The 144,179-nt window shown below is 40.7% G+C and overlaps 4 protein-coding genes across 7 annotated transcripts in view; 1 reads left to right on the plus strand and 3 right to left on the minus strand.

The window, feature by feature from the left end:
* The window catches only part of LOC308083589 (superkiller complex protein 2-like), a gene marked incomplete at both ends in the record, with an annotated part of 3,846 nt that extends 3,741 nt beyond the window's left edge, over positions 1-105 (plus strand). Inside the window, one exon of the mRNA XM_080425905.1 lies at positions 1-105. This exon is cut by the window's left edge and continues 3,741 nt beyond it. Coding sequence (XP_080282031.1) covers positions 1-105 — 105 coding nt within the window.
* An 11,283-nt stretch (positions 106-11,388) lies between these two features.
* LOC308084394 (secretagogin-like) lies at positions 11,389-26,043 on the minus strand. 3 transcript variants are annotated; one of them, XM_080427041.1, is made up of 11 exons: positions 25,882-26,043; positions 25,560-25,627; positions 23,163-23,255; positions 20,211-20,300; positions 18,657-18,713; positions 17,378-17,455; positions 15,655-15,710; positions 15,361-15,406; positions 14,602-14,661; positions 12,990-13,058; positions 11,389-12,158 (listed from the first exon to the last, which is right to left on the minus strand). In XM_080427041.1, exons 1-11 carry the CDS (start codon positions 25,949-25,951, stop codon positions 12,030-12,032), a joined length of 816 nt encoding a protein of 271 aa, XP_080283167.1. In that variant the 5' UTR covers positions 25,952-26,043; the 3' UTR covers positions 11,389-12,029. The 3 variants fall into 3 exon arrangements, with proteins under 3 accessions (XP_080283167.1, XP_080283168.1, XP_080283166.1); XM_080427042.1 differs by lacking the exon at positions 23,163-23,255; XM_080427040.1 differs by lacking the exons at positions 23,163-23,255; positions 25,560-25,627; positions 25,882-26,043 and adding an exon at positions 20,405-20,593.
* A 320-nt stretch (positions 26,044-26,363) lies between these two features.
* LOC308084574 (F-actin-uncapping protein LRRC16A-like) lies at positions 26,364-117,736 on the minus strand. Of its 2 annotated transcripts, XM_080427285.1 has the most exons (38): positions 117,259-117,736; positions 112,426-112,523; positions 88,208-88,258; positions 78,510-78,569; positions 75,742-75,863; positions 74,325-74,422; positions 74,045-74,115; positions 73,229-73,302; positions 72,610-72,685; positions 69,081-69,169; positions 68,698-68,792; positions 67,855-67,941; positions 65,219-65,322; positions 63,933-64,010; positions 63,111-63,187; positions 59,505-59,612; positions 59,139-59,208; positions 57,678-57,759; positions 57,434-57,533; positions 56,452-56,506; positions 51,415-51,587; positions 50,406-50,474; positions 47,580-47,673; positions 46,838-46,936; positions 46,603-46,731; positions 45,625-45,756; positions 43,787-43,962; positions 43,527-43,614; positions 42,991-43,131; positions 39,075-39,141; positions 37,989-38,215; positions 37,710-37,819; positions 37,279-37,545; positions 36,522-36,741; positions 34,354-34,390; positions 33,067-33,342; positions 32,227-32,367; positions 26,364-30,205 (listed from the first exon to the last, which is right to left on the minus strand). In XM_080427285.1, exons 1-38 carry the CDS (start codon positions 117,299-117,301, stop codon positions 30,018-30,020), a joined length of 4,272 nt encoding a protein of 1,423 aa, XP_080283411.1. In that variant the 5' UTR covers positions 117,302-117,736; the 3' UTR covers positions 26,364-30,017. The 2 variants fall into 2 exon arrangements, with proteins under 2 accessions (XP_080283411.1, XP_080283412.1); XM_080427286.1 differs by lacking the exon at positions 32,227-32,367.
* A 20,967-nt stretch (positions 117,737-138,703) lies between these two features.
* On the minus strand, positions 138,704-143,131 carry LOC308084253 (tumor necrosis factor receptor superfamily member 6B-like). The gene is made up of 5 exons (XM_080426810.1): positions 143,065-143,131; positions 142,161-142,551; positions 140,604-140,786; positions 139,906-139,993; positions 138,704-139,454 (listed from the first exon to the last, which is right to left on the minus strand). Exons 1-5 carry the CDS (start codon positions 143,065-143,067, stop codon positions 139,244-139,246), a joined length of 876 nt encoding a protein of 291 aa, XP_080282936.1. The 5' UTR covers positions 143,068-143,131; the 3' UTR covers positions 138,704-139,243.
* Positions 143,132-144,179: the final 1,048 nt, after the last annotated feature.

Raw genomic sequence — 144,179 nt, forward strand, 5'->3', positions numbered from 1 at the left:
GCAGCACGCATCGTGGGAGACTCTGTCCTGGGCAGCAAGATGGAGAAAGCGTCCATGGCCATTCGCAGGGACATCGTCTTCACCGCCTCCCTGTACACAAACTGACGAAGGACTAACGACAGGAATGTGAGATATTCACATCGTTACCACGGAAACATCCAAATGAGAGGCAAAAATAGAATGACAATAAAAAGTACACAATATCAACGTCATCATTATCACCCCCCCATCGTCCATGCCAGTGGCTGCGCTTCATCTGTCATACCTGAGGACAATGAATAACTCCAGCTTCTGCAGCTCAAGAACACTCGCTGATGTTGGATGCTAGCTGAGATGGGTGGAGGTTTCAGAAACCTCAATAGGCTGTCCGAACTTTTTTCTCTAAATTTGCGCAACACTGTTAATAAAAACATAGCCAAGATTGTGTGTATCTGTGTAATATGAAACAACTGGTAATTCAGTGGAAAGGAACACACAACAGTGAAAAACAGGAGAGACAAGAAGAGACGGAACAGTGGCAGGTGGTGGAATTTCCATCTTAAATCTCCAAAGAGCACCAATGAGGATGAGACAGAAGGTACTGGAGATCATTTTTGTCAGAGAGAACATGCTTGGAATCATGGCTGACATTGTGATTTGAGGTGGCCATCCAAGAGTATAAAAGTAACTTAGGGTGGGGGTGACAACAACTCAGTTACACCCCAAACCCTCAGATAACAACTCTATCTCAGTTTCCTTTCATTATCGTACAACTGCAGCTTCAAGGAATATATGTTGTGATTTAAAAACAAACAAAAAATCTGCTACTACCATGCATAGAATGCACAGGAACAGCCAAAGATACAGATACATTACTGAAACATACCACTGGAGTGCAGCATTTACAACTGTATCTCACACACACACACACACACACACACACACACACACACACACACACACACACACACACACACACACACACACACACACACACACACACACACACACACACACACACACACACACACACACACACACACACACACACACACACACACACACACACACACACAGGATGACAGGTCTGAGTCTGACAGCTCCAGGTGAAGCTGTTATTGGTACAACAGGTGCACAGTATTATTTTTATTAAAATGATCTGATGATCTATTTGTTTACCGGTTGAGCCAGGGCTTCCTCCCCATTGCTCTGACAGGCTGTGATCGAGTGACTGGGAGTATAGAAGCTGTTATTCAGACTCACTCAGAGCCTGTCATTCAGCCTCAGAGCACTGAATGAAGAAATTGATAGCTTGTTTGGCACAAATGTATTCATATCAACAATATTTGTCATAAACACATGAACACTTGATTCTGTTTCATAATAGGACAATATTCTGCAAAAACATTGGTGAAAATAGCTACAAGGTTACACTGTGAGCTTGTAGGTTATTATTGCTAACAAACAAACAAACAAGGCATGAAGGGTAATTAAGGGGACATAGTCCAGACTGAGTCCGAATCTAATGCGATCATGTCTATTTTCCGAAAATGACTTTTGCTGAGGGTGTACTTACCGATGATGCATTGTTCATTCAAACTCTTCCATAAAACACTGAAACTTGTCTTTATGAGGACACCTTATTAAAAGGAGGCCATTAGCATCAGTATATTCATCATACCCACTGGCTTTGATTTTACTTTTCCATTGCAAGTGCTGAAAACTGATTGATTTCAGGGGTTATAATTATATATCTGTTACATCCATAATTATGCTAATTCTGGCATTATAAAATATGATTCACAGCTGTTGCAGATTGCTTTTGAAGAGGAAGCCTAGCAGACCTCGCCTGTGATTCAATAGATGGAGATGGACAAAGCTTTAATGGGAAACTGTTTACTCTGTAAGAGACCTGTACCAGCTGCTCGGTTCACATGAATGCGCACATTCAAAAGACTTCAACACATAAACACAGTGTGTACATATGCGGTAATGAGTAAAATGTGTCTCTGTTAATACACACACACACACACACACACACACACACACACACACACACACACACACACACACACACACACACACACACACACACACACACACACACGGCAAACCAAACACCACAGCTTTGTGAGGACTCTGTAGTCTGAGGTGAAGAAAGCTTTTAGGTCCACATCATTAGGTTCCTTTTAGTGGCCAGAGGGATTTCCACCCATTTATTACCTCTATCAACAATGTAATGTTTTCTGTCAGTCGGTCTGTCTGCTTGCAGGATATCTCAAGCAGTCATGCCATGTTTTTTTCCTGTTTGGCCAATAGAACTTCATGATGCATGCGACCAGTTATTCAACGATAAGACTGGTCACAGTTTTATCGTTGATCTGCCTGAAGTCTGTCCCAAGTTTATACACGGTAACAACTTTCAGATAATATGATCTAGTCTCACAAGGTTCATGTCTGGTTAAGAGACACATTCAATCTTAACCCTCTAAGACCCATGGATCCCTTTTGGAAACAATTATATTTTATAAAGAAAGATGTTTAAATCTTTTTTTTTTCTGTTAATTTTTCACCTCTAAATCCTCATTGGGTCCTATTGTTTAGTCTTACAATGCCATTGGCCAGGATATTTGCATATAAATACCCCCCACAGAGCGGGGAATCATCACAACTGGAAAAATCTCTGTTGGAACAGATCTCTTTTTTCTCTGGAAGATATTCCTCACAAAAACGTAAGTAATATGCCTGTAATATTTGTTTTGGTGAACATTACAATGTCTAGAACATGTACATATGTTATTATTGTGAAATATATGTCCCAAATTTAAATTAGAGCTTGATTCATACTTGTGTCTTTTTGGAATCGTTGGGCCCTCTTGGTTGCAAAAAATACAAGGGCAGGCCTAATGTTCACCTGCTACTGTTCAGCCTTATATATAGTTTTCACAATAGATTTAAACAGTTATATGTGTATTTCCCCCACTTTGCATTACTATATATATATATATATATATATATATATATATATATATATATATATATATATATATATATATATATATATATATATATATATGAGAGAGAGAAACAGTGAGAGAGAGTAGGCTATATGTGCATTTTTACTTTAATTTCTAATTTCCAATGATATTTGTAACCATTGTTTTAACAGTCAGAACCATACAAGCTGGTTCCTTTGTTCACAAAACTGAATTGTTTGCTTTGAGCAGTAAGCCTCAGAAAATGTCCTCCCAAACTTTCTCTCTCCCCCTAAACAATACTATTCAACCATAGTTTAACCAATATATTCCCTTGTTATTTCTCAGTATGTTTAATTTGCTTTCAATACTAAAAGGACAGTGGGACCACTGTGGTACTTGTTGGGGGTTGTTCATTATTATTCATTATTCATTCAAGGTGTGGTGGGTACTTAGGGGCAATGGAATGATGCCCACTTAGGGGCAATCATCATCACACAATAGGTTTCCCAGACAGTATTGTATGACTTGTGAAATGTTGTTTCATCATCACTGCAGTAAGCAGTGATGTGTAAGCACTACTAAATAAATGTACTAATGGTGTCTCTTTATTTCATTTCAGAATGCCACAACTAAAGAAAGGGCCTCGCTTCTCAGCAAGGGATGTTCTGGATATCGTGATGAACGGAGAGAGTGATGTTGACATAGACATCAATGAGACTGATGAAGAGTCAGATGAAGAGGACTGTGGCATGGGGTCCAAAGAAAACCAACCACCCAGTGAACCACCCAGTGAACCCACTGACCGCCCAGCAGACATTCAGCCGCCCCAACTGACCAAACCCGGTCAGCGCCGTGATTCAAGATATCAGTGGCTGAAGAAGGACTTCGTCAGCCCTAATACAGACTTTTCTGTCCCACCTCTGACCTCTGAAGATATGAGTTCTCTCCAAACTTTCTCCAATGAATGGATGCCGGATGTACTGGGAAGCAGACACACGAAACGCGGCTGTAGCTGATGTGATGGCACGCAACCGATTTCAGTCTTTGTTGACCTCGTTACATCTGGTTGACAACTTGACTGTGCCAGAGAAGGACAAGAAGGACAAACTCTGGAAACTCCGACCATGGCTGGATTCGTTCAGAGAGAAGTGCCTACAGGTGGTTCCAGAAGAGCACAACTCTGTGGATGAGATGATGATTCCATTCAAGGGAAGATTCAGTTCCATCAAGCAGTACATGAGAGGCAAGCCACACCCCTGGGGCTTCAAAGTGTGGGTCAGAACGGGGATCAGTGGCGTCATCTGTGACTTTGACGTTTACCAAGGGAGCATCGATGGCGTACGAGCCAAATCTGAACTTGGCTTGTCGGGGGATGTCGTCATGAAGCTTGCTTCGACACTGCCCAGCGGGCAGAACTACAAGATATACGCAGACAACTACTTCACATCTGCTCCACTGGTAGAGATCAGTTTGCATCCTTTGATCAATGCAAATCATTGAGTTGGCCAGACAGTATTGTGTGACCACTGACAATGGTTTAGGTTATTAGGTTTCTTTACTACATATATTGTACAGATTTTTATTTTGTTGTTCTTTTAATAAAATTGATTTAAAAATATGGCTTATTGGTGTTATTATTCATAATGTATACTGTTCTGAGGCCAAATATTATTCATAATTGATCTGAGGCCAAATAATAAACCATATAAATGAATCCTTAAGTTGTTTTAGTGAAGTAATTACACATTTGCCATGTTATCCTTAAAAATGGCCTATAGGAAATTTTGCTACCTGATGGACCCAACGTTTCCATATGGAAACATTTGCATAAAAACTTACCAAAACATAAAAAACTAGAAAAAGTGCTCCTCGGAGCACAAGTCTCCGCCAGGTCAGGTAGATTATTGTGGCCTCCTGGTGGCGCTATAATAGGCCAATGTGAAAAGGGTGCAATTTCTTCTTAGGCCTTGCACGACAATCGGACACTGCATTCATGATGTGAGGAATTTTGTTCCAAAAATGTGGTTTGCTAAATTAGACCTGCTGGTGGCGCTATAACAGGCCAATGTGAAAAGGGTGGCATTTCTTCCTCGGCCTAGTGGGAATGTGCGTGCAAAATTTCACGGAAATCGCACACTGCGTTCATGATTTGAGGCATTTTGTTCAAAAGGGACCTATCCTGCAAACTTTGGAAGCCAATGTTAGCCAAGTAGGATGGAATATGAAATATCGGACACATCTGTCTTGATCACATGACTATAGAGATACTGTGTACCGATTTGCGTGATTTTTGGACAGAATCTGAAGGAGTAAGCGCAAAAAATGTTTTACAAAACTCAGCCTCCTGGTGGCGCTCTAAAAGGCATATGTGAAAAAAGGTTTTTCCTTGGCCTCTAGGGAGTGTGCATGCAAAGTTTCACACAGATCGGTGCAGTTATAGCTAAAAACGTGAATCGGCTTGTTATAGCGCCACCATGAGGCTGATGTGAACGTTTTCAAGTGGCATTTCTTCCTGGGCCAAGTGGGAATCTCTGTGGAAAATCGCATGCTGCGTTCATGATTTGAGGCATTTTGTTCAAAATGAACCAATCCTGCAAACTTTGGAAGCCAATTTTAGCCAGTCATGATGGAATATGGAAAATCTGACAGATCCGTGTTGATCACATGGCTATAGAGATACTGTGTACCGATTCGCGTGTTTTTTGGACAAAATCTGTAGGAGTAAAAGTTGGCCTCATGGTGGCGCTATGACAGGCTGATCTGAAAAATGTTGGGCAGAGGTTCTGCTGTGGCATCCAGGGAGTGTGTGTGCACAGTTTCACAGCGACCGGGCCAACGGTGGCGGAGATTAGCTGGTCACAGACAGAAGGACGGACACACACACGGACGGACGGACGGACGGACGGAGGGTAAAACATACTCTCTCGCCATGCCTTTCGGCCTGGCGGAGACAACAATAGAGCAATGGCAAAAGACAGTGGCAAGAAATAATGGCTAAAAATAAAAGGCAATGGGTCAAGCAAAACAATAAAGACAGAAATAACAACACAGAGATCCAGAATCAGAATCAACTAAAAGCAAGAGTGAAGAAATGTGTCTTTCTGCGTTGGCTTGTCTTGCACTGTGGGAACAAACACCACCATCTTGTTTTGAAACAGAAAGTTGTTGATTGTGCAGCAAACAGCTCTGTCTGTGATGTGGTGTAGAGAGAATAGCTCAAGAGGGGAAGAAGAGGTCACAGAGAAAACTGTATGTATAGGTGAGGAAGAGGTCACAGAGAGGGCTGTATGTATAGGTGAGGAAGAGGTCACAGAGAGGGCTTTATGTAGATCATTAGGGGTGTAACGATACGTTTTAACAACGATTCGATACGTATCACGATACTTGGTTGTCGATACGATACATGAACGATACAGGTTAATTTAGAACGATACGATACGTTTCGATTCAGCGATTTAGTCGATACGATACATGAACGATACAGGACAGGTTAATTTAGAACGATACGATTCGATTCAATGATTTAAAATCGATATAGTAACTATTTATTTACCCAAGAATTCTGTGTGAAAAATAAATACCTGGATACTGGATATAAACCCCTCTTTCTCTTTTCTTCTTCTTAAAAGTACTTAGTATTGATATAATTGATTATTTGCATTGCAGAACGATTCGATACGATTATTTGCATTGCAAAACGATTCGATACGATTCAAAGTCAAACGATACGATATTTAGCTGTTTGCATATCGATATAGTAGATCGTTGAAAATTCAAAACGATGCATCGATGCAGTTACTGTATCGTTACGGGCCTATAGATCATGATGAGAAAGGACAGATGTGAAACCTTCAACCTAACCACATCCCTATTCCTTGCAAACAACACCTGCCTCTCTGCAACCACCATCTTATCGAAAACATACTCAGAGACAACTATTTCTGCATTGGCTTGTCGTGCACTGTGGGAACAAACACCACAAATCATGTTTTGAAACGACTGCAGCTAACAGCTCTGTCTGGTGTAGTGTAGAGAACAGGGCCGTGGGAAGACGTTTTAGGTTAGAGGTGTAGGGCTGGGGGGGGGAGGGGGGGGGGGGTGATTGCTGCACTCCATTAATATACATTGCTGCACGCAGGCAACGAGGACAGCAACACTGATCTAAATTCATCCATACCGTGAGAAAAAGCTATCAAAAGCAGCGTAGAACACTTCTGCTATCTAAAGATTGTCTTTAAAACATTTTACTTTTCGTTTGGCACTAAGAAAAAAAGATCATGAAAGCCAAGACGTGATGTGATAATAAAATAAGACTAGAAAATGTGCTCCTCGGAGCACAAGTCTCCGCCAGCAGACTATAGCAATTATATTATCATAGCAATAACTAATGAGATACAGTAGAGATACATACTAATGAGATACAGTAGAGATACAGTACAGTAGAGAGTCATATTGTAATAAAAAGGTGTATGTTAAAGAAATATTTATTAAAAAAAAAATGATTTAAAAATCATATTTTGTCTTCTAATGTTTAAAAATATGTTTAAAAAAATGTTTAAAAAAATGTTTAAAAAAAGATAAAATATAAGATAATAAGATAATAAAAATGTATATACTATGACGCATCTGATATATATCAATTATATTATAATAGCAATAACTAATGAGATACAGTAGGGTAAAATATATATCTTTTAGTTAAACAAAAAGTTCTAATACTTGTCTTCCAATGTTAAAAATAAAATAAGATGAAAAAAGAGATTAAAAAAAGATTAATATATTTACGTAATATTTACGTATTCCTTAAAATAGAACAGACAATAATATTAATTGTCAGAAATGTATTACTATATTACAAAAATATATATATACTATGACGCATCTTCTGAATGGTTTTCTGGTAATATCTTAATAACAGTCGTCTGTAATGTTGTTTCATTATTGTAATTAGGAGACTTACAATATCTATCGTTCCTGTATAATTTCCAGGTTTAAACTCTGCCACTGATTCTCTGTAGAGCATTCGTTCACAGGAACCACAGACATAATTGGGTCCACTTTCGGACATCTTCTTTAAGGATGCGAGGGCAGCTTCATTAACTTCTAATTCTTGTGATCTGTATCGTTTCTTCTTACTCGTGTTATGTGCTTGTTGATGTTGTCTTTCATTATTTAAATACTCTGACCAGTTCCTTTTTTTCCTTTCGATGTTCTCTTCAGACTCTTCTACTTTTTCTTCCAGAGATTGTAGCAATCTTTGCTGTGTCATATTGTAAGCATTCATGGCTAGTCTTCGTCTTTTGTCATTTAGCGATTTTTTGTCTCTGATTAATTTCATTCTTTCTTTATGATTCTTAGCTCTGTTTAATTGAAGCAATGCTCTGTTTACATTGAAGCAATCTATCATATGGGAGTCGTCATAATTGACTGGTTTGTTCAAATACTTGTCTGTCTTCTTCATCTTCATTGTCTTGAACAGTTTCAGCAGTTGATTGGTGTGTTTGATCAGCTTTGGCCTTCTGCGCCTTTGTTTGACCAATGTTAGGTGTTCTCAGAGGGACACACACACGCACGGACGGGTGATTTGGACTAGAAGATACTGTTCCAATCAAGACTGATTGATCCTGTCTTACCTCGCTTCAAAAACGTAAACGTTTTTTTGAAGTGACACACCTATTTATAGAATTGTATTTCGTCATGCATTCCTCTAGCCAATCAAAGGCATTGGTGTCAACATATTAATACGTATTAAGATTTCGGTCTTGTTGTGGGATCAATTCAACTCTAGTCCTCTTCTGTGTTACTGTTGTAGATGAGTATGCTTTCTTAGCTTTGGCCTTCTGCGCCTTTGCTTGACCAATGTCAGGTGTTCTCAAAGGGACACACACACGCACGGACGGGTGATTTGGACTAGAAGATACTGTTCCAATCAAGACTGATTGATCCTGTCTTACCTCGCTTCAAAAACGTAAACGGCTTTTTGAAGTGACACACCTTTTTATTATAGGATTGTATTTCGTCATGCGTCCCTCTAGCCAATCAGAGACATTGATGTCAACATATTGACACGTATTAAAGGTTTAATGACATTCACTTTTACACCACATTCAAAGTCTTTGTCCTGGTCCTTCAAAAGTGTACAAAAAGTTTTAAGTGAAAATTCCATTCCATTGATCCATGGCAGGTGTTTTTCTCTCACATTTCTAAAGCCTTTTCAACTGCAATGAAAAAAGAAATCTTTGCCTGCGGGTGTCGCTGGTGAGGGATTTTGCCTGTCAATCATCGCCTCTGCTCCGCCCCCCCCAAAGGAAAGGATAGGGGAGGGGAGGGGCGAGGAGGAGAGTGGGCGGGATTAATCGACTGTGACCTCACTGTCGAAGGGCCAAGCTCAGATTACTTTTCAGCCTAATTATTCAGAAAACCCCAGACCACAGAAAATCCACTGAATGTTCTAAGTTCAGTTTTTTTGGGTGTAATTGAGGTCATAAAACCCCAAATAAAACATTGAAAATAAAAAAAGTGAAAATGAATGTCATGATACCTTTAAGAGTTCGGCTTTGTTGTGGGATCATTTCAACTCTAATCCTCTTCTACGTTACAATTGTAGATGAGTATGCTTTCTTAGCTTTGGCCTTCTGCGCCTTTGCTTGACCAATGTTAGGTGTTCTCAGAGGGAAACACACACGCACAGACGGGTGACTTGGACTTACTGAAGGTACTGTTCCAATCAAATCTGATTGATCCTGTTTTACCTCACTTCAAAAATTAGGGGCTTTTTGAAGTGACACACCTATTTATAGAATTTTATTTCGTCACGCGTCCCTTTAGCCAATCAGAGGCATTGGTGTCAACAAATTGACACGTGTCACGTGGAGCTTGCCCAATGTTAGCTTGGCTAACAATGTTTGCTCACACAAAGCGAAAACATATTCTCCACCTTCGGCGGAGACAATAAAAAAACATTATATTTTCCTCTCCTTAGTACTCCTACAAGACCATCTGAAAGGTTTTTTTTTTTTTTTTGCAAGTAGAAATATATCCGGGTCTTACAGGGTTAAACGCAAATAAAACGGTATGTTTTTCAGCAAACGGCAAGTGAAAGAGAGCAGGTCCAAGGTGTTTCTGGAGGGGTTAGAATTGGAATTGGTCATATTGGATCCAAACCTGACTTTCAAAACAGAAGGTGACAAATGCAGTCAAATTCACTCTGCAAAATTTCAACCAGATTAGGCCCTTCTTGACAACCGCTACTGCAAAAACATATCTCACTGCATGATCCTATCACACATTGCATATTTTTTCACAAACTGGTCATTTACCGGTGCCACAGTCCTGCAACCAATTGAACAACTTCTTAAGAGAGTCATCAAGGTCTTAGACAAGAAACCAAAATCTTCTGCTTTGTTTACAAGTGTCTACATGGACTGGCCCCTCCTCCAGTGCGAGAGTTCATCCACAGGAAGAGAGACACTGGACGTAGCACTACTGTAGTTCAGACACCCGAGGGGACTGTGAGGTCCAGACCACTTGTAGGTAGGCAGACCGCTTTTGGACAAAATGTCCTCTCCATCAGGGGAAGCATGTGATGGAATAGCCTCCCAGTTAGGGAAAGCCGCACCCTGTGTACCTTTAAAACAGCTAAAACAATGGTTAAAAATGTCCAATATGTGATCATAGATATACCATATTCTCATATTTCAAATTAGGCCTTACATATTTTTCCATTTAGTTATGTTTGTTGTATATTTATGTGGGGACTATAGGGATGGAAATGAGCTTCTAGCTAAATCCGGCATGTCATGATTAGCTGATTAATTTCACCTTCATGTATGGATTGTTCATTAATGTGCATTGTTCCATCTAAAATAAAATAAATATGTTTCTTCAAAGTATTGGTTGTATTGATCTGTTCAGAAGTTCTGTGCATTTTTGTGACAGGTGTGACAGGTGTGACACCTCTTTTGGGGAAGCTGTGCGAGTTCTTCCTTTACATGGCCCAGGAGATCCTTCACCTACACCTTTTTAGTGCAAATTTCATAATTGCTTGAGATATCCTGCTGACAGACAGGAGCGAAAACATCATCTCCTTGGTGTAGGTAAGAACAAAATATATAAAAGATACAATAGGTAGTAGGTACAGTACCTTTTATTTTTTTATAAAATATTGTCTTTTCCCAAAGAGAGCATTAGATCTCATCTTTCCTGGTGATTGTTATTTTAGTCTATGGAACTCCCTAAAAAATGAGATGCTACCTCTCAAGGGACTATCCTTTCAGTAAATTCTGACAAATTCTTTAAAATTTCTTCCAAAACAATATTGTTTGGACAGTGCACCACTGTCCAATACCACTACTTTGAAATAACTATATATAAAAGTGAAGGTTATTTTAGGTATCATGCATTTGCCATAAGGAAGAAAGACCTAAATAGGCACTTGTCACTCTTTATTTTATTTCTCAACAGTTTCATATTGACAAACACCATACTGTACTTCAGCTGTCCCAGATATGCAGTCAAGTTTCCAAAGTTCTGTAGGCTAATTGAACATATTCACATCATACTTGGGTGTGGGAACCCCCACCCACGGTATGATCTAAGAGCAAAATGGTGAATATGGCCAGTGCTACACTACAATGGCAATAGAATAGTTACACCAGTACACTTGCATATATGTAATGTAAATCTAGAACATTCCTCTCATTAGTTTCTTTTCCTGCTTAGAACATGCACAAGAAAAATCACCTGTTTTATAGTCATACATGTAAAGAGATGCACAGTCAATAGTCTTTTGGGAAGGGAGTCTCACCATAACCAGATAAGGGGGGGGGGGGGGGAGATTTCAATTCCACGGTTATTTATTTAATATATTGTATACAATCATGTTTGTAAAAATTATTTTCAACAGCCACTCAGCCAGTATTAACTGTGAGCCAATACAGTAGGTCACGAAACTACAGTACCCTTCCAAACAAACAAAAAAATACTTCAACTAATGACTGAGGCTACTGTCTGTACATCAGATGTATATTCACGGTGTGGAGGGTTTTATTACAGTGAGATACATTTCTGTAATTAAGGGTTAGGCTTGACTCCCAGGCACAGGGCTAGCTCATTTTTCTGGATCTTTCCGTCTTTGTTGACATCACAATGACCCAGCAGAACTTTTCGCAGCTTATCCAACTCAGGACCTGTGATACTGGGCTGGAGAGAGAGAGGGTTCTTTTAGTGTGTTGAATATTTCCTGTAAATTGTTTGAAATATGAAGCTGGGGTCAGAGGGGAGATTAAGTGGCGCAGCATATAATTAGCACCAAACCAACTTTAACCAACTTAAACCCTATATTTTGTCCCCCCAAGGGTCTATACTATGCCCCCTCCTTTTTGCCCTCTACGCCAGTGTTTCTCAAACTTTGTCATGTCAAGGACTCCCAAATTGATATCCATTTGGCCACGGACCACACCCACCCATCCCCCCCAGGTGTGCCAGGGACCCCTAGAAGAGAAAAAAAAATCTAAGATTATTCAAAATCTTCAAAGTAGCAGATGTACAAGCTTGCAGCATGGCACAAAGTGACGCTTGTATATCTGCTATTTTTGAAAAGCCCCCAAAAAATTTATAAAGTGGTTAAAATGATTGCGATGCTATATTAACACATTTTGCTGGGGAGTCGGGACCCCCCTGGCCATTGAGGATATTGTAAGTGGCCCCCAAATTTGGCAAAACACTAAGATTTTAATGTAAAAAAAAACAAAAACATGACATTTCTTTAAATCCTTAATTTTCATTGTGATACTGAAATTGGAACTTAAAGTATACTACATTACTTCCATTGATCCAAGCTGAAACACAATCGATTGATCATTAAAATAAACTGCTCTGAAAATGCATGCGGCAGACGGGTGGGCCGCGAATGCTTTCGAGTTTTTCATGTGGATCAGAAAAGGTTGGTAAACCACTGGTGTAGAAGCTCTACTCAGACCATACTTTTCCAAAGATTAGGTAGGATCAAAGAATGATATAGCAATGCTGTACCCTGGCCAACTCCATCATGTCTTTTACGAAGCCATCCACCTCAGGACCCTCCAGTGCTCCCGTTTTACTCTGAAACAAGAAAGGAAGAAAGAAAAAAAAAATTACTGCTTAAACCTAATTATCTACGGAGACGTTTTAATATGAATGATCCCCTTGCAGGTGAAATGTTTTAAACCTGTGCAACGCTACTCCATTACCTGCTCAGAGGGATAAGATCCAGTGTATGTATAAGTGTTCAGTTGGATCCCAAATTAAATGTCTTTCTTGCCTTGGGTCCCAGGGGCATGCTTATGGATACCACCGCTTTTCTAGGGAGCCCCACTGTGATTGGTCAGTAGTCGCTGCGATTGACAGTTCTTGTTTTTGCAACTATGCCTAAACCTAACCTTAACCTCAGTAAAACTATGCCTGCCAGGGAGCCATTCAGACACAGCTAAGGCGGGTCTATCCCATAACGTTGGTGGGATCCATAACACATCCCAGAGTTACCACAGTTGAACAGGCCTGTGACTGAGTTCCACCAGAGAGGTAATACATGTGAGGAACACGTTATCCCTCCCAGTTCCAAGCCCTACTGAGCAGGCGCTCGACAAACCAAAGAGGCACTAGTGCAGCGAAAGAGATCGCCCTCACCTGCTAGCTTCCCATGTGCGAACATGGCCAAAATCTTTTGTTCGGTGGAGCACCCAGTAAGCCAGAGAGTGAGGAGTCAAACCTTAGTCTCCAGTGTGCTCGGCAGGTAGTTGACCCCTGCGCCAACTACATATCCTGCTTTTTGTGTATTTTATTAAAAGAATTACAGAGAGACTGTTCTCTAGTAACACCAATAGCTTTAAGCAGGCAATATGATGACTATAAGGATACAGGATACAGTGATTCTAATTCAGAACCATCCGATTTACAATTACACAATTTAGGCATTTAGTATAGAGGTGGTAGTTGAATAAATATGAGGAGATTATCTCTAAGAGAGGCGTGACAACCTAAATGGCACTCACATTACATCTAATTGGCCAGATAGTTTCTTTTGAGGCCCCACTCATTTGTTCGCAAGCACACACACAAAACCAGGCAAGATGCATGCAAGCACTGAAAATAATTAGTATGTGGTCTTACTTTTGGACCTTGTAATAAACAAAAAAAAAAATATTCACACCTGGGAGCTACATGTACGATATAGTAATGCTACTCATGGGCTTTACTCATGGACTTTTCAACAGGAGAGAATGGGAGTGCTTCTCCGCAGCTCTAATACTAAGGGCTAGCTAAAAAACATTATTGTGACCAATTTGGAAATGAATTAAGACTCAAATATGAGATGGAACAGTAGATTTGGGAATCAGTCCTTGTACCAAAATCAGGAAATACATAGTGGCGATCAGTCTACTTAGGGTGGCAGTAGCTCAGGAGGTAGCGTGGCCGTCTGGGAATCAAAAGCTCCCCGATTCAATCCTCGGCTCCTCCAGACTGTGTCACCTGGTTAAATGCCCCTCCAACTGCTTCCCTGTGCACTCACTTTGAGCAATCTACTGCTAACCTCCCCTTGGGGATCGCTACAAATCCCCTTTTGATGTTACTGTATATCACATTTACCTCCAAGTGCTATACTTACAACATCATAGTGAGCAAAGATCTTCTCAAAGTCTCTCTTCCTCTCCGCTTTACTGCCGGCCTTGAGGAGCAGACAAAAACAAAAGAGTAGGAGAGGAGAGGGAAAGTACATTAAAAAAGGAGAGATGTCAGATCGTCAAGGAAATGAAAAACTGTTCAAATTTAAAGATAATTCTATGATTTTCAAAACAAATTTGGGTAATTTTATCGTCTACTCTGGCTTTTAGGAGCACCCCGGACAGTTTTTAAGTTGCTTTGATTTGAGTTGATTCAGTATTTAGATATTTGATATTCATTTATCAGACACGCCCCCTTCCTATACAAACCCATTGTAACTCCATTTTAACCACGTTAGATTCATCTAAAACACCGTCCTTGGTTCTGGTGATTGATATTGTCCTTCTAATACGTGAGGAGACCGTGTTTTTTTCAATTACTTTGTTCATTTTTTGTTTTTTTATACAAAACGTTTTTGAAAAAACACGGCCCCCTCACGTATTAGGAGGGCAGGATGAGTCACCAGAACCAAGGACGGGTGTTTTTGATGAATCTAACGTGTTAAAAATGGAGTTTGAAGTTATAATGGGTTTGTATAGGAAAGGGGAGTGTCTGATAAAATGAATATCAAATATCTAAATACTGAATCAAGCAACTTAAAAACTGTCTGGGGAGCTCACAAAAGCCTGAGTAGACTTTTTAAAGTGAAATATCCCTTTAACAATGAAGTAATCTCCAAAAACTAGATGAGAACAGTACTCACATCCAATTGGAATGAAAGCAGGAAATTCTCTGGTAGAGCTAAGATTCTAATGGAGGAGAAATACACACTGTAACATACAGTAACTCTTCATGATGCACATTTGGATGGAGACTGTAAACTCAACTAACCTGCCTCCTGTTTGGGGTAGTATGTCATGTGTACATGCTTTGTCAGATTAATTAAATCATTGTCTATTATCTACATTACTCAGAACACCATGTGACTTTATGATATGAAATATCAAAATACCAAATATCTTTATGGAAGATTGGCAAATGACAGAAAAATAAATACCTGGCCATGTCATTCAAATCCAAGCGACCATCCTTGCTTTTGTCAAAGATTTTCATCTGCAAGAACGGGATATGTTTAATAGTTGATAGAAATAGAATGTCAAGAAGTGAAGCAGTTTGTACTGTAAATCATAGTCAATTGAAGATGAGAAAGTAAGAAGCCAGGCCTGTGTGTGTGTGTGTGTGTGTGTGTGATAGAGGTGACGAGCTGGTACATAACAGTGTGACATTGCCTTTACTGTAGCCGTCTTGAGATGGAGCAATTGTATTTCAAATGAAATATGGGTGCAGTCTACAGAGTAGGAACAGCCCAATCAATGTTACAGTAAGTGACACTGGCAGAGTCACACCAGTCTTGGAGAAAAGTGATAGAATGCAGCTCTGATTTGTCAGCTGTGTCAAAAAGTAGCATCAGCCATTAGAAATGACATAATTCATATAATTTGACTGAACCATGTGGTGTGTGTAGCACTGTCATATGAATTCTGCCCAACAACAGAAGTGTAAATAGCGTTGGACAAAAGGGCTGCAAGATATCGGAGTCAGACACATACCGGTACTAACATTAACCACATTAAACCTGACATCTCTCATAGGCAAACATTCAGTGAAAACAGGTGAATATTTGGCAAAAATAAGAGAACATTCTGCAGAAATAGAAGATCTACAAGCTCACAATGTGACGTGCTGCGACATTAGCTTGTAGATCGTCTATTTCGCTATTGATGTACAACAAAGTATGTAGGGTTTAAGTGGGTTAAATAGACTCCTGTTAGATCTCAGTTGCTTCAAAAACATTTGGTGCGGGACAATTAGAGAAAAAATATTTCCATCCCTACTGAAAAGACTGTAGCATGATCTAATAGTGCATTACGTTGTATATCACCATGGCCCTATAGTGTTAAGTGGAATTGGTTAAATCATTACATGTCTGGCTACAATGAGGAGGCAATCAATTGTATGATCTAGTCCATTTGAAGCTGTCAGGAGGTACATGTCTGCATTAAGTTGATGATGCTATTATTCATCTCAGTGCACACTGTTGGCAGTAAGTCCTTGCAGTGAGGAGTGTGGTCATCATTAACGTCTATTTCAGTAACCATAGCGGAATGACCCTATTTTGTCATGGTATCAAGTTACATATACGTTTAATAGTAATAAATCAATTGCTATATTATATAACAACAGGGTCTGATAACAGCGTGGCTTCCCTGTGTGTTAGAAATCTCCCAATCTGGGAAGTGGTAACCCATCGTCAAAAAAAAGAAAAACGTTTCCCAGTTGAATTTGCCTCTAGGGGCACCGCCCGCTTCCACGTGTAGAGAGCGAATGTTTGCCGTTCACTCTCCTTTAGCTCTCCACTTCCGGTGGTGTGTCTGTTTACATTCCTACTAACAACTCTACACGTAACGGGAGTTGCCGACAGAGTCAGCGGCGGAGCTCTGAATCTGTCTTGAGAGATTAGAAATCTCTAGTTCTATCAAAATATGTTATATATTTTTTGGGGGAGTTGTAAATTAAAAAAAAAAAATGTAAAAAAAATAATATATATATATATATATATATATAAAAAATATAGTACGTTTTTAACATTAGTAAACCCTGATGGTACAGTATCATTCAAATCAGATGAGAACACATCCCAAGCTCATGTTGCCACATACTGTAAATCCTGTTACTTTTACTTGTGTAGAAATGGACCCATATGGGTAAACTATTAATACCATGGCATCAGTGTACTCTTCTAGTTTGTCTGAGGATACGTCCTTGTCCTGCTGCTGAAACAGGTCTGTCAGAAAAGACTGGGAGAGAAGAGAGATAAGAGTTCATGTAGATTAAGAATTGTGTCGAGTAGCCCAAAAATAATAATTCTACTTACTTTTTACTTTATTTGTTTATTTGGACAGGACAATTCATATACATGGACGTAAATACACCGGATTTAGCAAAGACGCTAGTTTTCATCCGCAGTCCTCACAAGAAACATAAAATCAGAAAACAGACAGACGAACAGTGGAATACATTTACATAACATTACATAGGGAACACAGCATAAAAATAAACCTAAACAAGAGCACAAATGGTTGCAGCTTTGGTTTTCAAGCAACCATCTTTTCAGATTGAATTTAAAAGATGGAAATGTAGCACAATCCCTTGTACGCAGAGGAAGGCCATTCCATGCTACACAACCCTGTATTGAGAGAACATTTTGACCGAATGTTGTTTGCCGGTGCGGCACTTCGCAATCTCCGAGTGGTTGCTCTGGTGCCGATTCCCCTATCAGGCTTCCGTTTAATGAATTCACTTAGGGGGGGCGGGCACAGACCATGTAGGGTCTTGTGTATGACCCCAACCGGTTTGAAAATTTATCAAAGTTAAAAAAGAAATGCCTCCAGAGGATGTTACAATGATGATATGAGTGAGGCTTCCTGTCAAACACTTTGAGCGCATTCTTGTAGAGCTGTTCTATGGGTTTGAGAATAGTCACGCCTGTGCAAGACCAGTTTGTGAAACAGTATTCAATGTGTCATAGGATCATACAGTGAAGATACGATCTGGCAGCTCCAACTGTCAGGAAGCGTCTAATTTGTTTAAAATTTTGAAGGTTGAATTTAATCGTATTTGTGACGTGTACAATGGGTTGGGATTAAATGCTAACAATGTGAAATCTTTAATCTAGTGTGGTATTATGACAGTCTTACATGCCTTTGTGTGTGTATTTTGGACATCAAACCAGTTGATTGGGGACACGTCTAATTGGGGACAAAATTGGTGTCCCAGATTAGAATTTACAGCAATTTTATAAGGTTTAGGTTGTGTTTAAGGTTAGCCCAATAGCCATGCCTCTGTTAGGGTTAAGGGCTAGCTCGGTTATGGCTAAGGTGTGGCTTCCCTGTGGATCGCGGGTAAGGGAATATGGAATGAATGAAAGTAAGTCAGTGAATTGTCCCCAAATGCTTTCAAAACCAACATGGTTTGATGTGTGTGCTCTTAAAACCTTACCTTCAGTTCCTGAGCTGATATGTAGCCGCTGCAGTCAATGTCGTACTTCCTCCATATCTATGGTCAGCAGGAGAGGATAAACAATAAGTGACCATGTTTACATGAAACATAATTACGCTTTAATAAAAAACAATGCAATAACAAGGACTCATTTGCGTTCATTATTAATAATTGAGCTCATACTGTATATCACCAGAAGAGATTACTTCACGACTATGGCCATTGAACCACTTTGTTCTCTACAGAAGCTTTTGTGTTAGACTGTGTCAACTGTACAGTATGGAGTGAGAATGTGTATGTTGGTGGGATTTCTCATTAGATGTGGTAAAACTGCATTTAGTGCATCAAGACAACTCAGAAAGTGAGAGGAGACTCACACATTCAGCTCACAATACGTCGCAACACAGTGAGCTTGTAGATCGGCTATTGTTGAAACCTTTCAATAGGGCTCATTGGCTTAACCCATTAAGACCCGAGGCCGATTCTACAAATCATCTCTTGTCGGGTGGAATCCTCATACACTGCATGTCCAAAACCTGTTACTTTTAAGGATTCAAAAGCATCAAAAGTAGCATCTACAAGCTCAAAGCGCGCCGTGTTTCGAGGCTGTTTGACGCTGTAGTGTGATCAAGCAGGGCATTAATTTATGAAAAATGAATGTTATGAAAGTTAGAATATGGAGATAAGAGGTTTCTGCCCGACAGCCACGAAATGCCTTCGAATTACAAAGTTTTCTGAAAAAACGTATATTGCGCTATATATATATATATATATATATATATGAGACACAGATGCTATGCTTAATGGGTTAAAGGAGAAGTGAGACGACAGTGAAGTGCTTGAATTGAGACACCGAAAACTGTATGGCAGAAATGTCCTTAAGTTCCCAGCCGTTTTGCAAAACCGGTCCTTTATTTAAATGACTGTCTGCAACATGATGTCATGGTCCTCTCCAGTGTCTTTGAGAACAAGGAAGCAGCAACAGAGGAAATGTCAGCACTGTTGCCTGACAAGTTGGACTGACTGGGCAGGAAGAGTTGAGTGGAATGTTCTTATTGTTGATCAAATTACAGACCTATTGTACTTTTACTTAGGTAATATAAATATATTATTCAGCCACTGTCACATGTAGCAATGAGATATAATGTTTGTTATATTGCAACTACAATACGAGGATTGCTTGACTGATAACACAAATCTTCAGACTTAAAGATTTGGGGAAGTGCTGTGTGGAGGCATATAAGATAACTTGTTTTTACAAATTTTCCATTAAGGATAAAAGCCTCTAGTGTTGTAATAAGATAAGATATTGCTTGAATGAATGTACAGTTGAACCGTTTCATTTCAATCTGTCATCAGGCTTCTAGTTCAATATTTGTGCAATATAAACTGATAAACCATTTAACTGATTAAACGACAACAACAAAAAAATCGAATAGCATGTGCCATAGATTTGAAGGTTCTCAGTTCTGTATACAGTATACCTTTTATACTGTATACCTTTTATACTATACTAAAATAATTTATCTCTTAAAATAAACTTTGACCTCTCACCTTCATGAAGTCGACACTGTTGTTCAGAGGAGCCTCTCTACGGAAAATTAAGAGGAAGTTCTCATCCTCAGGAAGGATCATGTTGGCGAACTGGAACCCAGGTGTGAGGGCAGGAATAAGAACACAGACAGTCAACAGTGGTTGGTTAATATTATTATTATTAAATATAGATTTGTTTGATCATTATAACTAGCCTGGTAAACCCTCCCTCCGGAAATCTCATTTCCATTTGATTCCAGGAGTGAGTCTGGCATGATCGCCCATTCTGCAATAGTGGCTGTGGGCTGGAGTTGGGCGGGAGTAATACCGTTGACTGACAACCCCTTCAGCCAATGATCGTTGTTCCCCTTCAGCCAATTGCAGTGCATTTTTACCACCTCCAGAGTAATGTGACGCAACAGGACTTTTGAGATGCCATGCCCAAAATAGGTTGCCTTATTCGGATACATGCGTGTCACTGCCCGCCCCTGCCGGTTCTCTGAATTTTTATTTTTAAATAGGCTCATGATTAATTGACCACATATATGAAGTTAAACAACTAAATTCTATCCAAACGATATCTTATAAGTAAATTCCGTGCCTCAAAAAAAGAAGTTTGAGAGCGTTTTAAAACCGAAAATAAAAAGTAGAATGCCCGCAGAAACAATGGCTGCCGTTCGTGTTTGGTCGGCTGCACTCAGGCTGCACTCGGGTCCATTCGGGCTCACTCGAACTCGCCACCTGATTGGCCAACTTTTTCTGTCAATCACAGAACGATGAGCGACGACGCTGATAGGCTCGTTTTTTTGGTAATGCGCTAGAAACGCCCATACAAGCCTTCATGCCAGACTCACTCCTGGAATCAAATGGAAATGAGATTTCCGGAGGGAGGGTTTACCAGGCTACATTATAACATCACAGTAGTGTAAATGGGGTTTAGAGTGAAGCTTGAGTTCAGGAAACAGTGCGCAAAAAAGGAAATGCGAGCGTACACGTATAATGCATACACCATCGCCCACAGGTTACAGCCCACCTCTCACTCAGCACTGCTCTCAGCTTTTGTGCACTGTCATCTGTTTGTGCGTGTGTGCATGCACGCATGTGAATGTGTCTCAGAGGGAACAGAGAACAGACAGGAGGGGAATGAGAGGATCACAAATGTGTCCAGTCTGTCCACAGTAGCAGTAAAGTGAACTTTCATTCTATTCCAGTCCAATCTGTTCTTCCCCTTGTGGGTTAGACATAGCCAGTGTTGGAAGAAGTAAAAAATGTTTTTAGTAAAAGCATCAATAAGGCAATGTAGAAGCACTGTTCCGGTAATCACAGAGCTACAGTATAAGCTCACAAAGCGTCGCAAGCTTGTAGATGTTTAAATAGGACTGAAGTGGTTAATGTATGTTTTGTAATAATAATTCAAATCTACAAAGTAACTAAAGTTTTCAAATAATAGTGGAGTAAAAAGTAAAAGTATTGAAAATACTCCAGTAAAGTAAAAGTACCTCAAAATTGAACTTAAGCACAGTAAATTAATTTAGTTACTTTCCACCACTGAGAATGAGAGTATCATAAATGTGTCCAATCACAGTAGCAGTAAAGTGGTTCTATGTTCTTCCCCTTTTAGGTTAGACATGATTTGAGTCAATACATTTGCAGGTTATGCAGCATGTTGTGAACCTGTTGTTCCATACGGCACAAACACCAGCTCCCCTTGGCATGACTCAACATCTGTAGTCAGCTGCATCCCCCACAAACTCTCTGTTGTTAATCATATTGGCCGTGCATTAGCAGATTAAACTGGACCGCAACCAATGAGCACACTAGAATGCCAATGACCATTGCTGCAGGAGAAGTAGAAGATCACAGCGCAATGCAGCAAATGCCGAAGTATATAAGACATGGGGAGGATATTCAGACCATGATGCCAAGAAATCTGTTTAAAAATTTTAAAGGACTTCCCAGTTAGAAAGGAGAGCCAATAATCCAACAAGTCCTGATAGTACAAAAGGTCTAACTTTACTATTATTTAATTAATATAATACATTATTGATAGACTTGGCATTCTATTCTAGTAATGGCAACATGACTACTTGCTATGTTGCTTTAATTCCAAGTATCCATTATGAATAAGTTCAGTATTGACATGCCTAAATTATTATCCAAATCTAACTGAAGTGCTGAGTGGCATGACAACAGAAGCCACTCAGGGTAACAGCTCTGCTGATTTGAGACATCACTCTTCACACAGGATACTGTGGTTTGCAGAGAAGCCTGATAATGTTCGTACCAATGCTGCATTGAGAGCTTTAACTGTGGGCATGGCAAGTTCAAGTGAATGGGCTTTTACCGTATTAGGCCACTATATGCCATCAAACTATACTGTAGCACTTAGAGCAGACATTCATTGCTTTTCAAATCATGTATTGATTTTTCCACCACTGGAAACTGAAATTTATTGCATTAATAGTCTGGCCTAATTAAGTAGATGCCATTAAGGGGTATACTCAGCCAAGAGCTGACTCACACTCACTTCCCTTTGAGAGCAATGTCATGTCCTTGGACGGTTTAATAGGATCCTTAGATTTGTACTTGTACACCAGCTTTGGTGCAGCAGGTGGACAGAAACCCCTACTGAATTACACAGCACAACACCAGGATTCATCAGGTCCTCAGATGTTATTAGGCTCTTCAAGATTCAATAATGAGTTAGGTGTTAAGGTCCAGCCAGTACATGAACATTTCTGTTGCATTTAAATGAATGACCCAAGTCTCACTGACATTACTGTGTGTTCAGGCTTCCTCTTCAGATGTTCATGGCAGGAAGATAGCATTGCACAATAACCGCTATCTTAAATTATGATCTGTGACTAAAACCCATAAAGATATGCAAAGACCACACTTGTGCATGCAGAAAGAGAATTTGCAAGGGACTTAAGTGATATTAGAGTATATACAGTAATACACATTGCACTATACCTCATGAATCTGTAATTTCCCGTCAGCAGTAACATCATAGGCCGACATGAACCTCTGCTTCAGTCTCTGGACCCTCTCTTCTGTTATCTTCTCCTTTGGCATGGAATAGAATAGATAAACATGTTACTTTAGTTTCCTTATTTTTATTAACAGTAAGACATGAGATATTTGAATAACTGTAAAATAAAATAAAAAACACTTCATAACAAAATAGAAATCGCAGGCAACTAACAAGCTGCTTTTCTATAAAGTACAGATGCAACAGTTTGTATGAGAGCCCTGCTAAGATACACCATTTTCAAATAGAACAGGTAATACAGAGTTCAGCAACAAAACTCCATAATGGACAGAACCATAAGGGAAGGCTATGAACTCACTCAAGGTAAGTTGAATTAACACTGAGCTGGGGTTAGCTGAAAAAGAGGAGTAAAATAATTGAAGACAAACGTGATTGGCTGGTTGGTCAGAAGGAGAGCTAATGAGAGACAGGTGAGAGAAATGAGGAGTGGCTGGGTCTCATTGGCTGAGGGGAAACGAGTGATGTCAGTAGTAGTGATTAACAACTGAGGACTGATGTGAGTTGTTGAATGGAGTCCCCCCCAAGGGTCTATGCCCCCTGCTTTTTCCCCCCCACCAAATCTGTCCACCAAAAATAGGCGATCTACAAACAAGTTCACATTCCAAATAGACACCATCTATAATTTAATCACCGGACTCTAATGAATGCATGTTGAAATAACATATCTTGAAACAAATATGAAATGTATCTAATCACTTATCTAATTTGTGATTTGAGAAAGTCAAGTAGTTAAGATTTTTTCATATAGCTGATCTGTATCATAGTACAGTATAAATAAATATCTGAACTCCTTTTCCTCTGTGCCTGCGGAGAACAGGGGGTGTCAACCAAGCCTGTGGAATATATTGTCTAATTCTGGTGTGGCTAATGAAGAGATAAATACAGAGCAGGTCATGTTTACTCAAGTAGGTCAATAAATAAAAAGATGTGCACCTGTGGTCACTGTATCTATAGTAACCGTGGTCATTGATGGTGCCAATACAAATGAAGAACTGTCTGAGGTCATCTGCAGTGTGTGTGTGTGTGTGTGTGTGTGTGTGTGTGTGTGTGTGTGTGTGTGTGTGTGTGTGTGTGTGTGTGTGTACATGCACACACGACTGTATCTGCACCCCACTCCCCACCCATTATTTGTGCAGGGGCCAATAACACAACAATTCACAGTCATTTTCACATTAACACTCACACACAAACAATGACTTTAATACATGTGCACTGTATATACAGTTTCAGTATAAGGTAACTTCCAAACTGATAACTGTAAGAGACATCAGATTTAAACATCACCGTGTTCATTATTTTTCAGACGGTTGTGTGTGGAAGGGCTGTCTGCCATCTGCCTTGTCTGACAGAAACCAGAGGGCCATAATTGTGTTGCATGTAACATTGTTAATATCACCCCACCCATCCAGAGAGCTGGACATGATTTGTGAGGCTCGGGCTCAGCTATCCACTTCAGATAATTGAAACCAGTAGTCTGTGTATAGCAGTGCTTCTCAACCTGTGGGTTGGGACCCCACATGATTTTTGGGAGGTCCCCAGATGACAGTGAAGTGACAATTTAAAGGACCTTTTTAATACCTCAAAAATAAGAAAAAAAATAAAAAGTAGTCAACCAACTATAGGCTACAATAAACACTGGTCAAACATTGGCCAAATTGTAAATAATATAAGAAAGAGGCTAACATTGTGAAAATAGCAGATCGACAAGCTCACACTTGCGAGGCGTTGTGAGCTTGTAGATCGTCTATTTTCACAATATTTATCCGTGGAACAGAGTCAAACAAAATTGAATGCCTACAATTCCAAGTGCTTGTCAGGGTGGGGGGGTCCATTTCTAATATGATTATTTTGGGGGGTCGTGGCCTGAAAAGGTTGAGAACCACTGGTGTATAGTGCCAACTGCCAAGCCTAAAACAAAGATGCTGATTTACCACTGGCAGTGTCAACTTCACAATATAAAAATAGTTATGTCCTACATCCTACAGCAGACATCAGTGTGGAAATGCTTCAGATTATGCAGTAGTAACTGCCAACTAATAACAAGTAGTACTTTTCACATTATCAGCATATTTCTGATTTATTGTTACAGTCCATTATTATACATACAATGTGATTTACGTTTGCTGTTGTGGCATCCATCTACTGTATGATGTCTCAATCTTTATATGCATCAAATAGGAATTACACTGCAGTAGCCTGCTTTCCACTACAGAAGGAGCAACATGCCAGAAACAAGTGATTTACAACTGATAAACGTGATACGTTGTTTTTCTATTAATAAAACTATTATATAATATATATTATATAATGCTGCTTACCGGACCCATTGTCTTCATCATGTATTGGAAAAAGTCGTCAAGCTCCTTGCCCTCAATGTAGCCATTATCTGCCAAAAAAATATATTCACTCACTAATATTGTTTTCATTGTCTGGTTATACTGTAGGCCTATGTACTCAAGTCAAAACTGATTCTAACTCAGTTCAGGATGCAAAGTCCTGATTGTTAAAGCTTTTTAGCACAAGGTCATAAGGAATAAGTATAACAATGAAACCTGTTTATGAATGAAAACCTCACAATAATGCATCTATATCATGTTTATATACACAAATGCTATTATACATGTCATAAACTGTCCTTACCATCTGCATCAAAGTGTTGCCAGATCTCCAAAAAACCTGCTGCATCCAAGTTTTCAAAAGCACTCTCCATTTCAATAAGCAGAAGCTTTACTTACAGGATAACAATGTTACTCATATACAGTATAGATCCACGAGTGCTTAGAGTAAGGGCAATGCTGGCAAACTGTGACAAACTACACACTGTTCAGTCAGGTATTTGTTTGAGCCCTCCCCATGGAGAGAGAGAGAGAGAGAGAGAGAGAGAGAGAGAGAGAGAGAGAGAGAGAGAGAGAGAGAGAGAGAGAGAGAGAGAGAGAGAGAGAGAGAGAGAGAGAGAGAGAATGTGTGCGTGTGAGAGTGAGTAAGAGAATAGAGCTGCTGTCAAATTGCAGAGTTCTGTTGCCATCTAGTGGCTATTATATTATATTGCAGCTGTGTAAGTAATAAAGAAAACATTGCAAAGATGTGGAAAAAAGCGACAATGCCTTTTCAAGCCTGTAAAATTATTTTAATCGGTATAAATATTCACATGGAGAAAAGTCAAACATCAGTAGAATGATTTAGTGAAACATTAATGACAAAATGGAACAAATACTGCACTGCATAACGAATCTGACAAGATGAGCAGGTGTAATGATTAAATAAAATTATGTTTCCTCATTTTCCAGTTCAATACCGAAAAACGAGTCAGTGTTTTGCCTTATTTATTTTTTCTCATCATGAAAATAACAATTGACTGCATATAATGACAAATCAATAATGACAAATAATTACTTTATGTATTATAAACACATGTACATATGAATGAAAAATAACAATGGTTCAAAAACATCACCGGCCACTGTTTGGATTTCTTCTTTTTATTCCAAATAAGTTACAAACCCCTATTTTAGTAGTGTGCTTAGTACCAAAACAATATAGATGCTGTGTTCACATACATGTGTGTGAATGTATCACAGTGTATATATTACATGTGCATATATTACACATACATATATATACACACACATAACTACATGTATGAAAGCACATATACATACAGTACAACTCACAGTCATATCATGCAGGCAGACACACAGACTCTCTAGAGTCTCCACTTGTTGCTATTGGTTACTTTAACTTGCACCATTCTGCATCCCCCTTTAAATAAAGTAAATACTCATGAGTCAACAAAAAATTGTCAAATGAGAGAATAGCAGTAACATCAAGTGTAAGCAGAGGACTGAGAAGATATGAATCATAAAGGTTTAACAGGGAATTGCCATGATCCTTTTACACAGTTCATCAAAAAACACAGCCAGCTGCTCTGAAAATCCCATGGGGAAAGCAGAATGAGGTTTAATCCAGATTTTGTTTTTGAGAGAAAGCTATAATTTCCTTGCATCAGGAAAATGCTAAATTTTTTTTTCAATAATGTACACAGCCACAAGTGTTTACTTACACATATCGCAAAGTGTGTCAAGCGTTTTAATCTCCCAAACCACCTGAATCTCCAAACAAAACCCTTGAGTTTGACTTTTGGAGCCGAGACAAAGCATTCATTCCTTGACATCACTATGTACAACACCAGAAAACTTTTTTCTTCTCCAAGCCATTATTATCATAGAAAGAAGCAAAGATCTGACAGTAAACTCACAGAAAGACAGAGATGGACACTACAGGAAAAGGTGCAGCAATTATAGGACCTTTGGCCCTGATGAGAATTAGACCCTTTTAGGATACCAGATGTACCATTTTCACACTGCTCACCCATAAATTACTGAACAGCACTGTGCTGGCTTGTTGCACTTCCACCATGAATGCTAGAAGCAGCACAACTTGGCACAGTACGAAAGAATATGTAGTCAAAAGTGGAAATACTGGAACAGTGCCCCAAATTATTATGATTATATTTTCAACCTGCCATCGTTATTTTAGGCATGCCATTATTGGCGAAGATACAAAAAATGTCTAAACACATCTAGATCTGTTATTTGCGCTATTTTTGAAAGAGGGCATACAGTAAGTGGTTAACATAGGAATACACAAACGTTGACAGGCAGCATTTGTGTCCCTTCCAAGTGTAAGAGTGAGATGACCAGAATATGAATGTTCCATAGGCCAAAATCAAAGAAGATCACTATCACAATACTTGGTCTTTTGACTACATATACTGTAGCATGAGTTTCCCCATGTAATTAATTTTTATAAGTCAGTTGTTAAAGGAGATTTTTGCTCAAGAGATCTTTTTTTAATGAACTAAGCCTGTGAAAAGGGCATCTACTGTACATCTCAAAGAGGAAGATAAATATGCCTGAGAACTGTATTAGTGAAAAGCATTCAAGTTTTTCAATACTTGACAGAACAGGTCCGGCCTCAATTCACTTTCTTCACAATAAACGCCTTCACATTTATGTAAGTGACACAATATGTTGGCCTTCTGATATCAAAGGTTGTCCAACAATTGAATTGGAAGCAAATCAAATTACTAAATTAATAAGAGAAAGTGAATTGAAGCCCTATATTCATTTACAACCTTGCTTAGCTAAATGCAGAGAAAGAAGGGTGTTGGAGGGCTGGAGTTTCCTCAGTGTTTTGCTTTTAAACAAGGAACCTAACGAAGAGGACACCATCAAATATCGATCATGAAACCAATGCTTGGAAGTCATGGCAGTATACATGGAGTCAACTCCCATGTCACTCTAAAGCTCTTTGTGGTTTGTCCTCTTCCAATTGGTTCCTTGCCTTCATTAGACCATCAGTACATTCAAGAATGTTCCAAGGAGGCGGCATGCTTTAGTGTCTTTTTGCATCCATATGACAAGCATAGCCATTCTAGATCTTGTTGCTGAATGTTTTTAGCTACTGAGGAACATACCTGCTGCGGGTGCTTGGCCTAAACATTCTAAAGTCATATAAATTAGATATAAAAACGTTTATTGTCATGACTTTAAATGCCAGAGCCACAAAGGTGCATGTTAGCACACACTCTCACTCTCACTCTCATTGAGCAAGCACCCAGCAGGTGTATAAAACTAAATTGAGAAGGTTGTTCCTTCCACAGTGAAGAGTGCTAGTTAACAGTGCTTAAGCCTTTATTGATTGATTACCACTGAGTTTAGTGTAAGTGTACCACAGTCCTCTCAAAGCAACACTTCATATGGTCACTCCAACTCTCACACTTACAGAAATGGACAGACTTGAATCCAACAGGTGTGTTTGATTTCTGTGTGCTGATATTTTCAGCTAAACCTTTACTTTCCTGTCAAAGGACGTTTTGCATAATGGTTTCACTAACCAATGGAAACAATGACAAAAGTGTCTTGGACACGTACAGTATTTAGAAAGAAAACTCCTATTGGAATCAGGTCTGGTAGCATAGTAGGGTTCTTCAAATACAGTACAGTGATTTTGTTGTTATTATTGTGTGTTTGGTCCCTGGGAGAGAAGCTACTGCAGGCTGTAAGTTTGATAAGGTAAGAAAAGGTGATGTACTGTAAGGTGTACACACAACAGAGTTTCACACAGGTTCTGGTTTCTTCCTAGGCTACATTTCCAAAAATGCTGCTGTTCTCTAAAAACAAAATGAACTATTAAGTTAAACTCATGATTTTCATTTACCTTTATGGGTCAAACACACTTCATAACCATTCAGCCCATAACTTTCATTCAAAACCCATTCTATGTATAACTTCAAAAACAAATTATGCTCAGGTGGGAAAAAAGAAAATCTGCTTTTTCCCCATAATCCCTGAAAAGCTGATGCTTTTAAAATAAAAGGTTTCCACCTGACATCAGAGACAAGCAAATTAGTACTAAATCAAGAGAAAGATACTCTTGGTAAAAGGGAAGCTCTTGTGAAATCTAGGCCAGTTTGATTTTGACTTCAGTGACATGTCATTTGAGTGTCGGAGGGAATCAAATTGAGAGGGAATCAAATTCTGTCCATTATGCAACTATGAACACCTACTAAAGCTTTTTCCTTATTTAATTAGAATCCATATTATACTACATGAAACCTCAGTTGTTCTTCATATGACATGAACTAGACTTGAGGTTTGTGAGTTAAATACTCCTCAATACTACCTCAAATTCAAATACATACATATCCGTCATTTTCCTCAGATTAAAACTTGAGGCTAGATTTTTTTGTTGCTCACCTTCAATTTTATATAACCTCATATTAAAATGAAGTCTTTTTCAGCCTCTTCCCCGGAGTCTGACGATTTATTGCCGCCTCGCGTGTCCTTGTCTTTGTCCTGGCTGGGGGATCTGTCCTTTGTCTTGAATGGAGGATGATGGTCGTCAGAGTTGGTCCGGTGAGGGCTGGGTCGCTGAGAACAATCTGACACAGGCACTGTCCTCACTGCAGAGAGAGAGACAGAGACAGGGACAGAGACAGAGAGAAGACGACGGAGGTGAAGTGTGTTGGTTAATAGTATGCTTAAAGTCTACCATATACGTAGGTTGCTGACAGAAGAAAACAACAAGCACTGTAAGATGGAAGTTTCCCAGACTTTAAACGCTGGGGCTGTATGTATGAACACAAATGGGGTGGCAAAGGGAGTAGCTAACGTGTGCGTCTACTACCCAGACACCGCCCCTCACCTTATCAAACAGACTATTAACCTTCACATGTGAAGGTATATAGTATATGTGTGAAAGGATAACACCGGACCTGATTCTTCTGACATTTTCCTGGGTTCATGTGTGAAAACCATTAAGGGGAGAAAGGGGAGATGAGAGAAAAGAAAAAAAGTGGGAAGAAGGGAATGAAAGAAAACAAGAGGGTAGTGAAGGGGGAGGGTGACAAGAAACACATTAGTTATCCCACGACTATACTTGGCGTGACCCCATTGCTTAGCTATGTTTCATTCCATTGGCGGCCATAGCTATGTTTCACTCATTTAAAATCAGCCGGACCCCGACTGATATCCAAGAATTAGCCCCACATTAGCTGTTGAAATGGACCCCGAGCTGTGGCCTCCACTCAAGGCTTCAAAATATGACTTGTTTGGTCAACATATAATTTGGATAATTTATGCGAGTGCAAATAATTGCTGTGGTGCAACCAGAACGGGATGTAGAGTGAACAAAAAACATCCAGAAAAATAAACGCACCGTCCCTTCTGAGCTGACAGTAACTCTGGTACTATGGTAGCGCGGTGACAACAATGTCGATAAAGTGCCGACATTCTGGCACTTTATGTGTGATCTCACCATGTGTCATAAAGTTAGTCTTGCGTTGCCTGCCACAAATTTCAAATGTTTCCGCTCATACAGTCTGGGACTCGGAAGCTCTGATCATGATTAAAATATAAAGCGGATGTGAAGCCTCCTCCCCACTTTCGTTTAGTCTTTACAGTCGCGCAAATTTATCCTAATATAAATCAAGATAATCTAAGCATATATTGCTTGATGCTAAGCAGAAATGGAAATTCAAAAATAAAATGTAAAGATATTTTCGTGAACGGAAGTGCCAGCTTCCGCTCTCGGATTTTGGGAGGTGTAGTTCCAGACTCTATATAGCATTCGGAGATTGTGGAATAGTTGTCTGGCTACGCAAGACTATCATAAAGTAGCATACATGTTTTTCCAAGTATTTTCAAGTTGAGAAACAAGACGAGATGATTGTGGAGAGAAACTGTCTCTCCTACTGTGAATGAGCGGAGCTGCTCCTGTCCTCTGTGTGTGTGTGTGTGTGTGTGTGTGTGTGTGTGTGTGTGTGTGTGTGTGTGTGTGTGTGTGTGTGTGTGTGTGTGTGTGTGTGTGTGTGTGTGTGTGTGTGTGTGTGTGTGTGTGTGTGTGTGTGTGTGTGTGTGTGTGTGTGTGTGTCCTTTGAGATAAAGACAAAATCAGACAGAATTTAAGTCAAAGGAGGACAGAGAAAGCAAGTCAGGGATGAAGAGAAAAGACCTACCATACAAAAAGAGAGAATTTAAGCCAGAGAGAGAGCTAAAGACAATGTAGACAGAGTGAAAACTTATCTTTCACCTCATCTGTGTTTGCGTGTGTGCGTGCGAAATAAAATAAAATCTGTATTCGGCTTTGTTGGGCGTCTATGCGAACACAATTGGCCAGTGTTCGGGGGAAGGAAGCCGGGCAGGGAGGGTGATATTGGTCATTGCAAGTACTCCCACAGGCTGAGGCTGGGGCGGCACTCAGCGAGGAGTCTTGAGCGGGAGGAGTAGGACGAAGGCCCTACGACCCCCCGGTGGGGGCTCCTAACTGGCAGGTGAGTCAGTAGGATACAACAGCAGTGACAACACAGAAATGTGCGTGGGGAGGAATTAATTGGCATAACGACTAAATTGGGAAGAAAAAGGGGGTAAAAAATAATTGGCTACTCTAAATAGTAAAAAAAGGTTTGTGGCCTTACTGGCCTACCTTCCTGAGCTGCTGTAGTGGTTTTATGTGCACTGGATTGCCCTTCTTTATCTTTCTCTGATGATCCCCTCTTCAGATTGGAAGGGAGAACTGCAACCTTAGGAGAAACACTGCCACTGCTGGTGGAGTCTGAACTGTCATCTGCCAGGGAGAAAGGCAGGCAAAGAACTAAGGACAAGGACTCAAACGTCTCTGTAACAACATCTACATAATGTGAATAAATATGGGTATCGATGTACGATTATCCAATAAAGGCACAAATTACTGGAACCAAAATTGGTATTTAAAGATGCACTATTTTGGAGTCACAACAAAAAAATATGAATTATTATATTACACCAAGCCATAATGCTAATGACCAATATGTCCAATTTTAAATAGTTCCAAAGATACAGTGCTCAGTATTACACATGGAAATTACGTAAGCAACTTAATAAATAAATACAAATACTTCTTCTAGAACAACAATTCTCTTTTATTTCGTTCTTATGTTTATAAGAACTATGCCACTGAAATCAATCCAAGGAGTGATCCAAAGGAGTACCATCAACTGGAGTATTTCAATGTAATTAGATCAATGTTTTAGATCACTACTTCTCAAAGTGGGGTCCAGGGACCCCCAGGGGTCCTTGGGGGGCAGCGGGTCCCCGGAAAAAATTGCTAATATAGCATCAATCTATTTAATCACTTTAACCCTATATGCAACACGTTGAGCTTTTTTTTAAAATCATGTTAACAACGCAAATGCTGGCACAGAATCTCATCAGATAGGGTTTCGCGGCCAAATGCATATTATTTGGGGGTCCTTGACATGAAAATGTAAGCTTCCACTGTACAGACCTATGCTCTTGCTACTTGTGGTCCTTGGCTTCTGTGGGATGCTGGGACGTGCGGCTAGGGCTGGCTTGCTCCCCTGGGGCAAGGGGGGCTTGGGGCTGACTAGCCCCCCAGCAGTGGTGGAAGACGAGGTGGCACGCAGACGAAGAGACGTTTCAGGCTTGGCCTCAGCGCGAGGAGACGTCTTCTCAGGGGAACCGGTGGTCACAGGGTCGGACTTACCCACTGAACCACTGGGTGATGACGACCGGCACTCTGGAGCGGTACTCTGGGGCTTGGCTGCTTACACACAGTGAAGTAGTACACATATTTGTCTTTGAAACGTTAAAAGTTAAAAAGTCATAAGTATCCAAAAATATAAATACTCAATTAAAGTAGCAGTAATCGAGTGAATGTACTTTGTTACAGTCCACCACTGATTTCTACACGTGTACAGTGAAATCCATGTGCACGGCGTTAAACTGTAAACAAATGGACCTTTTATTTTATTTTATTTTTATCCCACGATTTTTGTAACCCATTTTTTCACCCATTGCCAATTGCCTAAGCTGTAATCCTGGGAGCTACTCTCCCTCCGCCAGCCTGGGGAGAGCCCCGAACTGAGCTCATGCTTCCTTCAATGTATGAGGAGTGAGCAGGCACTACGTCTCCGGTGGGACGTAGCGTGTGGAAGCAACACGTAATTCCAACCAGTTCCTTTACCCTCCATCAGGCGCCCCGGCTGACCAGTATAGAGACCAGGATTACTGCATGTTTTTGTGAGGGTATCTACCCTAGGGGACACGGGGAGAACATGCTAACTCCACACAGAAAGGCCCTTGTGCCAACCCCACCTTGTATGTATGGGCACTGATGACGCGGAGGAGAGAACACGCCCCCAGCGCCCACAGCTTCCCCAGTGGGAATCGAACCCAGGACCTTGTAGCTGTGAGGCGAAAGCGCCACCGTGCCACTACAAATGGACCTTTTAAGGGCCTACTTGGTTACATCTGTACACTTTCTGTGTTATATATGCAATGTAAAAGAAGTTGATGTCGATATTCTTTCAAATCTACGGAGTATCAAAAAAAAAATTAAACCATGAAAATAAAAACATGCATCTTAATAAAATAAAGAACCAAAAACATTATAATAATAATACAAAATAAACAGCTGAAGAGTTAATCATACTTAATTGTTTATTGTTATGTATTGTAGGATGACTGGTTACTGCATGTAACTGAGGAATTCGTTTTTCCAGAAAATACAAATATTAGTTTAATAAAAAGAAATAAATTATAGGTAGCTCACCGGTACCATTGCTGTCAGTTCTGTCGGGGCTGGAAGACTGAAGGAGATAGAAAAACGTTGGGCTAGCAACATCAGCGCTGATGTGCAGTTTGGCATTACTTTATACAAATAAATAACTGTAGTCCCGAGTTTCCAGAAGGTGGCAGTACCCGTTTCCTATTCCGTTTCAGATTTCCATAACTTTGTGTGATTAGCACGGCAATAGATTTGAACCAGAACCACAATGTGTTATGCCACCCTCTGGAAACCCATGACTACTATGATGCACAGAGCCTATTGCAATGGAACACTTTAACAGGAAGGGGGCAGCCTTGTGTAATGAATGTTAATGTCACAGCTCACACAACCAATTCTTACAGGAGTCATCTGTTTCTAGCATGCAAACACACACCTGGCAGTTAGCCCCATCAAACAGATGGCAGGCAGCTTTAGGCCAACAGATACAGGGCCAAAGAAAGCCCATCACTGCAAACACCATAAACCTCTTAACATATTCCCTCTGTTTTTCACACACAAAAACACACAGAGCATTAAAGGATCATAAAAATGTTCTGGCATGTTTAGGCCATTTACTACAACTCAGAGTTCACTTGACATCGCTTCCGACCATTTTGCATAGCATCAATAGGGTATGAAAATCTACTTGAGTATTAGAGAAATTGAAATTGATAATCCAACACAGTTAACTTTATTTCCCCTTTATTTTTTGTCAAAGGTATGCTAGCTATTGCTATGCATTGTAAAGCGTGGGTTCATTTTAAAAGTAAGACTGAAAATAGTCTTGCACAATGATATTTAACCAACATTGACTCAATTATTCAGGTGAGTTCTGTAACTTTTCTATGACTCAGGAGAGAATGTGAACACAATGATGGTGTGGTCCTTTAACATAGTGGTGACCTGCTGGTCACATCCAGCAGTGACGGGGGACAGTTAAACCTACTGACCTAATGTATGACTATGGCTAGAATGAGATCTATTTGACAGGACACACTCACACACTCACACTCACACACACACACACACACACACACCCCCCCACACACACACACACACACACACACCTAATGAACCCTTGCTTTCACTCGCTCATTCACTTTCTCTCAGTAGCTACTGGCTACCATTGATATGGCACCCGGGGTGTTAGGGTCTTGCTCAGGGACACTTTGACATATAGACTAATATAGCCTAATAGAGCACAGTTACGTAGATCTGCTGATAGACCCACACTCACACATGTGTTTCTTGTTTCACACCTCTCACCTGGAATCCCACAGTTTGTGGTTGCTGAACAAAAACAACCACTTTCAACTTGACGGAACACTATGCAACCAAAAAAAAAAAAAAACAAACAAACAGAAGTCTCGCTAGACGAGATTGAAATCTCGAGATTGAAATCTCGTCTAGCGAGACTTCTGTTTTAAAAAAAAATTTGGGACTGTTCTGTCACTATGAACGTCAGATCTCACAAAAAAAATAATAAAAAAAAGCTGTTAAAATATGTGATCTAACCTAAGGCCTATCCGCGCACCTTTTAAGCTGTGGCGGCTCAGGGGTGGAGTTATGAAAATTTTCTACTGTACCATTCATCCTAAGATATCATAACGTCATAGAAAAGGTAAGAAAACTTTAGTCCAAAATTCTCCTTTAAGTTCCATGGCCTTTTCCATGTGTCAAAAAATCTGAGCTGGAGTGAAAACACTGTTGCTACAGTGAAAAAAAGCACAACAGCGGCTGTATTTCATTAGGATGCTGAAGAAGGCCGGACTCAGTCCTCAGCTTTTTTAACAGTTTTTTTTCCTGCCACTGTGCAATTAGTAGCCGAGGACATTAAGGACGGCAGTCAATATATGACAGATGATGAATCATGACAGATGAACTGAATCATGACAGATGAACTGAATCAATTAATTGCACTATTATTATTTGCACTGTTCCTTAGTCAGACAATGAAGTATGTTTTTTTTAATTCTATTTGCCTACAGTGTATATAGTCTCGTAATCATGATGGTGTCGCTTGATTTAGATTTTGTGCACTTTCTCTCTGTACGTACATTTACACATTTATGTACAGATAAAATGTACACATTTACAATAACTCTTATGCACTGTACCAGTAAGCAGTAAGAAGAAATACCTAGATAAGATAAACGAAAATCCTCTCTCACCTTATGTGCTCTCCTCTCCTGTTTGGCTTTCATCTCGGCCAGGAGGCCGCTACCCATCACCTGCACTCCAGGGTAGCGTCTGCCGCCCTGAGGACTGCCCTTTCCATCTGAACCTTCCCACAGCTCATCCATGGAGTCTGGGGTCCTCAACTCCTCTGAGCGATCTGAGCTGCTGCTGTAATCTGTAGGCTGGGAACGACTCTGGGCCTCTCTGGACTCCCTGAAGAAGATAAGACAAGAGATATTAGTCTGGAGAGAACAAGACAAGGGATATTAGTAGGCCTGCCTGTCACAATTATTACATAATCGCCTAATCGCGATTATTTGAGATAATCACAATTATTTTTGCATAATCGTAATAATCGTTTCCAGTTTTTTTTCATACATTTTCAAACATTTTCCAAAAATAATAAATAAATATTGTTTTTACATTTTTTTTTAAGTATAAAATGATCAAATATGTCAGTAATTACTTTGTATATTTAAGTTATTCTTCATATTCTGCCCTGTGCAACCTGGGCGGTTTCTTTGGATTCCTTGAAAAGTTACATAATCCTTTCAGAGCACACCCAATTTGATCACTGGATAGCTTAATGGTTTCAAACACATACACTTTTCCACAGCCTATCTCTTACTACACAATCCTCCTAAACAATCCTCCTAAATTCTCATTGAAGCAATGCAGCCCTGATTTGCTGTGTAATTTAAGAATGAATGTATGGACAGGACAAATCTTCCCAAATCCTCTTGAACTCACCTGGACTTTGGCTCCAGTGGTGGACTCTTAACAGCTGTCTTTGGTGAGGAGGGCTCCTCTGGGATGCTGGAGGGTATAGTTGGAAGGCCTACAGAGGCTGAAGATGTGCCTGAGGACGGAGTGGCTGCTTGGCTCTTCTCCGACTTCTCTGATTTATCCTGTTTGTCACCTTTATCAAATTTGGAGCGTGACTTGATGAGGTTTAGGAATCCCCCTTTACTTTTCTTCTTCTCTCCGTCCTGAGAGTCTGAGCTCTTCAGAGAACGCCTCACAGGAGAGAAAGAAAGTTGGACAGAAAAGAAAGAGGTATGGAAGTAACAGTGGAGAGAAGGTTTACAAAGTGACTGACTTATTAATAATGAGTAATGAGAACAAGAGTGTCATTAATGATGCACTGAGCACCATCATCCCATAAAATACGTAGTTCTTACTTGGCATCCATCTTGGTGACCTTCTTGGAAAAGAATTCATCAACACCCTCATCCACCCTTCCCATGAGGCCATTCTGTTCCCCGTCCAGAGATGGAGCGCTGCTGATTTGCTAATAGAGCACAAAAAAATACATCAGAAGGAAAATCTGAGGTTGCCCAAGATACATTTTGGTTCTCTCCTTGTATCGGACACATTGTCTGCATTCGGGGAAATTTCTCTGTTCATTTTCATAACTTTATCTGCTTGTTTTTGATGGTAACCTGGTTCTATATACTCACAGGTATCTTGCTGGACTGGGTCTTCTTGTTTCTGCGGGGTCGTAGTTTGGTGAAGTGCTGAAGCTTCTTGCCCTCCTCAGATGGTAGTTCCCCCATCCCCCCTGATGCCCCACGCTTGTGCTTGCGTGAGGCCTGAGATGAGGGAGCAGGGTGTTGAGAGGATGTAGATGTTTCATCCATATGGACTGGGACATCTTCCAGGGCCTTGTCCAGGTCAAACTCCATTTCTATTGGTTGGAGGATCAATCAGATAGTTGCTACTATTAGATAATGAATGTTTTTATAATATACATATATATACACACACACACACACACACACACACACACACACACACACACACACACACACACACACAAGCGGTTGGATCCACTAAGATCTGCTTCATTTCAATCAGAAGAGTTATCCAAAGCAAACAAAATCAAGGCACACCTACATACTGTATCTTAATTATGTAGAACATTTTATCATATTGTATTCAGAGATATTCCAGCACATGCGTACGCACACACACACAATTGGCCAAATTAAAACTTGTTGATGTGAATTCAGAAATAATAATTAGAAATGTAACAATAAGCCTACAAAAAACACTAGTAGGTGCAAGGTGCCACAGAAAAAAGGCATCTGATGAAGTGAAGTATGCAATATCATTAACAGCTCTACAGATGCAGAGAGAGGCACACAAGAAAGCTATCCGTAGATATTCTTCTCTTTTTTCATATCTTATGCCAACTTCTTCAAAAGAGAAGTTACTTCATTCAGAGAAGTTATTGGCACTTGGCCGTCGCATGTCCTCGGTCGAGTTCAATCAGTGTACTGTTTAGTAGGAAAATGGACGTGGGGGCGGCCCATTGGTGCAATGTTGGCACTGAGAATTACAATTTCTTGAAGGGTTCACTGCTGACCCTTGCCGCTGTAACCCCCGCTGTAGTTGGCTGATTGTCGGCATCACTGACCAATGAATTGGTGGCCTCAAATTAATAATAATTGAGACCTTTTTCATCCCGTAAACATACTGTCCGCACGTTGTGATGGAAACAATACATCATCTCATACAAAGAGTAATGAATAAATTATTCTTACCAAAGGCACGAGAAACTGGTCTCAACATTCTGCTGTGGATGCTTTTCCTCTTGGATTTAGGAGTCATCTGAAGACAACAGGAGATTTTAAAAGTTAAGATAGTATTGTTAACATACTCTCCCAGCTGCCAATCAGCCACACCTCTACCCAAAGAGCTCTGAGGGTTTCACACGCATAGACACACAATGCACCACCTATCTTCAGCATAATATTTTATATACACAGTACAATATACTGTTTATTCCATACAACACAATTTTCCAAAATTGTGCAGTTTATGAACAAATGCAAAGGCTAGCAATTCTGATAAGAGATTCTGTCCATAGCTTTCACACAGGTGTGTATAGCCTGTCTGTTCTAAGGCTGTATGTATCTAAGGTGTGTATCTACAATGTTACGAAGCTGTACAGGTGTGCATCTACTGTATCCTCTGTTATGAAGCTGCGTCACAGCCTGTCAAAGTTTGATTTATTACCAAACTGGAGAGGTTATGACCTCCATCTACTTTTGCAAATTGTTTCTTCATTATTTCGCTTCCTGGTGATGGAATAAAAATGAAAAGCAAAATCATAATGGATTCTATAGGGATAATAATGAGGTAATATCCACATTGTCAGGTATGAAATTGCTTCCCGGTAAAACATGTAGGAAACATACAAGCGTGTCAATACATGGGTGTGACTAATCAGCTATTCAACCACTTCAGAATATCAAAGACATCTAATTATCGCTGACATGGGAAATATTTTGTTTAAGCAGCACTCAAGGCAGGCACACACACTTTATTTATAAGGACTATGCATTGAATATTATGAGCTAATTTGCTATTTAGCTAATGGCAAAGCTATCCTATCTCAAATTGAACCTGTGTTTAAGAGAAAAACTTGGGCTCAAATATTATGTTGAATGTGAGTGGAATTTCAAACAGTAGTACACAAGGTAAGACGCAAAACTGACTCCACAACCACAGAGGTTTCCAAATGTGTTTGTTTAACAATTTTAACTTCAAATTCATGTAAAACAGCTTTCTTAATATATTGAATAGCTTTCAGTAATATCATAATCAAGAGATACCTAGATTAGAAGGCATTCTTAGGCTCCTCTGTCAGATAGTGACTGATATGTATGGTAAATAAGGAACATGGAATTTGTGTTAATATTTACAAAGGTGGTCATGATAATGTATAGCAAGCTAAGTGAGGAGCACTTCAGTATGGCTGGGGGCAAAAGGAGAGTGATATTACATCAATCATTTGCACATTCAATGACAAAATGCCACAGAAAGAGAGAGATAAAGAATGAGATTAAGTGCTCAAACGTATTATTTAAATGTTGCAAGGACTCAATTATGATTGTGAACACAGTGAGGGCTGTTAATGCTTCTAAAATCTAAAGCACAGAGGACAGCAGGCAGACGCAGTGAAGAGGCACAGTGTGGACAGAGAAAGACAGAGAAACAAAACTATAAGACAAAAGAGTGTGGAGGTGAGAGACAGGGGACAGCACAGAATTACTTACACTCGTGCAGCACAGAGTCTCCATGAAGCAAAGGTTGAAAGAGAAGGAAGGAACAGAGGAAAAAAATAAATAAATGAAAGAAAGAAAGTAGTAAAAAAGAAAGACAAAAGAAACGGATCACAAAGTAAGGCTTAACCCATTTGGGGCGGGAACCCCTATTTGTAACTATACCTTTCGAGGAACCCCTTTTGGGGTTGTTGTTGTACAGTATATACTATAGCAACATCATTTTTTTGTAATTTTGGAATATATATTTGAAGTTTTTCAGAACATTTCAGCCTCAGGTCTAAATGGGTTAATGAAGAGAAAGAGAACACAAAGGAAAAGAACAGCCACTAAAGAGAATGCTAAAGCCAAATCTATACTCCATTGTACGATGGTGTCACTTGCCAAAAAGAATGGATTTTCAAGCTAACAATGCATCACATCGCTTGGTAGAGTATACATTTAGCTTAAGAGCTATAGAAAAGAGAAACTCATATACACTGCTGTGGCCTGCATTTACAAGACGAAAAGTGTTTCCACATACAATACAGTATGTTGTACTGTATGTCATAGAATAAAAACAATATTGTTTTTGCATTGCCAATAATAATAAGTAAGTATCATCCAGTGCTGATCCGAACACTTTGTTACTGAACCAAAAAATATGCAATTTTCCAAATTAGAGCAATCTACAGAGCTTTCCGCCATACTGTATGTTACAAAATGGAAACACACATACGTAAACTCAAACATACATACTGTATGGGCAAATAAGTAACCTACAGTTCTGTATAGTACTTTAGTATTAGTATCAGTACAGACCTATACAATATACTGCAGGAATTTGGGTCAAGATCTGGTTTGTTTGTCTTTATGTCTGGACAGCAGGTTATTCAAATGTATTGTAATGAGCGGAGATAAACTGATCACAGATGACACCGAGTCAGGTGCACCACAGCACAGAATGTAACACACACACACACACACACACACACACACACACAGCTAATTTCTTATTCATAAGCTCGGCATGAATGCAATTGTCAATACAGGACTAACTCTGTCTTGCAGGTTTAGAAAAACATATCAGTTAGCCAAATCACATATGGCAGGTACTGTATGAGATGTGTGTTTGTGTGTGCAGGGGCGTGTGTGCAGTGGTGGGTGTGTGTGTGTGTGCGTGCGTGCGTGCGTGCGTGCGTGCGTGCGTGCGTGCGTGCGTGCGTGCGTGCGTGCGTGCGTGCGTGCGTACACTCATCTAATCACATTTGACAGGTGCTGTATGTGTATTAGTGCTGCACGATTCTTGCTCAAATGTGAATCACGATTTTCCTCCATAAGAATTGAGATCACGATTCTCACACGATTCTCACACAATTATCTTGTAAATAAAAAAATATTAAGCAAAAATAATAATAATAATAATCGTCATAATTAAAAATCGAGATCACATAGGTGTCTGAATCGAGATCACAATCTTTTTTCGATTAATCGTGCAGCACTAATGTGTATACGTCAGTGTTTACACGCGAGTTGTCTATGCATGTGCGTATGTGCATGGTTGACCTAACCACTCTTGACAGCTATCTGGTCTGTGACATTAACAGTAATATACTGTAGATAGATTCTTTGCAATGGCTTTCTCTGTAAAACACCTGACACCTCAAGCAATTCCTTTCATCCAGGTTTACTGCCTACAACATCTGCAGTGCCAGCCTTTACCTCAGCTCTCTCCATCTCTCTTAATGTTTCCTCTTATCCACTCTTTACTTAAACCAGGGGTGGAAAGTTACAAGATAAATCCATTCATGTCACAATATTTATGTGGTGTTTTAAAACAATGTAGCCTGTGTACGCTTTCTTTGGACATTAGTGTTGCTGAAATTGCAATATTTCACCAAGGTATTGGCAAATATCCCTTTATGCTTCTTAGTCTTAGCTTAATATTTTTAGCTTTTAAAATGTTCACTCCTAATAAAGTTGTTTATTTTTATTTGTTTTGTAAAGCGACTTTGGGTACTAAGAAAAGTGCTATATAAGTCTGACGTACTATTATTATTATTATTATTGACTGCTAATGATTCACAGCATTTGTTAATAAATATTACCATAGCTATAATACTAGAAGTGGCCTTGGTAGGTTTTAGAATTGCAATGCACATTCGATTCAACAGGGGGCGTTATTAACACACCTGAGATGTGTTATTAAACGAGTCATGGAGTCGGTTGCAAACAAAGACAGTCTTCACACATTATTTTGTAACTACATACAGTAGCAAAAAGGAACTAATCCATTTTATATAAACTGGAGAACTGATAGAGTACAATTTAACCTTTGAAGCTACTAATTACCATTTATCAATACATTATGTAGCTCACGGTACGCGTACACACACCCCCACCCTCACAATACCATGCATGGCTCCAGATCATCCAGCCTTTCACCCTCTAGCAACTCAAAGGAAGCCCGTTTAGGAACCTTCTCCTCTGGGACGTCCAGATCTAGTGAGCCCTGCTGCTGTAAAGGACGACCTCGACGCACCAGGTGGTCTGCCTAGGAGGAGCAGGAAGGAGAGAAATAAAAGGAAGAGGGGAAATTAGTTGTGATGAGGGGGCAAGATAATTAGACTCACTGAACTTGGATCTTTCTTAACCGATTAGTGTGGTTTTGTAAGGAAATAAATAATGAATTAACCCCTTAAGACCCGAGGACCATTCTACAAATGCCTTCTAAAATCAGTAGTTCTCTCTTTCAAGATTTTTCAAAAAAGTTCAAAAATAGCAGATGTACAAGCTTGCAGCGCTGCACGAACGGACACAGATACTTTCCCGGTTTTAATTAATTAAATGAGAGGGACAAGCATTCTGCTGCTAAAAGGACAATACACAGAGAAAATGTGTAAAATATGAAACCCTTCATAGACAGCAACCATTAAGTGGAAGTCTTACCAGAGTATGTTGTGAGCTGGAGAGAGCCTCTAAGATTTCATCAACGATACGGTCAGACAGGAAAGATGCTAGACTCAGCTTCACCTCACTGAGAGACAATAAAAGGAGGCCATCGGGGTAGAGACAGAGAAAGACAAAGACAAAGACAATCACAGGCATTGACAAGACTGAGTGAAGTTTTTTTGTATTTGTAAGCGTCAACAGACATTTGATTATTGAAGCAAAAACACATACAGTGCACACCACACACACACACACACCTTATTTTGTTAATAATATCAACCCCCGACTGCTCCAGGAGTGTTTTGGTGACAAAGCTCCTGGGAACGACCATCTTGGCTGTGCTGGCCTTCATGAGCTCTGGGCGAAGACTGCTCCTCTTCATCACATGGGGACACAAAGCCTCTGCTGCATCTACCATGCACTCCAATAGAGTCTGTTTTACACAGGACAGTCAAACAAAATGTATTCTACTATTACTGCCACAAAAATGTGGAATGCCCTACCAACAGCCAAAAAACTGTTCAATGTAAAACTGATAAAAAAATTGTGATTGTGGAGGTTTTGTCCGGATTCTCAAGAATGGGTGTTAAATATACGTCCTTTTTGTTACATGAGCAAGATGCACTCTGATACAGTATGACCCTTTTGATTGAATAAACCTCTGGTTCACATACAGTTTGCTTATCTTTGTCTTTTATCCCTTTAGTCTGATTAGCCACTAGCAATTAACCTTGAATTGACATGTACAACAACATGAAGGGTGTAGGTGTGTATGTGTATGTGCATGAGTGGGATGCTAATTCCCAAATGAAATCGATAGATATGCAGTGTGTGTGTGTGTGTGTGTGTGTGTGTGTGTGTGTGTGTGTGTGTGTGTGTGTGTGTGTGTGTGTGTGTGTGTGTGTGTGCGCGTGCGTGTGTGTGCGCGTGTGTGTGTGCACATAAGTCATCGTATCATGTGTGTGTGCAACTTAGATCACACGTGTACATGCATGTGTGTGATGTTGAAGCTGACAGTAAATCAATAGATAAGGAATGAGCACAGAAAAGGTTGTGCCTCTTTCCAGTTCTTCTAACGACAGGGTGCACATAGTGACAGAAGCTATAGCTGCATCTATAACCACACAAGATATTTAACTATTTATCCTCTTTTTATCCTTTTTTGTGCCACGTCACAGCATCATTCATTTATGCCAGCGATTCCCAACCTGTGGGCCTGAGGATATTGCAAGTGGGCAAAACACTAAGATTTTAATGAACATTGATATAAAAAAAATGTAATGCAATTTTTTAAATAAACATGCTTTCAAAATGCATGCGGCCCATCCATTTGACCACTTAACACGGCAGCCAGCCATTCAGCTGCCATGTTAAGTGGTCATTAGGCCTGTCACAATTATTACTAATCGTCTAATCACAATTATCTGAGATAATCACAAATATTTTTGCATAATCGTCATTGTTTCCATGTTGAAAGATTTTCACACATTTTCAAATATAAAAAAAGCAGATATAGCAGAGAGAAGTGATGCATTGTAAGCTTGTAGATCAGCTATTTCTGCTATTTTTACATGAATAAAAACGATTAAATATGTCAATCCTTTCTGTATATTTCAGTTATTTGTTAGGCTTCATACTGTATGTTCCAATGTTCAATGCCAAACACACAATTAAATCGTTAATCGCAATTATTTGAGTGACAATTAATCATCAACTTAAATGTGTAATGGTGACAGCCCTAGTGGTCATATGGGTGGGAACACACAAGGTGGCCCTGATACAGAACTAGTGCTGCCTGTGGTCAATGTGACGCTGTGCTACTGACTGACACAAAGATATATATTTATCAGTGGACAGACTCCAACTGACCTGTTCAATTATTATATGAACTAATAACATGAGTCGCATTTACTGCTATAGTATAACTTCATGTTTACCTTTTCAACATGATGATGTGATTTGATTTGATTTTGGTAAAATATATACAAGTAAAATTACAATATAACTTAAACCCAGGATAACGCATTAAAGCGTAATGAAACACTTGTTTCCAAAGTAATCCTGCAGCATAACTAAAAAATAATTGTAGGTCTACCTGTAGTTGTTGGTCCATGACAGTAGCCACCTCCCCAGCCATAGACTCCAGCTTTTCCTGGATGGGTCCCAATGAGGAACCATTCACCTCTTCTCTTGAAACTGCTCCTAGGTGGTACAGGTTGGGTAGGAGCTGTGGAAGAAAGAGAAGATAATTCAACATTAATGTTGGACGGGTCGTGACGAGTGATCAGATGTAGCTTCAAATGCTATTGACTGAAAGAAGATTAAGTGATGAATCTAAATAATTAATTTGCTCTTCTGTATAAGAAAATGGCAAGAAATGGCAAAACTTCAGAATAAAATCTCAAAAAAGTGTGGAAAATAAGGTTTTTCGTTTAGTTTCCCCCCCAAAAAATAGACAGGTGGTGCCATCTTGTGAGGGTCTGCCGCTATTACTTTCCATGGTGTGATGTCACGTTCCCTTTCTGGATATAATTTCAGGTAAAGTGTAATGGATTTGATAGACAAGTCTGTCACTTTGCTTTTATCAGGTGTTTTAATTCAACTAGAGGTTCGGGCCGGTACACAACCCTCACATCTAGAGTTCAGGCCTATGCCTATACTGTATTTGGAGATCTCTGTATCTGTCAGTCCTGAGTCCTTGTGCCTTTAATGCCCATGTATGGAGATCCCTGATGTCATCAGTATAATGCCCATATATGGGCATGCTGATATGCCCAATTGCCCATACATGGAGATTTCGGTATCCGTCAGTCCTTGTCCCTTTTATGCCCATACAGGTATATAGAGATCCCTGATGTCATCGGTATATACCCATATATGGGCATGCCCCATTTTGTGCCCATATATGGCGATGACTGATTTGTTTGCACCATATTTGGCACTCCATATTTGGGCGTAGCTGCATTGGGAACTCCTTATATGGTTATGGCTGAGTCATGGGGACATTAGCGTGACGTCAGAGGTCATAGGATGTTCTGATACAGTACTGTGTGGATAATGTGGCTCTTCTCACCGTTTTAGAGTTCCTGGCATCCTTGATGAGGTTCTCTGCAGACTTGACATCTTCCAAGATGAGCTCTGTCTCTGAATTCCTCAGAGAGTTCAGGTGATCCTGCACCTTCACACAAATCCTGTCAATCATCTGGGAGATACAAATAAAAGGTATGCAATCTGTAAGTGACTTTGATGAAAATAAATAACTTGTCGATAGGTATTACTGTGTCCTGCTGTGTCCTGTATGACTGCACCTGTTGCGTGGTTGTGGTGACAATGCCCTGCTGAAGCCGATAGGCCTGTTCCTGGAGGTACTTCCTGGTTTCATGGTTTCTATACAGATAATTCTCTATCTGGAGAGGAAAGAAAACGAAATACGATCTTGATTACCATGTACAATGATATAACGTTGTAAATCGGTGTTATCACTTTTAGTCTTTATCAAAACAAAACAATTCTGTACTCCATCTGTAACTGTGCCAGTGGTTGAAAAAGTACTCAATTTTTTTTACTTAAGTAAAATGATCAATACTGCAATATAGAAACACTCGGTTACAAGTAAAAGTCCGGCATTCAACATTTACTTGATTAAAAGTACAAAAGTATTGGTATCAAAATGTACCTAAAGTACCAAAAGTAGAAAGTACTCATTATGCAGAATGTCCCATTTCACCAGTTTTCAATGTATACAATCTTTTGAAAATAACAGATCAACAAGCTCACAATGCGTCGCATCGTGACGCATTGTGAGGTTGTAGATCAGCTATTTTCAAATAGCTCGGCTGATACCGACAATAAGCTATACACAGACCTACTTATTACGTACTTAAATCTGTATCTATAGTCTCAGTTTTCACATGACTGTCTCTATCCCAAAGTAAAATACATGGGGGACCTTGAAGAACAAACAACTGCCTCTTTACTGCTCACAAAGAGGAACTTTTATAGGAGTACTCTAGTAAATAAACTTAATGAGCTCATAACAAGCTAATATACTTTTAGTAGAGCATCCTCTGTCTTCTCAGGGCTGGCCTTCAGAGCCTGGGAGGCATCGATGATAGGGATTGGCATGAAGCGGATGGTGAAGTTCCTAAGAAAGCAGACATCAGGAGTAAGGAAGGAGGGAAACCTTATACAACTGTTTGTATAAAGGGAGAGAGACAAAGAGAGGAACTGCAAGAGTTTAAAGAAACAAAATAGATATAACAGACAGAAAGAGAAAAGAAAGAGAGTGTGTGGGCGCACGTGTGTGCGTGGACAAAGAGAGAAAGGTTTGTTTCCGTTATTCATATTCAACAGACAGACAACAGCAGTGGATTCATTTGCTGTACAGATATTTAAGTCTCTCCACTTCTGTTAAAAAAAGGAAGTCAAATGGTGGAGATTTTTTTTTTTTTTACAGTAACTGTCTCGTGATTCAAATGAAATTGCATTACATGAAATTAAAAATATATATCAAACTTCCACTACAACGGCTATGAAAGGAGAACGACGTCTCAGTGTCACAGTCCAATACTTTTAAGCACTTGGGTCAACTCTTGGGTGGCGCAGTGGTAAAGTGCCTGCCTGCCACCGCGGAGGTTGTGGGTTCGAATCCACCGTTGTGCATCCGGCTTCGACGAGCATCTATATGAACTCAATTGGCCTGTGTTCGGGGGAGGGAAGCCAGGCGGGAAGAGTGATACTTGTCATTGCACATATTCCTACAGGCTGGGGTGGCACCAGGGAGTGTTGGGCAGGAGGAGTAGCACTAAGGCTCTATATCCTCCCGGTGGGGGCTCCTCACTGGCAGTTGAGTCAGTAGGATACATACAGCAGTGACAATACACACAAATGTGTGTGGGGAGGAATCAGTTGGCATAATGACTACATTGGGGGGGAAAAGCAAAAAAATAAAAAAAATAAAGCTGGATTGGATCTAATGGAAAAAGCTCCTATAGCTTTGACATTGACATCTTCATCATCAAATTGGGGACAACAATGTTATCCCCAATTAGACATATCATCCCCAATCAACCTGTTTTACAGACCAAATTTGTGCCCCCCCCCCCCCACACACACACACATACATACACATACATAGGCCTTTAATTAGCAATAAAAGTTCCACTTTTCTCAAGTTGTTTTCTAATTGACATTCCTGGCACACTTTATAATATGTAGTCAGAACCCAATCCAATCTTCAAACATGATCTACTCTAGGAAACAGCTTGCGTGACTAGAATTTCTCATTTGATTGCAGCTTTGATCACACTGTGAGACCGACCCCGGGGACTCATGCACATATTCACTCTCACCCAGACACACTCTCACACACACTCTCTCACCCAGACACACACATACAGACAGACACAGAAAAGTATGAGATCAACCAGCTGTTCAAGGGAATCAAGACATTCCTGTAGCTGGGTGTGATTATTTTTCACAGGTTTGGAATTGAAAAATAACTTTGGTAGTATTCACGAAGCCACTCTACCAAATGGTGAGATAAAAACATTGTTCTTGTTTATAAAACATAAAGGATATATTACTCTTTCAGTTTTGCAGTAACTGTGTTACAAAACTGAAATTGTACTTTAAAATTGGAACTGTAAATTGGTACAAAGAATTCAAGGAACCATGCAGCTTCCTGCATGATTTCTTCTAGGAGGATTTTCTGCTGAGTATGCAATACTGCACTGCAGTTAATCGACTCAAATAGAATCGCTGTTATCCAGATCTATTCAACAAGCTAATCAGCCACACTATTTACAACTTAATTCTATAGAGCACAAGGGAGCAACTGATAGAGCAACTCAGACTTATGGATTCAGGATTATGGTACCTGCCAGTATCATATACATATACATGTACAATGCACCACCTACTATCAAAGTATTATCTTCCATCATAATGCCCATGAGAACGGAATCAGAGAAGACACTTACACTGGCCTGCCTTGGATTCTAATGTAGATGAGATATGGAGATGTAACATAAATGCACAGGCAAATGCACACACACATACACAACACTGGGAACAACAGAAAGATGCAATCAGTTCAATATTACAATACAGATGGGGAAATGGTGAAAGGAATAATGAGGAATGTACTCTTTTGAGGATAAGAGAAGGACAGAGTAGGAATATGTACACCGAGGCCACAGCTGTCTCCCAGATGGAAATATGCTGGGATGTACATCTCATTTCACAGACCCACAGGAAATTGGATATAGAAACAGAGACAGAATATGTGTTTTCTAATTTGTTTTCTTAGCTCCCACCTCTGCACTTTCATATTTTTTCATTTCATTGCTTGTTCCCCCTTCTTTTATTTGTTTATTTATTCAAGTATTCATTTATTTATTTATCTATATCCTTTGTGTCACACACACGCCTACTTCATCCCTCCATCTCTTTTGTCCTTACTACAGTTTAGGGAATTTAGCAACCTCTCCTCCAGTACACTAAAGGTTCTCCTCTGCTCATTACAAAGTCAATTGACAGATGGGTTCTCTGCTCATCTCGTCTCTACCAAGCCATGCATCTATTCATTTTGCTAGCAGCACTCACAAATCAGAAGATAATGACAGCATGCACAGCAGATAATATTCAAGAGGTGGCCACTTCTGACTGCACACACATACAGAGTACAACCATGATATGTTTAATCAAGCTCACAAACACATCATAGCTAGGAATACATAAACACATGCACGTAATACGTTTACAGTAAGTTGTTCCATTTAGAGATGATAAATGCGCACACAGGCACACATTGATGCAAAGCCCCACCTACACACACATATGCATACAAAATCAGCTACAGATGGCTCTACTTACTTCTCGAGAGCGGCTGCTACGTCCTGCAGACCCTGAGGACTGGTGTTGTTCTTGTCCCACATTACTGTCCTGCAATGATAAACGTACAGTATACACCGCTAGTAACGTCAACTGTAAATTAATGACTTGAATGAACAGTGGTTGTACATCATTTTAGTTCCCATACTGGGACAACCCATTGGAACCGTCACAATGCTGTATATAACTCTCCAATGCACACCAACATCATTAGTATTTTTGTAGTAATTTGTCAAACCTATATCTCTGACAGTGTTACTAGTAAACTAGAAAAAGTGCTCCTCGGAGCACAGGTCTCCACCAGGTCAGGTACGTTATTGTGGCCTCCTGGTGGCGCTATAATAGGCCAATGTGAAAGGGGTGTCATTTCTTCTTAGGCTTTTCACAGCAATCTGACACTGCATTCATGATTTGAGGCTTTTGTTCCAAAAATGTGTTTTGCTAAGATTAGACCTGCTGGTGGCGCTATAACAGGCCAATGTGAAAAGGGTGCCATTTCTTCCTCAGCCTAGTGGGAATGTGCGTGTGAAATTTCACGGAAATCGCAAGCTGCGTTCATGATTTGAGGCATTTTGTTCAAAACGGACCAATCCTGCAAACTTTGGAAGCCAACCTTAGCCAATGAGGATGGAATATGGAAAATCGGACAGATGCGTGTTGATCATATGACTATAGAGATAATGTGTACCGATTTGGATAAAATCTGTAGGAGTAAATGGGTTTTGCACAAATCGGCCTCCTGGTGGCGCTATAACAGGGCTATGTGAAAAATTTGGGGCAGAGGTTCTGAATTGGCATCCAGGGAGTGTGTGTGCACAGTTTCGGAGCGAGCGGGCCAACGGTGTCGGATATTAGCTGTTCACAGACGGACACACGGACGGACACACACACACACACGGACGGACGGACGGGGGGTAAAACATACTCTCTCGCCATGCCTTCGGCCTGGCGGAGACAATAAACACACAGAGAGAACAAAGACCCCACAGACCTGAGTTTGGAGTTGATCTGTAGTGCCTTAGCAAGCATCTTAGCTCCCATATCCCCCATGGCATTGCCACTGATGTCGAGCCTTGTCAGAGATGAATTGCTGCCCAGAGCATTCAAAACGATGGTCAGATCAGTCTTTAGTCTGGAGTCAGCTAGAGATAGAGAGGTCAGAGGCTGGGGAATGAAAAGGGTGCAGAGGACATGGAGAGAAAGAGTAAGGGAGGAATAGAAAAGGAAAAAGGTAGAAATAAAGAGTGAAAACATTTATTATACCAAATCTGATACCTGCAGTACAGGGGCGGCATTTGGGGTCCCATGGGATGGCAAATGCCACCACCTAGTGGTGGCAATTTAATCACTTTTAATAACTTTTTATGCATAATGTCTGCATGATTTTGCAGATGAATCCTGTCAATCTAATGTACATGTGACGTACCAATGTTATAGACATATTTTTGTCTTGCCTGCAACCATACATTCATTAGCCAATGTCAACTTGGCATCACTATTTTAGGCATTACATTATAGGCGAACATAAAAAAAACAGTGAAAATAGCAGATCTACAAGCTCAAAATGTGATGCGTCATGAGCTATGTGAGCATGTAGATTAGCTATTTTAGCAATTTTTTAAATGGGGCCTAAGTGGTCACTTTAGTAGTGCAGTAATTGAAACACTTTTCCTTTTCTTTTCATCATTTGCTTCCGGATATCAGAGCAGGGCCACAGGGACATCACATCACCATGTGTTAAACACAGAGCACACAGTAAAATCCTCAGTGCTCATTTAACCATTTTTAACTCCTTACGGGTCCATCTGGTTCCATTTGTACACTGTCAAAATTAAATTAATAATTTTAATGTGTAAAACCATGAATGGGGAAATTGAGGAGGGTACAATGATTACCTGCATTGTACTATATTGTCTTTTTAATCTCTGAAAGCCATATTACACCTACACCAACTCGGTGTCTAAGTCAGAACACAGAAACGGTTATACACATAAACACACATAAAAAAAGATGTAGAAGTGCATGGAATGTAAACCTGATTGGTTTTAAAGCATTAATGTAGCCAAAAATGGAAGCCTATATGAGCAGAGCATGGATCATCATCTCTGAACTGAACAGAGCAGCTTAACGCTTTAATGATCAACAAGAGAGCAGAGGTCATTCCATATCTGTAATGCTAGAGAAAGCATGAAGGATGTGTTTAGTTTGTCACTTGAGTGATAATTTAACAATAAAAGTGTAAAAGATAATTTAACAATAAAAGTGTAAAAGATTGACCCATAAGGGCCCTTTATGTGTTGCTGTTGGGATGCTGTTTGAATGAGCAGCAGTACTATCTATGGCAATAACGGCAGGACATTCGTTTTTATGTCTGATCTCTCAGTATACAGACTGCTGCCATGCTCCTAAGGGGATTTATGCAGACATGAACCATAGCAATTTGAATAGATATGAGCTTATTCAATCATTTCAGTCATCCATCCATTTGTGTGGCATATATCTTAGTTTACTAATGGAAAAACTGCAACAGCCATGTTTTCTCAAACCCATAATGTTAGATGTGGATGGATATGCTTTGTCATAATAGATAATGCTGTTCAATCAACTGCTTACAGGACTGTTCCTTGCACACCATGACAGTTTAAAAGAGAACAAACTTGAAGGCAATGCAGACAAGTGACTGTGTTGTCACAGTGTCACCACACAGATATAGAAATAGTTTTTTTCTCTCAGGCTATCAGAACCCTGAAAAACAAATGTCTTCCATTCCAAATAAAATAAAACAATAATGTCCCACTGTATGTACAGTAATTGCTGCAAAAGGATAAATATCTATCACTTTGCCTACAAGAGAAATGTCATCTCCCATCTACCATGCAGCCGATATTGACATGGCAAACAGTATTCCCTTCATTTCCTATATCACCGCAGGGCATTGGAAATTATTCACAGAATTATGAAATAATTACTCGGGTTATCCATCACGTCTGCTTTAATAAAGCAAGTGGAAGAAGGAATTGCAAATAATCTAAATGAGATTGACCTCATACTAACCCATTTAATATCCTTCAATTAAATGATGAATTGTATTGCTTTTTGAGGTGAAACTCATTCATTCTGAATTCTGTGGTGATACTGACATAATAGTCTGTGCTGAATCTTATGTCAGTATGTGATTATGTTGTGCTGTCTGGTACAGTTAATAGCAATAGTATGATGAAACAATTTTGTTTAATATAATCTTTGATGGAATGTTGTCCTGTCTGGAGACAGACAAAAGTAAACCGGTGCCATCTTTAAAATAAATTCTTAAAGCATTTTTGTTTCCAGACAGCTTTGTACAGTACATTATTTGCTTTGACATATCTGTAACCCTAATTTTAAGGGACTGTCTAGATTTATTCTTGCTTATGATTATCCTCTTTTGTCATTGTTGTTTGATCGTCTGTAAAGCAACTTGTAATTGTTCAAGAGTGTGCCTTACAAATATAATGCTATTTATCAGAGATCCAGTGACTGTCTACATTGTTTGGCATAATCTACCAGTGTGTGTGTGAGTGAAGCCAGAGGGAAACTTTCCTTTCATGGCTACAATGCACACACACACTGTCTTTTTATCATTCCACAGTCAGGGGAAAGCACAGACCTCACTCCTTGGACTCGCTCTCTTTCTCCTTTCATACATGTCCTCCGCTTCCCCCATCCTTCTCTTCCTCATCATCTATCCTCCATTGTCTCTTACTTCCCTCAATCTTCTCAGTTTTTCAACATCCATGTGCACTGCGTGATAACCAGCTCATGATCTTCACACAAAAAGACACACCCACCCCACCCACACACACACACACACACACACACACACACACACACACACACACACACACACACACACACACACACACACACACACACACACACACACACACACACACACACACACACACACACACACACACACACACACACACACACACACACACACACACACACACACACACACACACACACACACACACACACACCTGCAGTGAGCGGTTCAATAGGACTATCAATCTAACACTGTGGGGGATATAAATGAGCAGGCATGGGGGCAAAGGCTGTTCCAGCCCATATGATGGAGACAGAGATAGAACAAGTGAGATGGATAGGGGGAGGGAGAAAGCGAGGTAAGTAGGGAAAAGAAAAAAGAAAACAACAATTTGTATGACCCTTGTATATACTATGAAATATCCTCATCCTATATTACATTGGAGAGATGAAAAGCCATCATTTTCCCATCTCATTGTTTCGCACTAAACACAACAACACATATCACATGTCACTAACAACACAAGCCACAACGCGCGCAATTAATTTACGGGTGGCGTAGGCTACTTTTCATTGCTCACCACACATTTGCCCCCTCGGAGCATAATTAATTGCGGCCAGTACAAACTCACAACATTATGGGTCGACCATGTTGTTCCTTACCGTCAGCACCGACCACCGCTGAGCGCAACCGAAACACCGCGAGCCGGACAACATTACGGGTACACCATTTTGTTTCCTTTAGCGTGAGCACCGACCACCGCCGAGCGAAACCGAAAGCAACATCACGCAGTCACTATTGAAATCTCCCCACAACAACAACACACGCGACGCGACCACTTCGCTTCAACCCCCGCCGTTGCTTTCACTTTGCTCACGTCTCTGGGTACAGCCACACATGATGGGATGGGATGGGATAGACGGGCGGAAGTCCCATACACACCCATGTTAAGTTTAAAACCGGAAGAACGGTCGCGATAACATGGGTGTGTATGGGACTTCCGCCCGTCTATCCCATCCCATCCCATCATGTGTGTATGCACCCTCTCTATCACACCAAACTCACGCTAATATGTCATGCACATCCCACACAAAACATTAAAACACGCCAGTGTCTCAACGCAGCCGCTCGGCAGTCTGGGTTGCCACGTTGGGGCCAGACAAGCAGAAAGGTCAGTGTTGCCAGATGTGCGCCAGAAACAAGCAACCACCTTCATGAAAAAAAATAAACCAGCCGAAGGGGTCCGCGATGTTTCACGGGGGTCCGCAATGTTTTGCGGGGGTCCCAAGACTCCCAGGGGGTCCGCGGACCCCCAGGGGGTCCCCCATGTATTTTCTTTTTTTAATTACATTTTTTTATCCCACGATTTTGGTACCCCAAAATAAGCGAGCCCTCGCTAGAGCCTCGTGCGTGGCTAGCGGGCGCCCAGACCTCTAGTTTTATACAAAAGAGAAAGCGAATAGGACATTGTATCCCACTGAATACCACTTCCATCCAACTGTGAATATGACTATGACTATGAATAATTATGGATTCCCAAATTGATGGCATAAGATGTCTTCTCATTGATGGCTTGTTATCCCTGCAGCCTGAAAAATGAACTACGTCCTTACAGATTACCTAGCTTGACTATGAATGTATGCATGCACCCCTTTACATCTGGAATTAACCAATCAAATGCAGTTAATATCCGAATATGAATCATCTATATACACTTCATCTCTGCAAGAAAAATCTGATCTCTTCTTAGTTTCAATTGCCTGAAATCCTAACATTCCAAGAAAATCCGCAAAGAGAAAGAGGCTTTTACCACAGGGGTAAAATGTGACATTTGCCATCATTTGGACCACATAACAAGGGCAATATCAGATATAGTTTAGGGGAAAAAAGGGAGCCAGAAAACAGAGATGAAACACAGACAATAAAAGGAAAAGGGTTATTTTTCTTCAAGTTCCTCTTTTCTTTACACTCTTACATAATATGTAACCAGCTAAACTCTTCAGAACTACTCTGGATTATCCATGCTTTGGTTAATTTATTACCATTTATTTCCATTGTATTTATTACTATTATTTATTATTTAATATCATTTATTTCACAAGATATTTTCTTGTGAAATAAATGGTAAATAACACCAAAGCATGGATAATCCATGAGTAGTTCTGAAGAGTTAGCTGGTTGCTGTTGAGATAACACACAAAGAGGAAATGAACAACTCACCGACTCCTCCTCCTGAATCATATGGACCAGGTTGTCCAAGACGGGAGCCAGGTTTCTGAAACAGTTAGAGATAAAGAGAAAGAAAATTCACAAAATTTGATTGACTAATTGATTGATTTTGCACAGGGGTTAAAAGGGCAAGAAACACTACTATAGTCTGGTTTTGTAGAATGCTGTCCGCTTCAGGTAAAAAAATTCAGAAGGGTAAAAAGCATTAGGCTGACTTTATAGTAAAGTATACCGTGATCTAAGCAATGCAGCTCCAGATAATAAGATTAATAATGGGTGTGTTAGATTTAAGTGTGCCAATGTGCAAGCATTGATAATACTGTTGACTACTGTCTATGCTTGAACATTGGCACACCAAGGCCCCTAGCACACCAAATCTAACATACCCATTATTAATTATGTTGTGTTTTTACCCCCTGAAGTTTTTAACGTGTAGGCCTACAGGGGAAAAAATAAATTGGTTTCATTTCCCTTTAAATAAATTACAGAGGATGAGTTGAATGTGAGTTCATTGTAATGCATTGAAGTTTATTGTTATTGGCTGTTTGGGACAATCTGTTAGTACAGTGGTGAACTGGTCATTTCAAGTAGGTACTAAAATAACATAGAATGTAGTGAGATGCACAGCTCCATATCATTCGAGAGCAGAGTCTCTAAAAAAGACATACTGTACAGTAAATGATGCAAGGCCTTTAAAGTGAAAACAATCGGAGATACTGTTTGTGGCTTTCAACACCAGTCCTCCATCCTAGCTCTCTATTCCAAATTTGTTGTGACTCTAGCCCTCTTTTTAACCCAAGCCTCGGTGTCCACTATCTAAGCACTGCACTCTTAATATCCCAGCACACCCTGCTAGCCCCAGGATCTCTGTCCTAAACCAGGCCTCTCTCTGAAACCCAGCACATCTTCATGGTCTTCAAAGACCCATTATCAGCTTGGGCCCCACCCGTCTCTTGCAGCCATGTGATCTTACTTGGACTTGATGTTGGTGAAGTTTTTGCCCAGTGAAAGATGTCTGATAGAGCGGTTCTTGGCTAGCCACACAAGCAGAGTGGACAGGTCAGAGTCCAGGCCTGGAAGTAATGAAAATAGTTTCAGCTACTAGTAAGCATTCATTTAGTCTGTGTCTTATAATCAAAGGGAAAAATACAAACAAAAACTAGTTTTGATTTTGGGAGATTTATACAGTATCACATGCATGGACAGTGACGTCTCACCATTGTCAGAGATATCCAGACTGGAGATGTTGGGGATCTCAGCAATGCAGCCTTCTAGGATCTGAGATCCTCCCGATCGAAGCTATGGAGAAAGATATGGAGACATTAAAACACTGCGCGCACACACAAACACGTGCACACACATACACTTATACACACACACACACACACACACACACACACACACACACACACACACACACACCTAGTAGGTCAGTCTCTTCTTTTACCAGCTTGCAAAGGTCAGTCTCTTCTTAGACCAGCGTGCTTTGCAAGCTGGTAAAAAAGATCCAAGGAGAAAGGACCTGATACATATTGATGTGCTATCAAGCAATTATTGTCTAAAAAGTGTTAGCTATTAAGAATCTAGAGGCTTATCATGCTTTTCAGAAAAGAAGCTCACAGACAGTAAAGTCATTACAATGCTGTAAAAAATGTAATACAAAATCCTATTGCAATATTAATCCTTCAAGGGGTCAAAAGACAGAGAGTATAACCTAATACGAACAAAAATAAGTAGAAAGCTCCTGTTATATGGGGTGAAAAATGGCATCAGTGAAGGACGAAAAGGCCAGCAGAAAATAAAGAATGTAGGAAAACACACAAACAAATACATGCAGCAACGGAAGTTAATTAATGAGGAAGCGCAGCCCAATACTTACACAATGGCCAAGCTTATAGAGGGAGAGCGTTAGGGGAGAGAAGAGCATGTCAGAGCCAGGCCAACAATTACACACACACACACACACCTAAAGAACACAGATGTTTTATCATCATAGTTCTATTCAAACTGAAGCTGGAAAATAAGCATACACCCACACATGCATAATAAGCATGCACAATGCACATAGACTTAAAAACTGAAAAGACACATGGATGCAGGAGCTCTCCCTCTCTCACACACACGCACACTCACACACACACACACACGCGAAAGCGTTGCTTAGCATTCAGAGGATAGAATGTGACAAGCCTTCCAAAACACTGAAGCATGGTTCCTGCAACTCCCAATTTGCAAACATCTCTATGTGAGGTTATAATTGAGCTTCCTGTGTAATTTGTATTCATGTCTTCTGAACAAGCTTTCAAGAAGAGAAAGGAGAGTGGCTGGAGTGTGTGTGTGTGTGTGTGTGTGTGTGTGTGTGTGTGTGTGTGTGTGTGTGTGTGTGTGTGTGTGTGTGTGTGTGTGTGTGTGTGTGTGTGTGTGTGTGTGTGTGTGTGTGTATGCAAATAGAAAAGGAAACTGAACCCGCCCCTCTTCTCGGTCTATGAAATATCCCAGTGCACAGGCATTAACAGTGTCACAGGCCTGTCAAATACTCATTTTGGAGAGCATCCATTAAGAGCTGCGCCCACTAACACCAAGAGTGATGCTAGAGTAAGAGTAACATTCACTTCCAACCATTGACATTACACACACACAAAGGGGAAAAGTGTCATGTCTGTCTCTGTGTGTCTTACTTCACAGCAGCTGAGGTCTAGAGAAACTTCCTTTAGGCTGGGGTTACTAGCCAGGCCGAGCAGCAGAGCTCTGCATGAACAGACAACACAGTAATATTTAATCTAATTCAAACGATATGAGACAGCTAACAGCAGCAGTGTTTAGGTTACTATTACAGGAGAGTACACAGTAGTATATACACAACAGAATACATTTATAATTTAAAACAAAAATGGAAACATATAGTCTAGCTTGGAGACAAGGAGGTACAGTATACCACATAATTATGTAAAATGTAAAAACTGAGAGGAAAGGATGAGGGGACGAAAGGTTTGTCATGGACGCTATAGAGACTATGAAGAGAAACAATATTAGGTAATACTCACTTGAGGGCCTCTGGAGCCAGCTTGGTTCCTGACACATTGATGAAGCTGAGGGACATGGCACTGCTGAAGAAGTGCTTGAATGACGGTGGTACCTCTTTGCCCTTTCGGCTGATGGAGAGAAGATGGATGACGTCAAAAAGATTCTTTAGACTATTTAGGTACTTAGCAAACACTAGCGACTTACAAAGTGTAAGATTGGAGTAAGTGGCAACAAACGACAGGATAAGTGGCCAAATAGGATGCTAAAAAAACAATGAAATGCTAGAAAGAAACTAGGATAGCAGGTACAGATCAAACCTATCATATGTCTAAATAAAAAAAGATCTAAATAAAAATAACAGTGACTTGCAGTAGAGCAACAGTACACCTCAAGACAACATTTTGTGAAAATTTTCAATACTAAAATGATTCCTTCAGCCAAAAACCCATGTCACTACTGACGACCCATCTAGAAGTTTTGGAAAGTAGGTTTAACAGAATTTAAAGAAACACTAAAAGGCAGCTGGGTATTTCAGAGGTCTCTGATAAACCAGAGAACTAATCAAAGACCATGAAAAGGGATAACTACAAGAGATCATTTATATCTAATACAAAGGTTATATTGAGATTAGACAAATTATTAACATTTATAATCACATAAAATAGAGAGAATGTAATGCAAAGATTTACAAAGCTAACCGTGTAAACCTGAAACTATGGTCTGTGTCTGCAAGAATTGATATCATGATGATATTATATATTTTAGTAAATCCTGATATGTATACAAGCAGAAAACGCAGCGCTTAATGCCACGTTATCAGCTTACCCGGCATTGCTTATTGCGCTGACAACTGTCAATCAACATGTTCAGGTTTCGACACCCAAAATTGTCCGGGTTATTGCCCGCCCTCCCCTTTCACTCTCCCTCTCTCTTGCCGATCGAGTTCAGGACTGAGGTCACACACAACCTCCCTTTCTCCACCCCCTCACACACCCTTTTCTCTCGCTGATCGAGCGAACAGAAACCGCCGCCTAACAAGGCAGATTTGTACTGACGTTAACTGTTGCTTAACATCGCCGATTTGAGTACACAAATCTGGTCTGAATCTTGGGCACAGCTTGACACAGACAACTTGAACTTTATATAGAAGATGTTTTTGCAAATCCTGATATAATACACACCCTTTCCCTCACAACTGTACTCCTCTCTCTTATCTTTGCTCTCCCCACTAATCTCTCCTGTCCTGCCCTCCTCTGCCCAACTCCTCTTTTCTCCAATCTCCCTACCCTCCTTCTCCTCTTCTCTGAGTCCCCCCATACCTCTCCCATCACATTTCCTCCCAATTTCTTTCCCCCTCTTCTCGATTCCCCATCCTTTGCCTCGGTTCTGCTCATCTCATATCATGCCTCTCTCCATCTCATGCACTTTGTGTTGTACTCCTTCTGGTCACCCCTCCTTTCCCTTGTCCTTAAGTCTTCTATGGCTCATCTCCTATCCCGCCTCCTGCTCCTGGCTTTCCATCCCCTCCCTCCCTCTACACCCGATGAAGTCCTCTCCAATGCCTCATCTCCTCCCCAGAGACAGACTGGAAAGAGAGATAATGACAACAGGACAGGACTCCTCTGACACTCCCACTGCCCTGGCCCATCTGTTACACACACACATATTGCATGCATTGTAAATGAAAGCACACGCATGCGCACGCACGCACACACACACACACACACACACACACGCGCACACACACGGTTCAGTGTTTCTGTAATGGTACTTTTTTGCCAACAGGACGCACATAGATCAGCACGCAGACTATCCATCAGTGAAGGGAGTTACTGTAGGATGTCTGCATGGATAACATTAGGAGACAAAAGAGAGACATGCAGCTCTTCTTTCAGCAGGGATAATGAAGGTCTGCATAATAAGTTAGCAGGCTTGTCCATCAATTTCCAAATTCTGCATGTTTTTCGCTACTGTGAAGTGTAGCTTATTTAAAATAACATCTTTATGTTTTTCCCCATCCTGACCAAGACTCACATAAAATAGTGCCATCTATCCCAATGTGATTTCTCTGGTTAAAATACAAAACAGAGTAAAAATGATAACATATCAAAAGGGTGGCGGTGCACATAGACTTTTTGAATTTTGGAGCAGATGTGCGACATGTAATGATATGCAACTGCTCTGCTAACTGCATCAGATTTGGTTCACTGACTGGGAATGGATTTGACCCTGAAGACCATTAGTTTGATGTTTATCGCTCACATGGAGGCTAGAGGTAATACCATAGTTAATCATTGTATACCCCAGCACCCCACTTGTCAACCTTCCACCTTTAAAAACAGGAGAGTATTTAAGTATTTAATGGGACACCAACTAAAATTATAAATAATTAATAGTATTGATGCACTATATTTTTGTGTCTGATATATTGTTAATATATTGTAAATATACATTATCCTTAATCTTAAATTTTTGTCAATATGGTTGATGGTGGGAAGGTAAATTATGGTTTCAAATGTTTGTGTTACAGGCTCAGATATGTCAGCCCTTAAATCACCCCTGATGTTAAGAAGCATGAAGGACTTCTATTTACTTTAATGTATGCACTTATTTTCTATGCGTACCGAAATGGCCTGTACACTAAAAAGGGCACTCAGAGAAATGACTAAACAACTGAATAAAAAGCAGCTCTTTACTATTCATGTTCCATCACTCTGGGGGGAAATTACGTGTACATGTGTGTGTTGACGTCTGTGTATAAACGTATGTATGTATGTATGTATGTATGTATGTGTGTATGTGTGTGTGTGTGTGTGTGTGCGTGCGTGCGTGCGTGCGTGCGTGCGTGTGGAGAGTTTCGTGTTTCTCTGTCAGTAAAGCAAGGTTCCGTGAAGCAAGCTGGACACCATGGGCTCTGAGCCACTCCTCTAAGGGCACTGAACCGTGTGTGTGACTGTGTGTGTGTGTGTGTGTGTGTGTGTGTGTGTGTGTGTGTGTGTGTGTGTGTGTGTGTGTGTGTGTGTGTGTGTGTGTGTGTGTGTGTTTTAGGGGGCAATATGTTCACTGGACACACAAATATGCAATTGCGGGCATGCAGTGGCAGCCTGCAGGGCAACCATGCACAGATGGGAGGAATGGAGAGAAATGGCAATTTTTTTTTTTTTCGCTCTCTCCCTCTTTGTGCCGTTTTCAGTGGTTCAGTAAGTCGTTTGATCAAATAGCTCACAGGAAATTGTTATGACTGCTCCGGAAATACTATAACAAGGTGTTTACTCAAAAAAGGATCTGTGTTCTCTGAAAAACAAACAAATGATCATTTTCCACCCATGGACCACCAGTGACCTTTTTTGTTTGTTTTGTGTTAGTGTTTTTACTTTTTATTTTTATTTTATCTACATATTACATATTATCACTTTCTCATTATCTCCATAAAATGTATCAAGTTCACATAAACTAATATAAAGCTAGCCAATATAATACAGCATAATTGTATGTGTTTGTGTGCTTGGCTGTGCTTCACTGCAACTCGGTTTCCCTCAGAAACAGACAACCCTGTGTGAAGCTCCAATGGTTTCCCTAAGCATCAGACTAGCCTGTGTGAAGTCCCATTGGGGAAATGTTCTTACCTGTGAGGGAAGATGCTCTTTGACACATTGAGAACCGAGAGGTGTTGGACTGAACCACGCAGTAGAGCTGAACATACCTGGAACAAAAATGAACTCTGTATAAACACTGTGCGTGTGCGTGTGTGAGTGTGTGATAGAGAATGCACAAGGAAATAGTTATTCATGTGTATGTATGTGTGAAAAAACAAAGAGTCTGTGTGTATTTATGTGTGAAAGATGCAGAAGTGTAATTGCACATGCTACTGCGCGTGTGCGTGTGCGTGTGCGTGTGCGTGTGCGTGTGCGTGTGCACACACACACACACACATAATAGGCGTGTTTATGCTGCATGTGTGTACTTCAGTGAAACTGAACATGAGCTATGAGCCGATCAATATCTTCAGTGACAGGCTGACAGCTGGCTACATCTCAGACCAATCAATGAACTGTATTTGGCTCTCAGACCCACATCAATAAATCACATAATGCATTCAGACCATTTCACCAACAGTAAACTGTAACATGCTTTGAGTGGCTTATTAAATGGATTATTCAGACCATTTCACCAACAGTAAACTGTAACATGCTTTGAGTGTGCTTATTAAATGGATTACATTTATTTCAACATACAAAATTAATGGGTGACATTTTGTCTCGCTTGCAGTATAATAAAGTCATAACTGTAATTTTATCGAGAGAAAATTAGTTTGAAGTAGTCCAATGGTTCATAATAATTGCTTAGGGGTGATTCCTATGGACATTAAATCAATAATGAATTCGACATCAATTAATTCGCCTTTGGTAGTGCATGGGAGACAGGATATGTAAGTCAATCTGCCTTACCTGGTCCAATGAACAGTCAGTGTTGGAGAGGTCAAGGGTTACCAGGCTGTTGGGCTGACCCAGGAAGTGATAAAAATGCTAAAAAGCACAATAGAAAAAGAATAAATATCAAACTACACGGTGTGGGTCTCTCTTGGAAGAGAGAATAACACTGTTATTCCAAAATAAATACATTATTTAGTAGTGTATTACTACAGAATTTCCAAAAAGTGTTTGTTTATGCACAAAATCTGATTTCAACACATGCTTCTATGTTCACGTGTACATTAACAAAGGTGTTTTGTTGTCTGAAGCTCAGGTAGAGCTTTGGACCATTTTTGGGGAACCTTCAGAATAGATTTTAGCACCACACAGGTCTGGCAGCACTCAAGAGTCAATTTCTCACTTTGTCACAGTGGTACTCAGGCCATTTCACTGGGTGACAGACCTTAATAACCTCTGTGTCAGCCTGTGTCATGATTTGCTGCCTAGCTACAAATATATCACTATGGTGAAGGCTATTGTGTCAGGTAGACCGTTTTATTTATTTATTTTCTTTACAGCCTCAGAAGAAAAAGAGAGGTGACTGGAAAATGACTAGGCTTCTAGACAAAACTTTTACAGGAAAATACAAATTTCTTTCATCTGATATTTAGATTTTTTTTGTGAGATAGAGCATGGCAAAATTGCATGGTTTGGTGGTGAAGTAGGTGTAATTCCCATCAGGAAAATTGAGCCATTCATTGTTGTAGTAGAACATGAAAATGTTTAAAATGGGGGCAGATGTTCTAAATATTTGGTATTATCTTCTATTAGGACACAATAAAACATATTGTGTTATGGATTAACAAAGAAGTCTAAACTCAGGAATTCCATGTGATAAAAATAAATGTATTTATATTTAATTACTACCTCCTATTAACTGAACAGTGCCCTAGATGCAGCCTCCAGGCTCACATGCTACGTAAGTAATTTGGATTTGACAGGAGTGAGAAGTGTGTGTGTGTGTGTGTGTGTGTGTGTGTGTGTGTGTGTGTGTGTGTGTGTGTGTGTGTGTGTGTGTGTGTGTGTGCCTGTGTGCGTGCGTGTGTGTACATGGTTTCATGTGTGTTTACATTTAGTTGATGCTCTTATAGGCTACTTAAACAATGAACACAACAGCAGTAGAATGACCTTAAATTCCCAGAATTGGTTGCTGTTAATTCCAGTAATCTAAGGATTACAAGGGTCAGAGCCATAGTGACAATACCTTTTTCTAAATGGTGTGCATATTATTGCCATCTTTTTGTCTGTGTGTGTGCGTGTACCTGCATGTCGTCTCCTCGGAGGACATTCCCTGAGAGGTCCAGATGGGCCAGGCTGCTGGGGATAGATGGGTTGGCACTCAGTGACTGGCAAAGGCTGTTCACCCCTATAACATCCCCCACACACACACACACACACACACACACACAGCAGAGTAATACTCTGTGATCAGCAAAAGCTTTGTACCAGTGAACACACAAGATAAACCCTACATCAGATCTGAGATCGAGTGGTACAAAGTCTTTCCAAGAATGAAACATACACAGACACACACATCCACAATCTGTACTATGTTTTCACAGCGTACAGAAGGAAATAGCAGAGGAAATAAAGGACAGGGATGACAGGAAAGAATATTTGAGATTGGAAAGAAAGTGAATGCTGACAAGTGAGATCACTTCCTTATGCGCAGAGGCATGTTTGTGTATTGAGTCATGTGTTTTTCATAAGGAATTATCGGTATGTAGGAGGAAAATATACAAAAACAATTAGAAAGTTGCTGAGTAGAGAATTGACTAAATAAATTACAGACCAATATACAATTGTATCACCTTTTATATTGCTGTTTACAATGTTTTGGATTTGTTTAGTTTTGCAAAAATATTCATTCCTTTACTGGATTTATTATACTTTAATTACATGTTGATTCAATTCCGTTCTGTTCTCTTCCCAGCATTGCGTCACTGTTGATTTGTGTGCCAGTATTCTGAGAGGGACAACGTTATACTTTAGGCTGTGCTAATTATATCAAGGACTCAAGGAGTGCATAAGTGTCTGTGAGTGCATGCACGTGTTGAGAGTATGCATGCATGTGTTCACATTGTATGTATGTGTATATTTGTCCATATTTGTCCGTGAGTGTGTGCGTGTGTGTGTGTGTGGTCAGACTTAATTAAGTCAGTACTTGGGGCATCCACAGTTCAAGTCCACACTGACAAACAACAGTCATTACATTTGTCAGAGGGTTGCAGGGATCGACTGTGTGGTGCTACATCCTGCCCCAAGACAGACAGTGACCTCTCACCTTTTGGTAAGCCTGGATTCAGACTTTCTACTACTGATAAGATAGGATTTAGTACTAGACAAAAGAGATTTAGGTGACATAGGACTGTAAGTTGACTGGAAAAGCCCGGACTGATGGAAGGGAAGGGTAGTGTGTGAGAGAAAAAAGATAACGTGAAGAAAGGAGACATAGGGAACAGACAGTAAAACAGACTGCCATGATGTGCCATCAGTCAACCACTTTATGTTAAAGTTCAATGCAAATGTAAAATACACAGTAAAAAATATCAATTCAAAATATGTTTTGAATTGATTTACATTTGCTCCAGCAATCCACAGCAGCCTCAATTGAACTGGAAGCTCTCTAAAAAAGTCTAACACTGGAAAAAAGTCATCAGTCTCCCATTTTTTTGTATTATAACAGCAACTGTTTTGTTTGCATTTGGTTTATGGATTGTGCCTTTAGCTCTGCCAGCAGAGCTCAGTGTAAGCCTGCTCAACCCTCTCACTGAACCAAGACTATGGAATATGATAGCTCTTTATTGATTGCCTGAGAGGGCAATGTTTAGAGTGGCTCCCAAAAGACATTAGCTGGCTCTTTGACAGGGGCAATGCTGGATGAGATTCAAAAGGATTTTTTTAAACCATCCATTTATTGTTCATATCCACTTGCAGAGTGAATAACTGTGGATAAAGGTACATTGGGACATCATGGTTTTCCTTGTCAGACGAGCCTCAGTGAACCCCAGCCATTTGTATTTGTTTAAATAATTAGAAGTAGCCAATTATTTGTACCCTTTAGTCATTATGCTAATTAATTCCAATCTGCTCATTTCTGTGTTGCCCCTGCTGTTGTACCCTACTGGCTCACCTGCGAGTGAGGAGCCCCCAGGACGTAGCTCCTCTGTTCTACTCCTCCCATTCAACATTCACCGCTGACAGGCCCCGCCTCCAGCCCATATTAGTACGGTATGTGCAGCGACCAAGATCACCCTCCCCACCGGCTTCCCTCCCCCCCGAACACAGCCAATTGTGTTCATATAACACTCTCAAACCGGATGCAATGCGGTGGATTCGAACCCCTAGACCCTAGCTATTGTAGGCGGGCACTTTACCCCTGCACCGACCACCCCAGAAATTCTCATTTCATTAAAGGCAAAAGGCCAATGATTGGCAAAGAGGACTGGTGGCTGTTGTAACTCAATGACAGTCTAAATATACTGTAGGTGGTCTATAATACACAAAATCTTCTGGAGTTAACGTTTCATTTTCTTTTTCATTTTTTTTTACGTGTGAGCACTATTGAGATACAGCCTATTTGCTATAATGTTATTGAAGTCTGATGCCTCAGAAAACACATCTTAAACACCTCAAAATCACACAATCACACCATTTTATACTACTGTATAGTTTCAGCAAACATCGATCTAGCCTTAAATACAAGTACCGGTACTCTATAGACCATCCAATAACAGTCCAGAAGGTGATTTGCTCATATTTAGGTACATAAATGGTTAAATCTTTAACACCCATAATTAAATGGCCAATGCAACGCCTACCATAGCAACAACCTTATAACAATAATTCAAAAATGTTACGCGACTGTATAAAGATACTAAAAAGAAGTCATAGATACCTTTGGGTGATAGTGAGGTTTTGGAGAAGTTTAAATGCTTGAGGCCAATACGATGTTTGGCAAACTGAGCACCCAAGGAGGAAATGCCTGCAGAAGGAAAGAAATATAGTTTGATTTTGTATTCAGGTCTCTTACAGTCAAATCAGTTATACTCTTGAGGAGGGTCCACTAAAGCCCTTTTCAATTACACTTTAGTCAGCCAATAAGGGCGTAGAATGTTCATTGCCTCATTGATCTTTATGAGTCTATGAAGGAGATTGAGACTCTCACTCAGAGCTATGTGATTGAACTGGGCTTCAGTGTGTGTCCTGAGAGAGGGCATGTCTCTCTTGAGATCTCTAGTTTCAGGTCAGTTTTTAGGTCTATTTTATCATCATCTTGCTCAGATTAGCCTGTGTGGATGGAAGAGCATTCATTTTCTGCTCTTTAGAACATTTTGTCACCATACAAAAACCTTAAGGAGTAGCACAACATTTTGTGGTGAGTGGTGGTGAGTTTTGCATATTTTACTGTACTCGTATGTCAAATAAATTCCCAGGTAGATAGGAGGCAGTGAAGAACTAGACGTTTTTAAACTAAATGTGTTAATATCATAAGCCTTTGTTTGCCACAGAGCTATTTTTGGAAATATATCCTAAATCCAACACAAAAATTCCATTGAAAATATACAATGGAAACCAATGGTGGAGGTAACGTTTTCTTTGGCCTACCAAAAGACATCATCCCTGTAGCCACTCTATAGGGTGGGGGAAAGTGTAGCATCGAATAATATACAAACACTGTTAAGGGCACTACTGTATATGATTGCATGAAATAGAGCAAACTAAAACATAAATGCTTTACCTCTGTCCTCCAGTGGGTTGTTAGCAAGGTTGATGGTGGTGAGTCCTGAGCTAGGATTATGGGCCAGGGCAGCAGCTAGCTTCTGAGCAAAGTCACTGGGAAAAGTGAGGAAGCAAGGGAGAGATGAAAAGGATGAAGATTCAACAATAACCCTAATATTTTCGTTTCCACTCCATTGACATTCCACTCCATGTCTAACAGTTTGAGCAACCCCAAACATTTAAACTATGGGTGTGAAAAGATAGAGGCCAAACCAACGTCCTCTCCCCTCTGAATATACAGTATATTCATTGTCTATCATTATTGACAAGATGAAGTTCAATGGTAGCATTAGCATCAGTACATAAATATAATAGCTAACTAAAGTAAGATGAAATTCTCACATTTTGAGTCCTGCATTGTCCAGAACCAACTCTTCCAGGCGACTGGATCGAGACACCACCCGTAGGATCTGCTCACACACATCTGCAGACTGGACGGACACGGACACGGACACGGACACACACACACACACACACACACACACACACACACACACACACACACACACAGTTGAAAAAACTATTTGGAATATGTTTTTTGTATTCATGCTTTACTAGAAAGCACACAGTGGTGAGTGACAGACTGGAGGCGATGGCGTGTGACAGATGTTATGAGCCGGGACGCTTTATGCAAAGATGCTGCCAGTAAACACAGAGCTACAAACAGTACAGATCTATTGACAATCATACATCACTTCTGCTTAAATACCAATAATACTTAGCTTATATTTAACATGAATCCTACTGTTCTAATCTATCCTATTTCAATGAGTATTTTTAGCATGTAAGCTGGCGACGATTTTCCAGTGTGAGCTCTTGACACAGAATTCATTGGTAAGTGTTATGTCGCAACAGAGCAATGGGATTCACATTAAAGCTCTCCTTTAAGAAGCACCTTTCCTGAAAACTAAAAAAAAACAACAACAAAAAACTAAATATATTATTGGAAAGATGGAGCTTATCCCCCATAAAGTCTATAATTGCGTGACATGATACTGTCATGTACCATGCACCCAATTTAGGAATTCAACAACTACCACCATTCCCTACCTAGCTCTTCACTGACCCACTAATGTGGCTGATTTTCAGTGAGTGAACACATGCACGCACGCACACACACAGTCTCACAGTGGGAGTGTAAATGTGTCATTCTGTGCCCGCTTCATACAACAACAATTTTTCATCACAATAACAGCATTTTGCTCAGTAAGCTCGTCCTGTTATTCCAAGTAATTGACATTCCTGCCATAGAGGCCTTTTACTTTCTGCCAGCAGCCTCAGAGTAGCCAAACACTGGTGACATTGTTATCTGCAGTGAGAGAGCGAAGGGGGGGAGAGGGGAGAATGAGAAAGTAAGGAGAGAGATAGAGAAGAACAGGGAGAAAGAGAGAGACCAAAGAGAAGAACAGGAAAAGAGAAAGGATGGAATGAAAGAGACGGAAGTATGAAAATGAAGAAATGCCATGAGGGATAGGAGGAGGACTGAGAGGGAGAGAGAGAGACAGAGACAGAGACAGAGAGACAGACAGAGAGATAGATAGAAATAATTATAGAGATAAACAGAGACCAGAAGGGAGGGAGGGACAATGAAGGCTGTTGTTCCCATGTTGTTACTGGGAAACAGAAACTATGAAGTGGTGGGAGAAAGGGAAGAGGTGAAAAAAGCAGATAGTGGAGGAAGAAATGGGGAGAAAGAAGTGGATACTGGGTCATGGCATTCCAGGAGTGGGTGAGGAGAGATAGAGAAAGTATGAGGGAGAGAAAGGGAAAGATAAAGACAGAGGGAGAGAGAAAGAGAGCGAGACAGAGCACACAAAGAAGCTTGTATATTCCACAAGAGTCATAATAACATTGAGGACAGCACAGTGACATGGTGTGTACTGTCACTCATTTTACACCAGCTTTGCCTTACAATGCTACTGTGATCCTTCCTCCCTCCTTGTTCTGCTGGATTATAATGTGCTCTCTCAGTCACACACACACACACACACATATTTATGTAAAATAGCATGATATCGAGTAATGCAAAACATGTCTTCTGTTCTCCGCTGTCCTCTTGTTTTCCAGCCTCCTGTTCTCATATCATCTCCAAAACTCCTCCTTCCTCATCTTCATCCAAGCATCTTGATCTCAGATTGAAACGCAAACAGACTGATTACCCGAACCCTTTGCATCGATAGCCTGTGCTATTTGAGAGAGTGTGTGGTCTCTGATCATCTGATTGAAAGGGTTACACTGTCATTTCAACCAGTTGTGTTCATTATTCTACCTATTCATATCTAAATCTTTGTCTGCAGTCTGTAGCCTTTCTGACCCCTCACTGTTATTTCTGTCCTTCCTCTACATTCATTCACACCACTTAAAGCCATACAGTACAACGATTCCACGTTCTGATGATCGATTAGACCAAGAGATGCTGTTAGCTGCAACAACCAGGTTGAGGTCATTGAGGGGTAATTGTTCCCCAGTCAGGACCATAAAAATTGATATATAGTTATACTATGATTTCCATTCATAGCAGCGCTGTGCTTCTTTGCCAAACACAGAAGAGGAAGTAATCAATCCATGGGGGCCTCTCAGATGTGTTTGTTCGAGACGAAGATGAGTTGGTTATGGTATCCATTGCAATAAGGATTATCGGGTCCCCCAGCAAAGTAGGTGGCGGTGAACACAGATAAAGGGTGCTTATTCTATCTATAGTCAGGACTTATAGTATATGAGAATATGATTGGCTGCTGTCACCCAAAAAACTGTGGTGAAAAGTCTCTCAAGTTGCATGTGGCTCCTTGTCAGTCCATCTCCCTTCTCTAGATCTCTTTCAGTCTAACCTCTCATTACCGAACTTCTTGTTAATCTCTCATGCCGTCTTCGCGCAACAGCTCCCCTTTAATTCTGTCTCCCTCTCTCTGTTCCTTTTGATTCCTTTGTGTCACTGTGTTGACCACTCTCACCATTCCCCTCATCTTTACCCGTTTATATTTCCCCTTCTTCCCCCACCAATGACTCTGGGGGTTCAAGGCTTCAAGCATGACCCAAACCACATTGTACTTAACATGTCTCGAAGACCAGTCCATTTACAGTATCACCACATTAAAAAGGAATGTTGGATGTGGACGTTTCCTTGAAAACACCCAACGGTGTTATTTTGCTCTATTACCAAATAAAACACACACACACTCATTAATTCTATCCATTTAAATGATACACAGTGGTGGTAACTATAGCAACCTATCCCGAAAACAAAGCATGGCTGTACACTACAGGACATTAGCAAAAACACCCACATAAACACAGACAGACAGACAGACAGACAGACAGACAGACAGACAGACAGACAGACAGACATATGCACAAGCCTTGGGCTCTATTTTTTATATATTAAAACTAATCCCGGATAACGCACATTGGATGGACACAGGGTTGTTTTAAAATTTAGGACACCAGAAATATAAATCCCATTTGGCTAGCTGTGATGGAGATGTGTGATAATTGTTGGGACTGTGGGAGCTGTGTATGGTAATTGGTGAGACTGCGGGAAGTGTTGGGACACAGAGTTAGTAATAGGGAGCTCCGGGGAGCGAAAGCTTGAGTAATTGAGCCTTATTGTCTAGCTAGGATTAACAGGCTTATCACACAGGAACATTGGTCTGATCCAGGACAGACAGACAGACAGAGGGGGAACATTTTCAAGTTGAGAGAGGGTTGCAGGCAGACATGCTGAAATGCCATTAATACAGATGCATGAGAGTGGAGGTTGCTAAAGTGACAGGTTCTCCCAAACTGGATGGATATGTTGAGTGCCTGGACCAGAAAAGGGAGGGATAGAGAATAGAGGGTGGTGCTGGATGTGTGATGTAGGGTGTGAACTGACCAGTTTGAAGTCTTTGGTGGAGAGCTTGTTGAACCACTGGTTAAACTCCAGGACCGCTATTATGGCCACTAGATCTCTGAAGATTGACGGACGAGGAGAGAATATTTCATAGTTATCAATATCTTTCTCTGTAGGTAAGATGTAGGTAACTTATTATACTGCATGCATCATATAATTAACGAGGAACACTTCTTACTTTTGTATTCTACTTATTTTACGACTCTGTTATTGTGCTCTGGGGCTCATTCATGTGTAACAGCATGCGTGCGTAAATTTAAACTTGGTGGTGGTACAACTCATTATGGCGTAGCAAACTATTATTTTTATGAGGAAGAGACCTTCGGTTGGCTAACCCTTGGCTCAAGGGAGGCCTGCTGTCTCACACTCTGAAAACTCTGCTCTGGGCCAACAAGCCATACTATTGATAACACATTACACGGTTCAAGGTTCAAGGATGTCCCTTGGTTAAACTCTTTCTCAGTTCCTGAAAAGCAGAGCTTTGTGGAGATACAAGGCTTCTGCAGATCCCAGACAGTGTTTATTAATTCATGTTTTTTCTGTGTTTGCACATGCATTATAACCCACCTGTCATACGACTAGATATAAGCTCAACACCCACCTGTTCTCCAGATGGCTGAAGTCCTGTAGGTTTAGTTCTCTGGAATCTTGCGTCAGATAGATGGTGTCCACGTCCTGGAAAAGAGCATTCATACATAGACCGTTAACAAAACCTCTGTGTCTCTGTTATACAAAACAAGACTTTAGATAAACGCTTTATTAGAACAAATGATTCCCACTAGTGCAAAAACACAACTGACTGATCAACAATAATAATGATCAAGTCTTAAACACAGACATAAGAGGATTATTGTACATATCATGACAGTCAGTTATCCCATTAATGGAATTATGCTTTTTCAGTGTCATTATCTTTTCTTCTTACCCTGTTTTTCTCCCCAATTTAGTCGTTATGACAATTGATTCCTCCACCACACATATTTCTGCGCATTGTATACTGCTGTTGTATTCTACTACCAGCTCACGTGCCACCGGGAGGACGTAGAGCCTTCGTCCTACTCCTCTCGCCCAATAGTCCCTGCTCACAGGTGCTGCCCAAGCCCGTAGGAATACGTGTAGACAAAAATATCAAATACCTCCCAGCTTCCCTCTCCAAACACGAGCCAATTGTGTTCATAGATGTTCAACAAAGCCAGATGCACCACGGTGGATTCTAACGCCCAGACTCCGAGGTGGGCAGCTACTTTAGCATACCACTGTGCCACCCGAGAGCCCTTCACTGTCATTCTCAACATGTTCAAGGAATAGCAATGGAACCAGTTGAACCAGTGCAGGAACATCCCGCACCATTTCAACAACACCAACTATTCATAGACGTAATTATACAGTATACTGTATCTATATGAACGGTACTGACCCACTGCACCTCTTCTCTGGAAGGCAAGCCCAGCCAGTCACACACACACCTGTACATCTGAGAAAACCCACCTAGACACAAGGGGGAGGGAGGATGGGAGTGAAGGCAGGAGAGGGGAAGAGGGGAGAGACAAAGAGAAAAGAAAGAGATTGTACTGTGAATGCAAAACATACTATGGTCTCGTAACAGAGTACTCAAAAAACACACCACATTTATATGCAAGCACGCACACACGCATTCAAACAGAGACGCACACATACGGTACAGAATACACACATACCACAGGGTCCTGGTTCAGCAGATTTGTTATTCTCCCATAGCGTTTGTAGAGATGTCAGTCTGTCAGGGGGTTCCATACACAGCTTCTTCATCACTTTACTGAGACAAAAAATAGATAATACTATTTAATTTATCCATTTAAGCCCTATTTAGAAAATAAATACAAATTAATCTGACGCGTTGCGAGTTTATACAAGCACAAAATATCAATGCCAGGGTTAGTGTGGTTAACCTTTCCCGATAATGTCTGACTTCTCAATATGCTCTGATGCAAACAAGAGTGGTGAGGCACAAAGCAGTGTTTGTTGAGATTTTTATGTCTTTCAGTGAATATTTATTTCTGCATTTCAGATCTGTACTTCCAGTTCTCACAGAAATTGCCGTTTCACATCTTTGATCACAGTTTCACTTTCACACCTATTGTTTAGGATACCCGTAGTATACACTCAACTGCTATATTGTAGGTACTGTACAGTCAACCCTGGTTAAAATGTATGCACATTATGAGATTATATAATATATTAATGTAATTGATATCATCTAGACCAGTTCAGATGATGCATCTTCTTCTTCTGTTATCGCATACTCAACTACAAGGTGCCTATAATGCCGAAATTACAGTATATTTGTATAGTTTCATTCAAGTTCAAGTTGCAGCAGTGTCTGTCTGTTTGTCTGTCTGTGGCGGGCATACAGACTTGCGTGTACACATGCATATCAAGCGTGTACACATGCATGGCATCAGTGCAAATTGGCATAATAATTACGCCAATTTGCGCTGATGCCATGCATGTGTACACTTGCATGTGTACACTTGCATTATGGGCATAATTATTATGCTCATATATAGACTGGACATGCTTGAAGTCAGCGCAGATCAGCAAATACACTCATATATGGACTGGACATGCCCGATGTCAGAGCAAATCACAGTTGTAACGGTTAATGTCAGCGCAAATCGGCATTAACATTAGGCAACGGTTAATGTCAGTGCAAATCGCTGAGACGAGAGGGAGAGAAGGGAGAGAAGGGGAGAGCTTGACCAGCGAGACAGAGAGGGGGGAGAGAGGGAGGGAGAGAGGGAGGGAGGGGGAGAGAGGGAGGGAGGGAGGGGGAGGGAGGGAGGGAGGGGGAGAGAGGGAGGGAGGGGGAGGGAGAGAGGGAGGGAGGGGGACGGAAAGAGTGATAGGGAGAGAGAGTGAGCCTATTTCACCCACGCAACCTTACTGACGTTTCTATTCTTTATTATTGTGTTGTTGCTTCTACTATGAGGAACCAAAACCAAGGAATGTTTCTCTTGTGTACTCTGTAACAATAAAAATCTTGAATATTGTATCGCCTTGGCTGTAAACCACACACCCAGAGACACACACACACACACACACACACACACACACACACACACACAGTGAACTCACCTAGGTGGGAGTCCAGGACATATCCTGAGCAGACAGTTTCCTATGTGAGTGACCACTTCATTCACCTCCTCTGTGGAGAGAAGCCTCAGAGAGAAGGAGCCACGCTCATACTCTATGGAAAGCTAGAAGAGACAAGAGACATTCTCAGCGGCTCGCTACAACATTAAAACAGTGACTCTCAACTTGTGGTCTACGAGGTTATTGCAAACTGGCCCCCAAATAATTGGCAAAGCACTAAGATTTTAATGATAATATAACATTAATACTTAAAACAAAATGTAAAAATAAGTATTTTTTCTTTAAAATCTTGAAAAAAATAGTTTTGTGATAACGATAAGTATACTAAGTTGGTTCCACTGATCCAAGCCGGAACACAATCGATTGATTGATCATTGAAATAAATAAATAAATAAATGAAAATGCATGCGGCCCACCCATCTGACCACTTAACACATTGACCGCCAGAGGTTAATCTCATAATGTACTCACCAGTGCCAACGTTTTTTGTTGTTTTTTGTTTTTTTCACGTCGCCATAGATCTTGTTAAAATCCTTAAGATTGAGCCGTACACTGTCTGTTTACATCGGCGACATCTCCCTGCGTGTACCAGTCCAAACCACGTGTCAAACGGAGCCGCCATGTTTGAGTTCTGACCGTTTATGTTAACATGGGAAATGCGAGGATGAAAAACTACATTTCATGGTTTCAGGTTTACAGGGCTTTTTGTGTACGACTTAGAATGGAGGCAGACGGGAAACAAAAAACGGGATCGCACTTCCGGTCTACTTCGGGTGGTGTTACACTGAAAATGGTCCCCCTAGAAAATTGAAAAAAAAAAAAAAATTCGAAAAAAAGGAAAAAGCACCACAGCCCGTAGGCTACGGGATCGGCGCTTAACCGTTGGATTTAACGGCCCGTAGAACTACGGGCCCGGCGGTCAATGTGTTAACAGGGCAGCTGGTAGGCTGCCGTTTGACTGCCAGAGTATTTTCATAAAGTACATAAAGTACTACAATTTTCGTGTTTTTTTTATTTTTATATTTTGAAAATTTTCATGAAAATAATTGATCAGACTGTTTTTTAAAGACGCCGCACAAATCCGCCACCAGAGAGCAGCACATGATAGCTTGATCAGCTCCTGGTGTCTCTCTCACCCTTCTTGAGCGATTAGACAGGGAAAACCATGAAAACGGATGTGACGTCCTCCCAGATTGTTTTGATCGTCAAAATTACGTTGTGATACACGACGGCGATGACTGATCGTCACCCAGACCATAGATTATAGAAGAGAAACTGTCCGTTTGTCCGTCATACCGTGTGAAAAACCGTTTGTTTACCTATTTTGGACGAAATGACCGGGGGAAAATAATCAAAAAACGGAAACGGAACCCAGGACATGAAACCGGATGCAGATATGGGTGAAGTAAGTGGAACTCGAGAATAACATTGAATTTTAAGCAGCATAGCGCGATCAGAGATTAAACAATGAACGCAAATCCAACGCGTCAAACGCGTCAATGGCGTGGGTGGATTAAGTAGTTATTGACGCGTTTTCGAGTCAATGGCGTTTATAGAGTTAAGTGGTCAGATGGCTTTTGAGATTTTCAAGTGGGCCCTGAGCCAGAAATAGAGGTTGAGAAACGCTGCATGAAAACAAGATGTTGAACGTTTGGCAGAACCCTGGGTTGTTTAGCTACCTGTGAATTATATATATATGTATATTATATGTAAGCCCAAATATCCATCATCTTTAACTGTTGCTTCTGTGCTCTGTAACCAGGAAACCGGAAGCAGCGATTCCATTCACTCTTATTGTATGATGAAACGGTTCTCAAAAATCACACTTTTAGCACACAAATGAACGCAAGGCAGAAGCAACAGATAGATGATAGACAATAATAACACCTCGATTCATTCTAGCTTCAATCAGAAGCCACCCTCATATTTTATAATTAACAGAGATCCATTATTTTTGTTTTCAAATAAATGAGTCATCTAACAGCTAAATAAGTTAGTAAAACTGTTCTCCATCCATCAATCTGACCAAAGTTCCATCTGGACAAATCCATCTGTACAAATGTTCAGTGGCATCTTGTTCACAAGATGCCACTGAACATTTGTAGCTTCCTCTACTATCATGTGCATAAAGATCTACTTCCAGTATAGGCTAATCTTAATACTAACTCATCCTTATTAAAAAATGGGAGACCACAAGACTCTTCTGCATAGCAGGTGATATTAAGAGGACTGACATCTCTTGAATTAGTATGAAAGAGGTTGAACTGTGGGGAAGTTGGATTATCATCTTTGACAGATGGATTATGTTGACTGACAGCCAGCCACCTGCGGTCAATAAACCAGGTATGGTTCACTGTAGGAAAGAAAGCTAATCTGAACCCAGAGCGGTCTTAAGTTTATTTTATTTATTTTTTATGAGACAGATTCTTAAAGGATCATACTAGAGCTCTGGAATATTTATGACTTTTCTGTCTTCTTGAATAAACCCTCCAGTACAAGGTGGGTTTTCATGCCAGGGTTTTTAGCAGTGGCATGTGCTTATTTCATGGCTGCTTTCTGGACTCCTTATACAGTATAGAAGTCCAGCTGTGACACTGTTATGTCTACATGCGTTTACAATAACATTAATTGTCAAGAACCTAGCCAGGAGAGTGATAAACAACTAAAAAATGAGAAAATGTTAACATGAAGAATCTAACTAAAAAGATACAGTAGATGTTTTAGTAATCTAAAACAAAATCATTCTGTACCTGTGTGGGTTTGTTACACATGACCGCCTGGATCTCCAAATAGTTAAACGAGTGCTCCACCTAAGAAAAACAGAACAAAAATCCTATTCACACATGCAGTCAAATACAATCAGATTCCTGGCATACTGAATAGTGAATACTCTCAAGTGTATTTTGTGGAAGTATGCGAATGCTCTAGTTTCTTAAACTATGGATCAAGGGCAAAAATGTTTCACATGCCTTTTTTTCAGAAAAGACTTCAACAGGGGAAAACACAGGCTGCAAAAGGAGTTTAATCTCATCACATTCACCATAGTTTTTATAACCTTGAACACTCATAACAATAGCAGAAATATTTGAGGTCTGAACTAGACTGAAAAACCATCTGTACAGAAACCTTACAGAGAATGTACTTAATGTCTACAGCCTTGGGAAGAATCCTGGACGTACAGTAGATATGAGGTACAGTATAAGTCAAGGTACACTTATCACAAACAAGAATTACAAAAATGCAGGAGGTTATTATCAGTGTGTGCGTGCGTGTGTGCGTGCGTGTGCGTGCCCAAAGTTCTGTGGGCCAAAATGTAACCTCACCAGTAAGCTGTGGGCCCAAATACACTGTATAAGCATGACAAATATATAAATCTTGTTTTTCATCAGTTCACCATAGCTGATCAGTGAACAGAGCCTGCAACTAGTCGTCACTTTCTCATCACTTTTTCCTCATTGGCTGGCCTTGGTAAAAGGCCAATGAGGGCTCGCCAATGGCATCCCATGTCCACTCAGAATATGGCATCTAAACAACTACGTAGCGTTCGGCCGCTGTATATATCTCTATGGTAAATCTGTGGCACTGTTCCTTACTCGGCCAGCCAATCAAAGGGCTAGGTCCGTTTTGCAGAAGCAGCCATCTTGTTAAGCGTTTAGTGCGGACAGGATCACAGTCTGGCAGATGTGGTTTTATTTAACGATAGAACGCAAAAGTACATTACTAAACACATGTATGACATAGTGTGTTTAGTCAGAATGCTATGCTGGCCATGTTCGGTGGAGAAAATGGTTATGGGACTTTTTTTCGCTATGTCTCTGAAACAGTGTAGTTGACAGTACTTTTCAAGGGGTTTAGCTTGCTGCGAGCATATATATATGTATATATATGACCGTGTAATTTCTTGTTTATATGTTTAACCTACTCTAAATGATCTCTAAATATTCTGCACCAACCCTGTGGGCCAAACCAAAATGGCAATGGTTTGGGCACCTCTGGTCTAGAAGATTGAATGTGTGTCTGAGTGCACGGAGAATAAAAATAGGCCTGTTCTATAATTAACAGGTTGAGAAGAGATCCAGTAGTTTCTCATTCCTCAACATCTGTGTGCAGACTCAAGAGCACATGAATGCTGACTCATACACTGAAAACATTCACATCTGTGAGCAGAGCACATGAATGCTGACTCATACACTGAAGACATTAACATCTGTGTGAGTACACAAGTAAGACGCGCGAACGCGGTAAGCGAACGCAAAAAAAGAAAAAAAAGAATGAAAACAAATATTTAAAAAAAAGTAACCAATAAAAAAATTAAATTAAAAAAAAAAAAAAATCTGTGTTAAAAGGAGCATCTTAGAAAAATACAAATTCACAAAAAATAAACTTGGAATGTTTTTGAACAATTCAACAAAGTGTTTGAAGTGCCTGTTTCACCCACTTCCGGGGGGCGGAGCCAAAATCCGAGCCCGATGTATTTGTTCGTAGACCCCCACTTAGGGGGGGTAGAAAAAGTTTGGGAGCGATTCGGGCACTTTTCATTTAACATGGGGTTTCAATGGGGAGTTTTTAGGAGCCTTCTCCGGGGCGTGGCTTCCGGGGGAAGGGGGCTTAAACACAACCTTGACAGGTGTGTTCAGTTTTCAAAGACCTTTCATTTGATGTATGGTACGTCTAAATTGGACATTTACTTATCTCAGAGGAGCTGCACACAGGCAGTGCACACAGGCAGTGCACACGGAGACACAGAGACACAGAGACACAACCCAAGCAGGGTTACATAGTAAGCTCCACTTGGTAAGCTCCACACCTCCCGCGTTCGCAATGAATGCTAAAGCCTGGTGTATACTTTGTTGCACGCCGGTGTCGCATGCTGAAAATAGTCGATCTACAAAGTTCGTTCGAACGTTGTGAGCTTGTAGATCGGCGATCTTTGGACATTATTCATAGTCTGAGGCTAAAACAAGACAAATACTTCAACATCAAATTCAGCCACAGCATCAATCCCAATACTCCAATACCAATCAATAAATGTATTGAATCAATACATTTTCGATTGATTCATCTGCTTATAATACAGCATTTTCTGTGACGTGTTTGAAGAATAACATGACCTTCCTCATTAAAAGAGAAATGAAAATACATCTCCTGATTTTAAATTTTTATTAAAACTGGTATTATAGTATTCATTGCTGACAAAAGAATTACAGTAAAATAGAATCTGGCTGTATTAAGTCCTTCTAAGACATTTAAACTGTTCAAATGTGCTTAGACAAAGTGCAGACATCCAGTAATGCACTTCTCCTTCAGCAGAGCATTTCAGAACAAAGACAACAAAGGAAAGTGGTCGTCTGCCATTCCTTTCCTAAAAAGGAGAGGAAAAAGAGGAACTCATGCACCTGCATACAAATGCATGCTACACGCAAGCACGCACACACACACACGTGCACACAGTGCCTGAGGCTAGGCCAGAGAGCGAGACCAGACTATTCCAGGTGGGCACTGCTCCTGAGGGTTGGCACAGAGATGAGGAGAAAAACAGTCTATTGTCTGGCTGTGTGTGTGTGTGTGTGTGTGTGTGTGTGTGTGTGTGTGTGTGTGTGTGTGTGTGTGTGTGTGTGTGTGTGTGTGTGTGTGTGTGTGTGTGTGTGTGTGTGTGTGTGTGTGTGTGTGTGTGTGTGTGTGTGTGTGTGTGTGTGTGTGTGTGTGTGTGTGCGCGCGTGTGTGCGTGTGTGCGTGTGTGCGTGCGTGCGTGCGTACGTGCGTGCGTGTGTGTGAGAGGGAAAGAGCAATACAGAGTAACTGCATTATTGATTCAAGGAAATCACTTGATCGATGAAATAGAAATAAGATAAGAAGAAAATGCGTGTGTGCGTGCGTGTGTGTCCAAACACTGACTCATCCATATCAACTTCCTTTTCTACAGAGTACAATCATTTCACAAAATGGGTTGATGAGCAAAGTGGAAACAAGTCTGATTCACCATTTGCTGACATTTAGAAATGAGTTTGGCCGATGTATGTCGGCCATTAATATACTTTTTTTGACAACGGTATCGGTATCCTGCAATTATGCAGTGTGTCCCATAGAGTTAAAAATAATAGAGAGGGCACTGGAAATCCCCTCCCGTCCACTTGCATTGAGTTGCTCACCAAGCGCATAGTCCAAAATCACCCCTTCTTCCGGATTGTGAAATGTGATGGGCGAGACCTATTTGGGGCTTCTGTGACGCGTTTTGCTTCACCTTGGTGCGCAGCCCCGTGCGCAAGCTCGAGCGCAAGCTCGTGAGTCGAGCCCATTGGTCGAACCGTTTTCGCTCGTTCTTGTTAGTGGCCCCAGGTCGTTTTAAGCTGCAGTACCAATGAATGGCCAGCATGTCCAATGAGCTTCAATGCAACCACTGGGTTCTGGGGGCTTGGTGTTTCCCGATTTTGAAACCGTTTTGAACCTGGCACACTTCCCATTGGAAGCGCACGCACGCTGGGAGTCTGTCATTCCATTCAATCGCTTCTCCTGCTCTCTCGCTCTGTTCTGTGCCGAGCTCCAAAATAAAACAAGGGCTCTGAAAGACGCGTCAACAGGTTTTGACGCGCTCCAATGACGCCTCCAGTGTGGTTGCAGCCATTATAAACAATGGGTGTTTTTGCTAACGCGTATGTCAAACACTCACCATGTTCTCCCTCGTGTCCCTTAGGGTAGGTACCCTCACAAAAAACATGCAGTAATCCTGGTCTCTATACTGCCTCCCCCTGGTCAGCCTGATGGACGGGAAAGGAACTGGTTGGAATAACGTGTTCCTTCCACGCGCTACATCCAACCGGGGAAACTCCCCCCTGTCAGGTGATAAGAAGCGGCCTGCTCACTCCTCATGCGCTGAAGGAAGCATGAGCTCAGTTCTGGGCTCTCCCCAGGCTGGCAGAGGGAGAGTAGAGTGCAGGATTACAGCTTATGCATTGGCATTGGGTGAAAAAATGGGTTACAAGCCCCTGTCAGGGGCTTGACAATGGCAAGCTCCATAGTACAGTAACCTTACTACTGTAGTAGTTCTGTATTTCAATCTATTTACTAGAAAGTCATTTTGTAGGTAGTATATAACATGAAAGGATGGGAGTGAAAAGAACACGAGTGAAAAATTAAGTGTTTGATTGTGAGCCAATGGTATTCGAACATGCTGAGCGATGCACCAGTTCTAGCCAATGGCAAGAAAGCGTGCTGCGAGCTATGCAGAGAAACCAAATGCCTGACTAATTGCATTGTTCATTCATTCAGTCATTATCCATCTGTCACCTAAACGAAATACACATCTTCTCATCCTTCCTTATTCTTTCATATCCTATTGACAGGTGGACAAGGTAACAGTAATAATCTTTTTTCCTTTATTTCATAGACTGTAGGTCAGTGTAGAGATACAGGAAACCAAGGGTAAAGCGAGAGGAGACAAATGCAAGACAAGACGAAGGTCAGACTCAAACCTGCGTCCTTGCGCTCACTAGGAGCATATGGTCTGTGCACTAATTGGCTGAGCCACCAGGCATCCAGGTAATCCTGACCAAAAAGGACCATTTCAAGTTTAGTGAAGAAAGATGCAATCTCTATGCTAGTAATGAATAAACTCTCAGCAAACATACTATAACTGTACATTTTATGGTAAATCTGAGGTAGAATAACTTGTATGTAGAGAGTTTGAGTAACATTGCTGTATGGGGAAATGCAACAAAACTCTCCCATCATGAAGAAAAACTACTTTTGGACACAATAGTGCAGGTACTACACATTATGAGAACCATGAGAGATAAAGAGAGGAGTGACAGAGGAGTCATAGAGATTACATACATAGGGAGGATTGACAACTACTCTATTTTAGTGAATATTAGGTGAAAATGAGGATGAGCTGAAAAGGTCTGTTAACTGTTACTTATTTTAAAGCATGGCTTTATATATATATATACACTGTATATATATAATTATTTTCTTTGTTTTATTATTTTCTTTCGTGGAACCCGAGGCTTGGCCCGACCCGACTAATTAGCATACATTTTCGACCTGGTTCGGCCTGAAAACGTCGGGTCGGGTAGGGTTGCGAATTTGAGAACTAACTGATACAGCAGAGAGAGAAGGTGTGTTTGTATGGGATGTTTTCACAAACAGGAGGCTGCAATGCGAGTGAGACAAAGGAGAGAGAGTAACACAAAGAGCCTGACAGTCTCTACATCGGTGAAGCGCGTGCACGCACACGCACACGCACACGCACACGCACACGCACACGCACACACTTCTTTAAACCCCACTGAGAGATTAATAAAAGAGCTGATTGGATTTAAGGCATGGCTGAGAGGAGAACTAAGTTTACCTTTACTAAGCCACACCATTTCAACACTGAAGCCTTGGGTTTTACATCACTGCAAAATCCAGAGTGTTAATTTGACTCAAGAGTGGTAACAGATTGGCGTGGTTCCCTGATTGGACCTCGCCTCTCTGAATTCCACTATATATACACTCTATACTCTATATAAGTCTGTCTACCAGTTGACTCCGATACCTGATGAAGCCCAGTGTGATCGCAACGTTGTATTTTCTGCCATTAAATAGTTGCTGTAAGTGAAGACAAGACAGTGTGCAGGATGCTTTTTTGTCTATGCGTAAAAATTGAACCACAAAGAGTAGCAAATGATGAAATCTCTCTCTAAAAACACACACACGCACACACACACACACACACACACACAAGACACTAGATCAAAGACAGCGCCCAAAGTCAGACAGCCAGACATAAATAAATTATACAAAAACATTCCTGGATTCAACAAAGAAGATATATGGGAGAAATATACGTTATAAAACATGTATTGGACAGAGACGTAACCAGACCTTCATTCTAATGGAGGATCATTTCAGCAAATAAAAAATGTCTTAAGGAGGCTGAGGCACTGTTACCCTGCGGAAACAAATACAGAACCAAACAACGGGAAAGCCCGATGTTTATAGTTTCACACAGGTCACTGATATCTCATTCAATGGCTCCAGCAGTCAGGTGTCTTCTCTGATTACATGGGATATAAATCTGGATTCTGGACAATAACTACTGTAACAATGCTCAGTGATGAAAGTAATGATTACTATACATCATGACAGGAGGAAAACACTCGGCACTACTGTACGTCTTCATTTATTTGACAAAAGAGTTAAATGACATAATTAACATAATGGTGTTTTTATGGGGGGGACTGCGATTCATATAGCCTATTAAATGGATATTTATATATTCATATAACATTGCTGTAGGGCAGAAATGTTTTTCATAAATTAATGTCCTACTTTGTAATACTACAGTGTCAGACTATAGTAGCAACAATTGCCAATGTACAAGCTCAAAACGCGTCAAGTAGTTCTGCTATTTTAGATTTATAGCCTTTATCTATAGGACAGTAGACTGACAGGAAATGGGGAGAGAGATGGGGAGTGACATGCAGCAAAGGTCGTCGGCATCGGGACTCGAACCAGCGACACGCTGTCAGGCTGACATTGCAGCCTAGGGTGCCTGGACCGCCACGCCGCGGCCCAGGCCTGCCATTTTAGATTTTGTGGTTAAGAGTCTGTGGGTTTTCTAAATATTTAACCAATGAAAAGTATAAACAGGAACTAGTGACTAAATACTACCTACATTGGATCCATTGGAACACAGGCTCTTTTTTCTATTTCCTGAAAAGTAACAGTTTTGGACATAAAGGGTTTCCACCCGACAGCGACGATATTATGTAGGCAAAACTACTGAGGAAATGTCCTCAATAGTAGCTACTGTACGACCACAGTATATTGGGACAGTGAGGTGAGGTTAGATTTATTTTGCTCTTTACTAATCTAAATTGGAATATGGATTTCACGTTAAGACCCCTACTACTAAAAGTATTTAGACTGTGAGATGGAGATTAATTGAATATACGGGCTAGAGGTGTAGCTTTGATGTATTTATAAAAGAAAAAAAATGGACTGAAGTGAAATTGGTTGAATTACGACACAGTAACAGATAATCCTCCAACATAAAGGTGAATTGGATTGAACTGAGACCTGTACGGTTAACATTAATACCCTAATGACCTATGGTACCGTGACCTAGGATGATAGGATCTGCAGTATCAGAGATCAGAGAAAGAGAGGTGGAGAGAGAGGAGGGAAGGAAAAGAGGGAACGGGAGAGAATGAGAGAGAGAAAAGGAGGATAAAGGGAAGATTAAGATGTGGGGTAATCTGACAGAAGGAAGAAGGAAAGGTGCGAATTGAGAGTATAAAAGCAAAACAAGGGTTTGACAGAGTTCAGAGAAAAGGGGATCTGTGGAAATAATCTGGATTAACAGATGCACACAGAAGAGATGGTATATAGACAGAAGCTGCAGGGAGCAATCCTGTTCCTAATGTGAAAACAAGATTAAGAGACAGTCGCAGAACCAAAAACTGTAAGAGAGAAATTTCAAAAACGAAAGGGACATTTATAAAATTCCAAAATATAAAATCAGAAAAACTTGAAATTCCTCATTGGTGTGGAACTGTAGCTTGTAGCTGTACTGTAAATAGAGTTTGATTATCTCTGCCAGGCCGGACAGCTGACGGCCGAAGATTAAAATCTATAACTATTGAACCATACAGTATGTCATACTATCACATGTTCCTTTTCCCTGGGGGCGCAGACAGCTGAGTGATTAAGGCGCAAACCACATAGGCTCTGATGCTTTGACAGTGTGTCCCGGGTTCGTTCCCGAGCCCGGCGGCGGATTCGCTGCGTGTCTCTCCTCTGTTTGCTGTCACTCTTCACTGTGCTATCATAATAAAAGGCAAAAAATAATTTCCCTGGATTCATTGGATCATGCCACAACTCCCCATATAGGCTGCACCCATTTGTGCCTGACTACATTTTATGTAATTTTGCATGTTCTTCAAAACACACTTGTTGCTACTACTCCTACAGATTTTGTCCAAAACTCACAAATCACATTATCTCAAGGAGTTATGTGATCAAGATGTATCAGTCCGATTACTCATATTTCACTCGGATTGGCTATGACTTGACTTTAAAATTTTGCGGGCCCTGGGTAGCCAACCCATGCTGATGGAGATTTGCGCTCCAAGGAGCGTTAACAAAAACATCTACCGATACACAAACTTGGACACATCAGTGTTGTTTCCTGGAGTCACTGGGTGTGTTGGGTCTTGCAACAGACACCCTCCTCCAGGCGACCCTACCGAGGCTGATCAGACCCCGGCTTGTGTCCAAGTGGCATGCTACTGCCCCCACTGTCTCTTGGGGGCTTAGGGTGGCTGGTGAGATGTTAGCAGCAGGTGTTGGCGACACTCGGAGGCTCTAGGCACTGTGGGTTGCCTCCGGGCCTGGCTCCTCCTTCGTCTGACCAGAAGTGGGCATTCTTCTGTGCGTTGCGTCGTCATTGCTGCTGGGCAAGAACATCTCATTCTGCCTTGATGGATTTATAACCCTCCTTGGAGGTTTTACCACAGTCTGTAGCTTTTGGGTTCTTCCTTACAGAAGAAGTGGTTTGGGCTGCCAACCCTCTCCACCCCGGGTCGCCGTCTCTCCGACCGTCCTCTGTCTCTCCAGATGTCACCACGCTCTTCATGGTCGTCACCCAGTCGGTTCCTGGTTGTCACTGGTACTCCCCCACTACCAGAGTTTTCAGTGCACTTTACTAAGTTATATTTATTTTCTTTCACATAGAACACTGAATTCAGCACACTGTCCCCCACTGGGCCCATCCATTCATCAGGCAGTCTTCATTACTCATCATAAAGGAATTGTCCTTCCAGGTGATTAACAGGAGGCTACCCACTTCCAGAGAGGAGGCTACAGTATAAAGTAGCATAAACAACGGTTTAGAGGTTAAGTGGGGATGATGGCGATAATGACACTTTTTTAAATGTTTTTTGGGTGATGAGCTAGTAGAGGAAATGGTAGCATGTGGTTTGGGTGCTGATGTGGAAATCTGATGTGCACATCTGTGTTCGGTTAGGGCACTGTTGTTGCTCCATATAACAGTAGGTTGTTAACCAGCCGTATAATTATGTTGAGTACACAAACATGCATGTGCAGTTATGTGCAAATATACACACATAAGCATGCACACACATGCACACACACGGTACACCAGATAGTCAACAAACACACTGAGAGGACACACAGACACACGCATGCACGTTAGGCCAAGGCAGTGACGTGATTGGAGGACAGCATGTACAGTAATGATAAACGTAGTGTGTATAAGACAAAGGGAAGACAGTGGGACACATACTGTAATTGAATGCATTTACCAAACATGCATTTGGATAGGTAGGTTTCAGGAAACATAAAGCAGGCCCTCACAAGAGGAAAAACTGAACAGTTTGACACCTGCCCAGTGTTTGAATGAACAATGCATTTAGTGGTCTTATGGTACGATCAGTGGTCTTACCTTGGCAGGAATGCGTGCTGTCAGGATATAGGCTCGATGGGATGCTAGTGCCTGAGGGAGAGAGAGAGAGAGGCTGGGTTAATTAGAATGTAGTTGTAAGTACCATACATGTTTGACACAAAAACAAAACTAAGAAGTGACAAACAAAACAACACAGAGTCCTCTCTGGTCGAGTCATCTGGATCAGAAGCCTCCTCATGTACATACAGTACATTAGAAAGAAAAGGTGAGGAAAAGACAGAAAACAACAACACAGCTAGCATGTTCAAATACAAATCCATTACAGATTCTGTGAAGGAAACTATTACCCGAAAACTAAAAAGTATGAAACCTCTGATGTGTAGCAAAGAGCCAGTAATACAGAGGTTGATTTTGTCTGGACAACAGAAGCCACTGTCTGAATGAGGCCATTATGGGTCAGTGTGGTGATGTTTCTTGTTTGTGTCCTGCTGCCTGCTGAGAGGACGTGACTCCAACTGCCACTGTTTATTAAATCAAACCCTTATATGCACTTGGACTGGAATACTTTCTAGTGTTTGTTAGCTGCTTGGCACAAGACTAGCGTGCACGGCTAATGACTGAATAGGATCAACTGGACAGATACCTCAGGGATTCCTGTTTACATCAACATAACTGAATAGTTGGCTGGTTAAATGAAGATGGCTGCGTTAGAATGAATGAGAATTCTGCTACGGAGATAATCTGCACACAACCCATGACATCAGATTACTGAAAGTTTAAAAAGGTATTAAACAGTCTCTCTTTCAGGCATGTCCTCACATTAAACAATGCTCACTTTCATGACAACCTTCCTCGGAATTCTGTCAGCTATATTAGGTGTACCAAAGTAGATGACCAAAATAGAACAGGAAATGCCCTGTCCTGTCTCCAGTGCCAACTGTGTCCCTCTAGTCATGCACCAATTGTTTATAGACAGAGGTGCTTCTGCTGAGGTTTAGCGGCGTGAGCTGTGACTTTTGAGGGGACAGACAGACAGGTCTTCTTCGTCCGCAGCATAAAAATGTCTACCCATGAGATTGTTGTTTTCCACATATGTTGAAGTTGAAGAGCAGTTAGGATTGTTGACTTTAGCAAGATGATAGTGATTGTACAGAGCCTGTTCTTTACACTCATGTGAGAGGGCACCACGCTCTGCTGGCAAGTAAATACCACATATAATACTGTAAAGAGTGACCTTTAAAGCAGGAAGAGCGACTTGTATATACAGTACTTATGAAAAGGTCGCCCAGGGAAGTTGCACGTGCTTTCAACATCATGAGTTCAAAGCCAGCTCATGACCTTTGCTGCAAGTCACACCCAATCTTCCTCCAATGTCTCTAACTCACCACTACCTGACAACTATCAGATGAAAGTTGAAATAACCTGAAAGAATTACTTTCATTAATGACAGCATGCAATCCAACCCGCATCCTGATTAATAAAGGCCATTGGAACAAGGGAGGGAAGAAGGTAAAGATCTGAGTGAGAGTGATGTGAAGGGGAATGTGAAGGGGAACTAAAAGAAAATGAAGACAAGTAAACTCATAGAGAGGAGAGGTGTCAGAACAAGATGGAATGAGAGAGGACACGAGGCTGAGGAAGAACAATGTCAAATAGAGGGCAGAGCAGAAGAATCCACGGTCCCCCACCACACGAAGCAATGATTGTAATTGGGTTTTTAGGGTCACAGTGACTTACTTTTGGTATGTGACCCCCTGCCCTTGATGTACAACCTAGTAACCATACACCAAGTTAGACCTTATGGTAGAGGAGATATGCTCTGGACAAGATTTCAAACCGTGGAGAGAGAGAAACGAGAGAGAGAGAGACATTAGATAACAGTATACTGCAAATTCCTGAGTGTTACTTTAAACCTGAGAGTGTAAGAATGGACACATAAGGGTAAAAGATAGTGTCAGTTAACACTAGAACCGCAGGGCTTGTGTACCCAGTCAGCGGATCAAATGACTGGTGAGTTCAAGAGAAGAGTGAATAAAGAAATAAACAATAATGACACACAAAATCCATATATAGTCATAACTGGATATGAATATAAAAATGTGGGGTACGAATAATATTTGATTTTGCCGTGTAGAAGTAAGGGAAGAGCAAAGGAGAACAAAATGAAAACAGGGTGAATGACAGGAACAAAAATGACAGAAATAGAAGGATATATTAATGAGGCCATGAAAACAATATCTGGTAGGAGAAAATATGAACAAGAGAACAGGAAACAGATATGTGGGGAAAACGAAAAAGACAGAAATAAGGAAACAGCGGGATGAGAGACAGGGGAGGGAAGAGGCCGATACAATGCCCCGTCTCTGTGAAGACAGCAGGCTGTGTGTGGTTGTGATGCGATGGAGGCAGACAGGCCAGCTTCTGTGTCCACAGATAACCTCTCTTAAAGTGCACCAGTCACTACCACGCTGCTCTCCCTCTATGCAGTTTATACATGCACACGCGCGCACGTGTGTGTGTGTGTGTGTGTGTTGGTGATAACAGGACAACTAATTTCCTAATACAGCCTAACCATCCACTTCTTCATATGATCCATCATTTCCAGTAATATATCTAATTAACATTCACTGCCTCATGGGACTCAATGGTGCTTTTCTTATCTGTCACTCAGTAGACGCAAAAAAGCAGCATACTGACTTAAACACCGCAAAAGTCACCCAACATCTACTAATCTTGCTTTAGTAGTAGTGTATACAGCAGTACAGTCTCCACCCAATGCCAGTTAAAGTCACTATGCATGTGTTCATACACATGCAGACACAGGCCATCACTGGACCATCACATAACTAAATGGAAAGTAAACACAGCAACACTCATGGACCACAACCAAAGACCTGATTTGTACCGTGCGGACAATTGCTGATCTATAAGCTTGTAGAACTGCCATTTCCGGCGCAGGACAATGTTGTGCGACGGAGTATAAATTAGCTGTAACTTCTCCCTCAACTCTCTTTTCATGTTTCCGTCTCTCCTGTATACAGTAACTCCCCCATCTGCCCCATGACTATGGGGCAGATGGTTCAATTTCGACCCCTCTGTCACATGGTACTATTTTTTGTGTCATATATTTTGTGAGTCAGTAGGCTGCCGCGGCGCAGTGATTCTGGACACAAACATTAGTACCATGTGACAGAGGGGTCGAAGTTGAACGAAACCTGCAATATATGATAGAAATAGGTCAACAATACAAATGATGCTAGTTTTTTTTATTAATTTATTTTTAATGAGTGGCCCCCACCAAAGCTACTAATCTACCGGAACTACTTCATATTCATCAGAACCGGACCAGAACTCGGACCACGGGACTCGGGCAATCAATTAATACCTTTGCAACCACTACATTAATGGTAAGTATTTCCTACAGAAAATACTCAAAAAATCTGAACTAACCCTTTAAGCTAGCCTATCAGCCAATCATCTTACTACGACCACCACCCCGCCTTCAACCCCTCTCAGCCAATCAGAGACTCACACTGTATGTCCAGATGGCAGCAGCACTAGAGCATGCCTACAAGACCGCAGACAGCATCTGCTACTACTACACACCCACACACACATATGTGTATGTGGTTGGGGAAATAACTGTCATGATCTCTCTAATGCATCATTTGCTTACTTGGCCCACAAGCATACAGTATCAGGATGGCCAGAATTGAAACACTATCAAGTCAAATGTCAAAATGATCAGCCAGCCAATACTGATCACAATATGTATGGCTGTTTTCACCTTTTTAGAGTAGATGCATGATGAATAGTAATGACATATTGCAGGTTCATCGCTAATTTCAGATGGAATGAAATGTAACATATTGCTTGACGATCAACCCATGATGCTTGCTTACATCATTTGCAAACACACACACACACACACACACACACGTAGTCCTCACAGGGCAGCAATAAGGCCATAGACAGAGCTGTGGTACTGTAGTATTGTTCCCACATCATCCTGTTCTCTGTCAAACTGTCAACCCCCTCACCCCTAACCCAAGTTACTATAGCAACAGCCAGCCCATAGCACAAAAACACACATGTACCTATACACACACACACACAGCCATGTACAGTACACTCACATACTATACATGAAAGGAACTTACTACAGTGTTAGGGAGTTGCCTGGTAAAGTCAGAGACAGAGACATTTTAGATAGTTTTAGACTACCTAAAATGGACTACAACGCTGACTACAACGTTACAACGCTACAAACGTGTACATTTATTTTACATCTCTACATAAACTGATGCAATAAAGAGAAGCGTTTCCCTCTGCAATCAACAAAAGCATCTTCCCACTGCTGGCAATGTACCCCCTGCTGACAGGTAAAATGTGAAAAGCTTAATCTACTGTATAGGCTAGTCTTGTGGGAGAAGAGCATCTATTGCCACAAGTGGAACACAGAGCCATTTGAGATATAAAAAGAACACTACATTCACTCGTGGTTGTAAATACTGATACTGTCAAATAAACTGCATTAAAGGTGAGAAAATTGCTAAGATCAGCATTTTGTAGAAAATGGTTGGACTGTATTTCAAGATGCTTATTGTAGCAGGAGGCATGACCTAATGGAATGCTGGTACTGTACTTTTGTACAGTACCTCACACAGTGCAGTAAATTAATTAATATACAAGATACTAATAAACACATACAGTATATCTATTGCCTGTTTAGAATTAGAAGTATTTTAGCCTGTCCCTGAAAAGATCCTTCACATGACTCGCTGACCTCCTTTAAAAATAATTATACATTTTGGCCTATTAATGATAAACAAAAATTCAGAAATTAAGTTATTGGAGCATCAGGTGGAGTTGGACATTTGGAACAATATAATTAATGCAACAAAAGGACCTTCTGACACAGACTACATTATTAGTTATGTTATTCTTTACACTGACCATACCCTGTTATGTTATCCATTACATTGACTATACCCTGTTATGTTATTCTTTACACTGACTATACACTGTTCCGTTATCATTTACAACTGTATACCCTGTCATCCTCTTTAGTATACCTTATAATCCTTTACAACAATGATAACCTTTTATGTTACCCTTGGCCTTTACATCAACTAAACCCTGTTAAGTTATCCTTTACATTTATAAGTAATGACCACCACATCATCCTCTTTCCCAGAAATCATTTGTGCTGAGGCGGAGCTCTGACATCCAGAACACTGCCAGCTCCCTCAGACAACCGTAAACCAAGCCAACCACAGCAATTACACTGTATGAGCCTTACAAAGCAAATACAATGATGCAACAGATGCAGCATACTGGCGATCCTGAGTCACTTCCAAACACAACAGGGTTTTTACAGCGTGGCTCTCTAGGAGGCGAGCCATAGACAAACTGGGTCTGTCAGTCAGTTTTCTGTCTGTCTGTCTGACTGTCTGTCTGACTGTCTGGGGCTAATCTCACAAACCACTGGACCTATCTGTGCCAAATTTCTTGTGCATGCCATGCCGCCAGTAGGCACACTATTCTTTTCACGCTTTATATTCTTCGAAATAATTCACTTTAATTCTATAATGTAAGTCACTGGAGTCGGTTCGGGCTGAAACCTTGTCCACATAAGGAGTCATACATCATACTGTAGATGTATGGAAGCAACAGCGTTATTAAACCCTGTCTTGTTATTGTCTCTTATTGTTCATACAGCAGATTTTGTATTAAAAATAGTAGAGAAAATGTTTCAACCTCCACTTTAGTCTATACTTTAATTAAACCCTCAGAGTTAAATTATAAGTAAAGAGATAATGACAGACTCTTTATTGCATAACTGATATTCCCACCATGGCGTGTGTGCGTGTGTGTGTGCGTCTGTGTTATGTTAATGAGTCATAATGCCCTGGCCGTGTGAACACAGCTTGTCAGTGCAGCACTGTGGAGATCAAAGGTGATGAAGGGACAACCACAGAGACAACAGGCGAGAGAAAGACTGGGAAGAGAGAGAGAGAGAGCGATGGAAGGACAGAGAGAGTATAAGAGGGAGACAGGGAGGGTGGAATATTGTAGCAGAGAGACAGCAAGAATGGACGGGTTATAAACAGCAAAATGTGGTGAGGCAAGCAAGTGTAATGACTTAATAGAAGCTAAGTGCTGTAGCGCTGATAACACGCCAGGTTTGAAATCCAATCAGCAGAGAAGATATTTAATGAAAGGAAGTGTTTGAAAGCCATTTCATCTCTGTGCCAAAACTGAGGCCTGTGGCAGGACCCTGATTTGAGCCTTTTAATACGCTGAATCCATCAGCTCTAGAAGGATGAGGTTGACATGACGCAGCGGAATTCTCTCTCCTTTCTTCCTGTCTCCCAACACTTCTATCCTCCTCTTTTCTCTTCCTTTTGTCTTCCCCTCCACTCTTAACGACATCATCTTTCTCATGGCCTGCCTTCTCTGTCTCTCTTCCTGGTTACACACAGAACTGTACTGTAAGTAGGTTAACATGTGGAGCCAGGGGGTAAGGGTGACTTGAGAGAGAGACACAAAGAGAGGAGTATATGTATGTATATAAATATATACAGTATATAGAGAGAGAGAGAGAGAAAGGGGAAGGAAGGAGTGCAACAACTCACCATAAACCACAGCCACTACTATGATTAAAGAAATGCTTGCTACTTTTATAATAATTTATTAATATAAAAGTGACATAGTTTCTGTGTGATGTATGGCTGTTGATAAAATCCATTATGTGCCGGGAAAAATAAAATAAAAAATAAACTTTGGGGGGGATGTGCAACAAGAAGAATTGTGTGTTTTATTTGTATTCTACTGCATCCTTCCTACACTGTCCTCCTTATCTCAAATTGGTTGCCATGTGGATAGCATCACACTATTGAACACAACTGTGTTCCTGACTTTTTATTATTACTCTTAGCTTTCTTTCTTTCATCTTTCCTTTTTTTCCATTCATCAGCTTAGGGCACAGTATGACAGTGTATGCATGTATTCATAACAGTAACTATGCATGCCATGTGTGTACACAATATGTGTGCTCTTCACACATGCACATGATTTATGCATGTGTGTGTGTGCGTGTGCGTGTGCGTGTGCGTGTGCGCGTGCGTGCGTGCGTGCGTGCGTGCGTGCGTGCGTGCGTGCGTGCGTGCGTGCGTGCGTGCGTGCGTGCGTGCGTGCGTGCGTGCGTGCGTGCGTGCGTGCGTGCGTGCGTGCGTGCGTGCGTGCGTGCGTGCGTGCTGAGCGAGCAGATGTGTATGCCTGCACAAAACGGACCACAAACGACACGCATTACACCTAGTGTATGTGTTTAAAGCTGAAAATCCATAAAATGCACATCCTTCCTGGGATTCAAACCAAAATTAGTAATACCACTGACTTTGGGCAGGGGAGATATTGAGCTTTGAGCTTCAGGCAATACCAATTGTCAACCAGTACAGTAGTGGTCCTACCCGAACACGGGTGCACATTTCATAATAGAAGAGCAGGGAGACCAACCACTGCAGATGTGCTAGTTATATTGTATTAACATACTCACCATACATATTGCTCAAAATAATGTTTTATTCACTAAAAAAGTTCTGGGTTGCAGCTTTCAAATAAAGATGATAATGATGATGTAATACAGTGTAACAGAGAGGACAAAGCCCCACCAGGCTGCTGCTCAGAAAGCTGCATACCAGGGGGAAAACATGTTGTACTGGTGCATCATAAGTAATACTGTACATGCAAGGCAAACCTATACCTTACCTTCACACTGTATATTGTAGATTTGGGTATTGTTTCACTAGTATTATGGATCTGGATTGAAAAATAACTTAATGCCTGCTGAATTGGGATGGGGTTCTCAGCCAGGACTGCAGTCAAAATGACTTCTACAGTCACAAAAGAGTGGCTTATGATGCTCAAAGCCTGGACCATATGCATCATCTGACTGTCCATAAGAGGAATATTTTCAGAATTAACATTAATTAGAAAGGCAGGGAACATCCTTGTGTCTCATTTACTTTCACATACAGTATAGGCATGGCAAGTACATTGTATAGCACATTTCAACAAGGCAACAATTTAAAGTGCTCAGCTTTACATTAAGCATATAAGACACAGAGCATTAAGAGAGTGCAAAAGAAACACATTACAAAAGCACATTTAAATATAATTTAAAAAATACAAAAAAAGAATACAATTAGTGCAGAAGAAATTACAAAAAAAATATATAAAAATTTTAAAGAATTGAGAGTTGTAGAAGGCATGTGGTGCATAAAAACTGAGCACTGCTTCTCCACGTTTAGGTCCTACTCTGGGTTCAGAAAGCAGACCTGTCCAAGACGACCCGAGAGCTCTAGTTAGTAGCTCTGTCTAGATAGTAGTCTGACTTGGTAATTGTCTTAAAGTGGCAGAGAAATTCAGGTCTGAGTCCATGAATATGGTCCTCTTATACGGTTATGTCATCAGCATAACTATGGTAACATATTTTGTTGTTTAACATAATCTGAGCCAGTAGGAGCATGTAGATTTTGAAGAGAAGAGGCTCCACTGGAGCTTTACGGAACGCTGTATGTCATTTTTGTCCACTCAGATGTGACGAAGTAGTCCCTGTACTTTAAGTATGATTAAAATACAGTTTCGATGTTGTGGTCGACCAAATGCAGCACTAAGATGATCTATAAATAATAGTACTAAGAAACTGAAGAGGTATACCACATCTTCACAAGTATACTGTAGAGGGTTGAACTCCAACTAACAGTGTTCGTCACATGTCTCTCTCTGCTTTAAGACCCCTTCCCACCACACTGACTTGTCCTGACAACGACAGACTAACGTCGGGAGATCAGTCGGGTCAGACGTCGGATGTATAGGTGTTAAAATCATAAAATGTAGCTGTGTGCACACTAAGTACACACCGTACAGATGATGCTGATGGCGCTGTTGTGCACCCGCGTGAGAGGAAATAACTCCATGCCACGGGGTGGCAGTAGTCTGCAGTGTACAGAAAAACCAGAAGGATTTTAGAAGCATTGCGCAACAAACATGCGCAAACACGTACACACGCAAACATGCGCAAACACGCGCACACACATGCTTTCTGCCGCGCTATTGACATTAAACCTGCAAGTTCGTACATCTCTCTCTCACATCTCAAACAACCAGATAGCTCTATCCCATCCCATGCCAAGAAAATACATACATATATCAAATTCAAAACTGGCACAAAGATCCTTATACCCAAACACTAAACAAGCAGCCGTTGACCTCCGACTTGCCATTTCTTCCGTTTAGAATTGTATTAAAATTCACATTTGACTGCTTCCAAATAGGCCTGTCACAATCATTGTATCGCCTAATCGCAATTATTTGAGATAATCGCAATAATATGTTAAACATTTTCATATATTCTCTAGGGATGGGACGATATGGGTATCTCACGATACGATATCCGTGGCAATATTAGGCCCTATATAACGATAATATCACGATATTCGATATATTGCGATATATTGCGATATTACGATATATTGCATGAAATTTTACCAACGATATATCACGATAGTCCTTGTATTCAATTCATAAACACTTAAAATAGCACCAAACAGTTCAAAATCATCATTACACAAATACAGAGTCGGAAAAACAACGTATCACAAACTAAAAATATATATATATAAATATCGACAGGCAGTATATCGATTATTTATCGCGGGAGAAAGTATCGCGATATATCGCAATATCGATATATCGTCCCACCCCATCTCAAACATTTTCAAAAGTAGTGAAAATAGCAGATCTACAAGCTCAGAACGAGTCACGGCGTGACGCGTTCTGAGCTTATAGATCGGCTATTTCCACCATTCATGTTTTTTTAAAGTATGAAGTTAATGAATGATCTAAGTTATTTATTATGCCTTTTGTTTACGAAACCTAAAAGCCAAACAAAAAAGTTTTTTTTATTCATAACAGCAGAAACGCAATTAAATCGCTAATCGCAATTATTTGAGTGACAATTAATCGTCAAGTAAAATTAACAGCCCTACTTCCACAGTAGTATCATTTTATACAAGAAAACTACTACCAAATATGTGTCACTAATTTCTGAAAAGAATACTGAACCCACTGGTCAAATCTGTGTAATACCAACAGCAGTGGAGGATATAATGTAGACAACTCTTGTTTCCTTTTTACACTGTATGTCTGATTAGAAAATTGGCTCTAAACCGTGTTTACCGTTGTCGATCTAGTGGGAATGCTAAGCAGGAGATGTACTGGGGGCCTCATAGTTAAGCTGAGAAACGTGGTGGGATGATCTGATCCCAAGCCAGAATGGGCAAACGTGGTAGCAGGAGCGGGACTCATAACCGCTACACTAAATGTGCTCAGAGAAATTGCCTGTATTTTACAATACAATGATTCAGTCCGAGCCAGGGCAAGCTGCTGACGGTGCAGCTGAGGCCTTCTGTTATAAACCTCTACAGACTCCCACTGCACCAAAACCACAGGACAACGCTGGTCTTTACCACACAATAGCAACTCTCTATGACCTAACAACTGACATATATAATGTAATATAATGCCTTATTTCTGCAGATTTACACAACGTTAAAATACAAAATAGCAACTTTACGGGAGCATTATGCTGCTCACCAACACAACTACAACATGAGCCTCTGTCTGCATAAAACAAATGCATCAAAACCAAAGGATATAGCTTAGTACAGGATCTAAATAATATGAAGACTTGTTCGGTCGCAGTGAGTACAGAGGACAAAGAGAACACTACTAAAAGCACCATGCGTTAAGGTTTTGAAGCATCATTATAAAGCTGTATTAAAGTATGAATTTGATCAAATAAATAAATACAAACTGCTGCCATTACACATTGCATCTTTGAATAGCCTCAAGATAGCATAGATAGGCATTTTCTTTCTCCCCAAATAGTAGGCTAGATATTTCATTTTAGAGTAAAAATCATTTTCTGCAGTGAATGAGCCACTACGCCACGCGAGCAGACAAGAGGAGCATTAGAAAGAGACATCAATTTTCTTTTAGTGCTGCTCTGCTCATCGTTACATTTTACTGCTGGGGTTTTAAGCATGGAGGGGAACAAAGGGAGCTGACAGTGGTGCTTCCTGGATAGATTTGATAGGCTGGTCTTATCGGACCACTGCTGCAGAGGGCCGTGGTGTGATTAAGTGCTACGGTGTCTAATTGCATTTAATTCTTTTTGTTTGTTTTCCTTCCATGCTGTCCAAAGACAACTGTCAGCAGAAATGCTGTATGCGTTAAATTGTGAATGTGAATGTGCTATGATAACATTCCGAGCCTTATAGACAGTCATAGATAGGTAATGGTAATGTTTTGAGACATGAATGATGAACAATATTGCTTTCAGCAGGCAGAGCAATTGCCAAAATGAACAGAGCATCCATTATTAAACACAAAGGGCAAATTTGTGCTGACTATCATCTGGCAAAAATGATCATCTTCAATTGGCCAAAATCAATTTAGGTAATACAGGACTTTCTAAGGAACACTAATACAAAGGGGGGGACACTGCTGTTAATTCTAGCAAAAGTGACTGTCTTCATTATCACAAAATGTTGCAGGTAACGCCCTTTAAATAACTATTTCAAACATTAAATATCCAGTAAACCTCCTGAGCTTGCATTTTATGCTATCCCCTAACTAATACATAAAAGGCTGAGCAGGGGGATTAGATGATTGCTCTTTCAGATTAAGATTATAGTCTGTCTGGCAGGCTGCCCTCTGCCTTCTAAGACCTAGCCTATCAGTGTGCTTTGATGGATGCTGCCAGGGCTGATAGTGGGGTCTTATGACCAGAAAGGTTCCACTTAGAACCCCATTAGCCTGCAGGGTTCCCCTAAGAACTCTGCATGTGTTTAGGTAAAAGATAAGGAACTGTCGTTCATTCATCATCATGCCAAGCAGACACAATGGAGACATTAGTGTGTGTGTGTGTGTGTGTGTGTGTGTGTGTGTGTGTGTGTGTGTGTGTGTGTGTGTGTGTGTGTGTGTGTGTGTGTGTGTGTGTGTGTGTGTGTGTGGCGAGCCAAGGTTTTGGGGTAAATAGGATACCGCTGCACGCAGGATGGGAGAAAGGTTATGTTGTAAAGGAGAGGAAAGGGAGAGAGAGAACTCCTGATTTACACTTACTGTAGTTGCACGCTGGTGTCTCAGTCCCAAAATAGCCGATCTACAAGCTCATGTCGCAGCAACGCGTTATGAGCTTGTATATACAGTACATCTGCCATTTTTGGTGCGAGACAATGCAAAACCAAGTATAAATCAGGGTTAAAATGCCTGTCTGTTGCATTATGACCAACAATAACACACAGCCCGCAATGCAAAAAAGCTCATCAAGCTAAAACCATATAAAACCCAATCAATTCCAAAACAATCACATCCTAAGCCCCAATCATCCAACCAAACACCCACCCCTTCCCCTACCTTTTATTTTGCTGCATACAGTCAGACATAGTCAGAAATACAGTCAGTCAGACAGACAGACAAATGAACGGACAGACAGAGCAAGAGAAGAAAGGAGTGACGGAGACAAAGGCAGAGAGGAGAAGGGAGGGAGGGAGGGGGCTGTGTTCTAGGTTGGGTTGGCACAACCCCCGTTTTCCTTCTGGAGTGGGCAGATAACATCAGTCTGCACTAATAACACATGTGCGCGTTCACTCACTCACTCACACACACACACACACACACACACGTTAACATGCTGTAGTTTAACACCAAACTGTACACACACACACACACACACACACACACACACACACACACACACACACACACACACACACACAGTGTTGAACACAGATCTAGATGATAAAACACTGTTAGTATGTTGCCGCCACATCCATCCCAATAGACATAAAGTCTACATCCTGTAAACTATGATCCACCCCATACAGCCAAATACCCTAAGCATTGTGATGCTCAAGATTAGTCGACTAATACAGTAGAAAATGTAAAAAAATAAAATAAGAACCCCTTGTTGGGCAACTGACTTGGAATTGTTTCAGTAGTATGCAAAGACTTGTGCTGTTAACATGCTTGTCCGAACCTCCAGCAATGTTAATATAAAATAATTGGGTAGCACTAATAACTATACACTATTAAGCATTAGTTAAGCATTAGTAAATGTAATTTTACATTAAATGTAGAAGATGGAGGCATTGCTGGGTTGTGAAAAACGCCGGGCAAAGGTTTTTCCTTGGCCTCTAGGGAGTGTGCATGCAAAGTTTCACGCAGATCGGTCCAATTATAGGTAAAAACGCGAATCGGCCTGTTATAGTGCCACCATGAGGCTGATTTGAAAGATTTCAAGTGGCGTTTCTTCCTCGGCCTAGTGGGAATGTCCGTGCAAAATTTCACGGAAATCGCACGCTGTGTTTATGATGCATTTTGTTCAAAACGGACCAATCCTGCAAACTTTGGAAGGCAAATGTTAGCCAATCAAGATAGAATATGAAAAATTGGACAGATTCATCTTGATCACATGACTATAGAGACACTGTGTATCGATTTGATCAGTAGGAGTAATATAAAAAATGACTCGCTGTGGCACTGTCACAGGCCGATCTGAAATATTTGAGGCAGAGGTTCTGCTCTGGCATCCAGGGAGTGTGTGTGCACAGTTTTGCCGCGATTGGGTCAACGGTGCCAGAGATTAGCTGCTCGCAGACAGACGGACGGACGGGCGGGCGGATGGACGGACAGATGGACAGGGTGCAAAACATCGTCTCGGCCATGCCTTCGGCCTGGCAGAGACAAAAATAATAGTAGAGCTAAACCATAAATATGAAATGGCTTAAAATAATTTTCAAACTCTTCTGTGAAGACTAGGGCCCTCAATAACAGAGCTCTGGCTTGTAGATGTGAGAACAACAACAAAGTAAAGTGACATTAATGAGAGGTTTCAGTTTAGAAAGTATGAGAACCCTTATCCTTCTAACTTTTAAAGAAATAACAACAGTACCTGTGGGAGAGCGAGACTGCAGCTGCTGGAATTTCAGCCACATCAGCAAGCTGGTGTTAAATAAAGTATGAAGTTTCACAAAGTTAGTGGCTTAAAACCACAATACTCTGCAAAAAACTTTCATACTGCTGGCCTGTCAAATATTCAGGTAAAGAAATCTACACACATGACTAAACAGACGGAACATTCTTGTCTTACACATATGCACTTGCAAAGAAGGACACATGTGAAACCACCACACACACACACACACACACACACACACACACACACACACACACACACACACACACACACACACACACACACACACACACACACACACACACACACACACACACACACACACACACACACACACACACACACACACACACACACACACACACACACACACACACACACACACACACACACACACACACACACACACACACACCTAAAATAGCTGATTAACAAGCTTACAATGTGTCACACAGTGGCACGTTGTGAGCTGGTAGATTGGCTATTTTCAGAAAGAGAAACTATGCGCACCCAAGTACTCAGGCTTAATACTGACCCAACGTATATACTGTAAAAACTGTAATAAAGCCTCATTCTATGAGTATACTGGTTTGGCAAGTGCTGGGACAATAGCATTACGTCATCATCATATCAACCTTCATATACACTCAATTCATTTCATCAAGCACAATCTTGTCAAAGTCTGATCATAATAAATATTTTTTGAAGCACGTTTTAATCACATTGATATTTTGACAACAGAACATGATTATACATTGTTAGTGTTATTCCTGTTTACTACAACATGGAAAACAATTTTGTCATTTCAAACCCAAACAATGTCGACAGTCTCTGTGACCTACATACCCCATTCAATTAACCCATTAAGACCTGAGGGCGTTTCTAAATGTTTTCTAAATCCTAACAGTTTTCTGAAAAACGTATGTTGCTATATCTATGGTTCTGAAACGTTTCCATGTCAAGGACCCTCAAAATTATGTATTTGGCCGTGGATCCCCATCTCAAAACACTTTGTTCCAGGGACCCCCAATAACAAAGATTTTAGTTAAAAATGTTTGCTTTAAAAAATATCTATATTCAAAGATTTGCACAAATTTTCAAGATTTTTCAAAAACAGCAGATCTACAAGCTTGTATATCTGCTATTTTTGAATAGCTAAAATCAAAAGATCACACAGATGCTTTCCTGGTTTTAATGGGTTAAAAACAACCAGCCATTGTTCCACACATGATAAACAATTTGATCATGTTTAAATACAATGAAAGCGAAAACAATTATGTCCTTTGTCATTCAAGTGCAAAGACAAATTAGAGGAATGATACTTTGCAGGACAATGAGAAGCTTAGCACATGGGTTCAAGTATATATATAATGTAATTTGGCATCTTTGGTTAAAACCAGGCCATCACAAGTTAATGGTGTGGGATTATAAAATCCACACTATTAAATCCAATGACCTCATGTAGGGTCAATTACATTACAAAGACTGCCTGAGTGACAATCACACTGACCTATGGAGGTAATGAAGACAAATGACTGTGGGCGGGGCATAGAGGGAATCAGACAACATCATTGGTTAATATGGCTCTAGGTGGTTATAGTAGGGCATTGTGTGTTAGAAATACTGGTCCTTGCTAGAAATAAATCCCTATTTAGCTTGATTATGGGAAACATGAGACGAGTGAGACTGGTCAATGTGTCTCAGTGAAAGGGAAAGTGTGTGAGAGAGAGAGAGAGAGAGAGAGAGAGAGAGAGAGACAGAGACAGAGTGAGAGAGAGAGACAGACAGAGACAGAGTGAGAGACAGAGAGAGAGAGACAGACAGAGAGAGAGACAGACAGAGAGTGAGAGAAAGAAAGAGAGAGACTCCATGGGACCAGTGGAGTGTGACAGTGGGAGAACGAGGTAGAGGACATAATGAGCACATACAACCTCTCCACTTATCCCGAGAGTAGCCACACTGGGAGCACAGACACCCGCACACACACACACACACACACACACACACACACACACACACACACACACACACACACACACACACACACACACACACACACACACACACACACACACACACACACACACACACACACACACACACACACACACACACACACACACACACACACACACACACACACACACACACACACAGTTAATTTAGAGAGTTGCATTGGACACTCAGAGAATGCAACCAAATAGACCTGTGTGACGGACCATTTGCTTACATTTGTACACTCTCTCTCTGAGTTACACATTGATAAATTAACACTGAGGATTTTACTGTGTTCACACAATGGCAACGGAATTACACTGTAATACACTAATCCTTGCAGACAGACACATACTCAGAGTTCACTCCCATAACCACGCACACAATTCCTCCCAATTAGCTTGCACTCACAACTGTGCCCTGGCTGGCTAGTCACCATACAGACTGAACCGCTCCAGGGCGAGGCTAAAAAAAGAGCAGAGTCTGATAACACGGTGTGGGTGTGAGGTGTGCTAAACTGGGCTCTCTATTTAACCTAAACTAGGCTCTGTTTGCAGCTACGAGACTACTCTATTCTAATTGGCCACAGTCTGATGGAGCACATGAGTTTTTTTGCCACATGAAACCACTGTCGTATACACAACGTTATGCAATTTAAATGTACTCCAGGAACATATTTTTTCAGAAGCTATTTAAATGTACTCCAGTAACATATTTTTTGAGAAGCTAAGAGGCAGAGCTAATACAATTATGCAAGAGAGGGAGCAATGACTGTGTGTGTGCATGTATCAGTATAATGACCAGCCTGTCTAAAAAACATGACACAAACGTAACATTGTGTTGATGGGTGTGTGTAGCATACATACTGCAATACCCGGAATTAAATTGTAAAAGAAATTGGCCCATACGGTCCATTCTGTTAGAGATTAACCAATAGTTATGCTGAGCTTGACCTGCCTGGTTAACTCTCACTACTAGGACAGTAGACTGACAGGAGAGAAATGGGTAGTTACTCACAGCAAAGGCCGTCGGGATCGGGACTCGAACCCACGACACGCTGTCAGGCTACATTGAGCCTAGGTGCCCGGACCGCTACGCCAGCGGTCCGGGCCGTTAACTCTCACTATTAACAGACAAAGTGATTATATGACCCATCAGAGTTTCTGACTGCTTGAACTCCAGCTGTAATCTCCCCTTTAGTTTGAAGGTAGTTCAATATCAATAATTCAACATATGGACCCATTATTGTGAACAGACCTGTATTGATAAACAGTCTTTAGAGATTAAAACTGGGAATTGTATCATGTTATTTTCCATTGAATGGAGCAAAAGTGTAAACCCAAAAATCACCAACTCTAGCTTCTCCTAAAAATACATTTATTTTCAAAAGGGAAGACCCCAGTATGGTCACTGTGGTTTTTGTCCAGACTCCGTTTCAGTCGTGGCTTTCAAAAGGCCTAAACACGAAGGAAGGACAGAGGGAGGATGGGAAGAAGGAAGGGAAGAAAGAAGCAAAGATAAATATACCTTTTCATACTTTAAGGAATAAAACACAGAGAAATGACTGTGAGCTTACACGTCCACATTTCATTAACACATACTGTAAGTCCTCAAAAGCACACAACAAGTTGTACAATGCTTGAGGGTAAAAGTGTAATGGTAGTCTTTACTTTGACTGTTTGTGTGAGAAACAAAACTACAGGAAGAAGAGGTACACACAAACACACATAGAAACAAAATAATGTGATGTTTGCTCTCCATAGTTTGAGGACCAACTAAACCTAAACATTTTGAACGCTAGTAGAAACATTATAGTGTGGCCCCTCACTGGGTAAATACACAATGTAGTCATGAACATCTCCAGATTATAATGAATAAATTGCATAATGGTTTTTAAACCCCACCAGGAGGAGGATTATGTTTTCGTTCCTGAGTCTGTCTGTCCGTCTTCGAACAGCTAATCTTGGACACCGCTGGACACTCCCAGGAGGCCATGCAAAGAACCTCTACCGCAAAGTTTTCAAATCGGTCTCATGGTGGCGATTCAAATTTTATCTTAATCTTAAACCATACGTCAGGGGGGCCGGAGCAAAATGTACAGTATGGGAATTGGAGTGTATTCACAATCATATACATAATTGATAGTGCCATTGTAATTAATGGGACATGGGAGCATGTAAAACAGGGCTCAGGATAACATGGGCTCAGCACCTATTCAGCAGCCTGGTGTCCTGGCTGTAGAAACTGTCCCCTAGTCTGTTTGTTTGGCATTTGATACTGCCGTATCCCCTGCCTGACAGTAGCAGCATGAACAGATTGTGACTAGGAATGGTACTAGGTGTCTTTGATGATCCGCTTAGCCTTGGCTATGCACCGCAGCTGCTAGGTGTATATGTTACATCCAGTTGATTACGGTAAGTAACATCATGCAGAATCTACAGTATTAATATAAGGATAACTAATAGTGCTGCACGATTAATCGAAAAAAGATCGTGATCTCGATTCAGACACCTATGCGATCTCGATTTTAAATTATGACGTTTTTTTTTTTTGCTTATTATTTTTATATTTACAAGAGAATTGTGTGAGAATCGTGTGAGAATCGTGATCTCAATTCTTATGGAGGAAAATCGTGATTCACATTTGAGCAAGAATCGTGCAGCCCTAATAACTAATATAGCCTACTGTACATGTAATACACAAGACATGTATTTGTATTTTTTTTCAGCGTGGCTCTGCAGGAGTCTAGCCGTCTAGAAGATGAAAAATCGGAAAGACCTGTTTCGTTTAATGACTATAGAGATACCGATTTGCGTGATGTTTGGACAAAATCTGTAGGAGCATTACAAAAGAAATGTATTTAGCAAAAATCGACCTCCTGGTGACGCTATAACAGACCGATCTGACAATTTCGGGGCAGAGGCTCGGCTCTGGCATCCAGGGAGTGTGCGTGCACACTGCACAGTTTCACTGCGATCGGCCCATCGGTGTCGGAGATTAGCTGCTCACAGAGACACACACACACGGACGAACGGACAGGGTGCAAAACATAGTCTCTGCCTCGCCTTCGGCCTGGTGAGACAACTCTTGAGCCAAGAGACAACTCTTGGTGGAGACAACAGTTGAAGGTAATTTTGCAATCTGGGAACCCAAAGCCAAATGAGAATGAAAAACAGCGCCCTCTGCTGTTTGTACTATCTCATGTTGGCTCTGGGACAATGACGACGCAGCACACGTGCGCAAAGGAAACCGGGGTTTTAGTCTGCCTTCACGCTCCAGTTCCGGGTGGTGCGACTATGTTTTCATTCCCACTAACAATATTTCTACACGGAACACTAACACCACTCCCAGAGAACATGGATCGTTTTGGTTATAAGCCCACTTGTTTCTATGATGAAAGAGCAAGTTAAAATGTGAATATCTTTCCGTGGTTTTGTCTGCTCCGCGGACGCCATTGTTAAATTAGTTTCGGCTTGTTTCGAGTAGGGAAGGATCAGCGGACACGTAAATCCCGCCCACTACATTTGATTGGGTAAAGCGCGGCCTGCTTCCTGATCTGAAGGCACGCCCACGCCCACACAGTGCGTACACGTTATGACGAACCTTCACGACAGATTCCAACGCAGAGCAGAATCTGTTCTTGAGAGATTAGTAATTTTGTGATATTGTTTGGTTAAAACAAATGGGTTTTTGGTTAAAAAGTTAAAGCTCTATATGCTGATAGTAATCATTGCTATAGTGTTCAATAATGGGGGGGTCTCCCCATCTCTCCAGCTCTTTAATAAACAGAAGATGGGTAGCCAATTTGAGCCAATCAGGAGAGTGTACCTAAAGTATTCATCAGCTTCAATTTTATTATATCCCAGACTCCCAGTTCTAATTTTCTCTGCTCACTTCTTTGTGTCATCACTATCACTTTCAATTTCACATTTATCCTGTATCTTGTATGAGTTTTCTCTCTCCGGATTGGATAAAATTGGTATCCCGACTCGAAAATATGTTTTCCGCTTACCAAAGAGCTGGGGAGACAGGGAGACTCCTGTTACTGAACAAATACTATATATAGTATAAGTATATAGCAATGATTGTTATCAGTATATAGAGCTATTTAACACTTATTTTAACCAAAATAATATCACTTACTGCTCCTTTAACTTTTAGTGACAGTCTCTGGCTTGGACAGAAAAAAACTCTTTATTTACACTGGAAGATCAAGGGGAAGTTGGGGTTAACACAGACCTCCCTACCCCTGTCAAGTCAAGTGGTCCCTCTCTCACTCTCTCACACTCTCACACACACACACACACACACACACACACACACACACACACACACACACACACACACACACACACACACACACACACACACACACACACACACACACACACACACACACACACACACACACACACACACACACACACACACACACACACACACACACACACACACACACACACACACACACACACACACACACACACACACACACACACAGTTTGAGTTGGCAGCTGGCATTTCCTCAGTAAATATGCAGCTTCTTCTCAGTGGGATTGCAGTGCCAAACAGACGAAAAACACACAGGCACATATGCACTCATCTGCGTCCACACATGAACACAGCCACACACTGGAGTTCAGCCTAAGTAATTCATACTTTGTCTCACAACCACATTGCTTGTCAAAAACAACAACTGAAAAGCGAGACGCTGTGTCAAGGATAGGTGACGACATATAATAAATACAATATATAATATTAGACTTTAGGCTTGCCAGGGTGTTTATGGTATGTCTTTGATTTCATGGATCTCTCTAATTTTTCAGCTTCCTGGTTCCATGATGATTCCCCCCAGCCCCCCAGCCCCCCCCCCCATCTCTCCGTCCTCCCTAGAGTGTGTTTGATGGACTGATGTTATTATCTCTACCTCCTTCACCCCTCCGCCGTCTTCAAAGAAGAGAGATGAGTGTATCTATTAGGCTTTAGTGTACTCAAGACATGCCGCGGGCTCCTCCGCAAGAAGAAGTGTGAAGCTCAGCGGGAAACAGTGAAGCCGTGTTTGACAGGCAGGTAAACTGATCGTGGGAATAAACCACATTCCTTACTTCACTGCTTCATTCAAAGGATTTAGAATCACAAATTAAACTCCTTGCATGATTACATTGTCATGGGATGCTCAATAGGTTGCCATAGAAACCCATCTGTAGCTGATTATTTTGGTGATTTGAGTGACTGTTGTCTGTGCTTACAGTCCAGTAGGCGAATAGATAGCGCAATATTCTCAAGAAATTAAAGATTAAAATTTTGCCATACTGTCAAGGCAAAACAAACCTGCGCATAAATCTAAATTAAAAATTCAAGATGATTAATTTGAGGAAGAAATCTCTCCTTAGTCCTTAGCTGGCTGACAACCAGATTTATTTATTTTTAAATAACTGTGTATGATACTTACCTGCTAAGGAATAAGAGAGACAGATCAGGCATTCATGATTAAGTACAAATATTAGATAGGCCAAAATAAGTGGGAATTATTCAGTTATATTGTCATAGGGTGTCCAAGCATGTTGTAATTCACTGTTTAACTATTTGAATGATACTGAGCAGACTGATGCTGATCTTTTTACTCATGCTGTGAAGTAAGTTCTTTTTTAAACTGCATATTAAAGCATGAAAGAGACAGCACTTTTCATGCACCTTCAGACCCCCAATTGGATATTGATGATGGCCTTCCTGCCGTAGAGAGACAGATAGGCCATGAATTCATGACATTCTTACATGGCGAAGGGCTTTTGAACATGCAGTACTGTATGTATCAGCAATATAAACTGCATTCACTTTTTTCTCCCACTCTCTCATTCTCTCTCTCCTCCCCGCTCTGGTCTCCAAAGACACACGGAGACATTCTTATTATTATTATGCAATATATGGATAATCTGTCCCAGTCTCATTAATGAATGAATCAGCAATGTCATCTACCATGTTGAACTTGAGTGTTGTGTTGAATTCTGATGGATTTTGATTGCAAGCAGATGTGATACCATCTATGTATGTAGGCAGGCATCGTAATCCGAATGTGCTCTATTAGTAAGGAAATATCTGCGCTACCACTGCACTGGATTCAAGACCATCTCGGGGCTCGTCTACGAACAATCACTTTTTTTCCCCACAATACGTAAGACAGCAATGTGCCGTCAAACCACACCTGATTGAAAGCAAAACACGTCCATGGGTGTGCATATGAGCACAAAGACATTTGGTCACAATCCAGAAAGTAGTTTTCTAAATAACTTGTGTGGTATGATTGTGTTCGACTGACTGATTGACCAATCAACCAACTGACATCACCTTCCTTACCGCTAGCGGACCTAAAAAAAAACTATCATAGGCATACAGTACATATGTTTTCAAAACACAGTAACATAGATACTTTTACATAACAATCAAAGGCTACAATTCCATGATGTCTGTTTGTTCTCTCTCTCTCTCTCTCTCTCTCTCTCTCTCTCTCTCTCTCTCTCTCTCTCTCTCTCTCTCTCTCTCTCTCTCTCTCTCTCTCTCTCTCTCTCTCTCTCTCTCTCTCTCTCTCTCTCTCTCTCTCTCTCTCTCTCTCTCTCTCTCTCTCTCTCTCTCTCTCTCCTCTCTCTCTCTCTCTCTCTCTCTCTCTCTCTCTCTCTCTCTCTCTCTCTCTCTCTCTCTCTCTCTCTCTCTCTCTCTCTCTCTCACAACAAACAGTCGTTTATTTATTCTGGTTGGTCAGGGACAGCATCGTGAAGTCTCTATGTCATTCTCATGCTCTGTGCCGGGATGGAATTCCAGAACCACTCTTCTGGAATTCTTCAGTTCCACACACACAGAAAGAAACTCCTACACTTATGCATTTTTGTGTGATACATGTGTGTGCGCAGACTGCGCACCACTAGCCTCAGTTAGCAGCTCCCACATGAGAACATTGTTGTGTGAGAGCCACACCAACCCAGTTTGCCACAAACCAAGCACTACAGTGCGTAAAGGCATAGCTGCCCAGGATGCCATGAGGTTGATTCCCCACATACTTGGGGAAACAAGCATAGATGAAATGTAACTCTGGTGCCACAGACAAAGCCACAAAAAAGCTGGGTTGAAATAACAGAGGATGCATTGTTGCCAACTTGTTGAGGTATTGGAGAAATACATCAGTACTGACACATCTTTGATGCATGTTGTATCAAGTTTCAACAGACGTATGAAGCAATGAGTAGATTTTAGCCTTCGATGGAATGGTTAAATTCATCTGGAAATATTATAATTAATAACATAATGCTACTCTAACTGACTCATTACCAATGGATTTCAAAGTGAAGCTGCTTAATGAGTAGATTCCCAACAGACTGCAGTGTCTCCAATGATCATTTTGGCAAGCATACTAGGTGTGAATGTGAAAATCTTGCCTCCGTCCTCCTTCCTCTATCTGTCTCTCCCATGTGTCTGGATGCAGTATTTAAAATATTGAAACGTAGATTTTAAATCAAAACAACAACCTGTTCAACAATGAGGGACATAGAAGGGAACTTGCCGTGTTCAATATCCTGTGTTAACCCGGGTCTTCTGTGTAAACGGGGTACAAAAGATTCTAATCCCAGCAGAGCTGTATACCTATTCACATATGGTATTTCTGTCAATTGCCCACAGAGCCAAAGCCAATACATCTCAAAGGTTTAGAATCTATAGCATCATGCACCACATGTAAGAGGTTTCTGATTCAGCTGTCAAACTTTACAACGTCTGTTCAGACAGTAATTTAGTGAGGGACTATTTCTCTCCCAACTATCTCTAGTCTAGTCTGATATCCCTGTTCAGCCCAGAAAATGACAATATGCATTTTTAATGGTCTGCAAGGTTGTTAATTATTCAAGAGTCGTGATTTTACTGGTCTGTGGCTCATATTTAATGGTCTGAGGCTGAGCTGTTATTTCCAGCTAAGCTAGCCAGTCACACGCACGCGCACACACACATGGTGTGAAAACATTACTTCAGTGTTTTATTTAAATAATCTCCAAACGTAAAACAGTAGGTTGAAGTGCAGGACATGGCTCTGTCTGCATCACTGAACAAACTCAAAGCACATCACAAGTGAGAGATGTAAAGCAAGGTTTTTCTTAATGTTGATTAATGGCCATACATAGCAGAGACAGATAGAGATTCCCCTCATTCCCCATGAAGTGGAAGCAGTGTAACTTACCAGAACTCTGTTCTCTGTCTTGTCTCCTTTGATCTCCAGTTTGACTCTCCTCCTTAGTGACAGCTTCACCTTCCTTCCCACTGCATCCCTAACACTCTCTACATAGAGGAGAGGCAAAAAGAAGAGAAGAGATTTTCAGTGATATACGCATGTATGCATACAATTTCACTTACACGCTGAGTGTTTGTTCCGCTGTTCGGATTGATTGTTCACAGTCACACTCAGGAGAATCCTGCACAGCCAAAGGAACAGGCTTAGAGAGCAGAACTGGGTCAGCTGCATTTACAAGCTGCTTCTCGGTGTCTCTGACACACACACACACACACACACACACACACACACACACACACACACACACACACACACACACACACACACACACACACACACACACACACACACACACACACACACACACACACACACACACACACACACACACACACACACACACACACACACACACACCTTGTATAGAGATCACTTTCTTCAGCCTTGATAAGGAACAACACAATACTTAACAAAGCCAAAGTAACAAGCAAAACCTTAATTTATTTACTGGCTGCTGACACCAACCCCATTGAAAATAGACTCGTCCCTCTGCAGCAGTTCTGTGATGGTATGATTCAAAGCCCAAAATGGGTCACAGAGCTGTCTGGTGGTTACCAACACAAGGGTACTAGCCTGTTTAAATTACATGGATCCTATGATATAGTATTCAGTTGGAGTCTTAGAATGGGGGACGGGTGAATGGGGCACAAGAATAAAGCCAAGGACCACATCAGTCTAAACACTTCATAGTCTATTTGCAACTTTGTATATATTGTTGCTGTTGTGCAGAAAACTTGTATCTCCATAATTCAACTTTCCATAATTCAACTTTTAGTGTTTTTTTGTAAATGAATGCCCTACTTCATCATATCTACTTCTACAAGCTCACAACGCAGGGAGTGTGGAGATTGCAGATCGGCTATTAGAAGAATTATAATAAGTCACTGACTTTTGAATATTTTTAGGTTGTTGTGTTTTGATTTTTTGTAAAAATCTATCTAAAACATAGTGTTGGTGTTGGATTACCTCTCTCAAGCAAGTCCCTGCAGGTTGATTTTCATACAGTACAACATTTTGCATCCTTCCAGACAAAATAAACCATTTGCTTTTGGAAAATGGTCAGCAGTAATGAAGTATACAGTGACTACACTTGCAGTCAATACGCTAAACATGCCAGTATGATCTTTTAATCCATTTAGACCTGAGGCCGATTCTAAAAACGCCTTCTAAATCCCACACAATGTTCTGAAAAACGTTATGTTGAATTACAAAAACGTTATGTTGCTATATACTGTACATAGCAACAGGAACCCCAAAAGTGGTTCCCGTCCTGAAAGGTATAGTTACAAAAAGGGTTTCCCGCCCAAAATGGGTTAAGAGTCCTGAACTGGCTGTACTGCATCATTCAAAAAGGCTACAACTGATTAATGCAAGCATTATGCCAGCAGTCATGGCAATTTGGTTCCATTTCAGTGCAATAATGCAAAACTAACCAGAAATTGAATAGGGGATAATGGGTAAGGCATGGAGATGACACCCAAAATGGTCTTGTTAAGCTAAGCTTTAACATAGGCTACATTTTACGAGCCTGTAAAGTCTGTGCCTAATTTATTGTTCTTCTTCCAATCGAGGGCTCATAAAGTAGAGCCTTGGTTTTTTTAGTTTTAAGATTTGGAGGAAACATTCTTGTATATTTTGTTTGATGTGCAAAATAGAAAAACATATTTCAGGATGGATTTTTCTTTGATGTTCTTTCACTGGTGTGTGAGTAATCCAATTCTGGCTGGGTCATGGTGACTCACTTGCATTTGGCCTGTTCGTTCAAGTAACAATCCACTGGTTTAATTATTTATCCAGTGCGCAGGTATTACATGATATGTTGAGCAAAATGTATCTCTAGTGAAATAAATAAATAAAACAATGAATATTGCTTAGTTGATATATATGAGCCCTGGCCTGTTGTCCGTTTATATTCAGTGTCTCATCTAGACATTGGCATTCATACATTAAGTGTCTTTGTTTAACCATTGTACCAGGATCCAGCATGTAGCAGTGGTTAGAATCTGGATGTTGTGCTGTTGTAAACAAGCCCTCTGGCAGACACCCTGTGCCCAGAGACAAAGGCTAACTTGTTCACCCTTATCAGCAGTGCTTTACTCACCGTGGTCTGCGCTCTGCCCATGTCTACCCCTCTCCATCGGCATCTCCCATTCTCTGAGCTACATCCAACCCCACTGCCACACTGTCGCTTGGCTAATGTATTCTTTGCCAGCAATCCGTTTACTCACCACTTTCTCACCTGCTCCCCTCAACACCAATCAGTATCTCATTTCATTCACAATTAGCCTACTCACGGACACATTGTCATGCACAAAGAGATAGGCTATCTAGCTGCAGGCAACCTCTGCTAGCCATCATAGATATACCCCATCACAAATCTATAATCCATTACAGAAAATGTGACATAGTCGGATGGAATGAGCCGCAAGGCGGGAAACATGAAATCGTGCAAATCGAGGAAGGTTGTCGTTTTGTTTTAAATTGTTGTTCTTGTTTTCATTTCCTTATTTTTTCATCTTACACAAGTTTACATTTTGAAGAATCAACTCAATATAACACATGACAGCAGTTTTAGGATGACAAAATACTACATCAGTTTGTCCGTAACCTAGTAGTAGTAACTACAGTAAGAGGTCTGAATAACGTAGATCGTTGACAGGCTTTTTCTCATGGTTTCTTGATTTGAGGTTTAACCATCATTAAAATAAGTATATCTTCTTCCAACTATTTTCAGATTTCACTGTATGACACATCATTCGAAAGCTTACAATCTGCACTTTCATAATCTGAAAATAATTGAAAAATTACCATGCCCTACAGTATATGCTTGCTATATCACTCCTAAAGTGAATGGGACTTCTAAAGATGACTTCTCTGGAAAGGCACAGCAAAAGAACCTGGAGAACAGCTGCTTGCAGTAAAAAGTGGGACTTTTTCGATTCTTACATCATTGTGGAATTCCTTGTACTTCCTTGTACTATTCCTTGCATGATGGAAGGAGTGACATTGCATAACTCATTGAGGATGCTGAGTCACTGATAGACACCAATGGCTGCTTCTCACAGTGACCGTTTATACCCATCTGGACAACAGCACATGACATGGTGGCATCATGGCTGGTTTAGTCAGTCTATATGTTATTCGGTAAACATCAGAATAATTCCCTATGAAAGGAAATTAGGATATGGGACATACAGTAGGTGATAGAACTCAAAACCAAAGAGGTCATATGCTTCATCTCATAATGGCATGGAAATAAATAATTATGGCAAAAAACACCCATTCCCTGCTCTAAGATTTCCACCCTTCCAACCTAATTTAAAGCATAAAATGGAAATAATTGTTTTTAAATATGTTGGCTGGCTAGTGTGTATTTTTTACTATCAACAAAAGGTATAAAACACTTCGGTTTCCAAGACGTGATTAACACAGTTTAAATATAAAAACGCTGGAAAACCAGCCTGGGAAAACACCAGCCTGGGAAAACCCATGATGGTGTACACACACACACACACACACACACACACCATCATTCAACACATCAACAACATCCCACCTCTCCGCTTTCTCTGCCTTTTCTTATCATTTCATTGCTGTTAACTGAAACATCCACATTCTGGGTTTGGGTTAGAGTTAGGGTCTGGTCTGGTCTGGTATGGTATAGCATTGAATATAAAGCACAAGGAAGAATTGTCTTGTTTACTGTCAACCCAGGAATATTAGCTGATGTTATGCACCAGCTAATGGGGATCCTAAGAAACTCAATAAACATGGATTGTGGCACAATGACATGGTACATGGTACATGCATGGCACAAACAACAATAATTGAGCGTGGGAGTGGCAAACTGACAATTGTTCAGTCTGTGAGTCTGTTCAGTCTATGAATGTGACACTGAGGAGGACCATGTGTATCTGTGACTAAATTAGTTGCATATTAGACTCTATACATTTTTGGTCAAGATGAATTAATTCAGTGGATAGCAATGTAAATGTGATGTGAGAGTGAAAGTGATACAGAGAGAGACAGCAATAAGAGATGACTTGTGCTTGTCCAATATTGCACAGAGGTGTCAAAAGCTGAGGTAGGCTACTCTACTGTGGTGCCACACAAAGAGATTGGGAACTAGAACCACACAATCTGTTTAGGGACTGGAGTCTAAACTGCGTGAACGTAATTGCAGACCTTCTATCCTGCAGGGCAAGTTCTACATCATTATGATCCTCAGCTGAGATGACCATGATGAATGATGATCCTACAAATAAAAAAGACTGGGTGGATTTGTTGGGCCATAATAATAACCCTATAATGCGATGAGAGACTGACTGCTCTTATTTCAACTAGGGCTTTGCTCGCATTACATTTAATCTCACATAGGCTATAATTCACACATCATAGGCTCGCAATTTCTATTATGGTCAGATCACCACCATCAACAATATCTCATGCTTTGCTGTCATTTCAACGATAACGATGGCCTCGTTTTCTATAAAGATTCAGAGAAACAAACAACACATATTATTCCACGAATAAGCCTATACTTAATCTGCTGTCTATAATAGTCTTTTCCACGTGTGCCCTATAAATTGATCCATGTCTAACTGTATCTTTGTGGGATGATATCCTACACATGAAGCTACAATATGAGCACTCTAACCCTATATACATGGGCTATTTGAACATCTTTGGGGGGGAAAAGTGAAAATGTAGCAATATCCTTACCCAGAAGCTCTTTGGGAACATCTGATGACACTTCCTCGCTCATTTTTGCTGGAGTGTGTGTTGGTCAATAAACAATAATCCGAAAACAGAAACACTACGGCCAACGCATTGAGATGCTTTAGAATAACAGTATGGAGAGATGCAGTCCAGGGGCAGAAGTGTCAGGTGCTGTATAGTCCCAACGGTTACAATGTAACCGTTACATGTCCCTCTCTCTCCTTGCAGTGTCCATGAAATCAATGTATCCACATGTATCTAGTCTGATTGCAGTGTCCATGAAATCAATGTATCAACATGTATCTATTCTGGACACATCATCTCCATCCGTTGTTTTACAGCACCCTGTTTCTCACACTATGCATAAGAAAAGCGTCTGGATGCTGCTGGGGGAAAAAACGCTAGAATCCATTTAAAGTCATGCTGAAACCCGATAAACTAGAGGACTAGACCACTGTTCGCCACGCTCTCACACAGTCACACTCACACGCCCTCTGTAGTGTTGAGCCTACCGTAAAAAGCTCTTGCTTTTGGCAGCCAATTGTAAAGAGCGGGCCCCTCCCCGATCGGTGATGCGACAGTCAGTGAACCGTGCATGTCGGCCTGGTGAAGCGGCGGGGGGAGGAGGGGGGGGGGGGGGGAGGTTCGTCACTGCTGTTTCTAATGTCACGCTGGTGCTTAGCTCCAATCGGAACCTCCCCCTCCGCTGTATAGCTAGCTCCCAGATGAGGTTCCACTGCGTCGGGTGCCGGAAGAGTGCGACACTGGCGAAAATTGGCCAATATTGTTGATTATTCCCCTTTTCCGCACATCATATCCAAAAAGTAAAGGTCGTCCCTCCTGCTCTCAGATGATTCAAATTTTAGCGGTCACGAAAATCTAAGCGACGGGATGAGACAAGCGTTTAAATCGCTTTTTTAGTCATCCCTTGGCCAGTCAACCCACGTCCGCATGCTCTGTACTGCTCCAGGAAAACATATGGCACAGGCTGACTAAAAAAAGCGATTTAAACGCTTGTTTTAGCCCGTCGGTTAGATTGTCTTGACCGCAAAAATGTAAAACATCTGAGAGCAGAGGGGAATGGGAATGCCTTTACTTTTTGGATACGATGTGCGGAAAAGGGTATTGAATCAACAATATTGGCTTTTTTTCACCGGTGTCGCACTCTGCCGGCTGTACGCTGTGGAACTAGCCATGGTTCATATGACGCTTGTATACAAGCGTCATGGTGCCGAGTCCCCCTGGTCTAAAGTTGTGTTCTATTTTTTCACATTGCCATCTCTCACATAAACATAAACGTTCAGATTTCAAATATAAAGTGCTTTACCACCGAGCCACGGATGTTACAAGGCGATGCGGACCGCGATGAGTACCCGTATCTCCCGTATTGTTCAATAAAAAGCATTTTAATCCCATCGCCGGCCATTTTCTTTTTTCTTTTTTTTTTGTTTTGTAATGTATCAGAGTGCAATACACCTCCCAACCATTAGTGTCGCATGGTTGAAAGTATCGGAGACAATTTGGAGAAAATGGCCGGCGATGGGATTAAAATGCTTTTTATTGAACAATACGGGAGATACGGGTACTCATCGCGGTCCGCATCGCCTTGTAACATCCGTGGCTCGGTGGTAAGCACTTTATATTTGAAATCTGAACGTTTATGTTTATGTGAGAGATGGCAATGTGAAAAAATCAAACACAACTTTAGACCAGGGGGACTCGGCACCATGACTGTCATGGTATGACAGTCATGTTTCAGGGCTAGCTGTGGAACCTGCTGGTGCTCAGAGGAGCACCAGGAGGCCGAGAAATGACAAATCGTGACAAATCGTTTAAAGATCCTTTTATAATAACAATAAAAGTTGTATTCAAATCAAGCTTCACTTGTTTCAGTTAAACGTCTACGTTTTAAAAGACCATGGACTAGTTTTATTTTTGATCATTTTCATGCATGGGTATGGATTATGCAAAAAGAAAGAATGAAAATATTTTTGTCTGATAAAAAAAATCAATCACAAAATCCTAATAAATATAGGCACGTATAGGCCCCTGAATGTAAGATATTAACACATGCATGGATCTATCATTAAATGATAGTTTAAGGAAATGTGTAGACCAACTGTATTATTACCTTTCCTGTTTCAAGCGACATTTCAAGACTTTTAATGTTTTTTTTAAAATTTGTAATGTTTTTTAATGTTTTTGATAGGCAACCTACTGCAACACAAAATGACAAGGGCGACATCTAATGGTAATTTAGTAGTACTACATGTATCAGATTTAGTGATTTCACATCAGAGATGAGAGCAAACCCCCAGAAAACTACAGGTCTGTTAAAACTCATTTATTTAAAATCACAGCTAAAAAGCTATCTATTTGCTGCGGTCTTTAATTCAGAATAATTTTTCTATTACTGTAATTTTACTCTCTTGTGTTTTTTTATATTTACTTATTTTGTTTTTATTGTATTCAAATGACCTTTTATATTGTGCTTTTGGCTCTGTATCCTGAATAGGTGCTAGCCTAGGTGTTTAACTTCTTTATCCCCCCCCTCTAATTTGTACTGAATTCAAATGTCCTTTTATAGCCTAATGTGTTTATTTAGCTCCATGTTTTATCATAAAATCAATGTACACTAACAACAAATGCACAGTTAAAATAGGCGAAAAGCACACAGACTTTTCCCCCCAAAGCCGAGGAGTTAGACAGGGACGCAGCCTGAGTCCAACACTCTTCAACATATATATCAACGAACTAGCAAAAATGTTAGAACAGTCTACAGCTCCAGGCATCCCCTTGGCAAACACAGAAATCAAATGCTTACTTTTCGCAGATGACCTGCTGCTGCTGTCTCCAACCAAGGAAGGACTACAGCAGCAACTTGATCTCCTACACAAATTCTCCCAGACATGGTTGGCCCTGACAGTGAACCTAACTAAGACTAAAATCATGATATTTCTAAAAAGATCCAGCTGCCAAAACCATCAATTTTTCCTAAATACAATCCCACTAGAACAAACAAAAAACTATACCTACCTTGGCCTAAACATCAGCAGCACAGGGAACTACAACCAAGCTGTAAAGGACCTCAGGACATCAAAATAGACATCCCAATTAAAACCTGGCTTAAAATACTGGACTCTGTGATAGAACCAATTTCCCTCTATGGTTGTGAGATCTGGGGACCATTAGCAAACCATGACCTTGAAAAATGGGATAAACACCAAACTGAGACCCTACACACAGAATTCTGTGAATCCATTCTCCGTACCCAGCGAAAAACACCAAATAATGCATGCAGGGCAGAATTAGGACGATACCCACTCATAATCAAAATAAAAAAGAGAGCACTTAAGTTCTACAACCACCTAAAAGAAAGCGACCTAGATGCACTCCATAACAAGGTACTCACACACAGCAAAACTCTAGAGAGATGCCCCCTCAGCCAGCTGGCCCTGGAACTCCGGGCACAAACACAAACAGAGCCACGAGATAGAAAACCCATTGGACTAAACCAAATTATAAAACGGCAAAAGGAAAACTACCTGACACATTGGAAAGAAGCAACACAAAAGCAGAGTAAACTAGAATGCTATCTGGCCCTAAACAGAGATTACGCAGTGGCAGAATACCTGAGCACCGTGACCGACCCAAAACAAAGAAAAATCTTAACTAGGTACAGACTCAGTGAGCACAGTCTTGCGATCGAGAAAGGTCGTCACAGGCAGACCTGTATCCCGAGAGAAGACAGACTATGCACCCACTGCACACAAAATGAAGTGGAAACCGAGCTACACTTCCTAACCGTCTGTCCATTGTACCAAGACATCAGAGACACATACTTCCCACAGATTACAACCACACACGGAGATTTTGAAAACATGACCAATGACAAAAAACTCCCATATCTGCTGGGCGAAGTACAACAATGTGCAAACACAGCAGCAAGATTTGTGAGTTGCTGTGATAGGAGAAGGATATCAAACGGAACACAACCACCCTAAAGACTAATCATTGTGTATATTCCTGCACTATACCTGCACCCAGTGATCTTGGTACATAGAAATTGATCTATTGAAGATTCTGACTTTCAAATGTACATATTTTTTGTTTTGATTGTATTGTTGAAGGGTACATTTTAAATGTAGGTCTGATAATGATGTACTGTACCTTGCATGTTCAAATCATGTACTGTATACTTACATTACTTCAGATAATTTTCCAAATGTTCCCCAAAAAAATACATTTTGGTAAAAAATAGCCTATTTAACATTGAGGTGCCCACTAAGAGGCCCACTCTTCCTTTATCTGTTTCTGTACTGTGTTTCCAACACTCAATATGTCTTTAATTGCTAATAAGTTGATTATTTTTCAACAACATGGGGCATTTCGATGGGCTCGTCCCAGCATTACAGATGGTTGTAAAGGTAATTAACTGCAAGTGACCAAGTGATATAGTTACAGCATGTGTCAGCCATTTGCGTACAGCAATGCAACACACTCCCTCGCATCCTCGGCACAGAGATTTGTGTCATTTATATAAGGATAGTAGAGTATGACCTCTTCAGTCTTGGATTTTGAATGTTCAGGTTACTGGTTATGGCTGTGACTCAACCAGAGTCCTGTGCGGGAAAATTATATTTGCTTGCTGTCAGGGAGGAATTTTCACAAAAGTAAAACCCAAACTTATTTGGAAGCCTTCATCAGCGAGCCTCCCACTGCAGATCAGTCATCAGGACCTCTTCAAAAGGCCGCTGCTGGCCAGTCACAGCGGGGAAATGTCACTTGAGGGAATGAGTGTACTGACCTCTGATGTTATCTGTATATCTGGTTGTGTGTGTGTGTGTGTGTGTGTGTGTGTGTGTGTGTGTGTGTGTGTGTGTGTGTGCGTGTGCGTGTGCGTGTGCGTGTGCGTGTGCGTGTGCGTGTGCGTGTGCGTGTGTGTGTGTGTGTGTGTGTGTGAGAGAGAGAGTGAGAGAGAGACTTCTGCTGTGAAGATAAGAGGAATGGAATCCCTCACTGGTGGAGCCCAAACTTGAAGTAAATGGAAGTTGTATTGCTTGCTGTATCTTCCTGCCCAGGACCACAGATGCAGATTAGCTCTATAAACCCAGTGCTTATGTTGTGCTTGGCCCCTGTTAAACAAACAAACAAAAATTATACCAATAGTAGCCTAGAAGAAGTATTGTGGATGTCTTTCCTTCTCATCAATGTTTGAGGCCACAACCTTACCAAACAGTCACCTTTACCACACGTGTGTGTGTGTGTGTGTGTGTGTGTGTGTGTGTGTGTGCGCGTGCGCACACACGCACGCACGCACGCACGCACGCACGCACGCACGCACGCACGCACGCACGCACGCACGCACGCACGCACGCACGCACGCACGCACGCACGCACGCACGCACGCACGCACGCACGCACGCACGCACGCACGCACGCACGCACGCACGCACGCACGCACGCACGCACGCACGCACGCACGCTTGCGTGCTTGCGTGCTTGCGTGCTTGCGTGCATGTGTTTGTTTGTGTGTGTGTGTGTGTGTGTGTGTGTGTGTGTGTGTGTGTGTGTGTGTGTGTGTGTGTGTGTGTGTGTGTGTGTGTGTGTGTGTGGGGCTTGTGTGCGAGGGGGGAAATCCTTGTGAGATAAACATCTGTTATCAAGATGCTCTAGCTCTCTCCAAAAACTGTTTATCAAATAACTGCGCCTGAGTTTACTGTACCTTTCTGAGTCTTGATTGCCTGTTTGAGTCATTTTAAAGGTGAAGGCTCCCGCTTAACCTTTAGATCTCAATCATGTTGAGAATGGACACATTGCGTCGTGGACGGGTATATAAGGTGTACGGTTGGCAGCCTGTGACATAGGCAGGGACAGGTTGACTGATGGACAGAGGCTGGCTGATAGGTGAGTGAGTACTATCAATACTAGATTGCTGCTAATGATAATACATACTTGATACTACTGTTGATATACGTTACTATATTACTACTACTAATACAAGATTACTACTACTACAAGATTACTACTACTACTAATAAGAATAACAATAATAATGATGATAGTAATAATAATAGGCATTATGCCATTAATTACTTTTTGTACTATTATTTATTATTTTGCCATAATGAACATTCTATTTTTTTCCTGTATTTTCCAGGATGCTTTGCACTGTGGGCATGGGCCTGTGGTGGACTCTGTGGTTCAGACAATGCGTGTCTCAAGGAGATTCAGAAGCAAATGGTTTCTAAGATCGCTGTGACATATGGAGAGGTCACTATTTCTTCTATTCTATTAAGTTCAAGTTGTCTGTATGTGAGTTTGCCTGGACAAATATGCCCATCTACGGACTGGACATGCCCTACGTCAGCGCAAAGTGGTGTTTTTAGGCAAAGTTGACGTCAGAGAGAGAGAGGGTGACAGACAGACAGACAGACAGACAGACAGACAGACAGACAGACAGACAGACAGACAGACAGAAAGAGACAGGAAGAGGGAAGAGGGAAGAGGGAGAGAGATAATAAATATAATTCATTACTTAAGACTTTTTCCACACAGAATGTGATGTAATTTGAAACAAATTAATAACATATTTGCGCCAACAGGTGCTCAAGAATTCATCTGCGTTGTGTAACACATTTAACAAGGTAAACTTCACTACTATGAATACGTACTACGTCTGTTAGGACTATTCATTCTTTCTTTCTTTCTTTTTTCTACTCCACTAAAATTGCAGTTCCCAAACTTGGCAGATCTCACCCACTACTCAGACAAAAAAAGTTTTTTTTTGATTGGCCAAATGGTGGCACTATAACCATGAACATTACGTTTTGGCTATGTAAGTTATGCTCATTGTACCCTTCCATTTAGAGTTTTGTCCAAATAAGTTTATCTCTACTCCTTTTACAATAGCAATTGGCATCAAATTAGGCACGTAGCATATCTGGACCAAGCTGGTCCAGATATTAAGTAAGTCCTTCTCAGCGATATACAGGTCCCTGGGGTGAGGCCAGTGTCCAGTTAAAGGTTTGTGCATGTGGTATGTTTACAAATTCTTCTGAGGGCCATTTCATAATGGAACTCACTTTGCCTTGAAGATCCAAAATTCAAGATTTTATTTGTTACATGATCATCCCATATGCAGGTACATACAGCTCCTCGACATTGTGGAAATGATGATGTTGTTGATGATGTAATAATAATAATAATAATAATGATGATGATGATGATGATGATATAGGAATTCCAGCAGATACAACAAGTCTCCCTGCTTTGCAGAGGAACCCTAATAATTCCAGCTCTTCTTTCAGACAGTTCAACCTAAAAGATGCAAAAGATTATGCATTATGAAATGGGCTCAACGGGCCCCCAGCAATGCCACCATAGAACTCACTGCTGTTCACCAGGACCTGCGGTCAGCTTATAATGTATGTTTCTACTGCTATACTACTACTACTACTACTACTACTACTACAACTACTACTACTACTACCACTTATACTACTACTACTATATTGCACTTGTAAGTCACTCTGGATAATGCCTAAATTGTAATACTACTTCTACTTTCTACAAGTAGGCCTACTACTGCTTCTGGCTGAACTAGTGTGACCAAATGTCCACTAGTGCTGACATAGGTTAAACTTGTGATGGAAACTGATGTCAAGGATATAGGCAATAAATTACATTTGAAAGTAAAATGTTGTCATAATCCTCCAGGCAACAACAGAATGCCAACAATCCCATCCAACAATGCCAACAATCACATCTTCCCCTAAACCGATAGCAAGGCGGAATTGGAGATGTTGGTTTATCTGCTGCTGGTACCGTTTCATGAGCATCAGTCTGGACTGAGAACCATTTCCTCGGAACTGCTTTGGCCATCAGCGAACACCATCAACCGTGTGGTTGATGTTAGATTAGTTGATTAGTTACAAAGTGAAACTGATCATGATTATGAATAACGTTTATTGTTTTACTGAATATTTGGTCTTGTTGTACCAAACACTTTTAAAATATGATGTTATGGAAATGTGTACAGCATGTTTTTAAAACATATGTTTTTTATATAAATAAAGTGTATTTATTATTATTATTATTATTATTATTATTATTAGTAGTATTATTATTATCATCATATAATATGCAGTATGCACCTCAGGCAGTACAGGTGAAAGTTGTTTTGCCTCTGCTCTTGATGTGAGTATATATGGGGTCCAAGCTTCAGTGCCATACAGGAATATGCTGATAACACAGACTCTGTTCACCTGCACCTTCATCTGGACTGTAAGTTTGTCATTGTCCCATACTCTCGCTGTGAGCTTTCCAAATAGAGGCTACTTTTCTGATGCGGCTGCTGAATAGATTACTGTCTGTTCTTGTGTGTATAGGGTAGACTAGGTGATGTTCCAAACATTGTAGATTGGTCTATAATAGATGCTATTGATGGATCAAGGTTGCTCCTCTCGAGTAAGGGAGTGATAAAAGCACACTTGAGAGACATGGGGAAAACACCAGACTGTTAAGCTATTATTATTATTATTTTTTTTTTATTAAGGTGATGTACTTTACATTGTACGGGGTACAGAATATAACATTTTATACAATACACCTTAGGGTTTTTTCTTTTTTTTTACATAAATGACACGACACATGGTGAAAGGACTGTGTGTGGGAGTATGGGGGTACACATTTTTGCACATTGCACATTTTTGCGGAGATTTTTCCTGAATGTAACATAGTAGCAATATTGTTAATACTCAAACAAAAATAAAGCACCAAACACGGGACAAGACCAAAAACTAAACTAAAATAAAATACAGTTAATAATTGGAAATCAAGAAAAACTTGGAAACTAAAACAGATCAAAACCCTGGGATCCTGAGGTGGGGGCGGCGGCGAGGGGGAGCGACTACCAACGTTCCATGTTATTTGTTGGCATTGGCGTTTTCCCGCAGGTGTTGAACAAAAGGTTGCCATATAAGGTCAAACCTATCTGTCTGATCCAATCGCAGGTACCGGATCTGGCAAACATAAGACAGAAGTTCAAAAAACATGTGGGCCAGGGAGAGGCCACTCAGGGTCGAAGAGTTGTTAAAAATTATGGTTTGGGGGTCTGGGGTAATTTGCAGCGAAAGTATTGTGGAGATGGTATTAAAGACCTTAATCCAATATGTTAAAATTATAGGACATAGCATATAACTATGTGCCAGAGTAGCCTCCCCGGACTCACATTTCTCACACAGTGGTGACACTGACACAGAAGGTAATATTCTATGCAGTTTGGCATTTGAGTAGTGCAACCTGTGAACAATTTTGAACTTCATAAGACAATGTCTTGCGTTGATAGAGCATCTATGAATCTGTACGAGTGAGCTATTCCATTGTTCTTCATCTAGCTGCATTCCCAGTTCCCTTTCCCACCTTACTCGTATACCTGAGGTATCCACCTTACCCTCTCTTAGGTTTGTATAAAGCTCAGAAATAAGGTTTGGGGAGAAGGGAGAGTGCTTAATGACATCCCTGATATTAGACTGAGTCAGTGACATGTATAGGGGTACATTTTTAGAGACATAGTCCCTGATCTGTAAATAACGAAAAAAGTGAGTAGTGGGTAACCCAAATTCGTCAACTATCTGCTGAATTGAGGAGAAGACACCCTCGTTGTACAGATCTAATAGGGTGGAGATACCCTTCCTCTCCCATAGCTTGAAGGCAGAGTCCATATACTCGCAATACACTCGGATCTGCTCGTTTGGCTATCTGTCTCCAAATGTCATCTGAGGCTCTTATTAGAACATTACCGTTATATCTACGACTGTGCACTCTAGATGGTGCCAGGAGAATGGTCTCGGGTTTGTATGGATAACAGTCATCCCTTTCCGGCATAACCCAGGAAGGGAGATGCTGGGGAGGGTGGAAGTAGAACATCATAGCTCTAACATTTGCTGCATAGTAATAACGATTGAAGTCTGGGAGTGCAAGACCCCCCTCCGATTTGGGCTTACATAGGTGGATTTTTTTTATTCGGTGACTCTTGTGGGACCACAGGAAAGGCATACTAATAGAATCTAATTGTTTAAAGAATTTCTCCCGCGTATAAGGAGATTCTATTTTTTGTGGTAGCTGTGTCATAACCATGGAACAGGAGGTCAGCTCGTATGATGATAAAATGCAGACCTGTTTTGAACCTCTGTGCAGAGCAAATTTCGGGGATATGTTTTGATTTGTGGTAATACGCACTTTGGGACATTAATACAATAATTTCACATGATTAATAAATGTTTCCCCTACAGAGGTGTGTTTTAATAGATTTGATAATAAGTCTGCAGCTTGGTATTTTTCCATGTGCGATCCAATTAAGTTCTCTTTCAAATCCTTGAATTTTCCCCATTTCTATTCATAACACTTATGAAGAATGTATATGAACACATGAAAGGTCCTCCCATTAGGCTTGTTTAAAAACGTATTATATTCTCTTACTTTATTAGACTTTTCACCTGTTTCAACTAAGACAAATTGGTTACGTTTTTTCCAGATTTTTTGCAGTGACAAAAAAGGACAATGATGACACCTAATGGTGATTTAGTAGTACTGAATTGAGCAGATTTTGCTAATTGTATCTCTACTATATCAGAGATTGGGGATCATGGGCGGAGTGGTTGTAAAGAGTGTAGCACTTTGTTGGGAGTGAGCCAGCTGGTTTTGTTGTTTGGTGGTGGTTTTGCTGGTTTTGAGAGTGCTTTATCTGCACTCTCTGCTGTATCAACAATGGAATAGCCCAGTACCAGTCACCTGTCTCATCATTGAGACACAAAACCAGCCAGTTAGCCTAGCAGAGGGACCTGCTGTGTTCATGCCAAGGGCAGTACACCTGTCCTCATAATGGACAGATATTATTCCAATTATACAAAAACTTAATATTTTAGTTTTTCTTTATTACATGAAAACTGGGCCATTGTTCAGTTTGATACATTTCTGTTTTGGTTCAACAAGCCATACAATGTATTCTTACACTCAATTTAATTTATTCATTGTCATTATTGCGATTAACACCCCTTTTCCTACTTCACCTACAGTAAATGTGAATTCACCCTCATGCAACACAGGTTTGCATAACTCATTGAATTAAATTACAGATATTAATAGTTCTATCAAATCTAATAATTACATCCACCATGTTTGTGTGTTCATCATGTTTAATGGCTATATCCCTGCTCAAAGCAATAAGCTTTCACAATTGCCCCAAAATCTGTCAATGACACCCTTTAAAGCAGTGAGGTAGGCCTAGTGGGTTTTATGGGTGGAATTACATTTGCTAGATGGTTCAGAATGCCAATGATTCAAAATCTATTCAAATATCTCCTGGCAACAAGATAATCCTGTCTGTGTACTGGCTCAAGAGGTGTGTACTGTAATGTAATCCCAATTAGTCACAATACCGGGCATTTTGCTCAATCTCCCTGAGTCTTTTTTCTAGTCTGTCTGCCAGCGAGTTGAGCTTTGAAGTCCTCAGCATCTCTGGGATTCTCTTTAGCTGTTCCTCTGGCGCCTGAGTCAACCACGCTCTGATATGAGCCAGCAGAGGACCACGTTCACTGGGCAGAGACACATTCTCCTCCCCAGCCATCTGTGCATACCTGTTGGAGCTGGAGGGTAGGAGAAAGTTTACAAATATAGTGTGTACATCTGTTTAAGTGTATTTATGAATGTAGAGGAACCGATCGGAGTGTTGATCAAGGATAATAAGGGAGGCCATGGAGACGAGAGGAGATGAGATGGGATAACAAAGTAGATCAAGCAAGGGGGAAGGGAAGCAGATGTAACAGGGCGGTCTGAATTAAGTTATAGCCAACTACGCCACCAAGGGAATTGCGCCCTAATAATTAGTATTTTATTAATCTAATGGAGGTAAACCACCTGAGACAAAGTATTCCTCACACAGTTCGTTGTACTCGATTAAGTAAGGCAGATACGTGGGTTGTAACAAAAGTACAAAGCTTTATTGATTAATTAACAATAAAATGTCATCAAAATCAAAGATTGTATGCAGTGGGATGAATTACATTATACCACTAACAGTGGCGGCTGGTGGCTTTTTCCCCAGGGAGTGCTACACCAGAAAATTAAGCCAACAATAATGTACAATATTGTTATTGCACTAGCTTATTTTGATAGGCCCTGCCCTAGTTGTAGTCATTCATTTGTAAAAGACAGACATGGCATGAGCTAAATATTAGAGTAAGTAAGTATTACACCTTTTTGTACCTTTTTTTGTGTGGTGTAAAGTAACTAAGTACATGTACTTAGTTGTTTTTTACTTTACTGGAGTATTTTAAATGTTCAGTACTTTTACTTCTACTCCACTACATCTCAGAGGCAAATATTATACTTTTACTCCACTACAATTATTTGAAAACTTTAGTTACTTGTTACTTTGTAGATTGTGATTATTATAAAACATACATAACCACTTCAGCCCTATATACATTTCGGCCATTTGAAAATAGCCGATCTACAAGCACACAATGTGTTGCAATGTGATGCATTGTGAGCTTGTAGATCTGCCATTTTCAAAGGGTTATTATAAATGTTATACATTTGAAAACTTGTGAAATGGGACATTCTGCATATTGAGTAATGTATACCTTTATTTTTGGTTCTTTAAGTACAGTTTGATACCAATAATACTTTTGTACTTTTACTCAAGTAAATTTTGAATTCCTTTACTTGTAACAGAGTATTTCTACATTAAAGTATTTATACTTTTACCTAAGTAAAACATTTGAGTATTTTTTCCACCACTGATATCCATTCACTGCAATAACAACAGACACAAAAGTTGCTTTGTTTTATAAGTTAGGCTATACTATTATGTTTACAATCTATGTAAGCATTGTTGTATGAAAGCCAGAATAATTCTATATCATACAAACCAAACCGCATGTAAATATGTTGAGAACTCAGCAAGTTCTGGTGCTTTTCATGCAATAATAAGCTTGGTTCAACCTTACAGAGTATTTCTACAGTACATTGCAGTATTGATACTTTTACTTAAGTAAAACATTTGAGTACTTTTTCCACCACTGTGTAATGGTGATACAAGCATGTAAAGAAGGTTAGAGCAGGAGAGTGCAGGGGAGGGGAAAGTAACCTAATGGTGAAGAAAGTGGAAGGAAGATTAACAGAGCATTTCATTATTAGATGTCTACACACAATGACCTGGATGGACAGTAATGTGAAATTCAGGCTGTGCGTGAACATCACAGATTGCCTATTTAAAATTCCCTGCCTAGGACGTAAAAAATTGTTTTTTTTTTCAATTACCAAACCTGCCTAATTTGACCCAAAGACCAAGGAGATATGATTTATTCGAAGATCTAGACTCCCATCCACTTCCTTTTTAACTTAAAACTTAAAAATTCTGTATCTCGGCTCCTGAGTACTTTTTTCAATGAAAAATCTCTGGCAGTGGGCAAACGCGGCCAGAAATAATTCAGGCAGTGTTAAAAATGAATGTTAGAGATTTGAAAAGTTAAATGTACTGGTTTATACCTGGAGATAAACGTCTTCATCTTCACCACACGCATCCTGTTGCGAGCAAAGAATGCTGGGAGGAATGTCCTGAGCATCTTCACCCTACCTGGAGAGGAAAGGATCAAGCAAAAATAAGTAAGCCTGGGCTACTGAATGGTGGGTTGCTCTTCTTTTTTCTTTTTCTTTCTTTTTTTTTCTCCCATGATTTTGTAACCCATTTTTTCACCCAGTGCCAATTGCCTATTGGCACTCTCCCTCTGCCAGCCTAGGGAGAGCCCAGAACTGAGCTCATGCCTCCATTAATGCATGAGGAGCTACAGTAGCGCAGTGGCGCGGGAAGGGGGGGGCTATGGGGGCTGCAGCCCCCCTGGTGATGGGAGCAGCCCCCCTGGTGATGGGAAGAAAAAAAAAAAAAAAAAAAAAGTTTTATTATATTTTATTTTTTTATAATATATATATATTTTATGGATCATAGCAGTCTGTTACGGTCATGGATGAACTTCAACCTGGTGTTTACACTGTCTTTCTGCCTTTTTGTGTGGGGAAAAACACAGAAAACCCCCAAAAAATCACAAAAAAATCGCGCGCCCGCGCTTCGCACGGCCGCGAGGAGTCCCCCCCGACGCACAGCCCCCCTAGGTATTAAGGACTTCCCGCGCGCCTGCAGTAACGAGCCGCTTCTTATCACCTGACAGGGGGGAGTTTCCCCAGTAGGACGTAGCGCGTGGAAGGAACACGTTATTCCAACCAGTTCCTTTCCCCTCCATCAGGCGCCCCAGGGGAGGCAGTATAGAGAACAGGATTACTGCATGTTTTTTGTGAGGGTACCTACCCTAGGGGACAAGGACGCAGAGGGCATTTTAGAACTGAATGGGACGCATGCACGCGCAAGCAGCGCGCGTGCATGCTTTCCCAGCACTTTGGTTTTTTTTCCCGGGTTTGTTACTTTTTTTGTTACTTTCATTCGGTTAATTCGGTACAAAATTTACTCCATGAAGTGTAGATGTCGGAGGTTTCTTTTTCTTTTTTCTTCATCCCAATGGAACTGAGTATGTTCGCCCCCCTTGGGCAACTCGGGCAGTTGCCCAAGCAATAAAGCCCAGTCTAGCTACTGAAACTCGTGGGCCAGAAAAAAACTCAACATAACAACAACATTAGCAGCCCCTCACCCCTGTCCATTCTATGGGAACGGCACACGGTGCATGCTTATTTTCTGTTGTAGCCAACCACAGCAAGTCACCTTTGTTTTCAAATTGCCCACATATGCATGTTGCAAAACCGGTTTCACAGAGAGAGAGAGAGAGGGAGAGGGAGAGAGAACGAACCCAACGTGGCCAGTGGGCCGTGTGTGTGAGTGTGTTAAGTACAAAATGTGAGTATTTCTTCCACCACTGACGTTCACATCATTCACACATGTAGGCTATACCTTTGGTTTTAACGCCATCTCCCAGGCCGCACTCTGAGTGCTGGAGACAGAAGTCGTGGTCAAGGTAATAGCCCTCCTTGCAGCGACACACCCGGTTGTTGATGGGTGAGCACTCATGTTCCACCTCTCGATGACCTCCACAGAATGTGTTACAGTACAGACAGCGGGGCAGTAGTTCCAAAACTCAGTGTAATGGATATCTGCACATGGGACGCACTCAGTCTCCAAGGTCGTGGTGCACTGCGCGGTCATGTGCGTGCCAGGTGGACACTGGGAGCAGTTGTGGAGTTCTCCTGACCCCGGGTCACAGTGTTGGTAGGTTGGGGTCTCCACTAGGCAGGTATGATGACCCAAGAGCAGGAACAGTGCCGTTAAAGGGCAAGACCACTTTGGTAGAGGTTTGGGTTGTGTAGTTACCTTGCCATGATGTAACTCCAAAGGTGGGCAAGAAATAAAAAATAATTGCTCCATTGATTAGAAATTGATAATTCAAAATATGCTCCTCATTGACTTGTCTTACATTGTACGGTAAAACAGCTCTCAAAGTCACTCTTTTAGCACATAAACGAACGCAAACAAAGTTGATTCAGACAATATAGAACATCACCAAACCCAGTACTGTTTTTTTTTTAAATAAAAATGTCAACTTCCTGTTGATTTTGCCATTTTTAATAAGTAGAAAACCTGGACTGGATCCGCGGATCCGGATCCAGATCTTCAAATAGTAAAATCAACAGGAAGTTGACATTTTTATTTAAAAACAAAACAGTACTGGGTTTGGTGATGCTCTATATTACCTGAATCAGCTATGTTTGGGTTCATTTATGTGCTAAAAGAGTGACTTTGAGAGCTGTTTTACCGTACAATGTAAGTCAATGTGGAGCATATTTTTAATTATCAATTTCTAATCAATGGAGCAATTATTTTTTATTTCTTGCCCACCTTTGGGGTTACATCATGGCAAGGTAACTACACAACCCAAACCTCTACCAAAGTGGTCTTACCCTTTAAGAGTGGAAGCCGCTATGTGTGGAAGGAGATAATCAATAACATGTGTGTGTGTGTGTGTGTGTGTGTGTGTGTGTGTGTGTGTGTGTGTGTGTGTGTGTGTGTGTGTGTGTGTGTGTGTGTTTGTTTTAGTTTAGGCATAATGTTGCACAGGTTTTGCAGAAATTATACGTAGCCTGCGAGTTAGTTCAGGCAGTATACACTCGAGAGGTTACACACTGCGGTCATGCAGGCGCATACAGAGCTACTACAATACTATTACACAGACCATACGTCATAGCTGACGTGACATCAGCTGACCAATCAGCGGGTTGATTGATTGATTGATTGATTGATTGATTGATTGATTGATTGATTGATTGATTTGATTGATTGATTGATTGATGTAGTTTATTTAGAAAGACATGAGAATAGTACATGACAGTACATAACAGTACATGGAAGTACAAATTCACAATACAAGGTCTACTAAACTGGAAACCCTCATTAAGCACTAAGCTTGTTTAAGATGAGAACCCCATGCACACAAATCATGATGAAATATAAGAGGCAGGCAGATATACACACTACTATACAGAATGTCATACAATCAGCTTTCAGGTTACTGGTATGACGAGAGAAAAAAAAAATATATCTATTATTACAATTGGGAGATCGTCTCTCTTCCGGTGGTGCGACTGAAGGCACTTCATTTTTAATCATTTGTTTCGGTGAAATAACGACCATAACATCTCACATGTCACTACAACACCAGTCATAATGTGCGCAATTCATTCACGCAGTTATTCGTCCACTTTTCATTGCTCAACACACATTTGCCCCCTCACACCATAATTAAATCCGTCCAACAAAAAATTCCCCACACATTACCGACACACCGGAAGGTGAGACCTTTTAGGAGCCTCAAAGACGTTGCCAGGTTGCGCGACAGTAATACGCAATCCGCTCCGTGAATTTTCCTCCGGACGACAAAAGGCCAGCAACAAGACACCAGGTTGATGCCAAAAACACCACAGATGGGGACAGACACGCTGGATCTACATAAATAACATACCTATGCCTATGGACCTTTCAATATATTCTACATGTTATATATTATTAACAAAGGCTAACCTCTACCTCTTGCTAATCCAACTTCACTTCTAATAACTTCAACGCTTACAATACCCGGACGTGGCAACACTACTCCACGTCGCACACCCCCCTGTTGCTACAACGACCATCACGGCATCACGGTCCCCAGTCCCCATAACGTCAGACTTTCCCATTGAGCCAACACTACTCAGCGACGACGTTGCTTCTCCACACACAGACTTCTTCAACAACGACCAGCTCACTGGAGTAACGTGAATCGTCTCTAATCTAGCGAACCCACGGTATAGTGATCCCCCCCATCGAATGTTGCTGCGCATTAAGTAGAGTACTTACGGTAGGAGTTGCTCCGTGCGGGGGAAAGGTCCTGAAAGATACATTACGTATCTTATTCAATCTTCTGTTTTATCAACACGTTACTCCAGTACCAGCTCCACTTCTTTCGCATCCCCTCTCCACTCAGGTCAGTCCCAACTCCCAAGTCGGCCACCGCATCGCCCCATCATGTAGACCAGGGGGGGTCCCAACCTTTCTGTTCATAGGGGGGGGGGGGGGGGGGGGGCGCGCTACCCACCAACACTCATTGACTGGCTGGTGCCTGCTATTTATATGTTAGGAAATCACTACATAATTGCAACGTCACGCATTACTTCACCTGAGTTACATCTTCCGCCAGTTGCACTTCAATGTTCACATGAAATGATAATACAGTTTAGTCTTTCATTAGCGCTGGCCAGCAAAAATCAAAATACAGCGTGTAGTGTGACGTTATGGTAAACAACGCGTTGCAAGGCTAGGATCAAGACACCAAGGACTCGACAGTGATGTCATTACTATGCGACACGGAAGTAGCACGGCAGAAAGACCCCAAGGATTCGTCGATGATGTGACATCACTGACGAATCCTTGGACATGTCACCGACTCAGCTTTTCTCCGTTGCTGGTAACATCCTGGCAATGTTCGGTTTCACACTCGACGTTGCCTGCATGTACAGTTTGATCACCACACATTGCAGAATGTATTTACACAACACATTTACACCAACATACTTCACACACATCACCTCACACGCACTCTGCCCCCCCCCCCCTTTGTGCACATGTGTACCACCCAGTTCTCAAGCACAAACAGAGAGAGAGGGAGAGAGACGGTGGATCTATATAAATAATATACATATGGATATTAAATGGATATTTATATATATTCTACATATACATGTTATTTAGTATTACACACGAGAAAGACGGTGGATCTATATAAATAAGATGCATATGAATATGCCTATTATATGGCTATTTATATATATTCCATATATTTTATTATATATAAATATATTACAATTATTATTTCAACAAACTGTTAGATATCATCATATTAGACATTACAATAATATGTATTATTATGTATATTATATCTTATGCTATAATAAATATTATATTACTGATGTTATATATTATATTATTATATATTATTACATATAATAATACATTATTATATCAAAATGTTATATGCTGTATTACAGTACATAACACATATTTAACATATACATTATATCTACAATACAAATATACATACTATTATGACATATGAATTCATACATATTTAAATATATCTTTACAATTTATATAATAGACACATGAGCCATAAATGAGCCAGTCTTTACAATGGCTCTGTGAAAGGGGTTCGCCATGTTTTCATTTGTATCCCACGATTTTGTTGGCTAGGGGGCTAGGGGGCAGGGCGCCCGTAGGGCGCCCTGACTTCTAGTATATATATACAAAAGAGGAAAATGAAGGAGGGGGGGGAGGAGGGGGGGGGGGTAGGGGGGGGTAGGTTAAGACTTAGACAGGGGCCATTTTCGAATTGCAGCCTCCTGAAGGTGTATCTTTAGGGCAGTTTTGAAAGTGAGTAGGGTTTTACACTCCTTTACTCCTTTTGGTAGGGCATTCCACATTTTTGTTGAATAGCATGAGAACGAGTTCATACCCTTAGTTGAGCCAAATCTGGGTTGAACATGATCCGTGGAGCTGCCTCTGGTGTTATGATCATGGACTGCATTAACAGTTATGGGTTATTTAAGCTCACCTCAAGTCTCTGTTCATTCTCTGCTGTCATTTGTCCCCTGGTCTGTTGGTATGCAACGGTTTCTCCCACCACCACCCCAGCACCACCAGTGGGCTCTGCTATTGGTTCTGTTCCCCTTGGGGGGTTGTTATGTTATGGTATATCTATCTCCCTGCTCTTAATGGTTAATGATGGCTGTATGATTGCGTTGAGCAGGGAGAATTTTTTTTTGCAGAGCCTGAACGCCAAGATAAATTATTATATGCACACTTGTATTCACATTCATAATAAATATTGTTCAAATTATTCGTGAGTTATCTGACTGAACTGTATTTATTTTTAACCAAATAAATATTTTATCTGCATTTTGATATATGATAATATGCAGAATACTTACCATGCTGATGTTGTGTCTGACTTCACCTGTATGGAAGATGGTTTGAAGTTGTGATCAGGTCCTTTTTTATACCTGTGTTAAAAAGGAGGATGTAGGTATATATATACCGTATATAGGAGGATGTACTGTGAGTGTGTGGGCGAAGACATTTCTGCTGCATGGGATCATGAATAGCTTTGTAAAGGTCAAATAATTTCCAATTAGGCTGTCGAAACATGAGTTCAAACTTATCAGCTAAAATATGTAGGAAGTATTGCAGTGAGTGACTTGTTTGAATTACAGTGGACATAATCTCTCAAGAACAGATTCTAGACATAGAACAAACAGCAGAGGTCGCTGTTTTTCATTTTCAGTTGGCGATGGGTTCCCAGATTGCAGTGGACATAACAAGTTGTACACCCTTGATTGGCAGGTGTTTGTGATGTAAAAAAGAAGGAACAAAGATAAATCATTTCAGAACATAATACTCCATAGCCTAGACAGATGAAGAATATGGGAGATTGTTGTCATATTAAGGGAGCAACCAGTATTTGCCAGAAATTCCTGCAGCTTAATGTTGCTGGAGGCCTCTTGACAACCTCCCTGACCATTTCCCTCTGTCTTTTCATCAATTTTGGAGGGACATCCTGTACTTGGTAATGTCACTGCTGTGCCAATTCTTCTCTGCTTGTTGATGATTTATCTTGGTTTTGTTTTATTTTACATCACAATACTGTTTTAATAGAGGTGTGGTTAGGCCTCACTGTATGAGGACAAATCCACACCAACACACATAACAATGATCCTGGACAGTTAGCTGATTACATGGTCTTTCCAGGACCACAATGGAAACGAGCCCCTAGGGCTTATTGTGTTATCCTTTTAACAATCATTGTAAAATCATACCACTGTACTGTTTACAAACTGTTAATAAAGTATTCAATCAATCAATCAATCAATCAATCAATCAATCAATCAATCAATCAATCAATCAATCAATCAATTCTACCAAGGCCAGAAACAGACCTTAATCTAGGATGTAATAATAATTCATATATTAATAACAATCTCTACATTAGCAATGAAGAGGAGACAGATGTTGATGGTCTCTGGTCATCATCATCTGTTTTTACGCCCAGAGACTCCTGTCCAGGACAGGCTTGAGACACGCCTCCTGCAGGAGACCTGGCTCAGATCTGAACCCATTTGATTTGGCGTCAGGAACCCATTGCGACCGCATGCCCTTGCTGACGTCAACCCCAGACATACAAACACCCCCCATCCTTCTTCCACTAGGCTCAACATAATGACGACATTGTTGTGATCATTTAATTTCTTATTTATAATTATGAGGTGTGTTTTAATAGATTTCATATCAAGTCCGCAGCTTGGTATTTTTCCATTTACGATCCAAGTTCTCTTTCAAATCCTTACATTTTCCCCATTTCTATTCATAACACTTATGAATAAACTATGAATGTATATTATGAACACATGAAAGGTCCTCCCATTAGGCTTGTTTAAAAAAAGTTATGTTCTCTCATTTTATTAGACTTATTAGACGTTTTAGATTTTTTCGTAGTACTGAATTGAGCTGATTTTGTTAATTGTAGCTCTACTACATCAGAGATTGGGGGTCAATGTGGTTGTAAAGAGTGTAGCACTTTGTTGGGAGTGAGCCAGCTGGTTTTGTTGTTTGATGGTGGTTTTGCTGGTTTTGAGAGTGCTTTATTTGCACTCTCAGCTGTATCAACAATGGAATAGCCCAGTACCAGTCACCTGTCTCATCATTGGATTATTCCAATTATGCCTCACAGTGAGACAAAAACTTAATATTTTAGTTTTTCTTTATTACATGAAAACTGTGGCATTGTTCATTTTGATACATTTCCGTTTTGGCTCAACAAGCCATAACATGGTTTGTTGAGCCACACTTACACTCAATTTGATTTATTCATTGTCATTATTGTGATTAACACCCCTTTTCCTTCTTCACCTACAGTAAATGTGAATTCACCCTCATGCAACACAGGTTTGCACAACTCATTAAATTAAATGACTGTTCTATCAAATCTCATAATGACATCCATCATGTTTGTGTGTTCATAATCTTTAATGCCTATATCCCTGCTCAAAGAAATAAGCTTTCACAATTTCCCCAAAACCTGTCCATGTAGCGATCGATTGATTGATTGATTGAATACTTTATTTAGAAGTTTGCAGAGAAAAAAGGACATGGAAGTACAGTTCACAATACAAGGTCAAGTAAATAGGATTGAAAAGCCCAGAAAAGCCGCACTGGCTTGTTTCAAATGGGGTACTCATGGACCCTTAAAAGCAGTGAGGTAGTGGTTTTATGTTTGAAATTACATTTGCTAGATGGTTCAAAATGTCAATGATGGTAGAAAATCTATTCAAAAAAATCCTGGCAACAAGATGATCCTGTGTATTGGCTCAAGAGGTGTGTACTGTACTGTAATCCCAATTAGTCACAATGCGGGGCATTTTGCTCAATCTCCCTGAGTCTTTTTTCTAGTCTGTCTGCCAGTGAGTTGAGCTTTGAAGTCCTCAGCATCTCAGGGATTCTCTTCAGCTGTTCCTCTGGTGCCTGAGTCAACCGCGCTCTGATATGAGTCAGCAGAGGACCACGTTCACTGGGCAGAGACACATTCTCCTCCCCAGCCAGCTGTGCATACCTGTTGGAGGGTAGGAGAAAGTTTACAAATATAGTGTGTACATCTGTTTAAGTGTATTTATGAATGGAGAGGAACCGAGGCGTGGTGATCAAGGAGAATAAGGGAGGCCATGGAGACGAGAGAAGATGAGATGGGATAACAAAGTAGATCAAGCAAGGGGGAAGGGAAGGAAGCAGACAGACATGTAATATGATGATACAAGCATGTAAAGAAGGTTAGAGCAGGAGATAGCAGGGGAGGGGAAAGTAGCTTAATGGTGAAGAAAATATTAGTGGAAGGAAGATTAACAGAGCAATTAATTATTAGATGTCTACACACAATGACCGTGATGGACAGCAATGTGAAATGCAGGCAGTGCGTGCTTTAAAGAACATCACAGATTGCCTATTTAAAATTGTGACTTAAAAATTGAATGTCAGAGATTTTAAAAGTTATATGTACTGGTTCATACCTGGAGATAAACGCCTTCATCTTCACCACACGCATCCTGTGGAGAGCAAAGAATGCTGGGAGGAATGTCCTGAGCATCTTCACCCTACCTGGAGAGGAAAGGATCAAGCAAAAATAAGTAAGCCTGGGCTACTGAATGGTGGGTTGCTCTTTTTTTCAAGCAGAGGTGGTCAGACCAGTGGTGTAAAGTAACTAAGTACATTTACTCTGTACTGTACTTAAGTACAATTCTGAGGTATTTTTTACTTTACTGGAATATTTCCAATTTTCAGTGCTTTTACTTCTACTCAACTACATCTCAGAGGTGAATATTGTACTTTTACTCCACTACAGTTATTGTGTGTTTAGGTGTGCAAGGAGAGACAGCTGGTAAAGCAGCAGTGTAACAGCACACATGACCAGCTCTGGGAGTGTGCTCCAGGTTTCCATCTAGTGGTGGAGTTCTGCATCAAACACAGCACCTGTCCACCTGAGCATGGAGTGCTACATCGAGGTAAGATTACTATTAGCTTCAACAGTTACATTAACATTATGTAGAATTGTTCATGTATATCCAAATAAACAAAAAAAATACCTTTTTGGATTAGAGTGGCGTAGAGTGTAGTGTCAAAGTCAATGAACTGTTCTGATTACACAATATTGTGTTTTTAATTTTGTAAGTGTGTAGGGGGGGGGGGGGGGATCAAGGTCAATACCCACCTCCATCTCTATGATCCTTGCAGGAGCCACACACTGTATCATGTAAATTGGAACCTCGGAGGAGAACGGTTTGGCCACTGGGGGCGCATTCCTTATGTTTTACGCAAGACTCTATGGCAGAAGACGAGTCTGAGAAGTAGCCGTCGACGCACATTTCACACGCAGTGTCTGTTGTTGCTGAACCTGTGAGGAGAAACATACTTCTGGTCTTTATGTATTTACATTTTTTGCATCAGTGTCTGTTGTTGCTGTACCTGTGAGAAGAAACACAGTTCTTGTCTTTATGTAGACATTAATATATATTTTATGGACTCTACTGCGCCCTCTACAGATCTGGTCAATATAAATTACCATTGACCAGATCTGTAGAGGGCGCAGTGGAGTAAATCAAATAATTTCCGTCTGGCGGACATATTTTATTTTCTGCCCAAAAAGTGTATTATACAGAGAAGGTGGGATCCTGAGACGTTTACCGCCACGGAAATAGTCTTTCAACGACACAAAACAGCCTTTGTTTCGGTGAGTAGTGAAATAGTTTTGTTTATTTTTTACTAAAGCCATGCGTAAGTAGACAATTTGCCATGCTTAATTTTGAATTCAGCAAGGTACTGTAAAATATTTTTCATCATTGATCAATTTAGCAGTGGTGGAAAAAATACCCAATTGTTTTACTTAAGTAAAAGTATCAATATTGCAGTGTAAACAGCTACTCTGTTACAAGTAAAAGTCCGGAATTAAAAATGTACTTGAGTAAAAGTACAAAAGTATTGCTAGAAAACAATTACGTACCAAAAGTAGAGAGTACTCATTATGCAGAATGTTCCATTTCACAAGTTTTCAAATGTCTAAAATGTATAAAAAATATCTTTAAAATAGCACTACAATTAAGCTCACAACAACAATGGGTTGCACTTGTACATGTACTTAGTTACTTTCCATCACTGAAAATACATTTCTCCAATTGATCAATTTAGATTCTAAATATACATTCTAAAATTTAGATTGTACAGGTCACACATGTAGGCAGTGGTGTAAAGTAACTCAGGACATTTACTCAAGGTAAATACTCGAGGTATTTTTTACTTTACTGGAGTATTTCCAATTTTCAGTACTTTTACTTCTACTCCACTACATCTCAAAGGAAAATATTATACTTTTCACTCCACTACAATTATTTGAAAACTTGTTACTTTGTAGATTTTGATTATTATTACAAACATGCATTACCCACTTAAGCTATTTGAAAATAGCAGATCTACAAGCTCACAACGTGTTGTGAGCTTGTAGATCTGCTATTTTCAAAGCATTTTTATACATTTGGAAACTTGGGGAAAGAGACATTTTGCAAAATGAATACATTTACTTTCAGTACTTAAGTATATTTTAATGCTAATACTTTTGTACAAAAGCAAATTTTTAATACTGGACTTTTATTTGTAACAGAGTATTTCTACATTGTGGTATTGGGTACTTTTACTTAAGCACAAAATGTGAGTACTTCTTCCACCACTGACATTCACATCATTCACACACACATATATATATATACGGCTATACCTTTGGTTTTAACGCCATCTCCCAGGCCGCACTCTGAGTGCTGCTGACAGAAGTCGTGGTCAAGGTAATAGCCCTCCTTGCAGCGACACACCCGGTTGTTGACGGGTGAGCACTCACGTTCCACCTCTCGATGACCTCCACAGAATCTGTTACAGTAGAGACAGCGGGGCATGTAGTTCCAGAGCTCAGTGTAATGGTTATCCGCACATGGGACGCACTCAGTCTCCACGGTCGTGGTGCAGTGCGCGGTCATGTGCGTGCCAGGTCGACACTGGGAGCAGTTGAGGAGTTCTCCTGACCCCGGGTCACGATGTTGGTAGGTTGGGGTCTCCATTGAGGCTACTAGGCAGGTATGATGACCCAAGAGCAGGAACAGTGCCGTTAAGAGAAGCTATTATGTGTGGAAGGAAATAATCAATAACAGAGAGAGAAAGTTTGTACAGAAATAGAGACTAGAGTACACTACACACACACACCCACACACACACCCACACACACACGCAGGCAGGCACGCACGCACGCACGCACACACACACACGCACGCACGCACGCACGCACGCACTCACACACACACACACACTCACATTTATTTGAATATTCATTAAGATAAGGGGATTGAATCAATCGTGTGTGTGTGTGTGTGTGTGTGTGTGTGTGTGTGTGTGTGTGTGTGTGTGTGTGTGTGTGTGTGTGTGTGTGTGTGTGTGTGTGTGTGTGTGCGTGTGCGTGTGTGTATTTGTGTGTGTTTTAGTTTAGGCATAATGTTGCACAGGTTTTGCAGAACTCAGAACTATTCACCTGTTGAAATAACTACAACTATGTATTTATTTTTTACCAAATAAATATGGCAATTATATCTGCATTTTGATATATAATCTACTGAGATAATATGCAGAATACTTACCATGCTGATGTTGTGTCTGACTTCACCTGTATGGAAGATGGTTTGAAGTTGTGATCAGGTCCTTTTTTATACCTGTGTTAAAAAGGAGGATGTAGGTATATATATACCGTATATAGGAGGATGTACTGTGAGTGTGTGGGCGAAGACATTTCTGCTGCATGGGCTATAATATACAGTATACACGTGTCATGAATAGCTTTGTAAAGGTCAAATAATTTCCAATTAGGCTGTCGAAAATTTCGTTCGAACTTATCAGTTGACTTATCAATATGTAGGAAGTATTGCAGTGAGTGACTCCTTTGAATTACAGTGGACATAAAAAGTGGTACACCCTTGTTAAAATGGCAGGTGTTTGTGATCTAAAAAGAAGATAAATAATTTCAGAATATAATACTCCATAGCCCAGACAGATGAAGAATATGAGACATTGTTGTCACATTAACGGAGCAACCAGTATTTGCCAGAAATTCCTGCAGCTTAATGTTGCTGGAGGCCTCTTGACAACCTCCCTGACCATTTCCCTCTGTGTCTTTTCATCAATTTTGGAGGGACATCCTGTACTTGGTGATGTCACTGCTGTGCCAATTCTTCTCTGCTGAGCACTTTTTCGATGTGTAGACTTCTTATATCCACTGTATGAGGACAAATCCACACCAGCACACATAACAGTGATCCGGGGCAGTTAGCTGATTATATGTTTTTTCCAGGACCACAATGGAAACAAGCCCCTAGGGCTTTTTATATTATTCTTTTAACAATAATTGTAAAATCATACCACCGTACTGTTTACAAACTGTTAATAAAGTATTCACTCAATCAAAATCAATCAATTCTACCAAGGCCAGAAACAGGAGTCAAGACCTTAATCTGGGATGTAATAATAATTCATATATTAATTACAATCTCTACCTACACAGTGAAGAGGAGACAGGTGTTGACGGTCTCTGGTCATCATCATCTGTTTTTATGCCCGGAGACTCCTGTCCAAGACAGGCTTGAGACGCGCCTCCTGCAGGAGACCTGGCTCAGATCTGAACCCATTTGATTTGGCGTCAGGAACTGTTTGCAACTTATATCCTTTTAAGCTTTAGTTATTAAGAGCATATGTGTGTGTC

This window comes from Gymnoscopelus braueri (assembly GCF_963280865.1).
Source record: "Gymnoscopelus braueri genome assembly, chromosome: 4".
In the NCBI taxonomy this organism is placed as follows: domain Eukaryota; kingdom Metazoa; phylum Chordata; class Actinopteri; order Myctophiformes; family Myctophidae; genus Gymnoscopelus; species Gymnoscopelus braueri.

Bases quoted from the DNA above. Each gene is read 5' to 3' on its own strand.
- LOC308084394 (XM_080427041.1), bottom strand. From the start codon at position 25,951: ATGGAGAGTGCTTTTGAAAACTTGGATGCAGCAGGTTTTTTGGAGATC. The intron at 18,714-20,210 runs GTGAGAGGTCAA...TGCTGACCATAG, and splicing joins ACAGTGTCGACTTCATGAAG to ATATGGAGGAAGTACGACAT. The intron at 12,159-12,989 runs GTACAGCATTGC...CTCTCTCTCCAG, and splicing joins ACATGATGGAGTTGGCCAGG to CCCAGTATCACAGGTCCTGA.
- LOC308084574 (XM_080427285.1), bottom strand. From the start codon at position 117,301: ATGAGCGAGGAAGTGTCATCAGATGTTCCCAAAGAGCTTCTGG. The intron at 72,686-73,228 runs GTGGGTGTTGAG...GTCAATCTTCAG, and splicing joins TTCAGCCATCTGGAGAACAG to AGATCTAGTGGCCATAATAG. The intron at 47,674-50,405 runs GTAAGTAGAGCC...CTGCTTTCTTAG, and splicing joins GTAGCAGCCGCTCTCGAGAA to GAACTTCACCATCCGCTTCA.
- LOC308084253 (XM_080426810.1), bottom strand. The intron at 140,787-142,160 runs GTATAGCCGTAT...TTCTCCTCACAG, and splicing joins AGATGGCGTTAAAACCAAAG to GTTCAGCAACAACAGACACT. The intron at 139,455-139,905 runs GTATGAACCAGT...ACCCTCCAACAG, and splicing joins ATGAAGGCGTTTATCTCCAG to GTATGCACAGCTGGCTGGGG.